The 131,553-nt window shown below is 37.3% G+C and overlaps 1 protein-coding gene across 4 annotated transcripts; it reads right to left on the bottom strand.

Moving 5' to 3' along the window:
• Positions 1 to 47,803: 47,803 nt before the first annotated feature.
• On the bottom strand, positions 47,804 to 128,670 carry GKAP1 (G kinase anchoring protein 1). 4 transcript variants are annotated; one of them, XM_059072311.2, is made up of 13 exons: positions 128,581 to 128,670; positions 128,000 to 128,133; positions 119,726 to 119,979; positions 116,999 to 117,142; positions 108,187 to 108,264; positions 104,817 to 104,940; positions 102,405 to 102,427; positions 67,297 to 67,453; positions 58,581 to 58,678; positions 54,785 to 54,848; positions 51,457 to 51,527; positions 50,878 to 50,955; positions 47,804 to 48,126 (listed from the first exon to the last, which is right to left on the bottom strand). In XM_059072311.2, exons 3-13 carry the CDS (start codon positions 119,933 to 119,935, stop codon positions 48,079 to 48,081), a joined length of 1,095 nt encoding a protein of 364 aa, XP_058928294.1. In that variant the 5' UTR covers positions 119,936 to 119,979; positions 128,000 to 128,133; positions 128,581 to 128,670; the 3' UTR covers positions 47,804 to 48,078. The 4 variants fall into 4 exon arrangements, with proteins under 4 accessions (XP_058928294.1, XP_066897373.1, XP_058928295.1 ...); XM_067041272.1 differs by having other exon boundaries at positions 58,581 to 58,682; positions 67,301 to 67,453; XM_059072312.2 differs by lacking the exon at positions 67,297 to 67,453 and having other exon boundaries at positions 58,581 to 58,682.
• Positions 128,671 to 131,553: the final 2,883 nt, after the last annotated feature.

Genomic DNA, 131,553 nt, shown 5'->3' with positions numbered 1-131,553 from the left:
AGAAGCAGGGCACCGAAGGAGTGCCCACCCAACTGGGACAGTTTAATGTAGCTGAGGTGTTTATTTTATATTCTATCAAGTTACTGCTCCATTTCAGACTTTAGGTGGCGTTAAAGGTAGTTGTTCAAAAATTATTATCGATGTAGTATGGGTATAAATAAACAGGAAGTTAATTTTCCCGTAGAGAATTCTAAATTTTAAATGACCTCGTCATTTGCCTTTAAAGATGACTTGCAAGGAATGTACAACACTGGACCTGAACTTTATTAACCAGTATTGCAAATGTGAACTCTTGACACTACACCGTGACCCAGATATGCAAAGGTACACTGTGTATTTCTGTTCTTAAACCATACAACTGTGTTGTGGCTATAAATACTCTTTCATGAAGACCACTTTTTAGCAGAGCCATTTTGGAATCTGGGTCTAAGAGAAGTTCTTAAAGTATAAATTGCAATATAGACATCATATCAGCTATGTTTCTGGCAGCATTATTCAATAACGAAGAAATTACACAAGGCTTTCTGCCAAAGGATGACTATTTGCTTATGTTTACATGTGAGGTAATCATTACTTCTCAAGGTAGAAAGTTCCACCACTGGAAAACCATTTATATCTAACCCTACGCTTATGAAATTGCTCTATAATTATCTGTGTCTACATTAATTTCTACAAAATTCTGATGTCTATGCACAATTTATGAAGTAATATAATTTATCTATAAGAATATATAGTATAGTAATTCATTATGGCCCTTTTTAGAAACAATCCTACCTTTTAAGAAACTGTTGGACATGTGGGTCTAGATCAGGGATCAGCAAACTTTCAGAGAGGACTAGATAAGTAGATATATTGAGCTTTGTGGCCCATACATTTCCTATCTCAAATACTCAGCTCTGCCCTTGTAGCACAAAGCAACCATAGACAATACCTACATGACTAAGCCTGGCCGTGTCCTAGTAAAACTACTTACAAAAACAGGCATAGGATCTGATTTGGCCCACAAGGTCTAGATTTCTATTTGACTTTCTTTTGAATGATTTTTGTTTATTAAATAGTCTGGAAAAAATTACAAGAGCATATTTCATTCATTCTATGAACATTAATTGAGCACGTTAATGTCCAAATACTGTGTTGAGGATACAGAGACAAATAAGGTTCAGTCTCCGCCCTCAAGAACCTTCGGATGGGGTAGAAGAATGGAGGGAGGCAGAGATAAGCAGTGCTGTGGTGATATATGTTTAATAACCAACTCTCCAGAAAACGAGCTTTGATTGTTTAGCGTTTCCCAATCTCCTTGATGTAAATACTTGCAAAATGGTCAATCTCAAGCTACCAACTTGTGGTCCTTGCTCACAAAATTCCTGAAATTTATCATTCAGTTTTCACAAGCCAATATGAGCCAGCTCTAACTGGATAGATCCCTTTTTATAAGTCTCAATATTCAAAATTCAAGAATATTAATGAGATTATTATTCACATGGTAGAAGAATTCTTCCTTGACAAAATGAGTCAATCGATTCAGTCAATCAGCAAGAATTTATTGAGCAAACTTTAATCCTGTGTCCAGGATTAAACTTACATAATAACACAAGGTGGTACATATGTCATGTCAGATAAGTGGTGTAAATAACATGCCTTCATCATGTTACTCCCCTACTCGAGATCCATCGCAAACTCCCATTGTCTCAAAACTGAAGCCCAAGCTGCTTAACTAGATGCAAGGCCTTCTACAACTAACTCCTTGTCTTTCAAGCTTCACTCCCATTACTTTATAGATACAATCTGCTGCAGTCAAACATATTTACTCTCATCTCTAGAAGCACATGTACATTGTAGTTTTCTCACCTATGATCATTCCTTCAAGTCACTATACCCCTCTGAATTTGTGTCCATTATTGCTGCTTTCTCTCTTAGAAAACACCCAAGCAGAATACTTTTTTCCTGTGACCATCATAATTATTTGTACACTTCACCTGACAGTTCATCACTTGTAACATACCTTCTATTATCTAAAACTATTTCTCCTGCTAACAGTCTAGTTCACACCCTCATTAACTCTGGCCTAGGTTGCAACAATAACCTCCTACAGATTCCTTTGCCTCAGTCTAAAGTCACCATCCTCAAAACTATTTTCTATTGGTGCCATATGTTACTCTTCCAGAACTAAGCTTCCATTATGACACCCAGAAAATTGTCATTAACTCTCACCAAACTTTCAGAATAACATCTAAACTTGCGGCATGGCATCCAGGGCCCTCTGTGACCAAAAAACCTTCCTCATCATTCATATCTTACCCTCAACCAAGTGAGTCCACTAAGCGTTCCAAGCTTGCCTCATGCTTTCCTGCCTGTAGGTTTCAACACAACATACTGCAAGTAGAAATTCTTCCCTCTCATTTTGACTTGTTTTACCCATCCTTCAAGACTTACCTGAAATGTGATGTTCCCTAACAATTTTTCCCTGATTACATTTTTTGATCAGACATATTCTCTAAATATATTGTCATATGACTTTATTACCTTTCTGCTGTCACTTATCACATTCCGCCTTGTGTTACACTTAATTATGTGCATATTTCTTTTATTAGACAAGGTCCTTGAACACAGGGATCAAGTCTTAATCATCATTAGTACCACACAATGCCTAAGCTAATTTCTTGGCATGAGAGCATTTACTGCTAACATGAATTGTCGAACTGTCATTTTTACCACTAGAGAAGAAATTCATTTAGATCAGTAAATCATATTTTATACTCCTTTGTCTCCCCCAAGGTTTATAGTGCAGTGATAGATAGGTAGATGATAGATAGATTACATACCATACATAAACTGAGCCTTATTTGCTTTGCAATAGTTTCAGAGGAAGGAAACATTATTCACTCCCTGCTTGGTGCCAGGGAAGGAGAGAGAGTCAGAGAAGGATTTTAAAGGAAATGATTTGAGCCAGACCTTGAGGAATGGATATGACTTGGTTAAATGTGTTGAAAGGGGCAACTTCATGAGAAAGATGCAGTGGTGAGAAATAGAAACTCTGCTAGGACACTGATCTTAAACTGTGGTCCACAGCCTAGCAACAGTCCACAAATATCTCTAGGGCTACTTCCAAATCAAAGGGAATAGGGTAAAATGTTCAGTAAGTTTCTGAGCCTTCGGACTGGGGAAGAGGTGGTGAGGATGGTTGTTTATTAATTTGTCAACTAAAACTTTAGACCACTGGGTAGAATGTACAAATACATCTACAGCCACCACAAGCTTTGAATACAAGCTGCTAAGTAGGATCTCACAGCTGTGCCAACCACTGCATAACATACGGAAGCAACGAGGGGGCCAGCAGAGGCACAAGGGAAGAGAAACCTCTGAAGAACACACCTGTGGTTCTTATTTTGCTCCAGTCTCACCATTTCTTTTATTTATTTATTTATTTATTTATTTATTTATTTAGGCTGTGCAGGGTCTTAGTTGTAGCACACAGAATCTTCATTGCAGCATGCAGATCTTTTTTTTTTTTTTTAGTTATGGCATACAGGCTCATAGTTGCGGCATGCAGGCTTCTTAGTTGTGGCATGCAGACTCTTAGTTGCAGCATGAGGACTCTTAGTTGTGGCATACAGGATCTAGTTCCCTGACCAGGGATCAAACCTGGGCCCCCTGCTTTGGGAGCATGGAGTCTTACCCACTGGACCACCAGGGAAGTCCCTCACCATTTCTTTCTTTTTAAAAAATTTATTTATTTATTTATTTATGGCTGTGTTGGGTCTTCGTTTCTGTGTGAGGGCTTTCTCTAGTTGTGGTGAGCGGGGGCCACTCTTAATCGCGGTGCACGGGCCTCTCACTATCGCGGCCTCTCGTTGCGGAGCACAGGCTCTAGACGTGCAGGCTCAGTAGTTGTGGCTCACGGGCCCAGTTGCTCTGCGGCATGTGGGATCTTCCCAGACCAGGGCTCGAATCCGTGTCCCCTGCATTGGCAGGCAGATTCTCAACCACTGCACCATCAGGGAAGCCCCCTCACCATTTCTTTTTAATTTTTATTTTGAAATAATTATAGACTCAGATGGAAGTAGCAACAATAGTACAACAAAGAGTCCCTTGTACCCTTCACCCAGCTTCCCCCAATGGTGACATTTTAAATTTTGGCTGCATAATATCAAACTAGGAAATATATATGTTAACTAGACTCAGACCATATTCAGTTTTCACTATATTTTTTAATCTTCATTGATTTGTGCGTGTATGTGCGGTTCTGTGCAATTTTATCCTATGTATAGATGCATGTAACCATAACTAGGTGCCAGGATACAGAACTATTCCATCACTAGTCTCACTGTTTTTTATCATTCCTACACAGCAGGGTTTCTCAACCTTGACACTACTGACATTTGAGACCAGATCATTCTTTGTTTGCAGGGGTTAGGGTGTGGCCCTGTGCATTGTAAGATGTTTAGCAGCATCCCTGACCTTTACTCAGTAGAAGCCAGTAGTATTACCACCCCACCACTATTATGACAATCAAAACTGTTTCTAGACATTGCCAAATGTCCCTTGGGAAGCAAGCTGTACAGAGAGCTGGTGGGATCATCCCTACTATCTACATTTTTCCTCTTCCTCTGTCACAAAGTAGAATAGCAAATGTTATCAAATATCAGAAAATCATATTTCACTACAGTCTCTTTAATTCTGAATTGATTATATTACTCATGATAAACCTTACTTTGGATTTTCTCCAATATTGGTAAGTATTGCCAGGATTCCATTATAAACTTGCTTTTAATGTTATTACATTTCACCTACTCATCTCTTATTAGGAGTGTGAATTTATTCAGGCCTTATGAAAATGCCTCAAAATATTCATAGTCTATTCTCTTTTGACCTCTCTTATAAATAGGATACTACTGATAACCTGAGACACAGTTCCTAGGGCAAGCCTTGAATATCTAAAAGAAGTGGTAAGACTGGTTTTCCTGGAAACATACAAATACAGGGATAAATATTTTTGTAATTAGACTCAAGCTTGGTTTTATTCTGCGTAAAACTCCAAGCCTTATGATTTTAGAGGACAAATTTATTCAAACACATGTGTTTGGAATGTGTTTCCTGACCTTAGGAGGTTACCTTATATGAAGAGTCTGCCACCTTGTTGTATAAACTAACCAAATGAGCCATGGAGAAATTTTAGGAGTTCTCTGAAGGCAGAGAGAAGTAAGTTAAAGGGTACAAAATCTATGAAGCAAATCATCTAGGAATTTCAGAGAATAATAATGCTTCTGGGGAAAAAAAAGAATGCTTCCGGATGCTGGGGAGTTTTGTAGCACTCAAGAAGGCAACTTAAAGGGAATTCCCTGGCAGTCCGGTGGTTAGGACTCCACGCTCTCAATGCTGAGGGCCTGGGTTCAATCCCTGGTTGGGGAACTAAGATCCCACAAGCAAAGTGCAGTCAAAAAAAAAGGCAACTTATTGAGATATTTTACAAAGGAAGATGAAAAGTGTTAAAAAATTTTAGTCATCCAGTCCTTTCATTTCATCCAAATAATTCTTAAAATCTTGGTTCTCAAATGAGTTGAAAGGTGAAGACAACGTCATAGTTTATCTGAGTTGTTCTATAACAAGAATTGTGAAGGGTTTGAGATTTTTTTCCTGCTTATAAGCTAACAGTTTCATGGAATGCTGGCAGAAGGCACATGACTCTTAGTTACAAACAAAGGACTTTGTTAAAGCAGTAGCAGTGGGCAGTGAATCAGCATCTTCTTGCACTGGTTCCCCAATCCCTAACTTCTGCAGAGTGATGCAGAGGGGGCCAGGTGACACCTGTACATGCAATGGGTTGCGTTATAAGAGCATGGGGAGCCCATATCTTTTATTTATTTTTTTAAATAAATGTATTTCATTTATTTATTTTTGGCTGCGTTAGGTCTTATTTGCACACAGGCTTTCTCCAGTTGCGGAGACTGGGGGCTACTCTTCGTTGCGGTGCGCGGGCTTCTCGTAGTGGCTTCTCTTGTTTCAGAGCGTGGGCTTTAGGCGCACCAGCTTCAGTAGTTGTGGTGCATGGGCTTAGTTGCTCTGCAGCATGTGGGATCTTCCCGGACCAGGGCTCGAACCCGTGTCCCCTGCATTGGCAGGTGGATTCTTAACCACTGCGCCACCAGGGGAAGTCCTGAGCCCATGTCTTTTAAATGTGCCGTAAGCCTCCAGCCCTTTGTTCTGGAGGGAGATATTATGTTTTCAAAAACCACTGTACAAATATCCTTGAAAAAATAGTCCAGAACAAAGGCAGTGTGTTAATTTCCTATTGCTGCTATAATAACCATAAATTTAGTCACTTAAATCAGCACAGATTTTCCTTACAACTCTGGAGGTCAGAAATCCAAAATGGATCTTAAAGGGCTAAAAATGAAAGGCTGTGTTCTTTCTGGAGACTCTAGGGGAGAATCCATTCCTTGCTTTTTCCAGCTTCTAAAGACTGTCCTCATTCCTTGGCTTGTGGCCAGATCACTTGAACATCTGCTTCATTGTTGATTTCCTCTGACTTTCCTGCCTCCCTCTTTCCCTTATAAAAACCTCATAGAGATGATGTTGGGCCCTCCCAGATAATCCAGGATAACCTCTCCATTTTAGGATCCTTAATAACATCTGCAGAGTCCCTTTGGCATGTAAGGTGACAGATTCATAGTTTCTGGGGATTAAGATATGGACATGTTTGGCGAGCCATTATTCTGTCCACCAAAGGCAGTCAGTGCCTGTATTTATAAGATGTGCAGAATTATGAGAGACCCGTAAAGAATTTTCTCTCAATAATATCCACTCCTTGTTTCTACACTTTCTTGGCTTCTGGCAAACTTTCCAGTCAGTATGCCACTCTGTTTGTCATTCTGATTAATCTGACCATCAGAGGCTGGGACCAAATCCATTAAATTTGTTTCATATAACATTTAATAAGGGTACCATCAATAGACTCCAAATAGCAGGATGAGGCCAACCTGCAGTATTAATTACTGTGCTCCCCAGGGGTTCAGACCCAATCAGCTGAACAAATCCCATAAACCATCAGAATCTACCTTGGCTGCTTCCTAGGTATTGTTTCTGTATTGACTTTTCCCCTTGGCCCAAAGCATTAATCTAGTTACAGCAGGATGTCTTAGCAATTGCACATCTTTTGCCATGCCCTGCAAGGAAGAAATCTAGGGCAATTATATCAATCATAACAGCTTTGAGCAGTGAACTGAAGCTGGCTTGAATGCCTTCTAGGGCCAATGTGATGTCATCCATCTTCAGCTGCAGTCAGGACAAATTTTGTCCTACCTCTCCTAATTCAGTGGTTCTCATTGTAGGAATAACTGCCCACTTGTTGCATATAGATAGCAAGTAAGTAAGTAATCCCTCTGAGAAACTCCCCCAAGTTATCAAGAGCAGCTTCATTTCAGATAGTCCTCCCAGTAATCTGAGGGCTCTGTGATCTACTGATGGTGTTTCTTAAAGGTCTCATATGACCTCCCCTAAAGAACAAGCCACTGTGTTTTTAAGAGGAGGCAAGTTAATGCCTAACTTCCACATAAGACATACAGTCCTGTGGGTACACATGGTGTACCTGGAAAGAAAACGTTTATAATTATTGGAACCCACTAAATGTGATCAGCAGCTGGTTGGTAGGCCTTAGGGTTCCTAGTTCAGTTTGAATAATTGAGTCTAGTCCTTGTTTATGGAGGGACTGCCTATAGGCAGGCAGTCCAAACTGTCCTGTTTATCCTTACTGCCCACCAGGTGGCATTCATCCACCCCACAGAGTGACTAGTGAAGGCTACAGGAATGGGAGTGGGAAAGATATCCAGAGGTACTGACACATGTTTTGCATGGGAGGTGCAGGGGCCAGGCCATTCCCTGTCATTTTCAATTGGCTTCTTACTAAGGTTAAGGAGAATGGCATTTGTGGTCAGAGCTATCCTGTGAGCTATGGCAGACCCAGCAGTGAGTAAAATTTAGTGTTTGCTAGTTTAGGAGAGTCTTACCTAAGTGTTTTTCTTCATGAGGAAAGACCCAGGGATAGCTCTGAAAGACGGAAGATCATTGATGTCTCTCCTTTTCCTGTGCCTCCCAAGGTCCAAGATGTTCCTTCTCCTAGTGCTGGGAGTGTTTACCTCCCCCACCAAAAATCAGTGTGTCCCATTCCAGTAACTATAACTTCACCTTTTCCCAGTCACCCCCTACTCACACCCAGACCTCTTATCCAGAAGGGTAGGTGCAAAAGGCATAAAAACATTTTTATAAGACATATAGGGACCCATTATGTCTCCCATTTTGGCCCTTATGGAACATGTTAGGGGGACTCAAGGAGCAAGGTATTCAACTATGTAGTCATTATCCTTATAAACTAGGACCATATCCATCCAACAGTAGAATTCAAGTAGCTGAAACAGATTTATGTTTAAATCCCATAGGCTCCATTTGGCTGGGCTGCCACCAAGAGGGTGTACCAATCAGGCCAGCTTGCAGTTGTCAGTAGGGGAAAGAAAGAAGTGTCATGCCCAGGGTAGAGTTCTGGATTTTCAAAGTACGTTTATACACCCCTACCCCACCCCTTTTGTCCTTATCATTACCTAGGAAGTGGGCAAGAGAAGATGATCCCTATGTGGAGACAGCCCCATTCAGTGACCAAAATACCTAGTACTGAAGCATGTGAACTAGGAGGGGATGAGGGATATAGAGTAAGAGATCTTTTTGAGTCGATTTTTGAGGTGACTGTTCCAACATTCAACTATACCAGATGTCTGTGGATAATAGAGAGCATGGAAAATGCTCTAAGTACCTTGGCCAGTAGCCCATTGTTGAGTGGCTTTTGCAGTAAAAAGTATACCATTGTCAGACTGTAAATGGTCCAGAAAGCCAAAAACATGACACATTAGTTTCAAGGGCCACAATGGTGTGGTTATAGTCAGTTGATTGGACTAGACCAATAACACCCAAGCTGAAAAAGGTCAAGAGCAGTGAGGTACCACCAGTAGCCCTGAGACAAGGGTCTAAAGTCCAATGTATTCAAAATGCCAGGAGTGGGTGGGGGCCACACTCATGCAATGTGGCCTTATTCTCTGTGAGACAAATGTGTCACCTTTTGTCAGCAGTCCAGGTCTGACATGTAGTGGTAGCCTTTGCATCAGAAACATAGACTCCTCTACTCTGTTGGGTGTGGATCATGTCCAGTACAATGATGGACACAGGCAGCAGTAGTGGCAATAAAGGCAGTGCAAAGCTCTGTCAGCAGCTTGACTCCAGTTAGTCTCATTAGAACGGCTCCTACCATAGATATCTATATGAGAGACCCAAGTGGTTGGGTCAGCAGCTGTGGTTTGTTTCCACAGTTCACATCTCCACAGAAGACGAGTGTTTTTAGTCTGCCAGTCTGTAGTTTTCTAAGTACAGGCCATTGGCAACAGCCTAAGAGTCAGTACAAATATAACAAGGTTCACCAAGAGGACTGTTGGTAAGAGATAAGAGAGTGGCCTTGAATTCTGCCCACTGAGTATAGTGACCTCGTCCACTTTAGGTTCTATATGTTAACACTGGGATTGAACAGCTGCAACAGATCCAAGAACTCCTATCAGGTCTTGGTGTAGCCAAACCATCAGTGAATCAGACCCAGGCATTTAGGGGAAACTGTGAATTGAGGATCCCATTGAGCTAGTGGCTTTGCTTCAAACAGTGAAGCCAGAGGGAGGAAAAGGTGAAGGATAACTTTTCTCCTGGGGGATAGCTACCAGTTTTTCATATAAAACCAAGATACCACTGGGGCCAGAACAGTGGTATTCTTGAACATATTTCCATTGACAAGCGAAACTGACTGATCCCTTCTCACTTTGATGTCTTTCAGTCCAAGTTGACCCACCCCAAAATGGGAGTATTAGGCTGAGTTGCAAAGCCTTTATCAGTCAGGCGTTCAGTTTCAACAAGAGCTCAGTAGCAAGCTAATAGCTGCTTTTCAAAAGGAGTATATGTGGCAGCCCTGTTTGTTAGGAAAGCTATGAGTGAAAACCCCAGAAGCACCTACAAATGGAGGTTGCCGTTGTCAGAGGCTCCAGTGGGCAAAATCATCAGTCATGTAGACTTGTAGCTGAAATCGTGGAGCCTCAAAAGTACTAACATTTCTCAGGAAGTGCGAGACCTCCAACTTTGCTTTTCTTTTTCAGGATTGTTTTGGCTATTCGGGGTTCTTTGAAATTCCATAATACATCGTGGGATAAATTTTTCTATTTCTACAAAAAGTGTCCCTGGACTTTTGGTGGGGGTTGCGCTGAATCTGTGGATTGCTTTTGGTGGTGTTGACATCTAGACAATATTGAGTCTTCCAATTTGTGAACACAAGATGTCTTTCTGTTTGTGTCTTCTTTAATTTCCCTCAACAACATTGTGTAGTTTTCAGTGTAGGTCTTTCGCCTCCTTGATTAAATTTATTCCTAAGTATTTTATGCTTTTTGATGCTATTGTAAATAAAATTGTTTTCTTACTTAAAAAAAAATACTAACATTTCTCTACGTGCAGCTCTTCCCAATCAGAGGAATCTCCTCTGGCATTTATGGTATGAGGAAACACAAGTATATAACGCATTGATTCCTACTGTACATTTAGATGTGAAAGTAACAGCAACAGTTCGTTGAATTGGCTTGGAGGGCCCCACCCACAAGGTCATGTCAGCTCTCCTTCCCCTGGTGAACCCTGCCTGAACCCCATTAAGCTGAATCCAGGAACCAGTTCCCCTGTGGGTCTGGTAGAATGGTGACTTGAGCACCTGTATCCAGCAGAGCCATACAAGTTCGACTTCTTCCCCTCCCCGAAGTTTCCCAACATACTTGCCAGGTACATAGACCTCCGGTGCCCCATGTTGACATAGAAACCTTGGCCCCTCCCCTAATCATCTTTCCCTTAAAGTAGCTGAGATTGGGGTAGAGGAGAAGGGAGGGAGTAAGAGGCATGGAAGGAGAGAGTGACCTTGTGTGGAAAACAAGGTGCATTGACTGTTTTAAGCAGTGCAGTGGCTGACCTCTGCTTATCCAAACAAAATTCCAATGTTTCAGTCCACCCAAAGTCATTATTTGCCCACATTATTTCAGCCTTAGGCTCTGTGGCAGCGGCAGCCACGTTTTCCAGCTATGGCAAGAGTTTGTGTCCTTCAGCTGACAACCTTCTTGGAGGAGTCCACCTAATCTGAGCCATCTGTTGCCCCATTATCAAAATAAGATATCTTAAATGTAAGTGCTAGGGGGAGTTTTCCACGATATCAGGGCTGATTGCAAGAAGTTGTCTGTATTTCTTTGGTTCTGTTTCTCAATCTTCATTGGGTTACTTCATCAGCATTGTAAACCAATCTGGGGCAGTAAGAGCCTTAATCTAAATGCCTCATTTATGGTTTCCCACAGGAATTAGTCTGCCTGAGGAAAATCTCTCTAAGAGGGCCAAAGCTTCTTTTAGCAGTTTGGATGTGCTGTTTAAAAAAAAAAAAAAAAAAAACCTTTACTGTCATCTCTGGATAGATTTAAGATTAGCATGATAGACTTCAAGGAAGGGATGAGCTAAAGAACAGTTTAACTGTTGCCATTTTTTTTTTTTTTTTTGCAGTACAGGGGCCTCTCACTGCTGTGGCCTCTCCTGTTGCGGAGCACATGCTCTGGACGTGCAGGCCCAGCGGCCATGGCCCACGAGCCCAGCCGCTCCGCGGCATGTGGGATCCTCCCAGACCGAGGCACGAACCCATGTCCCGTGCATCGGCAGGCGGACTCTCAACCACTGCACCACCAGGGAAGCCCCTAACTGTTGCCATTCTTAACAAGCATTGTATGCCCACTCCCTAGCTAGCCAGCCAGAGTTCTAAAAATATGCCTGGTTTCTGCCATAGCAGTTGCAAATTTCCCTCTTATGTTCAATGTAGTGCATGTCTCTGTCACTGTTGTCGGAAAGAGGGCAAAACTTAGTACTAGTTGTTACAGTGGGGTCAACCTGAGGCTGATCTAGTATCAGCCTATACTTGCCCTACTTGCAAGCTAATGGATTAGTCTGCCACAGTTTTGTAGATGTGGACAGAAGACACAAGGCTCCTATGTCATAGACAAAGGACTTTATTACTTGCAGCAACAGCAGTAGGCAGAGGAGCAGCATTGTCATGCACCATTTCCCCAGGGCCCAGTTCCCACAGGGCAAGGCAGAGAGGACCAGTGTCATCTGTACTTGCTCTGGGTTGTGTTACATGAGAGGGTTCTCTGGGCTTAGAGAACCCAAATCTTTTGTAATAGGCAGTAAACTGGGCTGGTCTTTGCCCTGGAGGGGAACACTGTGGTCCAAGGCTGTAAGCACACCTGCCCTTTGCTCCAGAAGGAGCCAGACACATTGTCTTCCAAGGCTGCTGTTCACTGTGTAAGCATCATTGAAAAGATAAAAGGGTTCAGTGCCTCTTCTCACCAGACATGCAGAAATGCAACAGACGAATGGGGAATTGTCTTCCAACATAGTCTCATAACAATTTATATTTGCCTGAAACTCTCTAGCGTTGGAAAGTTCTTGAGACTATATTTATTCTAGCCCTCCCCATCCTTAGAGACATACCTGAGAAAAGACTATCAGACAGATGTCAAAAAACTTTTTCTATAATGGGCCAGGTAGTAAAGATTATAAACTTTGCATGCCATGGAATCTCTGTTGCAACTACACTGCTGTTGTAGCACTAAGCAACCATAGACAATAATCAGTCAATCAAGTGTTACAACTTCATTTACAGACATTGAAATTTTAATTTTATGTAATTTTATGGGTCATGAAATATTATTCCCCTTTTGATTTTTAACCATTAAAAATGTAGAAACAGTTATTAACTCTCAGTTTGTAGAAAAATAGGTAGAAAAATGAGCAGCAGGCCAGATTTGGTCCATGCTGCTTTAAAGAATAAGATTCTCATAAATTGACATGAATTCAATTAGGAGATGGCAACATTTTTCATCGGTTTCTTTCTAAGTACCTATTCCCCAAGTTGGGAGAATTTACAGTTGCAGAAAAATAAAACCACTTAAGTACCGAGGCTTACAAAAATGCTAATTGTAGGATGTGATGGTTAAATTTCTGTGTCAACTTGACTGGGACATATGGTGCCCAGATTAAACATTATTTCTGGGTGTATCTATGAGGATGTTTCTGGAGGAGATTAACATTTGAATCAGTAGACTCAAGTTGTCAGATGGGGACTTCCCTAATGGCGCAGTGGTTAAGAATCCACCTGCCAATGCAGGGGACATGGGTTCGATCCCTGGTCCGGGAAGATCCCACATGCCGCAGAGCAACTGAGTCCGCGTGCCACTGCTACTGAGACTGCTCTAGACCCCGCGAGCCACAACTACTGAGTCCGCATGCTGCAACTACTGAAGCCCGTGCACCTAGAGCCCGTGCTCCGCAACAAGAGAAGCCACCGCAATGAGAGGCCCGTGCACTGCAACGAAGAGTAGCCCCCGCTCGCCACAACTAGAAAGCCCACGTGCAGCAATGAAGACCAACACAGCCAAAAATTTTTATAATAAAATAAATAAATACATTTTTATAAATAAAGCAGATGGCCTTCCCCAATGTGGATGGGCATCATCCAGTCCTTTGAGGGTCTGAATAGAATGGAAGGGCAGAAGAAGGTTGAATTCTCTCTCCCTGCCTGACTTCAAATTGAGACATCCGCTCAAACAGTCAGGTAGACTGTTCTCGACTAGGACTTACACCATTGGCATTCTAGTTCTTAGAACTACACCAATGGCTTTCCTGGGTTCCCAGCTTGCAGATGGCGGATTGTGGAACTTCTCAGCCTCTGTAATTGCATGAGCTGATTTTATACATACATACATATATTTATTTATTTATTTATTTATTTATTTATTTATTTATATTTATATTCATTGCTCTGGAAAACAGACTTGACCATGTATTAATATGACTATCTTAATTAGTTAATACATAAGGCCTTCCTGATATTCTTCAACTAAGTTTAAGGGGAAATGCTTAGTTGTTTACAAGATAAAGTTTTAGCTTTCTTGGAAGATTAAATACTCAATTTCAATTGTGGATAACCAAGGTATAATCCCTAAAGAGTATGACTGTATTAATATACATGTCAGCAGATGGTATCATAGCCTGAGTGGGGTATGGAGGGAGTAGTGTGGAATTGTTAATCTAAATGTGAAAAGCAAAACTTAATAGCTTTTAGCAGCTAGAAAAGGATTTCTTAAATAAAACACAAAAAAAACACAAATCATAAAGAAAACACTGACGTAGTTAATTACATTAAAATTAAAAATTTCTGTGCATCAAAAACTTCAAAACAAAATGAAAAGACAAGCTATATGCTGAAAAATAAATGTGGGAAACTTATAACCAACAAAGAATTAGTATCCAGAATGTATAAAGTATCAATTGAGTAAAATACAAAACCATTGAGCAAAAGCTGCAAGTTGCATATCATGATCTATAGTTTATCATTTATATCAAGTTTTAAAACATGCAAAACAATGTTATATTAAAGTGTAAAAACGTGCATAGGCACGAAACAAAAACATCAGGATAGTAATTACCTCTGGGATTGAGGGAAAGGAATGATAATTGGGGAAGGATATGTGGGGGGGGGGAGTGCTTTGTTTTATCTGTATTGTTTTATTCTTTAAGCACATCGATACACAAATGTTTGTTGCATCTTTAGTACCTCTGAAATATCTCATTAATTTGGAGAGATTCTTTTCAAACCCTTCAAAACGAAGTAGTCTCCTTCCTCTTTCTCTTCCTGAAAGAGTCCTAAAATCATTAGGTGAGTGCGAGAATAGGGGAGAAGAGGCTAGGTGGTAGGTAGGCATTATAGCCTGAGCAAGGTGACAAGGGCATTCCCACGCGGAGGGGATGGCAGCACCCATGGGAGGTTGGTTATAAACAGGGAAATTGATCAAATGAATACAGATCCTCATTATCTGTGAATTCACTTACTTGCAAAAATTCATTTTTAACCTCAAAATCAGTAGTTGTGATGCTTTCACAATCATTTGTAGACATGCACAGAGTGGCAAAAAATTTGAGTTACTTGATGCACACATTCCCAGCTGAGGTCAGACAAGTAACACTCTGCCTTTGTTTCAGCTTCCACATTATAAATAAGTGTCCTTTCCACAGTCTAATTTTTTTGTTTTTTAACATTTGGGGCTTTTTGTTGGTGATTTCATTGTTTAAAATGGCCCCAATCGTAGTGCTGAAGTGCAGTCTAGTGCTTCTAAGGGCAAGAACCCTGTGATGTGCCTTACAGATAAAATACGTGTGTTAAATGAGGTTTGTTCCAGCATGAGTTATATTGCTGTTAACCATAAGTTCAATGTTAATGAATAATAATATATATTAATAAAATGTCCAGAAACACATAAAACAAGGTTATATACTGATCAGTTGATAAAAATGTTAATGAGAGGCTCACAGGGACCTAACTCTGTATTTCCCCTAGGAGCAATGATTCAGTGTTTGCAGTGACATTATAGAACAAACTACCTCAAATCATGAGATTCAACTGTAAATATATTAAGGATAATGGAAGCCAGGTTTCTTCCTGTCAGAGAAGGGAATTACAAATGTGGTAAGGAGAAAACTAGAATGAATTTTATAATGTTGGGATTGGAATCTGTTGAACTGGCAGTTTTCAATATAAATATGACTATAAATGGAAATATGTGTATCCATGAGTGTGTGTGTGCATGTGTGTATTCCTGACTCTGTCCACTGAGAGGCCTACGAGCAATAAGCACACCAAGCACATAGATCTTGGCTCTTTCCCCCCTTACAAAAGAACCCAGAGTTCCCTGGAAAACATCTGACTCACAGGGCTGCAGTAGGAAAAGTACATCTTTTTTGTCCCAGAAAGCAAAAATAGTGCCAAGAGAACAATGGGACGTGTCAGAAGTACACAAAAGTCAGCTTGAGGAGGCTCCCAATGACCAAATTGGGGACAATTTGAGAACAGAATAATGGATTACAACTCATTGAATAGAATAGGAAGCCACAAGTCCATAAGATATAAATGAATGAATGAATAAATTGAAAATTTGATGAAGATTAGTACGTTTACATAATTTAATGCACACACACACACAAATTATTAATTACAGAGGGGAGAAGAGTAGCTTTATACTGGGAAAACCTGGTAGACCATATCAATCAAGCAATCAAAGCAAACAGCCTCAGGAATGGGACAGACCTGTATCATGCATCACTTAATAGGATACCATGAGAGGAACACAGCATCACTTCTGTGATTTTCCAGCCTAAAATGCATAATTTAAATCTAATCATGAGGAAATATACAAACCAAACTGAGATATATTTTATTGAATAAATGGCTTGTAATCCTCAAATGTGTCAAAATTATGAAAATCAAGGAAAACTATGAAACTGTTCCATACTGTAGACAAGGAAGAAGACAGGCCAACCAAATGCAACATGTGGTTCTGAGCTGGGTGCTTTTGCTGTAAAGGACATTGTTCCATAAGTTTGAGAAACTTGAGTGGGGGCTAAGAATTGAGCTGTTGTAATGTAACAGTGTTAATTTCCTTATTTTGATGGTTATATTGCAGTTATGTAAGAGACTGTCCTTGTTTTTACAAAACAGAGAAAGTATTCTGGACTATCAGGTTGGCAACTTATTCTCAAATGATCAGGGGAAAAGAAAGTTTTTGTACATATAGATTTTCTGTAAGGTTGTAATTTTTCCCTCCAAAATTTTTTTAATCATTAACATTAAACAAAATTAAGTAATGTGCACTAGAAGACAGAATGGGTTTGGTGAGAATATTGTGCCAGTGTAACTTTATTGATAGGTTTTGATAGCTCTACTGGGCTGATAATCAGGCATAGTAACCCTGATTTCAGCAAGACATTTGGCCAAAACCTTATACAATGTCTGTAAATAAGAGGGGGAAATGTGTGATGGAAAAATAAGAAAGTTAGGCGGCTTCAAATCTGGTTCAATATTTATACCAAAATAATGCCTTTTTATTAAAAAAAAGTCAGCCTGAAAGAAAGTTTCCAGCGGCATGCCACAGGACTTTGTACTTGGTCCTATTCTGGTCAACACTTTTGTCAACATGGAAGATATGCGTCATCTTTATCAAATGTACAGAAGGTAATACTTAGGAGACTAGCTAATATAGTGGATGGCAGAATCATTTTAAAAATCTCTGCAATGACAGGCTGAAGAAAGTTTAAAAATGTATAACAGATACATGTATAAAAACCCTTCACTTAGGTATATAAAACTAACAAACACAATCCAAGGAAGACCTGGCTTAATAGTAGTTCAAATGAAAAAAGACCTGTAAGTTTCAGATGACCACAAACTTAAGTAGCCTCACTGCCAAAAAATAATTTAAGCTTAGGCTGAATTAAAAGAGGTTTACTGTCTATAACAAGAGAGTTTTTTGTACTATGAACTTATTCAGACCACATTTAAAGGACCACATTAAGTTCTGGGAGCTACTTATTGAAAGGGACAATGACAACCAGAATGTACCCAGAGGAAAGTGATTTCAGTGAAAGATCTATAAATCACATGAAAGACAGATGAGTATAAATAGCTAGTTTGGGAGCTTCCCTGTTGGCGCAGTGGTTGAGAGTCCGCCTGCTGATGCAGAGGACACCGGTTCGTGCCCCTGTCTGGGAAGATCCCACATGCCGCGGAGCGCCTTAGGCCCGTGAGCCATGGCCGCGGAGCCTGTGCTCCGCAACGGGAGAGGCCACAGCAGTGAGAGGCCCGCGTACCGCGAAAAAAAAAAAAAAAAAAAAAGCTAGTTTTTCAGTGCTTATTCTATGAGGGCTTTGTTATGCCTATTTTGCAGGTAAGAAAATTGAGGCTTAAAGAGCTTAGGTATCTTTTGTCAAGTCACATGGCTGGTAAATGGTGGATGTAGGATATGAGCCAGAACTGTTCTGATTTTAAAGCCTGTGTTTTTAACCACTCTACTGCACTACCTTGAAAAAGTAGTAGGAAAGTTGCACTTAGATGAGAAAACAGTTTCATTGTGAACATGGTAGTTTTCAAATAGATGTTAAGTAGTCATGTGGCCCCTGAGAACAGAATTAAGACCAGTGAGGGGAAATGAAAAGGAGACAGATTCAGTACATTCTAAAAGAAGAGTCTTTAGTGATTAGAGGTGCTTACAATTGACCAAAATTGACTTGTGAATGTTCATGTAGAAGCCAAATGAAAATCTGGTACCATAGATGTTACAGAAGGATTCTTGCATTGGCTGGGCCGGGTAACCACCAATATACATCTTTCTTTAATATTCAGTGGAGGTAAAAACAGCTAAGAATTTTCAGCCCAAATATTGTTTTTCAACTTCCAAAGATGCTGAGATGTGCCCTTGTGTTTGTGTAGTATTTATTCCTAGTATCTGGAAGTATTTGTGAATTTTAAAAAAAGAAAGACAGTATTAAAAAAAAGCATATAGGGCTTCCCAGGTGGCGCAGTGGTTAAGAATCTGCCTGCCAATGCAGGGGACGGGGGTTCGAGCCCTGGTCTGGGAAGATCCCACATGCTGCGGAGCAACTAAGCTGGTGCGCCACAACTACTGAGCCTGCGCTCTAGAGCCTACGAGCCACAACTACTGAAGCCCATGTGCCTAGAGCCCATGCTCTGCAACAAGAGAAGGCCCCACTCACCACAACCAGAGAAAAGCCCATGCATCAAGGAAGACCCAATGCAGCCAAAAATAAATGAATAAAATAAAATAAATTTATTTTTTAAAATACATATAAGGGAACAGTGTAATTCGATTTTTATCTAATTACAAGCTGAACTGATAATTAAATGAAAACTATACAGGATAGGTAGATTGAGTCTAGACCTATTTTTGTAGGAGTTTACATTCTATAAAATATGTAACAACTAGCTGATTTTTAGAATGCTGTAACTTTACAGCTGATTTACAATGTTGTGTTAATTTCTACTGTATAGCAAAGTGAGTCAGTTATACATATATGTACATTCTTTTTCATATTCTTTTCCATTATGGTTTATCACAGGATATTGAATATAGTTCCCTGTGCTATACAGTAGAACCTTGTTGTTTATCCATCCTATATGTAATAGTTTGCATCTGCTAATCCCAAACTCCCTATCCTTCTTTTCCACACCCACTTCCCCACTGGCAACCACAAGTCGGTTCTATGTGAGTCTGTTTCTGTTTTGTAGACAAGTTCATTTGTGTCATATTTTAGATTCCACATATAAGTGATATCAAGTGGTATTTGTCTTTCTCTTTCTGACTTACATCACTTAGTATGATAATCTCTAGGTCCATCCATGTTGCTGCAAATGGCATTATTTCATTCTTTTTTATGGCTGAGTAGTATTCCATTCTATATATATGCCACATCTTTTTATCCATTCATCTGTTGATGGACATTTAGGTTGTCTCCATGTCTTGGCTATTGTGAGTAGTGCTACTATGAACATAGGGGTGCATGTATCTTTTTAAATTAAAGTTTTGTCCAGATATATGCCCAGGAGTGGGATTCCTGGATCATATGGCAACTCTATTTTTAGTTTTTTGAGGAGCCTCCATACTGTTTTCCACAGTGGCTGCAGCAATTCACATTCCCACCAACAATGTAGGAGGGTTCCCTTTTCTCCACACCCTTTCCAGCATTTGTTATTTGTAGATTTTGTAATGATGGCCTAGAATGGTATAACTTTAAAATCACCTAAACAGGGGGGGCCTTCAAGATGGTGGAGGAGTAAGACATGGAGATCACCTTCCTCCCCACAAATACATTAGAAATACTACATGTGGAAAACTCCTACAGAACACCTACTGAACGCTGGCAGAAGACCTCAGACTTCCCAAAAAGGTAAGAAACTCCTGACATACCTGGGTAGGGCAAAAAAAAAAGAAAAAAGAGAGACAAAAGAATAGGGATGGGACCTGCACCTCTGGGAGGGAGCTGTGAAGGAAGAAATGTTTCCACACACTAGGAAGCCCCTTCACTGGCAGAGACAGGGTGGGTGGGGGGGAAGCTTTGGAGCCACGGAGGAGAGCGCAGCAACAGGAGTGCAGAGGGCAAAGTGGAGAGATTCCCGCACAGAGGATCGGTGCCGACCAGCACTTATCAGCCCGAGAGGCTTGTCTGCTCACCCGCTGGGATGGGCGGGGGCTGGGAGCTGAGGCTCCGGCTTCGGAGGTCAGATCCCAGGGAGAAGACTGGGGTTGGCTTCACGAACACAGCCTGAAGGGGGCTAGTGCACCACAGCTAGCCAAGTGGGAGTCCGGGATAAAGTCTGGAACTGCCTAAGAGGCAAGAGACCATTGTTTCGGGGTGCGCAAGGACAGCAGATTCCTTCCCTCTCTGCCTACAACAGGCAGAGCACCACCTAAAGAGTTCCAGAGACGGGCATGAGCCACGGCTATCAGCTCGGACCCCAGAGATGGGCATGAAATGCTGACGCTGCTGCTGCAGTGACCAACAATCCTATGTGCATGCACATGGCACTATCCACACATCACCCCCCACCCCCCAGGAGCCTGTGCAGCCCACCACTGCCAGAGTCCTGTGATCCAGAGACAACTTCCCCGGGAGAACACATGGCGCGCCTCAGGCTGTTGCAATGTCATGCTGGCCTCTGCCGCCCACAGGCTTGACCCGCATTCCAATTATAACTAGTGTTCCTTTCCCTCCTCCCAGCATGAGTCAGCCAGAGCCCCCCAATCAGCTGCTGCTTTAACCCCTTCCTGTCTGGGCAGAAACAGAGGCCTGAGGGCAACCTACACACAGAGGTCAGGCCAAAACCAAAGCTGAACCCCAGGAGCTCTGCGAACAAAGAAGAGAAAGGGAAATTTTCTCTGTGCAGCCTCAGGAGCAGTGGATTAAATCCCCACAATCAACTTGATGTACCCTGCATCTGTGGAATATCTGAATAGACAATGAATCATCCCAAAATTGAGGTGGTGGAATTTGGGAGCAACTGTAGACTTGGGGTTTGCTGTCTGCAACTGACTTGTTTCTGATTTTTATGTTCATCTTAGTATAGTTTTTAGCACTTGTTCTCATTGGTGGATTTGTTTATTGGTTTGCTTGCTCTCTTTTTCTATTATTATTATTATTACTTTTTAAATTTTAATTTAAAATTTTTTTTTAATTTATTATTATTTTTTCCTTTTTTTTTTTTTTCTCCATTTTCTTCTGAGCTGTGTAGCTGACAGGGTCTTGGTGCTCCGGCCTGGAGTCAGGCCTGAGCCTCTGAGGTGGGAGAGCTGAGTTCAGGACATTGGGCCACCAGAGACATCCCAGCCCCATGTAATATCAATCGGTGAGAGCTCTCCCAGAAATCTCTGTCTCAGCACTAAGACCCAGCTCCACCCAATGGCCAGCAAGCTCCAGTGCTGGATGCCCCGTGCCAAACAACTAGCAAGACAGGAGCACAACCCCACCCATTAACAGGCTGCCTAAAATCATACTAAGTTCACAGACACCCCAAAACACACCACTGGATGTGGCCCTGCCCATAAGAAAGACAAGATCCAGCCCCACCCACCAGAACACAGGCACCAGTCCGCTCAACCAGGAAGCCTACACAATCCACTGAACCAACCTTACCCACTAGGGGCAGACACCAAAAACAATGGGAACTATGAACATGCAGCCTGTGAAAAGGGGACTGCAAACACAGTAAGTTAAACAAAATGAGAAGACAGAGAAATATGCAGCAGATGAAGGAGCAAGGTAAAAACCCACCAGACCAAACAAATGAAGAGGAAGTAGGCAGTCTACCCAAAAAAGAATTCAGAGTAATGATAGTAAAGATGCTCCAAAATCTTGGAAAGAGAGTGGAGAAAATACAAGAAACGTTTAACAAGGACCTAGAAGAACTAAAGAGCAAACAAATGATGAACAACACAATAAATGAAATTAAATATTCTCTAGAAGGAACTTATTCATATTTGATGGAGAAATTAAAACCTTTACAGACAAGCAAAAGCTAAGAGAATTCAGCACCACCAAACCAGCTTTACAACAAATGCTAAAGGAACTTGTCTAGGCAGGAAACACAAGAGAAAGAAAAGACCTACAATAACAAACTCCCCCAAATTAAGAAAATGGTAATAGGAACATACATATCGATAATTACCTTAAATATAAATGGATTAAATGCTCCAACCAAAAGACAGACTGGCTGAATGGATACAAAAGAAAGACCCATACGTATGCTGTCTACAAGAGACCCACTTCAGACCTAGGGACACATACAGACTGAAAGTGAGGGGATGGAAAAAGATATTCCATGCAAATGGAAATCAAAAGAAAGCTGAAGTAGCAATTCTCATATCAACAAAATAGACTTTAAAATAAAGACTACTAAAAGAGACAAAGAAAGACACTACATAATGATCAAGGGACCAATCCAAGAAGATAAAGCAATTGTAAATATTTATGCACCCAACATAGGAGCACCTCAATACATAAGGCAAATGCTAACAGCCATAAGAGGGGAAATTGACAGTAACACAACAATAGTAGGGGACTTTAACAACCCACTTTCACCAATGGACAGAACAATCAAAATGAAAATAAATAAGGAAATACAAGCTTTAAATGACACATTAAACAAGATAGCCATAATTGATATTTATAGGGCATTCCATCCAAAAACAACAGAATATACTTTCTTCTCAAGTGCTCAGGGAAAATTCTCCAGGATAGATCATATCTTCATTCACAAATCAAGCCTTCATAAATTTAAGAAAATTGAAATCATATGAAGTATCTTTTCTGACCACAATGCTATGAGAGTAGATATCAATTACAGGAAAAAAAAACTGTAAAAATTACAAACACTTGGAGGCTAAACAATAGAGTACTAAATAACCAAGAGATCACTGAAGAAATCAAACAGGAAATCCAAAAATACCTAGAAACAAATGACGATGAAAACATGATGACCCAAAATCTATGGGATGCAGCAAAAGCAGTTCTAAGAGGGAATTTTATAGCAATACAATCCTACCTCAAGAAACAAGAAAAATCGGGCTTCCCTGGTGGCGCAGCGGTTGAGAATCCGCCTGCCGATGCAGGAGACACGGGTTCGTGCCCCGGTCCGGGAAGATCCCACATGCCGCGGAGCGGCTGGGCCCGTGAGCCATGGCCGCTGAGCCTGCGTGTCCGGAGCCTGTGCTCCGCAAGGGGAGAGGCCACAACAGTGAGAGGCCCGCGTATCGCAAAAAAAAAAAAAAAAAAAGAAACAAGAAAAATCTCAAATAACCTAACCAAAAGCAAACTGGGGAAACACCAAAAGCAACTGGGGAAAGAAGAACAACAACAACAACAACAAAAAACCCCAAAGTTAGCAGAAGGAAAGAAATCATAAAGATCAGATCAGAAATAAATGATAAAGAAAATAACTATTTACTTCCCATACATACAGCACCTCCTAGAGTACATTCCAGGCTTAGTGTGTTATTTTCCTGGATACCACACACACAAAAAGAAATTGATTGGTTTTATTAAATTATCTCTTTGATTTGGTTATTAATGACATTTATTTAATAGAGGCATAAAAGAACAAAACATCATATAAATAGGTTAAAAAACCAAACAAATGTCATAAACTATTTTACAACAAGGTTGAAAAGGAAAAGTTTCCCCTCAAAGTCTTTCTTTCTTTAAGTAAAGCCGTCACTGAGTATTTTTTTTTAACATCTTTATTGGAGTATAATTGCTTTACAATGGTGTGTTAGTTTCTGCTTTATAACAAAGTGAATCAGCTATACATATACATATATCCCCATATCTCCTCCCTCTTGCGTCTCCCTCCACCCTCCCTATCCTACCCCTCTAGCTGGTCACAAAGCACCGAGCTTATCTCCCAGTGCTATGCGACTGCTTCCCACTAGCTATCTATTTTACATTTGGTAGTGTATATATGTCCATATATAAACTACACTCTCTCACTTTGTCCCAGCTTACCCTTCCCCCTCCCCAAGTCCTCAAGTCCATTTTCTAGTAGGTCTGCATCTTTATTCCCGCCTTGCCCCTAGGTTCTTCATGACCATTTTTTTTTTTTTTGGAAAAATTCCCTTTTGTCCTTTCCCAGTCAATCCTTACCCTCAACCATGGCTCCAGGAAAATACTGAAGTCTTGACTGTCATTATAAGATTAGTCTTCTCTAGAGTTTCATATAAATTGAATCAGTATGTAATCTTTTGTGTCTGGTTTGTTTTATTCAGGAAAATTATTTTACGAGTCATCCATATTGTGTAAATCAGTGGTTCTTTTAGTATTCCATTGTATGGATATACCTCAGTTTGTGTTTCCATTCACCTCTTGATGGACATTTATGTAGTTTCCAGTTTGGGGCTATTCTGAATAAAGCTGCTATGAACTCGTGTACACATCTTTGTGTGGGCATATATTTTTCTACCTAGGAGTAGATGGAATGAATAGATGTGACTGGATCATACAGTAAGTATATTTTGCTTTTAGGTGGTGAAGCTTTATTAGGATGAGTGTTTTTAACATAGTATATCTTACTCTATACTTTTAATTTATATGTGAGATTTCTTGTAGCTAGCATGTCATTCATTGGCTATTACTTTTTAAAATTCTAGTCTGACAGTCTCTGCCTGTCAGTTGGAGTGTTTGTTTAATCACTTGCATTTAATGCACTTGTCAATATAGTTAGGTTTTAAATCTGACATCTTATTATTGTTTTCTGTTTGTTTCATCTGTTCTTTGTTGCTTTTATCCTCTTTTCCTGCCCTCTTTTAGAGAATTTTTGAGTATCTATTTGATCTCCACCACTGGCTTCATATATGTATAATTTTTTCCCCTTTTTGTGATTTCTCTAAGGCATTGCTTCTCAACCAGGGGTGATTTTGCCCCTCAGGGGACATTTGGGTAATGTCCAAAGATATTTTTGGTTGTTACAACTGGGGTGGGGGTAGGGCTGCTGTTAACATCTAATAGGTAGAGACCAGGGATGCTGCTAAATGACCTATCATGCACAGGATAGTGCCCCCTCCCCCAACAACAAAGAATGATCCAGTCCCAAAAGTCAGTAGTGCTGAGATTAAGAAACCCTGAATTTGAATTCATCACAGTTTAACTTCAAATAATAATATGCCACTTCACATATAACGTAGGAATCTTGGGAGTGTATACTTCATTCCCCTCTCCTGTCCTTTGTGCAAGATAATGTTGTTCTATGTTATATATGTAATAAGCCCTACAATGCTTTCTTAGATTTATACTTAGTTATATTTTTAAGAAATCAGAATATGAGGAAAAATATTTTTTATATTTACCCAACATTTCCATTTTGCTGCTGCTCTTCATTCCTTTGTGTAGCTCTAGGTTTTTATCTGGTAGTATTATCTTTCTGCAGAGAGGATTTCTTTCACATTTCTTTGTAATGCACACCTGCTGGCAATGAATTACCTGAGCTTTTGTTCATGTGTTTCACCTATTTTTGAATAATATTTTCACTGGTTATAGAATTCTGGATTGACAGTTTCCTTTTTCCTTTCACATTTCAAAGATGTCATTCTGTTGTCTTCTGGCTTGTATATTTCTGACAAGTCTGTATAAATTCTTTTTTTATTTTATAGATTTGTTTATTTTTATTTTTTATAAATTTATTCATTTATTTTTGGCTGCATTGGGTCTTCATTGCTGCATGTGGGCTTTCTCTAGTTGCGGTGAGCTGGGGCTACTCTTCGTTGCAGTGCGCATGCTTCTCATTGCAGTGGCTTCTCTTGTTGCAAAGCACAGGCCCTAGAGCACTTGGGCTTCAGTGGTTGTTGCGCCTGGGCTCAGTAGTTGTGGCTCATGGGCTCTAGAGTGCAGGCTCAGTAGTTGTGGCACACAGGCTTAGTTGCTCCGCGACACGTGGGATCTTCCAGACCAGGGCTCAAACCGGTGTCCCCTGAATTGGCAGGCAGATTCTTAATCACTGCACCACCAGGGAAGTCCGTTTATTTATTTATTTATGGCTGCTTTGGGCTTTCGTTGCTGCACGCGGGCTTTCTCTAGTTGTGGTGAGTGGAGACTACTCTTCATTGTGTTGTGCAGGCTTCTCATTGTGGTGGCTTCTCTTGTTGTGGAGCATGGGCTCAGTAGTTGTGGCACAAGGGCTCAGTAGTTGTGGCTCGGGGAGTTCTAGAGTGCAGCCTCAGTAGTTGTGGTGCACGGGCTTAGTTACTCCGCAGCATGTGGGATCTTCCTGGACTAGGGACCGAACCTGTGTCCCCTGCATTGGCAGGTGGATTCTTAACCACTGCGCCATCAGGGAAGTCCTCATACTTTCTTTAGCAGTGTCTAATCTGCATTAATCCCAGTCAATAAAAAATTTTTTTTCAGATATTATACTTTTCATCTCTAGAAATTCTATTTGGTTCTTTTCTTATGTTTTCAATTTCTCTCCTTATGTTCATGTTTTTCTTTGAATAAACATATTTATCATAGCTGTTTTAACATCCTTGTTGCCAGTTCCATTATCTCTGCCATTCTGAATCTGTTTCTATTGACTGATTTTCCTTTGAATTATGTGTAACATTCTGTTGCTTCCTAAACATGACTAGTGATTTTTTTATTGGATGTTGGATATTGTTAATGCTGATTAGTTCAGATAAGTTTTGAATTCCAACTATTACTTAGAAGTGAAAAGAAAAAATTTTCCTAGTCTATAAATTGACAGATTTATAGGACATTTAGAAGAACTGACAGTTTATATCCTGCCTTGTTCTCCTTGCTGTAGGAGGTTAAAATTGCTTGAAAATTAGTATGATTACTCCTGCACTTGGATTTCATTTTGTTCTTTTGATCTGGATCAACCACACTTTTCTGTTTTGAGTTGCCTTGACTGCTGCAAATTTGGTACCTGATGTTCTCTCAGATAAATCTTGGTGATATTAGTAAAGTGCTTCATTTTTAGGTGGTAAATATCACATTTAAGAAGTCAGACTAGGGACTTCCCTGGTGGCGCAGTGGTTAAGACTCTACGCTTCCAATGCAGGGGGCCTGGGTTCGATTCCTGATCAGGGAACTAGATCCCACATGCATGCCACAACTAAGAGTTCACATGCCATAACTAAGGAGCCCACGTGTGGCAACTAAGGAGCTGGCAAGCCACAACTAAGGAGCCCTCGAACTGCAACTAAGGAACCCACCTGCCACAAGTAAGGAACCCATGTGCTGCAACTAAGACCCGGCACAACCAAAAAAAAATTCAGACTAGGGACTACCCTGGTGATCCAGTGGTTAAGACTCCAGGCTTCCACTGTGGGGGTGTGGGTTTGATCCCTGGTTGGGGTACTAAGATCCTGCATGCTGTACAGTGTGGCCAAAAAGAAAAATAAGTGAGTAAAATTTAAAATAAGGGGTCAAATTTTTTTAAAAAGTCACACTAGAGATACTTGACATTTTTTACACAAGGTACAATAGGTCAGTTGCTGAAAGCAAAAAAAAAAGTCAGTTTTTACAAGAAAGTATTTGTGGTAACTTATTTTTTAAATATTTTCTTTCTATAGTTTTATATTTTTCTTCCCTTTTGTATATCAGGAATGTGGTTCTTCAGTTGGAGTTCACCTTATTCACAATGCCCCACTGAAAGCAGTTCTAGCTCAAATGAGACTCCTTTAAAATAGGCTTCTATTGTACATAAAGTTCATTACTTAAAAGATGTTATAACAAAAAATACTATTTGCTTCATCCAAAAGAGTGTCATACATCTGATACATCTGTAGACAGCTGGTAACTTTTGTAAATAACTTATTCTTTAAACTTTGAAGTGCTTTTCCATCACTTGATAATGGTAATTTTCAATCATTTGGTATCAGTATATCTTGATAGACACTGTTTAAATACTAAATGTGCATTCTGTATTTTCAAGAGTTTTGTGAAGAACATTTACTTTTATACTTTAAAAAGATTTTAGAGATTATCTAATAAAACTTCTAATTTACAGATAAAGAAATTAAGATGAATTTTATAGGTGAAATTGAAGTTTTGTGAACTTAATGATACTTAAGTACTTTGAAAGCTCAAATTGAAATGACTACTTTAATATACATATCAGAAAAAGCAATGGTAGTATAGTGATTATCAGATTTTAACATGCATAAGCATTTCTTGGGAAGTTCATTAAAACTTTAGATACCCAGACCCACCTCCAAAATTACATGTTTTTTAACAAGTGCCACCAGTTAAGTCTAATGCATTTGATCTGCAAACCAGTTTGAGAAACAGATATAGTAGAATGGAACTGCATTCAGAATACTAGTACCTGGCTCCATTATTTAGTCACTGAGAGATCTTATGTAAGTCACTGTTTATTCTAATTAAAAACTAGTAATATCCTGGTTCCACAGGTGAAAGCAGATCCTTTTCATTCTTCTAGTGAGCCCTTTCATAGAGAATATAAACTTATCCATAATCGTGTCTTCTGTCTTCTCAGTGGGGAGTCAAGATGAATATCTCTAGCTCAGGGTAAAGGGAAGGAAAGCTCTCACCACTCCAGGCAGATACAGTATACTTGGATGGTGGGAAGAGCTGGAGGAAAGGTATCATACCATCAACCTAGAGGTGAGGGAGGAGCATCTAAGGAAGTCAGGGGGGGACATTTAATCACTGAGTTAGAGAATGTTTAATACATACCAAGGTATGTGGCTTTGTTCATTCAAATTGCCCAGAAGAGGGCCATAGAACCCTCTATTTTAGGCTAACTGGATGTACTAGTAGCTCATAGTGAGAGCCACTATATTTATGGGCTTGACTCTCCCTGTGCAGTTAAGCCACTCAAACTTTTATGTATCTAACAGCATGTTTTTCTGAATTCAAACCACTGTAATGTAAGCAATTTGTATCATCTTGCTTATTAAATTACTAAAGCTTATAGCCTTTTATGGGCTAACATAGTGAGCCAAGGGAGAGACAGTCTTTGTTAAAAGTGTCATTTGTTTGTGCAGAAGGAGGTTCTCCAAAGGGGGAATATTCTATATATTTCTACCAACACACATGCCGTAACTCTGGGTCTCAGTTTCCTCATCTGTAAATTGAGTAGGTTGCATATGTTCTTAAGATTTATTCAACCTTTAGTAGTCTCTGGTTCTAGTGGTTGCTAGATTATGAAGACTTGGCTATGGTGGTTTCTTTTTTATATGACAAAGATTTTAAATTAGCCTCAAATAATTACTCATACCTCATTGTAAATATCTAGAATGTTTCATGACCTGAAGACTTGCTGGATTCATTCATCATCCATTAAGATATTTGTATTAAGAATCCATGACACACCACGCACAAAGTACTGTGGATACAGTATTACCAAAAGACATGACCCTAGCTCTCATAGAACTTATATTCTAGTAAAAACAACAACAACAACAACAAAAATCAGGGCTTCCCTGGTGGCACAGTGGTTGAGAGCCTGCCTGCCGATGCAGGGGACACGGGTTCGTGCCCCAGTCCGGGAAGATCCCACATGCTGCGGAGCGGCTAGGCCCGTGAGCCGTGGCCGCTGAGCCTGCACGTCCGGAGCCTGTGCTCCGCAACGGGAGAGGCCACAACAGTGAGAGGCCCATGTACCGCAAAAAAAAAAAACTATAAAAATAAGATAATTTTAGATATTAAGTGCCAAAATTTTTTTAGTGTTAAGATGTAATAGGGAGTAACTAGTAAGAGTTACTTCAAACAGAATAGTCAGGAAAGACCTCTCTGAGATGACATTTGAACTGAAACCTGTAGTATGAGAAGGTGCTAGATATTGAGAATTGAGAAAAGAGCACCGTAAGGAGAGCATCAAGTGTGTCTTAGTCCGTTCTGGCTGCTATAAGAAAAACACCATAGCCTGCATGGCTTAAACAACAGAAATTTATTTCTTATAGTACTGGAGACTAAGAAGTCCAAGATTAAGGTGCTGGTAGACTCAGGGTCTGGTGAAGAACCACTTTCTGGTTCATAGACGGCTTTCACACTGTGTCCTACACAGCAGCACAGAGGGGAAGCAAACTCTCTTGTGACTCTTATAAGGGCACTAATTCTATTCATGAGTAGGGAGTGGGGGACACAAATATTCAGTCCATGGTAAAGTGCAAAGGCCTGCCTGAAGTAGGGAAGAACTTAGTGTGTTCAAGAATCAAAAAAGGGTCCAGTGTGTCTGGAGCATTATAGTCCAAGAAGATGGGAGAAATAGAGGGCAGCTTACAGGGTCTTGTATGCCACAGAGGTAGGTTTGAATTTTATTTTCCATGCAATGCAAAGCCAGTTAGTGACTTTCTACAAAAAGTGGCATGGCCTGATTTACATTTTTTAAAAAATTGACATGGTTGTATGTGAATGGTGTGGGTGCATGAGCAAAGGTAGGAAGACCAATTAAAAGGCTAGCACTAGTCCAATGTAGAGATAACGATGACTTGGAATAGGGTGTTGGCAATGGAGCTGGAGAAATATGGGCAAATTTGAGATATGTATGGAGGAAAACTTGAGAGGACTTTCTAAGAGATGGGATGATGGAGAGGGAGAGATCAATGATGATAGATTTTTGACTTAAGTATCTGCATGGATATTAGTATCATTTATTGAGAGAGGAAAAGCTGGGAGGGGAGGGAATAAAATAAGTTTGATGTGTCTCTTAAATATCCAAGTGAGGATAAAGAAGTTGGATATGTTATCTATTTATATCCAGCCTGTCTTTAAGGGGGAAATCAGGTATGGAAATATAAATTTGAGAGATATCAACATATTGTTAGTATTTAAAGCATGGTAATGGATGAACTCACCTAGGGTGATAGAGTGAGAAAAGCAGACATCCCAGAACTAAGTCATGGAGCACCACAATATTTAGAGGTCAGAAATGCTGTCATAACAAATCGCTATAAATTGGTGGCTTAAAAGAACATAAATATATTCTCTCACAGTTCTGGAGGCTAGAAGTCTGAAATCAAAGTGTTGGCAGAGTCATGCTTCCACTGAAGCCTCTTGGGAAGAATCCTTCTTTGCCTCTCTTAGCTTCTGGTTTGCTCTTGGCAATCCTTAGTGTTCCTTGGCTTATTTACCTGCCTTCATTCCAATCTCTGCCTCTATTGCCACGTGGCCTTCTTCCCTATGTTTGTATGTACAAGTTTTCCTCTCTTTTCTCTCATAAAAGTATCAGTCATTAGATTAAGGGCCCGCTCTAATCCAGTATGACTCATCTTTTGGATTCCACATATAAGTGAAATTATACAATATTTGTCTTTGTCTGACTTATTTCACTTATCATAATACCCTCTAGGTCCATCCATGTTGTCCAAATGGCAAGATTTCATTCTTTATGGCTAATACTCCATTTTATATATATAAAATATATATACACACACACATTTTTGTAAAGTAGACAAATCCACAATCACTGTCAGATTTGAACATCTCTCTCTCTCTCTCAGTAACTGATAGAAAAGAGGACAAAGAATAATTAAGGATATATAAGATTTGAAGAAACTCAATCTAATCGGACATGTATAGAATACTGAATACTGAATCCAACAACTGCATAACACATATTCTTTTTAAGCCCACACATAACATATACTAGTTAGATCACATGTTGGTGCATGAAGCAAATCTTAACAAATTTCAATGTACTGAAATCACAGAATATGTTTACTTCTCCCATATAACGTGCAGTTGTATGCCAATTATATCTCAATAAAGTTGTTATAAAAAATTAATTTTATATAAAATGGTACAGTCAGTACCCATTATGTATATTGAGGTATCAAGAAGAAAATTCTCTCTTCCTTAACAAATTCAGAATGGGGAGCACACTATATGTTATACAATAAAATAATTCACATTTTAGTTTGTAATATGAATATCAAAAAACTAATTTTTGAATGGATGTCACCAGAACAGTATAATATGGTTAATGATAGTAAACCTTTTAAAGTTATGAAATATTTTTGAATGAGAAATAAAACAAGGGAAACATCAGGCTGATTGACTACAATTTTACAACTTTTCTTGCAGCCACACAGTCATTTTGATTCACAAAGCTACGTTCCCTGGTTCAGTTCTATTATAGTGAAGGGTTCTGGATTAAAAAGCCAAACTTCTATGTCCAGGAGATGTTCTATATTAATTAACACAATTCAGTTGAACATGTCAATAAATAAGTTACTACAGCCTACTTCCGTAACAGGAAATTACTTAACACAAATCCAAGCAGTAGTACTTTTTCTTTTTTTTTCAATTACAAAACATGGTGTATTAGATAAAATTTGGGGGGAAAAACAACCCATAATTCTCCATTATCCCCCATCCCAACAGAAGCAGTATTATTTTGGAATTACTACTTTCCAGTTTGTCCATATGTGTATAGATTTTCACTTTACCTGTAATGAGTGTACAAGTTTTTATATTTAAACTTTGTTCAATATATTCCAAGTTTTTACAGAGTTGTTCTAATTATACTTTTCTTAAAGTCTGCATAAATACGAATTCCCACTGATGTGTTAATTAGTCATTCGAGTTGGGTATTTGGGTTGGACACTGAAGCTAAACGTTTGGGTTACTCCATGGTTCCCTGTTACACTTACTTATACCTGTATAGATCTTTTAAAGTTTATTCTTCTCTCAAACTTTCCTTAGGATAAATTATCCAATATTGGGAATAAGTGGGTATAAACACTTTTCTGGCTCTTGAAATATATTACCATAGTGCTTTTCCAAAAGACAGAAATCAAAGTACAAGATTGCTAATAGTACATATGGGTGTCCACTTCAAAACAACCATACTAGTGGTGGGTGTTAACTTTAAGTAACTAACATTTTAAATTCAATTAAAAATTTACCCCAGGACAATCTGTCAATGATTTACATACTTTGGAGGATCTTTCACTTACCATATTGTCTGTTGCTTCAGGAATTATTCCTTCATAGAAGTTTACTAATGTCTGATCATGAAATCATTTTATATTTCTTTTTTAAATCCTTAAGTTCTGCTTAAACATTCTTAAATCATTATAAGGAAAGTACATAATTCCATTAACAGAGCAGCTTAACTTAGAATTGAACTATGAATCGGAGAGGGTTGACATGGAAAGCAAATTACATAATGGGAAGTAATACCTAATTGGTGGGCTCTGAAGTCAATTCCTCACCCCCATTCCCCCAATCTCATTGTTTTTTCTTTAATTGGGGTATAATTGCTTTACAATGTTGTGTTAAGTTTTTGCTGTACAATGAAGAGAATATGGGTACATATATCCCATCCCTCTTGGACCTCCCATGCTCCGGCATCCCACCCATCTAGGTCATCACACAGCACTGAGCTGAGCTGAGCTTCCTGTGCTTTATAGCAGATTCCCATTAGCTGTCTATTTTACACATGGTAGTGTATATATGTAAATCCTAATCTCCCAATTCGTCCCACTCTCCCCTTCCCTTCCCCTCCATGTCCACATGTCCATTCTCTACATCTGTGTCCCTATTTCTGCCCTGCAAACCAGTTCATCAGTACCATTTTTCTAGGTTCCACATATACATGTTAATATACAATATTTGTTCTTCTCCTTCTGACCTACTTCACTGTGTATGACAGTGTCTAGATCCATCCACGTCTCTACAAATGACCCAATTTCGTTCCTTTTCATGGCTGAGTAATATTTCATTGTACATATGTGCCACATCTTCTTGATCCATTCATCTGTCGACAGGCATTTAGGTTGCTTCCATGACCTGGCTATTGTAAGTAGTGCTGCAATGAACATTGGGGTGCATGTGTCTTTTTGAATTACGGTTTTCTCTGGGTATATGCCCAGTAGTGGGATTGCTGGGTCATATGGTAGTTCTATTTTTAGTTTTTAAGGAACCTCCATACTGTTCTCCATAGTGGTTCCCTTTTATCCACACCCTCTCCAGCATTTGTTGTTTGTAGATTTTCTGATGATGCCCATTCTAACTGGTGTGAGGTGATACCTCACTGTAGTTTTGATATGCATTTCTCTAATAGTTCGTGATGTTGATCAGCTTTTCATATGCTTCTTGGCCATCTATATGTCTTCTTTGGAGAAATGTCTATTTAGGTCTTCTGACCATTTTTAGATTGGGTTGTTTTATTAATATTGACCTGCATGAGCTGTTTATATATTTTGGAGATTAATCCTTTGTCCATTGATTCATTTGCAAATATTTTCTCCCATTCTGAGGGTTGTCTTTTTCTCTGGTTTGTAGTTTCCTTTGCAAAAGCTTTTAAATTTCCTTAGGTCCCATTTGTTTATTTTTATTTCCATTACTCTAGGAGGCAGATCAAAAAATATCTTGCTGTGATTTATGTCAAAGAGTGTTCTTCCTGTTTTCCTCTAAGAGTTTTATAGTGTCCAGTCTTACATTTAGGTCTCTAATCCATTTTGAGTTTATTTTTGTGTATGGTGTTAGGGAGTGTTCTAATTTCATTCTTTTACATGTAGCTATCCAGTTTTCCCAGCACCACTTATTGAAGATACTGTCTTTTCTCCATTGTATATCCTTGCCTCCTTTGTCAGAGATTGGTTGACCATAGGTGCGTGGGTTTATCTCTGGGCTTTCTATCCTGTTCCATTGATCTATATTTCTGTGTTTGTGCCAGTATCATACTGTCTTGATTACTGTAGCTTTGTAGTATAGTTTGAAGTCAGGGACTCTGATTCTTCCAGCTCCGTTTTTTTCCCTAAAGACTGCTTTGGCTATTTGGGGTCTTTTGTGTCTCCATACAAATTTTAAGATTTTTTGTTCTAGTTCTGTAAAAAAATGCCATTGGTAATTTGATAGGGATTGTATTGAATTTGTAGATTGTTTTGGGTAGTACAGTCATTTTCACAATATTGATTCTTCTAATCCAAGAACATGGTATATCTCTCCATCTGTTGGTATCATCTTTAATTTCTTTCATCAGTGTCTTATAGTTTTCTGCATACAGGTCTTTTGTCTCCCTAGATAGGTTTATTCCTAGGTATTTTATTCGTTTTGTTGCAATGGTAAATGGGAGTGTTTCCTTAATTTCTTTTTCAGATTTTTCATCATTATTGTATAGGAATGCTAGAGATTTGTGTGCCTTAATTTGGTATCCTGCAACTTTACCAAATTTATTGATTAGCTCATTAGTGGTTTTCTGGTGGCATCTTTAGGATTCCCTACGTATAGTGTCATGTCATCTGCAAACAGTGACAGTTTTACTTCTTTTCCAAGTTGTATTCCTTTTATTTCTTTTCCTTCTCTGATTGCCATGGCTAGGACTTCCAAAAGTATGTTGAATAATAGTGGCGAGAGTGGACATCCTTGTCTTGTTCCTGATCATAGAGGGAATGCTTTCAGTTTTTCACCATTGAGAATGATGTTTGCTGTGGGTTTGTCATATATGGCCTTTATTACGTTGAGGTAGGTTCTGTCTATGGCCACTTTCTGGAGAGTTCTTATCATAAATGGGTGTTGAATTTTGTCAAAAGCTTTTTCTGCATCTACTGAGATGATCATATGTTTTTTTGTTTTTTGGGTTTTTTTGCAGTACGCGGGCCTCTCACTGTTGTGGCCTCTCCCGTTGCGGAGCACAGGCTCTGGACATGCAGGCTCAGCAGCCATGGCTTACGGGCCCAGCCGCTCCATGGCATGTGGGATCCTCCCGGACCGGCGCACAAACCCGTGTCCCCTGCATCAGCAGGCGGACTCTCAACCATTGCACCACCAGGGAAGCCCGATTATATGGTTTTTATTCTTCAATTTGTTAATATGGTGTATCACATTGATTGATTTGCGTACATTGAAGAATCCTTGCATCCCTGGGATAAATCCCACTTTATCATGGTGTATGATCCTTTTAATGTGTTGTTGGATTCTGTTTGCTAGTATTTTGTTGAGGATTTTTGCATCTATATTCATCAGTGATATTGGTCTGTTATTTTCTTTTTTTGTAGTGTCTTTGTCTGGTTTTCTTATCAGGGTGATGGTGGCCTCATAGAATGAGTTTGGGAGTGTTCCTTCCTCTGCAACTTTTTGTAAGTTTGAGAAGGATGGGTGTTAGCTTTTCTCTAAATGTTTGATAGCATTCACCTGTGAAGCCATCTGGTCCTGGACTTTCCTTTGTTGGAATATTTTTAATCACAGTTTCAATTTAAGTGCTTGTGATTGGTCTGTTCATATTTTCTATTTCTTCCTGGTTCAGTATTGGAAGGTTATACCTTTCTAAGAATTTGTCCATTTCTTCCAGGTTGTCCATTTTATTGGAATAGAGTTGCTTGTAGTAGTCTCTTATGATGCTTTGTATTTTGCAGTGTCTGTTGGAACTTCTGCTTTTCCAATTCTAATTTTATTGATTTGAGTCCTCTCCCTCTTCTTCTTGGTGAGAGTGGCTAAAGGTTTATCAATTTTGTTTATCTTCTCAAAGAACCAGCTTTTAGTTTTATTGATCTTTGCTATTGTTTTCTTTGTTTCTATTTCATTTATTTCTGCTCTGATCTTTATGATTTCTTTCCTCTACTAACTTTGGGTTTGGTTTGTTCTTCTTGCTCTATTTCCTTTAGGGGTAAGGATACATTTTTTATTTGAGATTTTCTTGTTTCTTCAGGTAGGATTGTATTGCTATAAACTTCCCTCTTAGAACTGCTTTTGCTGCATCACATAGGTTTTGGATTGTCATGTTTTCGTTGTCTTTTATCTCTAGGTATTTTTTGATTTCCTCTTTGATTTCTTCAGTGATCTCTCAGTTATCTAGTAGTGTATTGTTTAGCCTCCATGTGTTTGTGTTTTGTGTTTGTTTTCCTGTAATTGATTTCTAATCTCATAGCATTGTGGTTAGAAAAGATCCTTGATATGATTTCAATTTTCTTATATTTACTTAGGCTTGATTTGTGACCCAAGATGTGATCTATCCTGGAAAATGTTCTGTGCACACTTGAGAAGAAAGTGTAATCTGCTGTTTTTGGATCGAATGTCCTATAAACATCAATTAAATCTATCTGGTCTATTGTGTCATTTAAAGCTTGTGTTTCTTAGTAATTTTCTGTTTGGATGATCTGTCCATTGTTGTAAGTGAGGAGTTAAAGTCCCCCACTATTTTTGTGTTACTGTCAATTTCCTCTTTTATAGCTGTTCGCAGTCGCCTTATGTATTGAGGTGCTCCTATGTTGGGTGCATATATAGTTATAACTGTTATATTTTCTTCTTGGATTGATCCCTTGATCACTATGTAGTATCCTTCTTTGTCTCTTGTAACATTCTTTATTTTAAAGCCTATTTTATCTGATATGAGTATTGCTACTCCAGCTTTCTTTTGATTTCCACTTGCATGGAATATCTTTTAACATCCCCTCACTTTCAGTCTGTATGTGTCCCTAGGTCTGAAGTGGGTCTGTTGTAGACAGCATATACATGGGTCTTGTTTTTGTATCTATTCAGCAAGCCTGTGTCTTTTGGTTGGAGCATTTAATCCATTCACGTTTAAGGTAATTATCAATATGTATGTTCCTATGACCATTTTCTTAATTGTTACGGGCTTGTTTTTGTAGGTCCTTTTCTTCTCTTGTGTTTCCCACTTAGAGAAGTTCCTTTAGCATTTGTTGTAGAGCTGGTTTGGTGGTGCTGAATTCTCTTAGCTTTTGCGTGTCTGTACACCTTTTGATTTCTCCATTGAATCTGAATAAGATCCTTGCCGGGTAGAGTAATCTTGGTTGTAGGTTTTTCCTTTTCATCACTTTAAATATATCATGCCACTTCCTTCTGGTTTGTAGAGTTTCTGCTGAGAAATCAGCTGTTAACTTCATGGGAGTTCCTTGTATGTTGTCATTTTTCCCTTGTTGCTTTCAATAATTTTTTTTGCCTTTAATTTTTGTCAATTTGATTACTATGTGTCTTGGCGTGTTTCTTCTTGGGTTTATACTGTATGGGACTCGCTGCACTTCCTGGACTTGGGTAGATATTTCCTTTCCCATATTAGGGAAGTTTTTGACTATAATCTCTTCAAATATTTTCTTGGGTCCTTTCTCTCTCTCTTCTCCTTCTGGGACCCCTATAATGCAAATGTTGCTGCATTTAATGTTGTCTCAGAGGTCTCTTAGGTTGTCTTCATTTCTTTTCATTCTTTTTTCTTTATTCTGTTCCACAGCAATGAATTCCACCATTCTGTCTTCCAGGTCACTTACCCGTTCTTCTGCCTCAGTTATTCTGCTATTGATTCCTTCTAGTGTATTTTTCATTTTAGTTATTGTATTGTTCATCTCTGTTTGTTTGTTCTTTAATTCTTCTAGGTGTTTGTTCTTTAATTCTTCTATGTCTTTGTTAAACATTTCTTGAATCTTCTCAATCTTTGCCTCCAGTCTTTTCCCGAGGTCCTGGATCATCTTCACTATCATTATTCTGAATTCTTTTTCTGGAAGGTTGCCTATCTCGACTTCATTTAGTTGTTTTTCTGGGGTTTTATCTTGTGTCTTCATCTGGTACATAGCCCTCTGCCTTTTCATCTCACCTTTCTGTGAATGTGGTTCTTGTTCCACAGGCTGCAGGATTGTAGTTCTTCTTGCTTCTGCTGTCTGCCCTCTGGTGGATGAGGCTATCTAAGAGGCTTGTGCAAGTTTTTTTTTTTTTTTTTTTTTTTTTTGCGTTACGTGGGCCTCTCACTGTTGTGGCCTCTCCCGTCACAGAGCACAGGCTCCGGATGCGCAGGCTCAGAGGCCATGGCTCACAGGCCCAGCCGCTCTGCGGCATGTGAGATCTTCCCGGACCAGGGCACGAACCCGCATCCCCCGCATCAGCAGGCGGATTCTCAGCCACTGTGCCACCAGGGAAGCCCCTGTGCAAGTTTCTTGATTGGAGGGACTGGTGGTGGGTAGAGCTGGGTGTTGCTCTGGTGGGCAGAGCTCAGTACCAGTAAAACGTTAATCTGCTTGTCTGCTGATGGGTGGGGCTGGGTTCCCTCCCTGTTGGTTGTTTGGCCTGAGGTGACCCAACATTGGAGCCTACCCAGCTGTTTGATGGGGCTAATGGAGGACTCTGGGAGGGCTCACACCAAGGAGTACTTCCCAGAATTTCTGCTGCCAGTGTCCTGTATCCTCACGGTGAGGCACAGCCACCCTCCACCTCTGCAGGAGACCCTCCAACACTAGCAGGTTAAGTCTGGTTCAGTCTTCTATGGGGTCACTGCTCCTTCCCCTGGGTCCCAATGTGCACACTACTCTGTGTGTGCCCTCCAAGAGTGGAGTCTCTGTTTATCCCCGTTCTGTCAAAGTCCTGCAATCAAATCCCACTAGCTTTCAAAGTCTGATTCTCTAGGAATTCCTCCTTCCGCTTCCAGACCTCCGGGTTGGGAAGCCTGATGTGGGGCTCAGAACCTTCACTCCAGTGGGTGGATTTCTGTGGTATGAGTGTTCTCCAGTTTGTGAGTCACCCACCCAGCAGTTATGGGATTTGATTTTATTGTGATTGCACCCCTCTTACCATCTCATTGTGGCTTCTCCTTTGTCTTTGGATGTGGGGTATCTTTTTTGGTGAGTTCCAGTGTCTTCCTGTTGATGATTGTTCAGCAGTTAGTTGTGATTCCGGTGCTGTCGCAAGAGGGAGAGCATGTCCTTCTGCTCTGCCATCTTGAACCAATCTCTCAAATCAGTTTTCTCTTTTGTGGTATCTTTGTCTGGTTTTGGTATCAGGGTGATGGTGGCCTTGTAGAACAAATTGGGGAGTGTTCCCCCCTCTGCAATTTTTTGAAAGAGTTGAGAAGGATAGGTGTTAGCTTTTCTGTATATGTTTGATAGAATTCGCCTGTGAAACCATCTGGTCCTGGACTTTTGTTTGTTGGAAGATTTTTAATTACAGTTTCAATTTCATTACTTGTGATAGGTCTGTTTATATTTTCTAATTCTTCCTGGTTCAGTCTTCGAAAATTGTACCTTTGCCAGAATTTGTCCATTGCTTCGAGGTTGTCCATTTTATTGGCATATAGTTGTTTGTCATAGTCTCTTATAATCCTTTGTATTTGTGCAGTGTCAGTTGTGATTTTTCATTTCTGATTTTATTGATTTGCATCCTCTTCCTTTTTTTCTTGAGGAATCTGGCTAAAGATTTATCAGTTTTATCTTTTCAAAGAACCAACTTTTAGTTTTATTGATCTTTGCTATTGTTTCCTTCATTTCTATTTCATTTATTTCTGCTCTGATCTTTATGATTTCTCTCATTCTACTGCCTTGGTTTTCCTTGTTCTTCTTTCTCTACTTGCTTTAGGTGTAAGGTTAGATTGTTTGAGATTTTTCTTGTTTCTTGTGGTAAGATTGAATTGCTATAAATTTCCCTTTTAGAACTGTTTTTGCTGTGTCCCATAGGTTTGGGGTCGTCGTGTTTTGTCATTTGTTTCTATGTAATTTTTTGTTTTTACAGTTTTTTTCCTGTAATTGATTTCAAAACTCAGCATTGTGGTCGGAAAAGATGCTTGATACGATTTCAATGTTCTGAAATTTTCCAAGGATTGATTTGTGACCCAGGATGTGATCTATCCTGGAGAATGTTCCATGTGCACTTGAGAAGAAAGTGTATTCTGCCACTTCTGGGTAGAATGTCCTATAAATACCAATTAAATCTATCTGGTCTATTGTGTCATTTAGATTGTGTTTCCTTATTTATTTTCTGTTTGGATGATCTGTCCATTGGTGTAAGTGGGGTGTTAAAGTCCCCCACTATTATTGTGTTACTGTCAATTTCCCCTTTTATGGCTATTAGCATTTTCCCTATGTATTGAGGTGCTCTTATGTTGGGTGCATATTTATAATTGTTATATCTTCTTCTTGGGTTGATCCCTTTATCATTATGTAGTGTCCCTCCTTATCTCTTGTAACAGTCTTAAAGTCTATTTTATCTGAGTATTGCTACTCCAGCTTTCTTTTGATGTCTATTTGCGTGGAATATCTTTTTCCATCCCCTCAGTTTCAGTTTGTATGTAAGTCTGAAGTGGGTCTCTTGTAGACAGCATATATATGGGTTTTGTTTTTGTATCCATTCAGCCAGTCTGTGTCTTTTGGTTGGAGCATTTAATCCATTTACATTTAGAGTAATTATTGATATGTATTTTCTTAATTGTTTTGGGTTTGTTTTTGTGGTTCTTTTTCTTCTCTTTCATTTCCCGCCTAGAGATGTTCCTTTAACATTTGTTGTAAAGCTGGTGTGGTGGTGCTGAATTCTCCTAGCTTTTGTTTGTCTGTAAAGCTTTTGAATTCTCCATCAAACCTGAATGAGATCCTTGCTGAGTAATCTTGGTTGTAGGTTTTTCCCTTTCATCACTTTAAATATATCCTGCCACTCCGTTCTGTAGTGCAGATTTTCTGCTGAAAAATCAGCTGATAACCTTATGGGGATTCCTTTGTATGTTATTTTTTGCTTTTCCCTTGCTGCTTTTAGTATTTTTTCTTTGAATTTAATTTTTGTTAGTTTGATTAATATGTGTCTTGGTGTGTTTCTCCTAGGGATTATCCTGTATGGGACTCTCTGTGCTTCCTGGACTTGGGTGGCTATTTCCTTTCCCATATTAGGGAAGCTTTCGACTATAATCTGAATATTTCTTTAGAACCTTTCTTTTTCTCTTCTTCTGGGACCCCTATAATTCGAATGTTGGTGCACTAAGTGTTATCCCAGAAGTCTCTGAGACTGTCCTCAATTCTTTTCATTCTTTTTTCTTCATTCTGCTGCTCAGCAGTTATTTCCACCATTCTAAGTTCCAGCTCACTTATTCGTTCTTCTGCCTCAGTTATTCTGCTACTGATTCCTTCTGGTGTATTTTTCATTTCAGTTTTTGTGTTGTTCATCTCTGTTTGTTCTTTAGTTCTTCTAGGACTTTGTTAAACATTTCTTGTATTTTCTTGATCCATGCCTCTATTCTATTTCCAAGATTTTGGAACAACTTTACTATCATTACTCTGAATTCTTTTTCTGGTAGGTTGCCTATTTCCTCTTCATGTATTTGGTCTTGTAGGTTTTTACCTTGCTTCTTCGTGTTTAACATATTTTTTCGTCATCTCACTTTTTTTGATGGGTGGGACTGTTTCCTGTCTTACTGGTTGTTTGGCCTGAAGCTTCCAGCTCTGGAGTTTACAGGCAGTTGGTTAGATCTGGATCTTGGTACCAAGATGAGGACCTCTAGGAGACCTTACGCTGATTAATATTCCCTGGGGTCTGAGGTTCTTTGTTAGTCCAGTGGTTCGGACTCAGTGCTCCCACCACAGGAGTTCAGGCCAGCCCCCCTGACCCATGAACCAAGATCCTGCAAGCCGCACAGTGTGGCAAAAAGAAAAAAAAAAAAAAAGGCAGAACAACAACAAAAAGTAAAAAACAAAATTAGAAAACAGATACGTCAGAAAAAATAAAAATATAAATGAAACAATCAGAAAGTACAACAGATCCACAATATCCCCCCCACAAAAAAATAAAGGGCCAGAAAAGGCCTTGGCTTTTTCTGGAGGAGCTTAGATGGGGGTGGGGCTTAGGGGGCCAGGGTTTGGGTGGGGAGCAGGGTCTAGGCTCCAGAATCACGTGGCCAGTAAAGGCCCTGGGGGGGGTTGGGAGCAGGGCTTAGGCTCAGCATGGTAGGACAGGTCCCTGGAGTGCCTTTGGCCTCGGAGTGTGGTGGATGAGGCCTGAGACCTCAGCAGGCTCGCCAGAGACTGAGTGGGCAGGGGAAACACTAGCCGCGTTCCCCCACTCTGATCCTCCGATTCCCAAGGTTTCCTCCCCGTTGGCCTCTACTCTTCCTTTACCCTCCCTCCTATGTCCCCAGGACCCACATGGCCAGAGGGGGCCTCAAAAGGCAGAGGACCAGGCCTGGGGACTGCAGCAGGCTCCCTGGGGCCCAAATGGGCAGGGGAAATGCCAGCCACATTCCCCTCCAATCCCCCCAAGGGTCTCTCCCCATCCCTGTTGATCCCCTTGCAGTGAGTGGGCTTCTCCAGGCGTCGGCACCTCTCCCCTGCCCCAGCTGCCCCTCAGGGGCACTGCTCCCATCCCATCTCCACTTATCCTACCCCCTTACTCTCCCCCATGTCCTACCCAGTCACTCAGGGGTTCCTCCTGTCCCCTTGGGTGTCAAGGTCCCCCACCAGTGTCTGGTAGCTGCCCTAGTTGTGAGGAGACACAGACTCTTCATCCTCTTATTCTGCTATCTTGACTATGCCCCCTCTGCTGAAAATGTCTCATTGTTTTCTTAAATGGCTCCTTTTTGTTCATGAACATAGTAAAGGTCTACCGAGTCCTAAATTTAAACAAGCCAGCCCTCACTCAACCATGTAGTCCCTTCAAAGCACCTTGGGGGCCCTTTCTTATAACTGCCAAAAGTGTTACAGAGTTTAACTTTTTCCTCAGTGCCTTGCTCTGTGCCACTGAAAAAGCTATTTTGAAAGTCATCAATGTGTTCTTTCTCTGTTAAAACCAGCAGTTGTTCCTCAGGCTCATAACTTGAGACCTCTGTGTAACATTCATAACCATGCCTCCCACATTTCCCACCAATCTCTCATTTCCTACCATTTCCAAAGTCTGTCCTCAGCAGTATTTCTCTTCAAAAACTTTTTCCTTTGGGTATGTCAACTATTTATACAACTTAACTGTAGATGGATCCCGAATCCATCCCTCCCTCAAAGGACCAGATCTATATTTCCAACTTCCTGGACTATTTTCAGATGTTCTGTAGGCAAATCCAGTTTAAAAAGTCAGAAGTTAATTCTGTCCATCTCCCCCACATCAATTCTTCCATCAGTGTACCTTACTAATGGCACTATCATCCTCACTCTCATCTAGGCTAGAGATCTTGCTTTTCATGTCTAATGCCCTTGTTCTTTTCCTCACTCTACATAAGTTTGTTAAATTCCACCCTGGGAATTTTTTTATTCTGTATTCTGAATCCCACTGCCACCTCCCTAGTTCAGATCCTTTTTACGTCCTGTTTCTACTATTATAAAAGCTTCCTTGATATTTCCAAATGTATTCTTCTATAATTTTCTATTACATCATTACCATTTCAGTCTTCTTAAAGGACAACTTTGCATCACTTCTTTGTCCATAAACTATTTTTTCAAAAACTCAAAAATTAAGTATTATTACATTAGCTTGATATGCTCAACACATGCCTTGTTATCTTTCTATTCCCTGAACACATAACGTTGCTTTTCCTTCACCCCTCTTTTTAAATTTTCCTTTCTTGTCAAACAACCTCTGCCCTTTAAAACTTTTTGGGAAAGCTACTTATCACTTAAAACATTAGCTTTTTAATAAGTAACACTGGACTTCCCTGAACAAATATACTGTCTTCCTTCCATAAAATTGTTACGGAATCCACTGTATTCTGTCTTGAATTTCATTTACTTGTGTGCTATGCTTGTTTATTCATATTAGACTGAAAATAATTTGCAGGTAAAAATGGCATCTTATGTAATTTTTACCCAGTACTTTCACTGACTGTTCTCATTAGATACCAAATTTCATGCTGTTCTATCATTTATTGAATATTTATTATGAGCCAAGGCCATACAACTAATAAGTAATAGAACTTGAACAAACCTCTAGTTCAAGAGTGTTGGCTTTACTAACACACTATAGAAAATGTCAAAAATCCCAAAGAAGATGTCTAAAATGTTTAAAATAGTAAGATGTATTTTCTTCTGTACCCCAATAGCAGTTTGAATACATCAGTATTTTTACTGGAATATTTTATGAATATTTCTTTACATTTCTATGTTCTTCCAATTGATTGTGGATATTTGCATCTCTAGTACTTAGCACAATGCCTAGCACATAATAAGCTGTCAATTTCATTGCACATTCAGGAAGCAGAAAAGAATCTGAGTAATGATATTTATTAAAAGGGAATGCCTGAGAAATCAATCTAACAGAAGAAATCAACTGATCAGTGATTGTCTTTTCTATCTCTTACTAGATAAAGCTTTTTCTCTGTTGAAATTGAGACATTGGCCTAGAAGTGATAGATTAAGCCCACAGAACTGGATACATCAATCAATGAAAAAGAATCAGCTGGAAAAACAAAGTCATAAGTGCAGTACTCCAGAGAATACCCAACACAAAACAGGGTAATCAGTGAAGTTTTCCATGTGCTCAGGTGATTTTAAACCATATATACACTAGTAGAAAATGGCATATCTGTTGAGTGTCTACCTTGTGCCAGGAACTGTGTTAGATGTTAGATAATGTACCAAATGGATAGTGTATAGGTAAATAATCAAAAGCAGATGATAATGTGATAGGTGTTGGTAATTCAGTTCATTAACTACCTGCGTAATTCAATTATAATTGAAACTATTCAAGTTCTGTCTGGCTTGTTCCTATAAGACAACATTAGAAATTTGATTTTGTTCATCACTGGATTGAAAAATATGCTACCATGGATTACCAAATATATTTAAGTAATTAAGTAGGTTCTTATGGTACCTATTCTTAATCAAAGGTAAAATTAGGGGAAAACTATCTTAAAAAGCTTTACCACTTTATCAATTAATTAAACAAATAATTATTTAACATCTACTCTGTGCTACATAGAGAACTAAGTGTTGAGAATAATAAGCAACAATTCTTTGCAATGTTCATGTAACCGCACGGAAGAAGCCAGACGTATAAACAATGATGACATTAAGTATTTTTTCTTATTAAAGACTGTCATGGAGTCTTTCATATAAATGCTGCTTTTGGAGGCCAATACCAGTATTTATGTGTTTACCTTTGTTATAAAACAAAAAACTCTGTATTTTAATGCATCATATTTGTATTTCACTGACTACACTAAAAAATAAATCAGTCCCGGGCTTCCCTGGTGGCGCAGTGGTTGAGAGTCCGCCTGCCGATGCAGGGGACACGGGTTCATGCCCCGGTCCCAGAAGATCCCACATGCCGCGGAGCAGCTGGGCCTGTGAGCCATGGCCACTGAGCCTGCATGTCCGGAGCCTGTGCTCCGCAATGGGAGAGGCCGCAACAGTGAGGGGCCCACGTACCACAAAAAATAAATAAATAAATAAATAAATCAGTCCCATAAACTGCGAATTGATTATATGAATAAAAAAAATCTATCTTCATTCCTTCCCCACATCAACACTCTTCCTATTCTCAGTGTGTCACACTTCTGTCCTCAAGCCAGACTGTCCTTTAAATAAATATTTCAGCCCAGCGTTTGCTCCTTCTGCCTAGGATGCTTCTCAAAAAATTTACAGAAAAGGTATCCACCCTCCAAAAAACTACTGGGTTGGCCAAAAGGTTCATTCAGTTTTTTCCGTAAGATGGCTCTAGTAGCACTTAGTTGTCTTTAACTTCATTCAAAACAATTTTGTTAGATTGTATGTGACAGCTGTCATATCAGTGTGCCTTTTAAAAAAGACATCAAAATTGGTGAATTTTTCTGTAGCCATTTTAATATTGAGGACAGAAGAAAAAAGCAACTTTTTCAGCATATTATGCTGTATTATTTCAAGAAAGGTAAAAACACAACTGAAATGCAAAAAAAGATTTGTGTAGTGTATGGAGAAGGTGCTGTGACTGACTGAACGTGTCAAAAGTGGTTTGCAAAGTTTCGTGCCTGAGATTTCTCGCTGGACAATGCTCCATGGTTGGGTAGACCAGTTGAAGTTGACAGTGCTCAAATCAAGACATTAACTGAGAAGAAGCAACTTTATGCCATGCAGGAGATAGCCGACATACTCAAAAATATCCAAATCAAGCACTGAAAATCATTTGCACCAGCTTGGTTATGTTAATCGCTTAGATGTTTGGGTTCTACGTCAGTTTAGCGAAAAATACCTTCCTGACCTTATTTCTGCATGCCATTCTCTACTTAAACGTAATCAAAACATTCCATTTTTAAAACAAAGTGTGATGAGTGATGCAAAGTGGATACTGTACAATAATGTGGCACAGAAGACATTATGGGGCAAGTGAAATGAACCACCACCAACCACACCAAAGGTCTGTCTTCAATCCAAAGAAGGTGATGTTGTGTATATGGTGGGATTGGAAGGGACTCATAATAGTCCTCTATTATAAGCTCCTTCCGGAAAACCCAACAATTAATTCCAACAAGTACTGCTCCCAATTAGACCAACTGAAAGCAGCACTCGACAAAAAGCATCCAGATTTAGTCAACAGAAAATGCATAATCTTCCAGCAAGGACACATGTTTCTTTGATGACCAGGTAAAAACTGTTACAGCTTAGCTGGGAAGTACTGATTCATCCGCTGTATTCACCAGACATTGCACCTTTGGATTTCCATTTATTTAGGTCTTTAACAAAATTCTTAATGGAAAAAATTTCAATTCCCTGGAAGACTGTAAAAGGCACCTGGAACAGTTCTTTGCTCAAAAAGATAAAAAAGTTTTGGTAAGATGGAATTATGAAGTTGCCTGAAAAATGGCAGAAGGTAGTAGTGGAACAAAAGGGTGAATATGTTGTTCAATAAAGTTCTTGGTGAAAATGAAAAATGTGTCTTTTATTTTTACTTAAAAACCGAAGGCACCTTTTGGCCAACCCAATGTCTCATGCAAGTTTTCTCAATTTCCAAACAATGTGATATCACACTCTAATATTATGGTAATTTTTTGTTACTGTTGTCATTACCCACCCCCACCTTCTATTTCCCCTGAGCATAAGCCATTTGAGGATATCTTGTATGTTCTATAGGGTATAGCATGCACAAAGTGCTGCATAAATATTCACTGAGCTTAAATCCAATTAAATTGATTGTGCTAAAAGCAAAAACGATACTTTCACACTGTTTCTGAAATTTTTAAAAAATCAAACATTAATGGAAGAGTAAATTAATTTTATTGACTGATGAAAAACTAAGGTGATAAGAAGTACGAATAGTAAACAATAATCATTGAGTTGTGCTGGAAGTCTATTTTTCTTCTTTTCACTTTAAGCCAAAAGGACATAAAATTATAAACCATTAGTGAGCTAATCATTTTAAGTTTCTTCAACAAAAACTGCATAGTTCAGCAGTTGCACAGAATTAAATATATACATTTTTGCAAAACCCTGAAAGTTTTAATTTTTGTGTTGACCTCAAAGGCTAATGGAATCACCTACACTGGTTGGATTCAGAGTTTCTTTTCCCTTTTCTGCCACCCTGTAAAGAAAAATAGGGTAAATTATTTAGGAAATAACATTTTGGGGGCATTTTCTTTTCAAGAATAAATGAGATCAAAGGCATTTTTTACTATGAAAAGGAAGGAACTTCTTTTCTGAGTTTGTTGCATATTTGAATGAACATACCACTAAATTATTTTTACATATTTTAAATAGCAATAACTGTTATTATTTTACAAACGGTTAAAGTAGGTTGTAGAAAACAGTTATCTATTTGAACTAGTCTGGACTTAGTCTGATCACCAGTATCTTATTTTTTAGAGCTCATTTGCACTGTCCCAGATTTTTTTTTTTTAATAAAAATTTTGATCAGGACTTCCCTGGTGGCGCATTGGTTAAGAATCCACCTGCCAATGCAGGGTTCGATCCCTGGTCTGGGAAGATCCCACGTGCCACAGAGCAACTAAGCCCGTGAGCCACAACTTCTGAGCCTGTGCGCTGGAGCCTGCGAGCCACACCACTGAGCCCACACGCCACAACTACTGAAGCCTACATGACCTAGAGCCTGCGCGTTGCAACTACTGAGCCCACACGCCGCAACTACTGAAGCCCACGTGCTCAAGGGCCTGTGTGCCACAACTACTGAGCCTTCGTGCTGCAACTACTGAAGCCCACGCAACTAGAACCCATGCTCCACCACGAGAAGCCACTGCAATGAGAAGTCTGCACCACAACGAAGAGTAGCCCCTGTTCGCTGCAACCAGAGAAAGCCCGCGCACAGCAACGAAGACCCAATGCACCCAAAAAAATAAATAAATAAATTGATCAAAATAGACAATTTACTCCATATGATCAGCAAATTTGTTGATTCACTTCATTACCCTTTTGGGTAATTCAATTTCTAATTCAAGTTCTGTATAGTTTTGTTCATGTAAGACAGCATTAGAAATCTGATTTTGTTCATCAGTGTGTTGAAAAGATTATACTCTTCATATTGCTCAGTGACATATATAAATCTGTATTTAATTTCCTCCAAGTGAAATGCCATCAATGGTATTTGACTTGAGCCAAAGAAAGAGAAAGGTGGCTTAAAAGACAGGAAGTATTTTTCATTAATTACTTTTCACAATATTTTCTGCCTTACTCTGATGCAAAAAGCAAATAATCATTTTAAAAATATGGAAAGCACAAAGGTACAAAAAAATTTAATCATCTATAACTATTCTACCCTCTATTTTAACCATAAATAATGGTTTGATGTATTTATAATAATTTTATAATTTTTCTACCATTTTACAAGCTATGGCAATGATACTCAGACTTGGTTAATTACTAGAATCGACTTGGTTAATTACTAGAGTCACCTAAGTAGTAATATTTTTTAAATTCTGAGATCTAGACTTTGTCCCAGCCTATTTACTTATGATAATTAGTAGTGGGCTGAACAATCAAAAAGTTCCCAAGAAATTCTGATGATCAGCCAAGTTTGGGAACTACTTGTCTGTGAAAGCATATTTTTTAGAGTCGTGGTTTATATCAAGGGCACATGGAACCCAGACCTATTTAATAATGTTGGCAGCTTCTCTTTGTTTGTTTCACCTTTTTTCTGCCCATAACCTCCCTCTTGGTGTTCAAAAACATGTCTACAACCAACCTTCTTTAAAAAAAAAAAAAAAATCAAGTATGAGAATGCTATTATTCAGTCCTGACCAAATAAAAGTTTTGCAAAGATTCATTCAGAGAAAAAAAAAGTATGAAGAGGTTATATGAAACTTGAGATGTATAATGACAGGTGTTAAAAATAAGATTTACTTCCTGATAGCAAGGCAATAAAAAATAAATTTACTAAAAAACTTTCTACAAGGTAGATACCCACTATACAGAGGTACCAATGTTATATAGCTTAAAACTCTTACCTTTCTTCTAAACAAGAGTTTTAAAAAAATAATAATAATTCAAAGATCCTTTTCAAAGCTTCCCAGGCAAAGGGAATCTTCCTTCCTGGATTGATGTCAAAGCTGGAGCTAAACAACTTTTATGTTCTCTAAGCCACCAGTGGTGGCTTTCAAACTTTTTTGACTATGACCCCACCTCAATTAACTCATTTTATATCATGACATAGACACACATACATACGCATATACAAATATGTGTGTTTGTGTATATTTACTCATATACACATATATTGAAACAAAGCCCTGATAGTGTTTACTGCTTCACCCAGAATAAAATGCTGAATGCCATCTTGTAAATGCAGAAGAAATGATAGAATTAGAAAAATCACTATTTTGCAACTACCAAAATAATAACTGATAAAAATATCATTAATCTGGATGCTAAAATCATTGGGTAAAAAGAAAAGGATATTCATACAATCTCAAACTATAACTTCACATATTATTTATTAATTACAAAGGGGGAAAGATATCATTACAATGAAGATATCTAGGAGAGATGGCTGTACCCAAGTGATCAAACTTATTATATAATGGGATAAATGTCATTATGTACCTTCCCTCGATATGATTCACTGGCACATATCTCACATCATCTATATAGTACCAAGGGTCTTTTTGAGTTACTTTAGTTATTGCTGTATATACCAATGTCTAGAATAAACTTAACACTTTCTACAATGTAAATTATATAACCAATAATAACAAAATTATCAATATGTTTGGTGAATAAATTTTGGCCTAAGAATAAAACAGTACATTTATTCTCACATGTATATACCTATTCCAAATGTATTATTTGTGATGAAAACACTTTCATAATTATAAAAGCATACCTGATATCTGGCTAATTCTGCTTGTAATACTTTCACTTTAGATCTTTCTTGTTCTAATGCAGCATGAAGTGAAGTTACCTATAACCAAATATTCAATAAAAAAAGACTTTTTTTGGTCTTTTTTGGTAAATACTCTTGTTATTCACAATGATAATTTTTGACCATGAGATTAATGAGCATTAGAAGAGAACCTCTCTCCTCACAAACAATTTCAATTAGGCATTTTATTCAGCTGTATATTAAAGATACATAGGGCAAGCTCACTGTTCTAAGACAAGACCAAAGAATAAGGATGGGAAGGGGAGAAAATCAAGTCCATGAACAGTAAGTTCTGTCTGTCCTTTCTATCTCTATATTCAGCCCACATCAGCTAAAATACAACCTTATCTTCCCCTATTCTTTAGGACATACATACCTCCCTCAGTTCAGTAAACAGAATTTTCAATCATTTGCTATTACATAATAATAATGAAGTATGGTTTGCAGTCTTGATGGGCTGTGTTTTTGTTTAGTCAAGTTTCATAATTCAGGACTAAAGAACAGCTTAATATAACCAGTCCTATATATAGTTTTTCTTACCTGTATCGTTAGCTCATTCTTGATACTTTGTGATTCATCAACTTGCAGAAGTATTTCTGCTTTATCTTTCACTGACAAAAAAGGAAAAACAGCAGTATAATCTTTTCAATCACTCACATACTTTAACAATACTTTTAGTGAACCAAGACAGCAATGCAGTCAGACAAAGATTAATTGTCCTCATACTTAATGTACTTCTTGACCCTATTTATACCTCTTAATTTTCACTGGTAAATTCTGATCATTATTATCACCACAGCAGCTTTTATTGGAAATTCTACATTTATGGTGTTAAAATATTAATTGTATAGATATGACAAGAGATTTTTTTCCATTTATACTAAAAAGGACAAGGACAGAGAAAATAAAATATTTCACATAGGGAAAAAAAACTTTAAAATGCGTCAACTAATCTTAAAGCAAGATTTTAAAAACAATGTAGAGTGTTTTTGTTTTGTTAAATTGTCAAGGTGTGCATATCATAAGGCCCACAAGAATTATTTTTATATGACTTTTCATACCATTAAAGCACTATCAAGTAAGTGTTAGCGCATATGAGCACAGTTAATCATATAACATCTGTGGTCTCAGAACTGTTCATTTGTATCGAGGTTTTTCCCTCTTTGGGGAAGCAAGAGATCTATTCTTTGGCCTCTGTGTTCCCTAAGCTTTAAAAATTTCCACATGGCTGACAATTTACTTAACCTATGGTAAAGGCTAATACATGAAAAACTAATTCTTCAACTTTGAAAAGCTAGGAGAGACTGAAGAGGTAAAACTAATAAAATGAGTAAAGGAAGAAATGTTGAAATATATGAGTACTGATATCACCACAGCTCCACCAATATAACTGTCATTCAAATTTATTTTTCATAGTTTAATATGATATGCACTAAGGTGAGATGTTGTGTCAAGAAACAAATCACAGTCCCTTAAGAATCAACTTGGGAACTTTTACAAGTTATACTTTCTACTCCTCCATCCTCAGAATTAAACGCACTCACTGAGAACTAGTGATTTTTAACAATTATGTAATATTTTAACTACAGTCAATTTTCCTATAATGCTGTTTTGTGTTTCAAAGAGACTGATACATCGGAGAACAACATGAATATAACATGAATTGTGTACTTAATGCTTAAGCACAATTTCATGAACAAGGAAAACTGCACCCACTCACACACCTCAAATATCTACCAGCTCTTTCAGTGCACTGTGTCAAGAACCACACTAACTTTCCATCCTTCCATCACTTAACAGTAACACATACAAGCTGCAACCCTTCTGAAACCTACTTCTACAGCAAACTTTAGGTTGTCTTCAAAGTAAAGTGCCATATTTATTATAGTATTTATGTGTTCAACCATTTTAACATGTATAAAACTGTTACTGTTTTTATTAGGTTCCCTTTTTTTAAAATGTGTCACTGATGAAATTTTTGAGTATTGTATGCTCCTAACTCCATTTTCCCCATAAACTTTGTGGTTTTAACTGTATGATTTTATAGAGATTAGTGATTTTTAGGAACACATGTTATACTGTAACATAACTGACTGTATTTATAGTATAAATGCTAGAGTTTGTAAACTCTAACGTACTGTATTTTTCATGTCATGGTCCTGTATAAAATTGTTCTACTTGGACTATAGTACAGAGTATGGACACTGATATTATTTACTGGTAGCCATTTTTAATCTATTTTTTAAAATTTATTTATTTTATTTATTTATTTTTGGCTGTGTTGGGTCTTCGTTGCTGCATGTGGGCTTTCTCTAGTTACGGCAAGCGGGGGCTAGTCTTCGTTGCGGTGCACGGGCTTCTAACTGCAGTGGCTTCTCTGTTGCACAGCCCAGGCTCTAAGCACACGGGCTTCAGTAGTTGTGGCACCCGGGCTCAGCAGTTGTGGCTTGTGGGCTCTAGACCACAGGCTCAGCAATTGTGGCACACTGGCTTAGTTGCTCTGCGGCATGTGGGATTTTTCTGGACCAGGGATCAAACCTGTGTCCCCTGCATTGGCAGGCAGATTCTTAACCACTGTGCCACCAGGTAAGCCCCTTTAATCTATTTTTGAGAGTTTTTATCAGTTAATTTTCTCACTTTTCACAAATGTTTCCTTAAGGAATATTACTTTATTTTTAGGTATTTAAAAATCATACATCCAATGTTCAATGATACCCTTACTTTCTTCAATTAGAAATATATCTTGTAAGCAATTATTTTCATAATTTTATTCATTTAATGATCCACATGGAGCTCAGTGACATGCATATCTAAATTAATCTCAGGATACTGATATCTAATTGTTCAAATGCCTTTTCCCATTATTATTTAACTTCTATTTTATCATAGTTAAGCTTGTAACAGTTAAGTTATATTATAAAAATCATAAAGTCATAAAAAATGTTTGACTCTACTTCAAGACTATATATTCTGTTCAGCTGGATGTGATTTCTGGTTTTTGATAACTGTTATTTAATAGTTTAAATATTTGGTTGGACAATTCCACTTCCAGTATCTTCATATTTGAAACAATTTGGGGTATCTTGTTTACTTATCGTTTAAGGTGAGCTTCATAATTTCTCAAGTGCTATACAGTACTCACAGGAGCTATATTTGGGATTTCATTAACATTGGTTAACAAGGGAAATTGTTTATTACACTTAATTTTGTCTATTCAGAAGACTTTCTCATCTATTCATGTCTTTCTCTATGTCTCTTTTATGGTTCATTTTCTTTTGCAAATTTAATACACACTTCCCTTTCTGTTATTAATGGAAAATTTTCAGAGAGCTTTCAAGGTTAGTGTCACTAGGTATTCATATTCAGGAATGCAACTGATTTGGGGGGTTTCATATAACGTCAACCTTACTAATGTTATTATCTCTAATCTTTTTTGATTGATTTCCTTGGCTTCCTGCTGGTAATCTACTGCCAAAAGTTTAGAGTGGCAGCAAATGTATGAAGAGTCAGGGCGGGTGCAGGTGGGAGGGGTAGAAGGAAAACCTAAAATCATAACAGGCCTTCTCCTCTAATAATTAATAAACAGAATCTTAAGCAAATGTTTTCTTGTCTTCCCTCTAAATGTACTCCAATAATTTAAAAGAATTGAAATTTGAAGAGTTTCTTAGCTGAATAGTTGTAAACTTGTGTTAATACTAAGGTGCTGCAAAAGAGACTTGTAATAATAAAATTATCAACAATAATCCAGTTTGTATCCTTTTGGGAAACCTTTTTATTTTGTTGAATTAATAAATCATATATCTTGAAACGTTATCTTCAAATATTTTTAAGATTAACTTTTAATTCTAAAAACACAGAAATCACTTACTTTCACCTTCCTGAAGCATTTTCAATAACTGTGCATTTCTTGCCTTTACTTCTTTATACTTTGCCTAATAATCAAGGAAAAAAGATTTAATTTTTAAAAAGTAAATGATATAATTAATGATTTACTACCAATTTATGGAGCTATGAATCTAGGCTTGCTCAAAGACATAAATTACTTATGAAAGAAAAAAGATGGAGGAAAATGTATTCACAACTGTCTACTGCTTAATTAAATTCCTCGTATAATAATACAAATCAATATTATAGGTGATTGTATTTAAGAAGAGTAGAATAAAAGCAGAGAAAACTCAGAATAAAACTAAATTTTCCTGAAGAGTCTTTCTCTTTTCTTCCTCAAAGTAAAATCCTTATACAATTCAAAATAATTATATGAAAACAAAAAGAAAAATGATTCATAGTTCTATACCAGGACTATACTAGAACTCTCTATATCTGTTCTTTATCGGCCACTGTCCAATATGTGGCTACTAACTACTGGAAACGTGGCCAGTGTTACTGAGAAAATGACTTGCAACTGTATTTAGTTTTATTTAATTGCAATTTTTATTTTATTTTATTTTTATATATAAAAATTTAAAATTTTACTTTTATGTATTTAAAACCCATGTAGTGTATTAATTTTACATCATGTGTAGTAGTTACTATACAGCACAGTTTTATATTTGCTCAATTAAGGCTTTACTAATCTTTTGTTATTTAATTAACTAAATATTTTTAAAGTAATTTTTGAATTACTTACATTTTGGCTGAAATGAATTAGTAATTTACTGAAATATCTTTCAATTATTTTTCAACTTTAAAAAAATGGCTTAGCTTCTTTTCAGACTACATGAATGACACAATTATACATTATAAACAATTTTGGAATTGTGTTCCCACATTAACATCCATATTCCAGGGAATTTTCCCCTACACTACTCTTATTCAACGTGTCTTATAGCACACATTGAAGTATTTATAAATATTTAATACATTAATACATTAGAGAAAACAATATATTTAGTAACTATAGAAATACAAGAGGTCAGGGAAAGAAAACAGATCAATATAAGAAACTTGTAATTTCTTCTCTCAACATGTACACAGATATGTACAGAAGATACCAGATTCAAAAATCTTTCTTGTAAAACAAAGTTGATGTATTTTTAATTAAGTCCAATAGATGACTTTTACTAAATACTCTGTCCAGTAAATTGCTGAGGATAAATCAATAATGTTACTGAGTAATACTGCAGACTACATTGAATGGAAGAAGTAAACATAAAAGGGAGTAGGACTTTTGAGAAGCTAAGTAATGAAAGAGGGAGATAAGTCAGATGGAAACAAAAATATGAAGGGGAAAAACAAATACAGTCAACTACAACTATACTCACTATGAATATAGAAATATATCTACTGGGAATATAAAACCGTATCCACTATGAAATTCTCACTCTTAGGGTTTCAATCAATGTTAATATCTCATCAAACTCTATCTTTAGCTCAAGCTTTTTCTCCAAGGTTCAGATCAGTGTATACAGAAGCATGTCTTTAGTTAGTCTTCAAGACCTAAAGCCAGCTCATAAAGCAAAAATCGCAAATGAACAAAATTACCCCGAATATTCTTTATACTGCGATAAAAATAACATATAGTTTTGCATTTACAATCCTGAACAGTAAATGTATCTATGAAAACATAAGAGTATAAAATCCTAGTACTGTGCAATTTATAATAAAGAACATATGAAATACAGTGCCCTCATTAGTATTTTTAACTTCATGAAAAAGAGAACACAAAGTTAAACGCACATATGGTGTGACTTCAATGTGTCCAACAGAGATGGTCAACATCCTGAACATCTATGCCTGCATCCACAGCCATTTCAAACTCAACATGTCCAAAACAAGATCTATTAGTTCCGTTTCCCCAAACCAGTTAAAAATGTGTTCTTCCTCTTACACTCAGTACCTGTTAATTTTGTTACCAGTCTTCACTCCAGGCCTCAGCTATGTGCATTATCTTCCACAAAACAATTCTCATGTCACTTCCCTTCTAAAGCCTTCACTGCCCCCTCCTTGTCTAAAATGCAAATACATTCAAATACTGACCTCAACTAACAACCCCAATCTCACTTTCTACAACTTTGCATTTCTCTAAACGTCAGTAACAATGCATTTCCTACCATTCTCATGCCTTGTATGCACTGTTCTATCTGGAAAAACTTTTTTTTTTGGTGAAACCTTTACCAATTTTCAATAGCAGCAACGGATTCATTCCTGTTTCTGGGCTTCTGGAGCACTCTGTCAGATCTCAATCACAAATTCTACACTGTACTGCAATTATTTACATGATTATCTTCTACATTAGACTATGAGCTTCTTACTCATCTTTGTATTCACTGTGCCTAACACATGGTAAGTGCTCAAAAAAATTAAAAGAAAATATAAATGACAAAAAGCTGAGGCAGAAGTGGGTGTAGTTCAAAAAGGTTTTAACAGGGATAATTCTTAAAGGCATGAGTAGACAAGGAAGGGAAATATAAGAACCAGCAGGGCTGGAACTTGACTTTTTTTCACTATTACATACACAGGGTCCAGAAAAGCACCTGGCCTATTACAGGCATTGAACAAATAATTGTTGAGTGAATAAATATTAGTTCAAAAAGAGAATGATACTTGAGATGAATAAGAGATTTTTTTAAAAGCCTAAGAAAGGAGAGGAATAGGTTTGTGGTTTAAAAAAATGTATAAATGACAAGTGTTGGCAAGGATGTGAAGAAACTGGTACCCTTGTTCATTGCTGGTGGAAATGTAACATGGTGCAGCTGTTAAGGAAAACAGTTTGATGGTTCCTTAAAAAGTTAAACATAGGGCTTCCCTGGTGGCACAGTGGTTGAGAGTCCGCCTGCCGATGCAGGGGACACGGGTTTGTGCCCCAATCCGGGAGGATCCACATGCCGCAGAGCGGCTGGGCCCATGAGCCATGGCCGCTGAGCCTGCGTATCAGGAGCCTGTGCTCCGCAACGGGAGAGGCCACAACAGTGAGAGGCCCACGTACCACAAAAAAAAAAAAAAAAAAAAAAATGTTAAACATAGAATTACCATATGATTTAGAAATTCCACTCGTAGGTATATACCAAAAGAATTGAAAGCAGGGACTCAGATACTTGTACACCAATGTTCATAGCTGTATTATTCACAATAGCCAAAAGGTGGAAATAGTGCAAGTGTCCATCAACAGACGAATAAACAAAAAAACATGGTATATACATACAGTGGAGTATTATTCAGCCATAAAAAGGAATTAAGTTCTGATAACATGCTACAACATGGATATGCAGGCTGAAAACATGCCAAGTGAAATAAGGCAGACACAAAAGGACAAATATATGATTCCACTTATAGGAAGTACTTAGAATAGGCAAATTTACAGAGATTAGAGGTTATCAAGGATTGCAGTAGAAGGGGAAATAGGGAGTTTAATGGGTACAGAGTTTCTGTTTGGGATGATGAAAAAGTTCTGGAAATAGTGGTGATGGTTACACAACACTGAGAAAGTACTTAATGCCACTGAATCGTACACTTAAAAATGGTTAAAATGGAAAATTTAATGTTATATGTATTTTACTATGATAAAAGTATACTATCATTCAGATTATATATAATTAGTTAAAAAAACCTAAATAGCAGAAATATTATTTCTATCAAATATTAAGCATATTTCAATATAATAAAAACAGAAAATGTACCAATTTATAGAATTATTTTATAGTTTACAACAGTAAATATATACAAACCTCCCACTGAGTGATCACATTTTTCAGCTTCTGGATTTCAGCATCTTTTCTTTCAAGTTCCAACTTTAGTCTTTCAATTCTTCCATCTTTTAGAACTACTTCCTAAAGGAGGAAAACACCATTTTAGAACTAAGACAGTTCTGCCAATTCTGATTTACAATATCCTTTTTGAAAGGTTTAAGACGGAAAAAAAGTCCCAATTTTAATTCATTTTCTAAAGCAACCTAAATTGTTGACTACATTTCCACTTGTACTCAATTTTATAAATGTAATTATGTACAGTACAAGCAAATAAGATATTTATGCCTAATCTCAAACTACAAACGTAACCTAGAACAATATCAGGGCTTTGAAATGATATTTCCATCCTGGAATAAACATACTAAAGTGGTCTCTGACAAGTTGTTATTAGTCTATCTTAAAAACTTAAAAGAATTGAAAACTTATGAGAAAAATACAAAATAAATAATACAAAAAACCAAAAATAAATAGTTTTCTCTATATTAGCAATTAACACATAGAAGTTATAACTAGAAAAAACATTTTCTCCAGACAGCAATAAAAAATATCCCTAAGAATAAAATTCAGTAATTTTCAGGATCAATAAATGATAAAATATTGAAAAGGACAGAACAAAGCATGTTTTTAGATAGGAAAACTATGTATTACTAAATATTAATTTGTACATTCAATAAAATTTCAATAGAAATTTCAATAGAGTTTTGTTCTTTGGAACTTAGCAAGATAGTAAAAACTTCACCTGGGAGAATACAGGATAGAAACAAAAAGTTAATGCAGTAGAATTTGCCTACCAGTTAATTATATATTATACAGCAAAAATAATTAAAACAGCATGTCATGGCACCTGTGTTGACACAGCAATGTAACAGAAAAGAAAGTCTAGAAAGAGATTTAAGACACAAGAATTTATTATAATATAACTAACTATGGGATTTTAAAGAAGTGAGAAAAGGCTGAATTACAGAATAATGGTAGTATATGGGACAAATGAAAAATCAAGTTAAATGCCTGCCATCTTGTAAGATACACCAAAATAAATAAATTTAAATGCAAAAAAATCAACCCAAAGTCATACTTTTCATAAGAATATATATTGGTTCTCTATATCTAATGAGTAATGTGGCAACAATTTTATTCCAAAAATACTCACTGAGCACCTATACTGGGTGCTGGGTGTACAATGGTGAACAGAACTGAAAAGATTCTTGCCCTCATGGGACTTGTCTGGTGGAGGAGGCAGATATTATTACATAAAGAAATGCTGCAATTAGAATCCAAGGTTTAAGCAATTATGAAAAGAAACAAAGCATGTTTTTAGATAGGATTGCTATAAAGTGCTATAAAGGGAATAATGTGGATTATTCTCTGGTGGATCAGGGAAGCTCTGAGGCCATGACCCTTAAGATGACCCTTGAATGACTGGGTAGGAATTGGCTAAGTAAAAAGCGGAGGGAGATAAGAGCTTTCCAGGTAGAAAGAACAGTAGGTATAAAGGCCCTGAGGCAGGAAAGAGCCTAGAGAATTTGAAGGATAGTAAAGAGGCAAGCACGGTTGGAGCTTAGTGAAGAAGATGACAGTATAAGATGATTTCGGAAGAAAAAATTTGGATCAAAATTAGAAATATACATACTATTATAATGGCCCAAATATCTCATTTCCGGGAATTTATCTTAAATAGATACGCAAGGCGGGAGTATCTATGAAAGTGTTCACTGCAGCTACAACAAAAAACTGGACATCAATTTAAATGCCCAACAATAAGGATATAGGCTAAATATATGACAAATTTACAAAACTGAAAACTCTGAAATCACTAAAAATGATGATACAGAACCATAAAACACATCTGTATGATCCCAAAATTGTAATACTATATACAAAGAAAAAATCCTGGAAGGACATACACCAACATTTTAATAACTCTCTTAGAATTATTATGGAAGATTTCACTTTATTGTTTAAAAATTTCCTTTCATCAAAATTGTTTTATACTGAGTATATAATCATTGAATAATATAAAATAGTATTTTAATTAAAAAATAAAACCACTTAAGTATTAAAATAAACTCTTTATAATATTACTAGCTAACATCTTTGAATAGGAAAGCTCTTCTGAACACAGTATGAAAGGGAGAAAACAAAAAGGAAAAGATTGATAGATTTAAGTTGATGAAAAATCTCCAGAAACACGGAAACAAAATCAAACGGTAAATGAAAAAAACTAGAAAAAACAATGGCACCTATATGCAGGCATATGACCAATAAAAAATCAAAAAGTGTGTAACCTCAGTAGTAAGCAATGTTATATCAAACTGGTATATTTAAATTTTTTCCTCTGTGGGTAACTGAAAGCAATTTAGCTATAAACATTATTATTTAATGTAAAAACACTACAGTTGACCCTTGGACAATGTTAGGGTTAGGGACGCCATCCCTCTGAGAAATCAAAACTACACAGTCGTATATAGTCAGCCTTCTGTATATGTGGTTCCTCTGCATCCGCAGATTCAACCAACCTCTACTAAAAAAAATCCATGTAGGGCTTCCCTGGTGGCGCAGTGGTTGAGAATCCGCCTGCCGATGCAGGGGACACGGGTTCGTGCCCCGGTCCGGGAAGATCCCACATGCCGCGGAGCGGCTGGGCCCGTGAGCCATGGCCGCTGAGCCTGCGCGTCCGGAGCCTGTGCTCCGCAACGGGAGAGGCCACAGCAGTGAGAGGCCCGCGTACCACAAAAAAAAAAAAAAAAATCCATGTATAAGCAAACCCAAGCAGTTCAAACCTGTGTTGTTCAAGGGTCAATGTATTACTTAATGATCTGAATTGCTCACCATCTCTGTATTTAACTGAAAAGTGGTCCATGTAAGTTTCTACATTATTGGGGAAAAAGTGTAAATCCATAGAACAGTAGGACCACAACAAAGTATCAATGGTAGTTTTCTCCAAGTGAATGAGATTAGGGTCAATTTTTTTCCACTGCATCTGCAAACTGGGGATCATAAAGATGCCTATCAACTTCACAGTTAACTGTGAGAACTGAATGAAATAATCATTTTAAGTACTTAATAGAATATCTGGCAAATATATACTAAGCCCTCAAATATTTTTGCCATTATTAAAATTTCTTCACTTCTTATCAGTTATTTCCAGAATTTCTACAACAAACATCACTTTTTAAAACAGAAAATCATATTGCTTTAATGTATACCCATTTTTATGAAGTCCTATATTTCATTAAATAAATTTTAAACTTATCTTCTAAGTAGAAGACATTATACTAAAATGAAGATAAAAGGGTGTATAAGTCTATGTCCACAAGGGATTTGTAATCTATTAAGAATAATAACAAAAATGTGCGGGCTTCCCTGGTGGCGCAGTGGTTGAGAGTCCGCCTGCCGATGCAGGGGATACGGGTTCGTGCCCTGGTCCGGGAAGATCCCACATGCCACGGAGCAGCAGGGCCCGTGAGCCATGGCCGCTGAGCCTGCGCGTCCGGAGCCTGTGCTCCGCAATGGGAGAGGCCACAACAGTGAGAGGCCCTCGTACTGCAAAAAAAAAAAAAAAAAAAAAAAAAAAATGTGCTGAGTGAAATGTGCCATAAGAAAAACAAAATGCTATGGGGTATAGAAAAAGAAGGAAAGATCATATCCAGGTTTTCTGTGTTTTGGATTGGGATAGGGCAATGAGAGAGCTTCAGGGAGGAGAAGGCATGTGAAATGAACCTTGAGCAAAGCTGGGAAGGATCCAGCGCTGTGATAGGAGTGCTCTGGCTCTAGCTAGGAGAAAAAACTGGAAAGAGTACAGCTGAAGTTACTTAGGCTGAAGCTACACTGTAGAACAATGCTTTCAAACTTACTTGACAGTGACCCATGTTAAGGAATGTTTTATATCATGATCCAGAATACACATACATGTCAGTGTATGTATGTATATATATTTGTATGTCATATATATATACACAGAAAAAATTTTCATAAAATACAAACAGATATCATATACGCTGACAACTTTTTTTTTTGGTTAGTGCTGGTAGCAATCTACTAAATTGATTTCAGGACTGGTTAAATGGGTTGGGACTCTCAGTTTGAAAAGCTTGAGGGCTTTAAATGTCAGGTCAAGGACATTTGCACTTGATTCAACAGACACTGAAGCTTAGGGACATGGTGTGGCAGGATGGAAGTCTTGCTTTTCAAAAAGTCATCTGTTGGGACTTCCCTGGCGGTCCAGTGGTTAAGACTCCGTGCTTCCAGTGCAGGGGGCACAGGTTCGATCCCTGGTCAGGGAACTAAGATCCCACGTGCCATGTGGTGCGGCCAAAAAAATTTTTTTTTAAGTCATCTGTTAGCAATATAGAAGATAAATTACCTATAATTAGAAGGCAGGATGCAGAAAGACTTACTAGGTTACTGAAATAATACCAGTAAAAGATAATGAGAGCCTAAACTAGAGAAATGTTAATAAGAATGGAAGAGAAGATAGATCTGAGAACTATTTCAAAGATTAAAAACTCCCAAACTTTGAAAAAACAGAAAAGTGAAACAGGAGGTTCAGCTGAATATCTGGATAAAATGATAAAACCTACAACAGAAATGATGAAGTCAAGCCAAATGCTTGGTTTGGAGAGAAAATGATGACCTCTAGTTTGGACACAGTGAGTATAAGGTATTCACAGAACAAGAGAGTGAAATATGCCACAAAGACAATTGATAAAACAGAGCCCCGAAGGCCATTAGAGGGAATGCCAGTGAAGCTGTGGAAGTTAGTAAACTCATATTCTGCTGCTAGAAGACAATGTTGGTAACACATCAAGAGCAACACAGATGTTTACATGCTTTGATGCAATTACTATTTTTAAGAATGTATTCCAAAGATAAATTCATAAAAAAATTAAATATATGAATATATTCAGTGAATATCAAGTGACCAATTCTAAACAACCTAAATGTTCAATATTAGGGTAATGACCTTAAACAAATTACAGCATGTTGATTTGACAGACTATAACGATGGTTTACATAAGGGGCTACCAAAAACTATAGTCCTTATCATTAGTTATTTTTTAAATACCTATACATGTGGCATTTTCCTAGAAAAGTACTATTCAAAAATGAAACCAAATGTTAAGACTGGTTGAACAAGGATGGATTTATTTTTCACCTTTAAAAATTTCTGGTATATTAATGTACAGTTTAAAAGAATTTTAACCTTTGCAAAAAGAAGGGCTTTCTTTCTCTGAAAAAGGAGTGCAAGGGGGAGAGGAAGGAGGTAGATAAAAAGATTATTTTTAATGGCCTCACTCTTTCTTTTTCCCCACTACACTCAATGACGTGACAAAAATCCTAGTTTCTTTATTTTTTTATTTATTTATTTTTTTTAATTTTTTTTATTTTTTATTGCGGTACGCTGGCCTCTCACTGCTGCGGCCTCTCCCACTGCAGAGCACAGGCTCCGGACGCGCAGGCCCAGCGGCCATGGCTCACGGGCCCAGCCGCTCCGCTGCATGTGGGATCCTCCCGGACCGGGGCACGAACCCGTGTCCCCTGCATCGGCAGGCGGACTCTCAACCACTGCGCCACCAGGGAAGCCCCAATCCTAGTTTTTTTAATGATAAAAAGTTTTGCACGTGCAAAAATAATATTTAAAGGAATGACACAAGTAAGGTAAAAAGAAAAATAAACCAATATGCAGATTGTGTGAACATTACCAGTATTTTGGTATCCTCCATGTGCCTGTCCCCAATACATCCCTTCCCCCCCAAAAAAAAATATCCACTATTATGAATTTTGTGTTTGTTATTCTCTTCCTTTGCTAGTCTTTTAGAATATCCCTGAGTAATATATTAAATTTGCTATTTTTTGAAATTTATATAAATGGCATCAAACTATTACTATTTGGTGACTTGCTTTTTTCATTGAAGATTGTTTTTTTTTTTTTTTTTTTTTTTTGTGGTACGTGGGCCTCTCACTGTTGTGGCCTCTCCCGTTGCGGGGCACAGGCTCCGGACGCGCAGGCTCAGCGGCCATGGCTCACGGGCCCAGCCGCTCCGCGGCATGTGGGATCTTCCCGGACCGGGGCACGAACCCGTATCCCCTGCATCGGCAGGCGGATTCTCAACCACTGCGCCACCAGGGAAGCCCTAAAGATTGTTTTTGATATTCATCCATGTTGCTATGTATTGCTGTAGCTCATTCATTTCTCCTACTGATTTTGTTGTCACAAACAACTGAGTTTGAATCATTCTTGTTGAAGATGTCTTCAGGGTTTAATCTAATGTAGAATTTCTAAAACACAGTTTCCCCATCATCTTCAACTTTAAAAGTTAATGCCAAATTGTTCTCCAAAATGGTCATACCAAATTACATTACCACTAGTAATTTGTTACTGTTGTTCTACATCCTTACCATACGGCATATTGTCCAATTCCTATCACTAGTTTTCACCTTCCTTCAGTTCTTCCTAGGCACTGCAATGAAATTAGTATTACCATATAGAACTTCGTCCTCTGCTTAAAAACTTTCAAAAATTCTTTATTATCTCCAGACTAAATCATAAATCAGGCTTTTAAGTCCTCCACAATCCATCCAAACCCACTGTGCCATATTTATACTATGCTCCTCTTTGAATTTTGTCTTAATTAAACTGGTTTATTCTTCACTGCCTCCATTATTTTACTCTGACATTCCAGTTTCTTCTCCCTCACTTCTTCATGTTCAAATTCTACTGTCCCTTAAATTCCAATTCAAAAGCTATTTTCCGACTTCCCTGGTGGTCCAGTGGTTAAGACTCCGCACTCCCAATATAGGGGGCCCCGGTTAGACCCCTGGACAGGGAAATAGATGCTGCATGCTGCAACTAAGAGTCTACATGCCACAATTAAAAGAGCCTGCATGCTGCAACTAAAGATCCCACATGCTGCAACTAAGATCCCACATGCCACAACTAAGACCTGGCACAGCCAAATAAATAAATAAATATTTTTTTAAAAACCCACAAAAACCAAAAGCTATTTTCTCCTAATAAAGCCATCTCTCATCTCCATTCCTATGAATTACCTTTTTTGGATCTACCACTTTCCACCTTGTACAAAAACAATTATCAAGTGCATGCTGTGTACAACATGCTCTGCTAAACATTTTACATCATAATTGCTAGTTTTCATAATAACAGTGCATGAAAGGCAGGTAATTTCATTCCAATGTAACACAGCTGATAAGCTGCAGTGCTATATTTTGTTATTAGGTTTGATTTCAAAGACTGTTCTCTTTCTACTATACTGCACTGTCACTTTGGTTTTAAAATATCATTAACATTACTTAATAATTTAAACTTATGTGTACCCAACTTTGCCCTACAGAAGATCTGAAACATCTATTATTTGCTCAAGTATATTAATATCATTCTTACTATCCAACAATGATCTGAGATGACTTAGAAAAATAAGATATGAACCACAATGGGGAAAATCATAATCAATGTAAAAAGAGGAAACAAATATGCTAACTATAAATGTTAACACAGTTGCTTGCACTGTACATAAAATTTGACAGTCAAGACAAGACAGGAAAACAAAATTTAATTCAATGCCAGAAAGGAAGAAGCTCACGAGTACCTCAGGGCAGGCAAGGATTTCCCATACTAAGTTGAAAATAGATTTTCATGTGGTATAGCGTTTTTATAAAGCAATATTATTGCTGCATTTGAGTGACAAGTTCTTAAGAGTATGGCTTCTTTTGTGTCCTATATAACACAACACATCAAGTGTTTTAATTTGTTGAATGACTGACCATTAAGTACTGGAGGTCAATATAAGGTAAAGAACAGATTCACAGTTTAAGAGGAAGTAAAAGAGAAGACTGGTGGTTGTGGTGAGAAAAATAAATGCAGACTTAGAGGTCTCTATAGGATAAGATCTTTTCTTTCTTTCTATATTTCTCCAAACAATATTTTTAAATGTGAATACCATTCTTAGCTTGTGAGCCTTACAAAAACAGACTGTTGGCCAGCCATAGTTTGCAACCCCTGGTCTGCAGGATAAAATTCTAACTTCTTAGTTTCACATAAAAAGACCTTTATAATCTAAATCCAATCTATTTCTCTAGTCATGTTATCCCACACTCACTTAAGTCTATACTTCTTAGATGCAGAATTTTTCAGTTTCCTGAATATTCAGTCTAAGGTTTTTCATAGCTCTGGGCCATTGCTCTTGCAGCTGCCTTAGGTTTTCTCCATTTCTCAGTTTATAGTTATTCACCATTCAAAATCCATCCCAAATGTCACTTCTTTATATACCTTTCCCATTTCACCCAAGGAGTGATCTAGTACCTTTTCTATTCAAAAACCTCTTTTTTATTGCTCATATCTCTCTTAAAGCCTTCATCATGCTGAATGATATTTTTACACTCTCTCTCCTCCTATCCCCACTACTCTGTCTAACGCATGGATGGTCTTATCCATCTTGATATTCCCACTCCCCTACATTGGTGCCTAACAATACCTATCATTATAGCACATGCTCAATAAATATTCATCAACTAAAGAAGTACTTCATACTTTTTAATATAAGTATCTGTGTAATAATGACTAAGATAATATCCTAAAACTGTAACTTTATACAATCATAATTGGGTTCCACTGCTTAGGTTTTTTTAAAGAAGAAAAATAATTTCACTGTGATTTTAAGAGAATTTTCTATTTTACATGCCTGGTTGTGTTCATGAGCTGTGCAATTATCTGTTCCATTATATTCTGTAAGCTGTTCTCTTCTTTTTTCTCTAATAAGAATTTTATGAACATCATCTTCCAGTCTATTGAAGAATCCTCCATCATGTGATAAAGTCTGAGAAGAACTCAATTCCTGTCAAAAATGAATTAAGATCTACTATCAATCAACACAAAAGTGCATGCATTTAATAAACCTGGTCAGCCACTAGAAGGATAGAGAATGAAAAAAAAATAACACAGAGACAATCAACCATCTGATTCTTCTCTATCTCCAGAAGATAACCAGTAGAGATATATTTGCAAATGTCCTTTTCTTTACTTCATATTTTTTGAGTTGGGTATTGCTTGATTTTTAAATTATTTTTTATCCATATACTATACAATTTACCCATTTAATTTGCAAATATAAATGGTTTTTAATATATTCACAGAGTTGTACAACCATAACCCATTTATAAAGTTACATCAGCCCAAAAAGAAACCCAGAACTTATTAGCATCATTTCCCATTCCCTCCTAATCCCTCCCCTGAGCTGTTCCCTAGGCAACACAAATCTACTTTCTGTTTGTATAGATTTGGCTATTCTGGACATCTGATATAAATGGAATCATACTGTATAGGTCTTTTGTGACTGGCTTTTTTCACTTTGCAACATGTTTTCAAAATTCATCCATATTACAGCATCTATCAGCACTCCATTCCTTATTGCCAAATAATATCCCACTGATGGATACACCATATTTTATTTCTCAATTCATCAGCTGATGGACATTTGAGCTGTTTCTACCTTTTGGTTATTATGAATAATGCTCCGGTAAACATTCATGCAACAAGTTTTTGTGTGGACATGTTTTCAGTTCTCTTGGGTATATACCTGGAAGTAGAATTGCTGGGACATATGGTAACTCTATGTGTAACCTTTTGAAAAATTGCCAAATAGTTTCTCAAAGTGACCATACTGTTTTACAACCTGTCAATGTATTGTGTATGAGGCTTCTAATTTCTCCACATTCTCACCAACACTTGTTATTATACATCTTTTCAAATTATAAACACCCTAGTGAGTGTGAAGTGGGTGTGAATGAGATTATGGTTTTGAATTGCATTTACCTGATGGCTAATGGTGCTAAGCATCTTTTCATGTGCTTATTGGATATTTGTATATCTTTGTGAAAAAACATTTATTCAGATAGCTTGCCCAATTTTTTTGTTTTTTAAACTACATGTGAATTTATTATTAAAAAAATTTTTTTTGGCTGCACCACATAGCACATGAAATCTTAGTTCCCCAACCAGGGATCGAACCTGTACCCCCCTGCATTGGAAGCATGGAGTCTTAACCACTGGACTGCCAGGGAAGTCCACTTTGCCCAATTTTTAATTAGGTTACTTTTTATTTTTGAGTTGTAGGAGCTCTTTATAAATTCTAGAAACAAGTCTCTTATCAAACACGATTTGCAAATATTTTCTCCCATTCTGTGGGTTGTCTTTTCACATTCTTGACAGCATCCTTAGTATCACAAAAGTTTTAATCTTGACAAAGTCCAATTTATCCAAGAAATCACTGCCCAACTCAGGGTCATCAAGATTTACTCCTATATTTTCTTCTAAGAGCTTTATAGTTGTAGTTCTTACATTTAAGTTTATAATCCATTTTGAGTTATTTTTTGCATATGGTGTGAGAAGGGCTCCAAATTCATTCTTTTGCATGTGGCTATCCAGCATCATTTGTTAAAAGATTATTCTTTTCCCAATGAATTGTCTTGGCACCCTTGTCCAAAATCAACTGAACACAAATATAAAGGCTTCTTTCTGGACTCTTAATTTTATTCTTTCAACATATATGTCTACCTTTTTTTTTTAATATGTCTACCCTTATGCCATACCACACTGCCTTAACTACTCTAGCCTTGTATTGCTCAAACTTCTAAAGTATATTTAAAAACAATTTTTACATAAATTCTACACACAAATGATAAGACTGTATCACAATCTACTCAATTATGTAAAGTTAGAGATTTTATATGTTCTCCAAGAAAAGTATCATTTCCTTTCCAACTTCCTGTCACAAGACAGAGACTGAAGAAAATGTTCCTCTCACTCTCATAGGTTTTCCCTATGTCCCACATTCTTGAGCTTTAATATTCCTAATTTTACCCACTTCAACTGTATTTGTTAGCAAATGACCCAACAGTTCAATGACTGTTCATCCTTTTCCTTTCACCTTATCTTAGAAAGTGTTTGAAAGAAAAAAAAAAAGTGTGTATCAGTGCTTAATATACAAATAATATTTTAAATGTTTGTAGAGCACTTTATATTTTGCAAAGCACTTACAGAAACATCCCTTTAGTTGAATCTCATTAACACTGTAAGAAATTGATAGAGCAAGAATAATTTCCCCACAAAGTAATCATAGTTACAGGAAAGTTAAAATAACTTGCTCATGAGTGATTCTACTGCCAAGTGGTACAGCTATAACTCAAAAAATACTTCATAAAATACTTCCAGTATATTCTGATAAAACTTCATTTTAAAGCAATGAATACAACAATGCTTAAAACACTGCTGAGCTTCTATGGAAGGTACAGCATGATGATGGCAACTAATCAGCCTCTGGATTTCACTACTTTAAATAGTGCAGTTGCAGTTCCAACTAAGGTCCTCTGTTTTTTGATAGCTGCTACCATTACCAGCATGCCTATCCCAAAGGGTACTCTATCCTTGATATTTTTTTCTTTAGTGAGGCATAAAATTTCTTTTCAGCCTAAGGATAGAAGTTTTCAAAAGATATCTTGACAGGAAACTACAGAGAAATGAAACAAAAATGAACGAACAATGTCCCCCCTCCCCCAACACACACACCTCAACAGAAAAAAGACAAAAATGCAGCAAGTGTTAAGAACACAGATTCTTTAATAAGTCCAGCCAATTCAATTTAAAATTCTGAGCACCTATTATGTGCCAAGAATATAATGAAAAAGACAGTACAGTGTTTGTGTAAGTATAGCCTTATAGATCACTGGAACATAATTAGGAGACTGGACATAAGCCTTCACATTTATGGTCAATTTATTTTTTATGAAGGTGTCAAGTTACTTCATTAAAGAAACAATATTGTTTTCAACAAATGGTGCTAGGAGAACTGGATATAAACATGCCAAAAGTGTATTTGAACTCTTTCTTCACACTACACACAAAAATTAACTCAAAATTAGATCATGGAGAAGATTCTGTGAAGATGGCAGAGTAGCAAGCACCAGGAACCTGTGTCCTCACACAGACAATAACTGCATTGGCAGAATCTGTCTGATTTTAGAACAACTATTTTGGAACTCTGAAGTCTGTTGAAGGCTTGTAACTTCCAGGGAAACTCTTGGATGGTAAACTGCAGTAAATTTTGGTCAATTTCAGCTCTTAGCACAGTAGCAACTACCTATCCACCACCCTCAGTGATGTGGCAGGCAGCTGTGTACATGTTCCTGGAGCAGCCTGTACACAGCTTATGGGAGCCAGGGTGGGCAGCAAGGAGCCTCTCCTCCAAATAATGGGGATTTGTGTTCTGGTCACTAATTGCCGCTTCTGATTACAGAGATGCAGACCAAGAGACAAAAAGGCAGGCAGTTGTTGTTGCTGCACCTCCCCTCATTGTTACAAGCCCCTCCCCCTCTAGCTGAAGTGACTTCGAGTGGATTTAAAGAGCTAGCGCCCTTCCCCTCCCCCCTCATATTTTGCTTTTCCACTCTTGAGAGCCAGACTTTTAAAAATAGGCCATTCATGGGCTTCCCTGGTAGCACAGTGGTTAAGAATCCACCTGCCAATGCAGGAGACACAGGTTTGAGCCCTGGTCCGGGAAGATCCCACATGCCACAGAGCAACTAAGCCTGTAAGCCACAACTACTGAGCCTGCACTCTAGAGCCTGCAAGCGACAACTACCGAGCCTGCAGGCCACAACTACTGAAGCCCGCACATCTAGAGCCCATGCTCCGCAACAAAAGAAGCCACTGAAGTGAGAAGCCTGTACACCTCAACAAAGCATAGCCCCCCGCTTGCCATAACTAGAAAAAGCCTGCACACGGCAACAAAGACCCAACGCAGCCAAAAATAAAATAACAAATTAAAAATATATATTAATGTTTGAAAAAATAAAATAAAGACCAGCTTATTAAAAACAAGTAGGCCATTCAAAAACAACTGCCTGTAAGGGGAAAATTAGAATGTAACTATGAATGCCCAAGGGAACGCTATGAAAAGACCTAAGACATTAAGTTTACAACAATCAAAAAAAAAAAACTAAAACAAAAACCCCAAAACAGTAACAAAAAACACCAATCCCTGAGGGAGGAGGAGAATCTGATTTCCAGAGTTACCATATTACTAAACTCAAATGTCTCATATTCAACAAAAAATCACAAGGCATACAAAGAAACAGGAAAGTATAACCCATTGAAAGTAAAAAGAAATCAATAGAGGGGCTTCCCTGGTGGCGCAGTGGTTGAGAATCCGCGCCTGCCGATGCAGGGGACGTGGGTTCGTGCCCCGGTCCGGGAAGATCCCACATGCCGCAGAGCGGCTGGGCCCGTGAGCCATGGCCGCTGACCCTGCGTGTCCAGAGCCTGTGCTCCGCAACGGGAGAGGCCACAACAGTGAGAGGCCCACGTACCACAAAAAAAAAAAAAAAAAAAATCAATAGAAACTGTTCCTGAAAAAGACTTATTTATGGCAGTTGTATTAGACAAAGACTTTAAAACAACTGTCTTAAAGATGCTCAAAGATTTAAAGGAAGATGTGGAGAAAATCAAGAAAACAATGTGTGGACAAAATGGAAATGTAATTAGGGATTAAAAAAAGAAATCTAAAGAGATGCCAAAAGGAAATTCTGGAGGTAAAAAAGTACAATAACTGAAACAACACATTCACTAGAGTGACTGAAAGGCAGAGTTGAGCAGGCAGAAAAAAGAATCAGTAAACGTAAAGATAGGACAACAGAAATTATCTAGGCTGAGGAACAGAAAGAAAAAGATTGAAGAAAAGCAAACAGAGCCTAAGGGACCTGTGGGACACCATCAAGCAGGCCAACATACAAATTGTGCGAGTCTTAGAAGAAGAAAAGAGATGGAAAGGGGCACAGAGAATATCTGCAGAAAGGGGCAGAGAGAATATCTGAAGAAATAATGGCTAAAAACTTCCCAAATCTGATGAAAGACATGACTATAAACATCCAAGAAGCTTAAAGAACTCCAAGTAAGATGGACTCAAAAAGACCCACAGAAAGTCACATTATAATAAATTTTCAAAAGACAATGACAAGGGACTTCCCCAGTGGTCCAGTGGTAAAGAATCCCCCTTCCACTGCAGGGGATGCAGGTTCAATCCCTGGTTGGGGGAACTAAGATACCACATGCCATGGGGCAACTAAGCCCACATGCCACAACTACTGAGCCCACGCACCTCAACTAGAGAGAGTCCACGTGCCACAAAATACAAAGCCCACGTGCTCTGGAGCCTGCACACCGCAACTACAGAGCCAACGTGCTCTGGAACCCACAACTAGAGAGAAAAAACCCGCATGCCACAACTAGAGAGAAGCCCGCGCACTGCAACGAAGACCTGATGCAGCCAATTAAAAAAAAAAAAAAAAAAAGACAATGACAAAATAAAATCATAAAAGCAACAAAAGGAAGCAAATCATCATATACAAGGGATCCTCAATAAGATCATAAGCAGTTTTCTCATCAGAAACTTTGAAGGCCAGGAGACAATGGGCTGAAATATTAAAAATACTGAAAGAAAAAAATCTTTCAACCAAGAATGTAATATGTGGCAAAACTCTCCTTCAAAAGTGAGTGAGAAATCAAGACATTCCCAGAAAAACAAAATCTGAGGGAGTTTGTGACCACTAGACCTTCCCTGCAAGAAATACTCATGGTAGTGCTGGGAAGGTAAAAAGAACGAACATTAGACAGTAACTCAAAGCCACATGGGGAAATAAACATATCAGTAAAGGGTAATTATAAAAGCAAGTATTATTGTAACAATGGCATGTGACTGTACTTTTTGTTTTCTACATGATTTAAGAGACTAATATGTTTAAAGGAACAAAAACAATTATTAGTGTAAGTGCTAACATTAACATAACTTTCATTTGTAACTCCAAATCTTGTTTTCTACATAACTTGAAAGACTAATGCACTTAAAATAATTATCAGTTTATGTTTTGGGGCATGCAATGCATGAAGATGTAATTTTGTGACATCAGCAACTGAAAGGGAAGAGTGATCAAGACGGGAGAGTACAGAGACCAAGAGCTCACCTCCTCTCACACGCACACCAACTTCACAACTATCTGCAGAACAACCACTGATGAAGAAGACTAGAACCTACCAGGAAAGATCTTCTACAACTAAAGACATGATGAGATGGGTGGGGGGGGGTGGACTCGTGACACAGTCAAATCCCATACCTCCCAGGTGGGCAACCCAAAAACTGGAGAATAACTATACTGCAAAGGTTCTCCCACAGGAATGAGAATTCTGAGCCCCATGTCAGGCCCCCCAGCCCAGGGGTCCAGCACTGTGAAGACAAGCCACCAGAGCATTCAGCTTTGAAGGTCAGTGGGGCTTAACTGCAGGAGCCCCACAGGACTGGGGGTGATAGAGACTTCAGTCTTAAAGGTTGCACACAAAATCTCATGCACACCGGGGCCCAGGGCAAAAGCAGTAATTTGACAGGAGTACATCTACCTACTGGTCTTGGAGAGTCTCCTGGAAAGGTGGGGGGTGGATGCGGTTCACCCTGGGGACACAGACACTGATGACAGACATACTGGGGAACATTCAGCTGTGTGAACACTGCTGCTATGGGGGCTGACATCTGGGCTCATTAGCTCCAAGACCTGGTTCCACCCAACAGCCTACAGGCTACAGTGCTAGGATACCTCAGGCCAAACAACTAACTGGGCAGGGACACAGCCCCAGGCATCAACAAACAGGCTGCCTGAAGACTTCCTGAGCCCACAGCTGCCTCTAAACATGCCCATAGATACGGTCCTGCCCACCAGAGGGCCAAGACCCAGCTCCACTCACCAGTGGCCAGGCATCGGGCCCTCCCACCAGCAAGCCTGCACAAGCTCTAGATTAGCCTCACCCACTGTGGGCAGACACCAGAAGTAAGAAACCTACGATCCTGCAATGCAGGATCCCAGACCCAACCCTGGGACCAGCCAGGCCCTGACCCTGCCCACTAGCTGGCCAAAGCAACCTCTGGGACACCGTGGACCCAAAAACTATATCAGGAATTGCCTCCCAAAAAAAATCTGAAACGAGCTCTGAGATCCCTGGGACCTACAACAGTCAGACTCTAGGACAAGCTCTCCCTGCCAGTATTCCAGTACTAACCACAGGATCTGGCAACGGTGGACTGGCAACAGCCACAGTCTTCAGGACCCTGACTCTGTCCACCAGTAAGCCAATACTAGCCCTGGGGCTCCCTGGGACTGCATCCAATCCAGCCACTTTATGACCAGGCCCTGCTAAACAGCAGCCAACAGCATCTGCACAAGGCAGGGCCTAGCAACTAAGCAGACTAGGGGCCAATCAAGGCTACCAGACTGCTCACACAGTGAACCTGCTGCAAAAAAAGGACCACACAGCTCTCTTAGTGGGAAGCCCTGGAGCACACAGCTTGGGTGCCAAGAGGAGAGTGCACAGTGGGGACACACAGGATGCTTCCTACAGAAGGCCACTTCTCCTAGGTCAAGAATCGGAGCTGACCTATCACATACACAGAGATATGAATAGAAACGTAAACAAAATGAGGCATCAGAGGAATATGTTCCAGACAAAGGAACAAAATAAAACCCCAGAAGAACTAAGTGAACTGGAGATAGGTAATCTACTCGAGAAAGAGTTCAAAGTAGGATCATAAAGAAGATCCAACTCGGGAGGAGAATGGATGCACAGAGCAAGAAGTCAGAAGTTTTTAACAAACAGCTACAAAACCACAAAGAACAACCAGAGATGAAGAATACAATAACTGAAATGAAAAATACACTAGAAGGACTCAATAGTAAACTAAATACTTCAGAAGAATGGATCAGTGAAATCACTGCCACTGAACAGTAAAAAAGAAAAAAGAATGAAAAGAAGACAGTTTAAGAGACCTCCCAGACAACATCAAAAGCACAAATATTCACATTACAGGGGTCCCAGAAGAAGAAGAAGAGAGAAAGGGCCTGATAAAATATCTGAAGAGATAATACCTAAAAAACTCCCTTTGAAAAGTAAACAGTCACCCAAGTCCAAGCAGCACAGTCTCATACAAGATTAACCCAAAGAGGAATACACCAAGATATACTGTAGTTAAAATGACAAAAATTAAAGATAAAGAGAGTATACTAACAGCAGCAAGGGAAAAGCAAAAAATAACAAACAAGTGAACTCCCATAAGGTTATCAGCTGATTTTTCAGCAGAAACTCTGCAGGACAGAAGGGAGTAGCATGATATATTTAAGGTGATGAAAAGGAAAAACCTACAACCAAAATACTCTACCCAGCAAGGCTCTCATTCAGATTTGACAGAGAAATCAAAGGCTTTACAGACAAACAAAAACTGAAGGAATTCCGTACCACCAAACCAGCTTTACAACAAACGTTAAAGGAACTTATCTAGGCAAAAATGAAACGGCCACAGCTAGAAACAAGAAAATTACAGAATGAAAAGGCTCACTGGTAAAGGCAAACATGCGGTAAAGGTAAGAAATCATCCATACACCAAGCTTCTAGGGAGATTTAAAGACAAAAGTAGTAAAATCATCTATATCCACAATAAGCAGTTAAGGAATGCACAAAACAATTATACATAAAATATGATATAAAAAACAGTAATCATGAGGGGAGGAGAATACAAATGCAAGATATTTAAAAGACATTTGAAATTAAGGGTTAAGCTACTTAAAGCAATCACGTATATATGTACACTACTATACAAAAACCTTGCAGTAAACACCAACCAAAAACCTATAACAGATATACACACAAATAAGAAAAAGGAATACAAATACAATACTAAATATAAACACATCAAATCACAAGAGAACAAAAGAAGAAAGGGGGCAAAATACCTACAAAAACAAATCCAAAACAATTAACAAAATGGCAATAGAACATACATACTGATAATTACCTTAAATGTAAACGGATAAAATGTTCCAACCAAAAGACATAGACTTCCTTAATAGATACAAAAACAAGATCCATATAAATGCTGTCTATAAGAGACCAACTTCAGATCTCGAGACACATACAGACTGAAAGTGAGGAAATGGAAAAAGGTACTCCATGGTAATGCAAATCAAAAGAAAGTTTGAATAACAATGTATCAGACAAAATAGACTTTAAAGACTGTTACTAGAGACAAAGAATGACACCACATAATGATAAAGGATCAATCCAAGAGAAGATTTAACAATTGTAAACATTTATTCACCTAACATAGGAGGACCTCAATACATAAGGCAAATGCTAACAGCCATAAAAGGGGAAATTGACAGTAACAAAATCACAGTAGGGGACTTTAACACCCCACTTTCACCAATGGACAGATCATCCAAAATTACAATAAATAAGGAAACACAAGCTTTAAATGATACATTAAACAAGAAAGACTTAATTGGTATTTAAAGGACATTCCATCCAAAAACAATATAATACACTTACTTCTCCAGAGCTCATGGAATACTCTCCAGGACAGATTATATCTTTGGTCACAAATCAAGCCTTTGTAAATTTAAGAAAATTGAAATCATATCAAGAATCTTTTCCGACCACAACGCTATGAGACTAGATATCAATTACAGGAAAAAAAATACCAACACGTGGAAGCTAAACAATAGTCTACTGAATAACCAAGAGATCACTGAAGAAATCAAACATGAAATCCAAAAATACCTAGAAACAAATGACAATGAAAACATAATGACAGGATGCAGCAAAGCAGTTCTAAGAGGGAAGTTTATAGCAATACAATCCTACTGCAAGAAACAAGAAAAATCTCAAATAAACAACCTAACCTTACACCTAAAGCAATTAGGGAAAGAAGAAAAAAAAAAACCCAAAGTTAGCAGAAGGAAAGAAATCATAAAGATCAGATCAGAAATAAATGAAAAAGAAATGAAGGAAACAATAGGAAAGATCAATAAAACTAAAAGCTGGTTCTTTGAGAAGATAAACAATATTGATAAACCATTAGCCAGAATCATCAAGAATAAAAGGGAGGAGACTCAAATCAACAGAATTAGAAATGAAAAAGGAGAAGTAACAACTAACACTGCAGAAATACAAAGGATCATGAGATTACTACAAGCAACTCTATGCCAATAAAATGGACAACCTGGAAGAAATGGACAAATTCTTAGAAAAGCACAACCTTCCAAGACTGAACCAGAAACACTAGAAAATATGAACAGACAATCACAAGAACTGAAATTGAAACTGTAATTAAAACTCTTCCAACAAACAAAAGCCCAGGACCAGATAGCTTCACAGGTGAATTCTACCAAACATTTAGAGAACAGCTAACACCTATCCTTGTCAAACTCTTCCAGAATACAGCAGAGGGAGAAACACTCCCAAACTCATTCTACAAGGCCACCATCACCCTGACACTAAAAGCAGACAAAGACATCACAAAAAAAGAAAACTACAGGCCAATATCACTGATGAACACAGATGCAAAAATTCTCAACAAGATACTAGCAAACAGAATCCAACAGCACATTAAAAGGATCATACACCATGATCAACTGGGGTTTATCCCAGGACTGCAAGGATTCTTCAATATATGCAAATCAAACAATGTGATATACCATATTAACAAACTGAAGTATAAAAACCATATGAAAATCTCAACAGATGCAGTAAAGCTTTCAACAAAATTCAACACCCATTTATGAGAAAGACTCTCCAGAATGTAGACATAGAGGGAATCTACCTTAAAATAATAAAGGCCATATATGACAAACCCACAGCCAACTTCATTCTCAATGGTGAAAAACTGGAACCCTTTCCGCTAAGATCAAGAACAAGACAAGGTTGCCCACTCTCACCGCTATTATTCATACAGTTTTGGAAGTTTTAGCCACAGCAATCAGAGAAGGAAAAGAAATAAATGGAATCTAAATCAGAAAAGAAGAAGTAAAACTGTCACTGTTTGCCGATGACGATACTATACATAGAGAATCCTCAAAATGCTACCAGAAAACTATTAGAGCTAATCAATTAATTTAATGAAGTAGCAAGATATAACATTAATGCACAGAAATCTCTTACATTCCTATACACTAATGATGAAAAATCTGAGAGAGAAATTAAGGAAACATTCCCATTTACTACTGGAACAAAAACAATAAAACACCTAGGAATAAACCTACCAAAGGAGACAAAAGACTTGTATGCAGAAAACTGTAAGACACTGATGAAAGAAATTACAGATGACAGAAAAAGATGGAGAGATAGACCATGTTCTTGGATTGGAAGAATCAATACTGTGAAAATGACTATACTACCCAAAGCAATCTACAGATTCAATGCAATCCCTATCAAACGACCAATGGCATTTTTCACAGAACTAGAACAAAAACTTTCACAATCTGTATGGAAACACAAAAGACCCCGAATAGCCAAAGCAATCTTAAGAAAGAAAAATGGAGCTGGAGGAATCAGGCTCCTGGACTTCAGAATATACTACAAAGCTACAGTAATCAAGACAATATGGTACTGGCACAAAAACAGAAATATAAATCAATGGAACAGGATAGAAAGCCCAGAGATAAAACTCATGCACATATGGTCATTTTATCTTTGATAAAGGCAGCAAGAATATAAAATGGAGAAAAGACAGCCTCTTCAATAAGTGGTGCTGGGAAAACTGGACAGCTACATGTAAAAGAATGAAATTAGAACACTCCCTAACACCATACACAAAAATAAACTCCAAATGCATTAAAGACCTAAATGTAAGTCCAGACACTATAAAACTCTTAGAGGAAAACATAGGAAGAACACTCTATGACATAAATCACAGCAAGATCCTTTTTGACCCACCTCCTAGAGAAATGGAAATAAAAACAAAAATAAACAAATGGGACCTAATGAAACTTAAAAGCTTTTGCACAGTAAAGGAAACCATAAACAGACCAAAAGACAACCCTCAGGATGGCAGGAAATATTTGCAAACAAAGCAACTGACAAAGTTGCTTGTATATCTCCAAAATATACAAGCAGCTCATGCAGCTTAACATCAAAAAAAACAAACAACCCAACACAAAAATGAGTGGAAGACCTAAATAGACATTTCTCTAAAGAAGATATACAGATTTCCAACAAACACATGAAAGGATGCTCAACATCACTAATCATTAGAGAAATGCAAATCAAAACTACAATGTGGTATCACCTCACACCAGTCAGAATGGCCATCCTCAAAGTATCTACAAACAATAAACGCTAGAGATGGTGTGGAGAAAAGGGAACCCTCTTGCACTGTTGGTGGGAATGTAAATTAATACAGCCACTATGGAGAACAGTATGGAGGTTCCCTAAAAAACTAAAAGTAGAACTACCATATGACACAACAATCTCACTACTGGGCATACACCCTGAGAAAAACATAATTCAAAAAGAGTCATGTACCACAATGTTCACTGCAGCACTATTTACAATAGCCAGAACATGGAAGTAACCTAAGTGTCCATCGACAGAAGAATGGTTAAAGAAGATGTGGCATATATATATAGTGGAATATTACTCAGCCATAAAAAGAAACGAAATTGAGGTATTTGTACTGAGGTGGATGGACCTAGAGTCTCTCATACAGAGTGAAGTAAGTCAGAAAGAGAAAAACAATTACCATAAGCTAACACATATATATGGAATCTAAAAAGAAAAATGGTTCTAATGAACCTAGGGGCAGGACAGAAATAAAGATGCTGATGTAGATAATAGACATGAGGACACGGGGAGTGGGAAGGGTTAAGCTAGGATGAAATGAGAGAGTAGCACTGACATATATACACTACCAAATGTAAAACAGATAGCTAGTCTGAAGCAGCTGCATAGCACAGGGAGATCAGCTTGGTGCTTTGTGACCACCTAGAGGGGTGGGATAGGGAAGGTGGGAGGGAGACGCAAAAGGGAAGGGATATGGGGATATGTGTATATGGATAGCTGATTCACTTTGTTATACAGCAGAAACTAACACAACATTGTAAAGCAATTATACTCCAATCAACATGTTAAAAAATAAATAAAATAAAACAAAGACTGTTACAAGAGACAAAGAAGGACACTACATAATGATTGAGGAATCAATCCAAGAAGAAAATATAACAATTGTTAATATATGCATCCAGCATAGGAGCAATTCAATATGCAAGGCAAATGTTAACAGTAATAAAAGAAGAAATTATCAGTAACACAATAATAGTGGGGGACTTTAACACCCCACTTACATCAATAGACAGATCATCCAGAGAGAAAAATCAATGACGATACATAAGCCTTAAATGATACCTTAGACCAAATGGACTTAATTGATATTTATAGAGCATTCCATCCAAAGGCAGCAGAACACACATTCTTTTCAAGTGCACATGGAACATTCTCCAGGATAAATTGCATGCTGGGCCACAAAGCAAGCCTTTAAGAAAATCGAAATAGCATCAAGCGTGTTTTCTGACCACAACGCTATGAGACTAGAAATCAACTATAAGAAAAAACTGCAAAAAACACAAACACTTGGAGGCTAAACAATATGATACTAAACAACCAATGGATCAAAGAAGTCACAGAAGAAATAAAAAAATACCTAGAGACAAATGACAATGAAAACACAATGATCCAGGGACTTCCCTGGTGATGCAGTGGTTAAGAATCCACCTGCCAAGGCAGGGGTTTGAGCCCTGGTTCAGGAAGATCCTACATGCCGCGGAGCAACTAAGTCTGTGCACCACAACTACTGACCCTGTGCTCTAGAGCCCGCGAGCCATAACTACTGAAGCCTGCATGCCTAGATCCCATGCTCCGCAACAAGAGAAGCCCACACACCGCAAAAAAGAGCAACCCCTGCTCTCTGCAACTAGAGAAAGCCTGAGCACAGCAATGAATATCCAATACAGTCTTAATTAATTTACACACACACACACACACACACACACACACACACACACACGATCCAAAACCTATGGGATGCAGCAAAAGCAGTTCTAAGAGGGAAATTTATAGCTATACAAGCTTATCTCAGGAAACAAGAAAAATCTCAAATAAACAACCTAACATTACATCTAAAGCAACTACAGAAAGAAGAACAAAGCCCAAAGTGAGTAGAAGGGAAGGAATCATAAAAATCAGAGCAGAAGTAAACAGAACTGAAAAAAACAGTAGAGAAGATCAACAAAACTAAAACTGATTCTTTGAAAAGATAAATGAAATTGATAAACCTTTAGCTAGACTCATCAAGCAAAAAAGGAAGAGGGCCCAAATCAATAAAACCAGAAATGAAAAAGAAGTTACAACCAATACCACAGAAATAGAAAGGACCATGACAGACTACTATGAGCAACTATATGCCAATAAAAATGGACACCCTAGAATAAATGGACAAATTCTTAGAAAGGTGTTATACACTCTTCAAGACTGAAACAGGAAGAAACAGAAAATATGAACAGACCAATCACAAGTACTGAAATGGAAACAGATTTTAAAACCCTCAACAAAAAAAGTCCAGGACCAGATGGCTTCACAAATGAATTCTATCCAACATTTAGAGAATAGTTAAAACCTATCCTTCTGAAACTATTCCAAAAAACTGCAGAGGAAGGAACACTTTCAAACTCATTCTACGAGGTCACCATCACCCTGATACCAAAATCAGAAAAAAATATCACAAAAAAAGAAAATTACAGACCAGTATCACTGATGAATGTAGACACAAAAATCCTCAACAGGGCTTCCCTGGTGGCGCAGTGGTTGAGGGTCCGCCTGCTCATGCAGGGGACACAGGTTCGTGCCCCGGTCCGGGAAGATCCCACATGCTGCAGAGTGGCTGGGCCCATGAGCCATGGCCGCTGAGCCTGCGTGTCCGGAGCCTGTGCTCTGCAACGGGAGAGGCCACAGAGGTGGAGAGGCCCGTGTACCGCAAGGAAAAAAAAAATCCTCAACAAAATACTAGTAAACTGAATCCAACAACACATTAAAGGGTCGTACACCATGATCAAGTAGGATTTATCACAGGGATGCAATGATTTTTCAATATCCACAAATCAATCAGTTTGATGCCACATTATGATCATCTCAATAGATGCAGAAAAAGCTTCTGATAAAATTCAACATCCATTTATGATTAAAAACTCTCCAGAAAGTAGGCACAATGGGAACACACTTCAACATAATAAAGGTCATATGTGATGAACACACAGCTAACATCACACTCAACAGTGAAAAGCTGAAAGCTTTTCCTCAAAGATCAGAAACAAGACAAAGATGTCCACTTTCACCACTTTTAATCAACATAGTTTTGGAAGTCCTAGCCACAACAATCAGAGGAAAATAAATAAATAAAAGGTATCCAAATGGGAAAAGAAAAAGTTAAACTGTCATTGTTTGCAGATGATATGATACTATACATAGAAAATCCTAAAGATGCCACCAAAATATTACCAGAACTCATCAATGAATTCAGTAAAGTTTCAGGATGCAGAATTAATAACACAGAAATCTGTTGTATTTCTATACACTAACAAGAGGTGAGAAACAGAAATTAAGGAAACAATCTCATTTACCACTATCAAAAAGAATAAAATACCTAGAAATAAACCAACTTATGGAGGCAAAAGACCTGTACTCCAGAAACTATAAAATGCTGATGAAAGAAATCATAGATGACACAAACAAATGGAAAGATATACTGTGTTTTTGGATTGGAAGAATCAATATTGTCAAAATGACTATACTACCCAAGGCAACCTACAGATTCAATTCAATTGCTATCAAATTACCAATGGCATTTTTCACAGAACTGGAACAAATTTTTTTTTACTTTTTATGGAAACATGAAAGACCCAGGATAATAAAAGCAATCTTGAGAAAGAAAAATGGAGATGGGGAGGAATCAGGCTCCCTGACTTCAAACTATATTACAAAGCTACTGTAAGCAAAACAGTGTAACACTAGCACAGAAACAGAAATATAGATCAATGGAACAGGATAGAAAGCCCAGAAATAAACCCACACAGCTATGGTCAATTAATCTATGGCAAAGAAGGCAAGAATATACAATGGAGAAAAGACAGTCTCTTCAAGAAATCATGCTGGAAAAGCTGGACACCTACATATAAAAGAATGAAATTAGAACATTCTGTAACACAATACACAAAAATAAACTCAAAATTATTAAAGACCTAAATGTGAGACCAGATACTATAAAACTCCTAGAGGAAAACATAGGCAGAACACTCTTTGACATAAATCACAGCAATATCTTTTTGGATCCCCATCTCTTACAGTAATGGAAATAAAAACAAAAATAAACAAATGGGACCTAATTAAACTTATGAGCTTTGCACAGCAAAGGAAACCATAAACAAAACAAAAAGACAACCTATGCACTGGGTAAAAATATTTGCAAATGATGTAACCAACAAAGGTATTAATTTCCAAAATATACAAACAGCTCAATTTTTAAAAATTCAAAAAATGGGCAGAAGACCTAAATAAACATTTCTCCAAAGAAGACACAGAGATGGCCAACAGGCACACGAAAAGATGCTGAACACCACTAATTATTAGAGGAAATGCAAGTCAAAACTACAATAAGTTATCACCTTATGCTGTTCAGAATGGCCATCATCAAAAAGTCTACAAATAAATGCTGGAGAGGGTATGGAGAAAAGGGAATCCTCCTACACTGATGGTGGGAATGTAAACTGGTACAGCCATTATGGAGAACAGTATGGAGGTTCCTTAAAAAACTAAAAATAGAATTATCATATGATCCAGCAACCCCATTCCTAGGCATATATCCAGAAGAGACGAAAACTCTAGTTTGAACACATACATGCACCCCAATGTTCAGAGCAGTACTATTTACAATAGCCAAGACATGGAAGCGACCTAAATGTCCATCTTCAGATGAATGGATAAAGAAGATACACACATACACAGTAAAATTACTCAGCCATAAAAGAACAATGAGGGCTTCCCTGGTGGCACAGTGGTTAGGAGTCTGCCCTCTGATGCAGGGGACACGGGTTTGTGCCCTGGTCCGGGAAGATCCCACATGCTGTGGAGCCGCTAGGCCTGTGAGCCATGGCTGCTGAGCCTGTGCGTCTGGAGCCTGTGCTCTGCAATGGGAGAGGCCACAACAGTGGGAGGCCCACATACCGTAAAAAAAAAAAAAAAAAAAAAGAACAATGAGATAATGCCATTTGCAGCAACATGGATGGACCCAGAGATTATCATACTAAGTGAAGCAAGTTAGACAGAGAAAGACAAATGATATCACTTATATGTGGAATCTTAAAAAAATGATATAAAGGAAGTTACAAAACAGACACAGACTCACATAGAAAACAAACGTAAGGCCACCAAAGGGGAAAGGGGGAAAGGGACAAATTAGGGATTTGGGATTAACAGATGCACACTACTATACATAAAACAGAAAAAACAGTAAGGACCTACTGTATAGCACAGGAAACTATATTCAGTATCTTGTAATAACCTATAATGGAAAAGAATCTGAAATATATGTGTGTGTATGTATATACACATATAACTAAATCAGTTTGCTATACACCTGAAACATTGTAAATCAACTATACTTCAATTAAAAGAAACTGAAAGGGGTGGGGACAGCAGTGTAAAGAAATAATTTTTGTATGTTACTGAAGTTAAGCTGCTATAAATTCAAATTAGTTTTATAACTTTAGAATGTTAAATGTAATCCCCAAGGTAATCACAAAGAACATAGCTAGAGAATATACACAAAAGGAAACAGGAAAAGAATTTAAAATATTTCACTACAAAAAATCAACTAAACACAAAAGAAAACAGTAATGCAGGAAATGAGAGACAAAAAACCTATATGGCATATAAAAAATAAATAGCACAATGACAGAAGTCCCTCCTTGTATCATGCTAAGTGAAATGAGTCCGACAGAGAAAAACAAGTACCATATGATTTCACTTATAAGTGGAATCTAAAAAACAAAACAAAAATACTTATAGATACAGAGAACAATGTGGCAGTTGCCAGATTAGGGGAGGGGGATGGATGAAATAGGTTAAATGAATTAAGATGTACAAACTTCTAACTGTAAGATAAATATGTCACAGGGATGTAATGTACACATGGGAAATGTAGTCAATAATGCTGTAAAAACAGGGGACTTCCTGGTGGCACAGCGGTTAAGAATCCACCTCCCAATGCAGGGGACATAGGTTCGAGCCCTGGTCCAGGAAGATCCCGCATGCCACAGAGCAATTAAGCCCATGCCCCACAATTTCTGAGCCTGCACTCTAGAGCCCACGAGCCACAACTACTGAGCCCACGTGCCACAACTATTGAGCCCACGTGCCACAACTACTGAAGCTCACATGCCTAGAGCCTGTGCTCCACAACAAGAGAAGCCACTGCAACAAGAAGCCCACACACCGCGACAAAGAGTAGCCCCCACTCGCTGCAACTAGAGAAAGCCCGCACGCAGCAACGAAGACCCAACACAGCCAAAAATAAATAAATAAATAAAATTTTAAAAAATACTGTAAAAACAACTTTGTGTGATAATGGATGTAACTGGTTTTACTGCACCCATCATTTCACAATGCATAAAAATATCAAATCACTATGTTAAATCTGAGAAACTAACATAATATTTTATGTTAATTATAACTAAAAAAAAGAAGTACCTCCTTATCAGTAATTACATCAAATGAAAATGATTATGCTCTCCAATCAAAAGACAGAGATTGGTAGAATGTATAAAGATACATGATCCAAGTATATGCTCTCTCCAAGGGACTCACTTGAGATCCAAAGACACAAACAGGTTGAAAGTGAGGGATGAAAAAATACATTATGTGAAAATAATAACCAAAAGAGAGCAAGAGTGGCTATACTAGTATCAGACAAAACAGACTTTACATCAAAGAAAGTTTCAAGAGATAAAGAAGAACAGGATATATTAATAAAAGGTTTAATAGAGCAAGAAAATATAATTATAAACATTTACACACCTAATTACAGACCATAAAAATATATTAAGCAAAAACTGACAGGTTTGAAGGGAGAAATAGACAGTTCTCCAATAACAGTTTGGGATTTCAATACACCACTCACAATAATAAACAGAACAACCAGACATAGGTAAGGAAATAGAGGACCTAACACAATAAACCAATTCGATCTGACAGATACATGCAGAACATTCTAACCAACAACAGTATACACATTCTAAGTGCACAAAGATTTTCCAGGATAGCCCACATTAGGCCACAAATTAAGTCTCCACAGATTTTAAAAGACAGATATCATACAAAGTATTTTCTCTGACCACAGTCGGATGAAGTTAGAAATCAACAACACAGAGAAAAGTGGAAAGTTCACAAAATGTGGAAATTAAACAACACAATTTTATCCAACCAAAGGATCAATGAAGAAATCACAAGGACAATCATGTAGAGACAAGTGAAAACCAAAACACAATATACCAAAACTTACGGGACACAGTGAAAATGGTGCTAGAGGAGAAATTTACATCTATAAATGCTTACCTTAAAAAACAAGAAAGATCTCAAATCAAGAACTTAACTTTACAACTTAAGGAACTAGAAAAAGAACAAACTAAATTCAAAGCTAGCAGAAGGAAGGAAATGATAGAGATAAAGCAGAGAACAGAAATATAATAGAGAAAAATCAATGAAACCAAAAGTTGGTTCTTCAAAAAGGTTTTTTAAAATTGACAAATCTTCATCCAGATGAGTTATGAAAAAGAAGACTCGAATTACTAAAATCAGAAATGAAAATGGGGACATTACTACTGATTCTACAGAAGTGAGCATTATGAGAGTATTATAAACAGGTATATACCAAATAAATTAGATAACCTAGATGAAATAGACAAGTTCCTAGAAACACAAAACCTACCAAGACTAAATCACAACAGAAAATCTAAACAGACCTAAAACTAGTACGGAGATTGAATCAGTAATGAAAAATCTCACAGCAAAGAAAAGCCTGATGGTGTCACTGGTAAATCCTACCAAACATTCAAAGAACTAAAATCAATCCTTCTCAAACTCTTCTAAAAAACTGGAGAGGAGAAACACTTCCTAACTCACTTTATGAGGCCAGCATAACCCTGATATCCAAGCTAGACAAAGAAACTACAAGAAAACTACGGACTAATATCCCTTATGAACATCAATGCAAAAATCCTCAACAAAATACTAGGAAACAGGATTTAGCAGCATACTGATAAAATTACACACTGTGACCAAGTCAACCCACAGAATGGGAAAAAAATATCTTTGAATCATATATCTGATAAGGGATTAATATCCAGAATATATAGAGACTTCTAAAACTCACTAACAACCAAACAACCAAATTAAAAAATGGACAAAGGACTTGAAGAGACAGTTCTCCAAAGAAGATATACGAATGACCGATAAGCACATGAAAAGATGATCAACGTCACTGATCATTAGGGAAATGCAAATCGAATTACAATGAGATGCTAGCTCAGACCCTTTAGGATGGGTACTGTAAAAAAAAAAAAAAAAAAAAACAGAACAAGTGTTTGCAAGGATGTGGAAAAACTGGAACCCTTGCACACTATTGGTGGGAATGTAAAATGGTATAGCTGCTGTATAAAATATTATGGGGTACCTCAAAATTTTTAAATAGAATGACCATATGATCCAGCAGTTCTACTTCTGGGTATATTCCCAAAGGAACTGAAGGCAGGGTATCAAAGAGGTATTTGTACACCCACGTTCACAGCATTATTCCCAACAGCTAAAACATGGAAGCAACCCAAGTGACCAACAATGGATGAATGAATAAGCAAAATGTGGTATATACAAAAAATGGACTATTAGCCTTAAAAACAAAGGAAATTATGCAATATGCTGTAACACAGATGAAACTTAAGGACATTATAGTAAGTGAAATAAGTCAGTCACAATAAGACAAATATTTATGTATGATTCCACTTATACTAGGTACTTAAAAGTACTCAAAGGCATAGAAAGTAGAATGGTGGTTTCCAGGGGTTGGGGTGGAGGGGAGAATGAGTTATTGTTTAATAGGTACAGATTTTCACTTTTACAAGATGAAAAGAGTTATTGGGATGAACGGTGGTGATGGCAGCACAATGTGAATGTACTTAATACCGCTGAACTGTACACTTAAAAATCGTTAAAATGGTAAATTTTATGTGCATTTTACCACAATGAAAAAAAGAAAAAAATGGATCATAGACTTTAAAGGAAGAATTAAAACCATAAAACTTCTGGAATAAATTGTTGTGGTCTTGGGTTAGGCAAAGAGTTATTAAATGAACACCAAAATCATGACACATAAAAGAAAAAATTGATAAACTAGACATCATCAACATTAAAAAATTTTCTGTTTCAAAAGACACCATTAAGAAAGTAAGAAGACAAGTCACAGTCTGGGAGAGAATATTTGCAAGTCATATATTTGATAGAGGTCCTGTATACAGAATTTTACAAAATAATAAGACAACACACATAAAAATGGGCAGAAGGTATGAATAGACATTTCCCCAAATAAGATGTAACAACAGCTGATGAGTAAATAAAAAGATGTTCAAAATCTCTAGTCTTTACGGAATTGCAAGTTAAAATGAGACAGCCACTCACATAGCCACTAGTGTGGCTCTAATCGAAACGAGACAGTATCAAGTGTTGACAGGGATGTGGAGAAACTGGAAGAACCCCCATATATATTGTTGGGAATGATAAATAGTACAGCCACTTTGGAAAACAGCTTGAAAAGACACTTAAATAAAAGTTAAACATAAATTACCATACAACCCAGCAATTTCACTCGTAAGTATCCACCTATGAGAAATGAAAACACCTCCACACAAAGACATGTATCAAATGTTGATAAGCAAATGTCCATCAACTGGGGAATAAATAACATGTATACAATGGAATGCTATTCAACAATAAAGTGAGATGAATTACTGATGCATCCTATAACACAGACAAACCTCAAAAACATTATGCTAAGTGAAAGCCAGATATGAAAGAATACATGTTGTATGAGTCCATTCACATTAGATACCAGAATAGGCAAATCTATAGGGATACAAAGTAGATCAGCAGTTGCCAGGGGCTGAAGGTGGAGTAGAAATTGACTACAAATGGATATCAGGGAATTTGGGGTGATGATAGAAATGTTCTAAATTTAGACTATAGTTATGGTTGCACAGTTCTTTAAATTTATTATAAGTTATTGAATTACATAACGATGGGTGAATCTTATAGTATGTAAATTATAACTCAGTAAAGCTTTTTTTTAAAAAAGGACACCCATGATCCCACTATTTTACTTAAAAACTAGACTATTACCCATACCATGTGGCCTCCAAAAGAGTAACAAATTTAGTGTTTATCATTTCCATCTTTCATTGTTGTCTTACAGATGTAACAGGAAAGAATATATTTTCATTTTGCTTGTTTTACTTTTTATTATGAAATTTTTCACCTAGATACTCTACACCTAGTTTTAACAATTGTTAAGATCTTCCTTAACAATTTATCCCACCCCCTTTTTCGCTTAGGTATTTTACAGTAAAGTATTGACATCACAACATTTCATCTTAAAATTCACATGCAGCTAGCTACAAAAAATAAATTTTCTAATTTAACCATAATGTCATCACACCTAACAAAAATACTCAATACCTACTTCATATTTAAATTTATTCAATTGTATAAAAATGTCTTCTAGGGCTTCCCTGGTGGTGCAGTGGTTGAGAATCCGCCTGCTGATGCAGGGGACACGGGTTCGTGCCCCGGTCTGGGAGGATCCCACATGCTGCGGAGCGGCTGGGCCCGTGAGCCATGGACACTGAGCCTGTGCGTCTGGAGCGTGTGCTCCGCAACGGGAGAGGCCCGCATACCACACACACACACAAAAAAAGTCTTCTATTGCTAATCTAATTTGGGTCTAAACATTACATTGGTCATTCTTAAATCTCCTTTAATCCAGAACCTCTCCTCTCCACAGTCCACCTTTCCTTCTCCATAATACTTTCTTGCTGAAGAGACCAGGGCAGTTGTCCTACAAAATGTCCATCTTCTACATTTGCCTAATTGATTCCATTAGGTATCAGTTAACTTGTACGTCTAATCCCTATATTTCCTGTAAAATGGAAGTCAGATCTTCAGGCTTGATTTATATATAGCTTAAACATTTTTGGCAAGTGTTTAGTTTTGCTTGATTTTACATTTTATAAAATTGGTATCACTTTGCCATAGTTCTAAGACATTTTCACTTAACATTCTCTTTTGGATTCATCCATTTTGTTGCCTGGAGCTATACATTAATTTTCACTACTGCATAAACCATTGTGTGATTATATTTAAAATTTATTCATTCTATTGAAGATTAACATTTGGATCTTTCCATGGTTTTTTTTTTTTTTTTTTTGCTGGGCTATAACATGTTCATAAACATTCAAGTACAGTTCCCAGGACACATGGTAAAGTTTCTCTAGGACATGTATACCTACCTATATGTGAACTGGTTAGTCTTATCAGTGGTCAGCAATCTATGGCCCAAAAGGGGCCTGCTGCAGTTTTCTGTAAATAAAATTTTATTGGAACACATCCATGCTCATTTATGTCTTGCCTATGGCTGCTTTTATACTACAGTAGCAGAGTTCAGTAGTTGTGAAAAAGATTTGATATGCCCCAAAGCCTAAAATATTTGCTACCTGTCCCTTTACAGAAGTTTATTGACTCCAGGGTTATAATGTATATCCAAATTTCCAAGAACACCAAACTTATACAAAATATTTGTACTAATTTACACTTCCACCAATCTAAACTGATCCATAACTCCCTTGATTTATAACCTCTGAGTCTCGGTATTTCCAAACTTCATAATTTTTGCCTATCTGTTGAGTGGGGAAAAAAATGGTATCTCAGTGTAGTCTTAATGTGCATTTCTCCAACAGCAGCAAAGTTGGACCTTTTTTTCATGTTTTTTGCTATTAATTTTTCCCTGTTCTGTAAAATGCCTGATGTCTCTTACCTATTTTAAAAAATTTTTATCCTATGAGACAGTAAGAAAACAAGACAACAATCTCTTTTTTAACCATGTGACAGTTATGTATCTGGACACTAATAGAGATAGAGATCAGTTCCGTGTTTTGAAAATAGCTTCTCTCAATTTGTGCCTTGTCTTTTAAATTCTTTTTAGTATTTTTGTGGAAAATAAGTTATTTTGAACAGCATCCAATTTAACAATCTTTCATTTTATAGTGTTTTTGTTAAGTTTTCCCCTACCCCCAGGTCAGAAACATATTCCCCTATATTTTATAGTTCTAAGGGTGGTATAATTTGTATTTCATATACAAGTATTTAATCTGTGTGGAACAGATTTTAATGTATGATGGAAGGTAGAAATTCAATTTGATTTTTCTAATGACTAACAACTGTTCTTTGCTCTTTCATATATAAGACATTATGATGTGATGAGCACATTGCAATATTAGCACAGGAATAAATGGACCCGTGTAATAGAATACAGGTATACCTCGTTTTATTGTGCTTTGCTTTATTGCACTTCATAGATACTGCGTTTTTGACAAACTGAAAGTTTATAGTAATCCTGTATTGTCAGATGATGGTTAGCATTTTCTATCAGTAAAATATTTTTTAATTAATGTATGAACATTCTGAAAGACATAATGCTATTGCACACTTAACAGACTACAGTATAGTGTAAACATAATTTATATGCACTGAGAAACCAAAAATTCGTGTGACTCATTTTATTGCAGCATTTGCTCTATTGTAGTGGTCTGGAACCGAACCAGCATTATCTCCTAGGGTCTCCTGTAGTTTTCAGTGTACAGGTCTTTCACCTCCTTGGTTAAATTTATTCCTAGGTATTTTATTTTTCTGATACAATTGCAAATGGGATTGTTTTCTTAATTTTTCTGATAGCTTGTTATTAGCTCATAGAAATGAAAGACATTTCTGTATCTTGGTTTTGTACCCTGCAAAGTTCATTTATTAGTTCTAACAGTTTTTTGGTGAAGTCTTTATGGTTTTCTATATTACAGTTGACCCTTGAACAATCCGAGTTTGAATCACATGGGTCCACTTATACGTGAATTTTTTTTCAATAGGAGATACTACAGTACTACATGATTTACTGTTGGCTGAATCTGTGAATGTGGAACTCCAAATACAGAGGAACCTCTAATATGGAGGAACTGTGTATACAGAGGGCCAACTATAAATTATACATGGATTGTTGACTAAGCGGAGGATTGTCACCCTGACTCCTGCATTGGTCAAGGGTCAACTGTAATATCATAACAATGACAGTTTTATGAATTCCTTTCCAATTTGGATGCCTTTTATTTCTTCTTCTTGACTAATTGCCCTGACTAGGACATCCAATACTATGTTGGACCAAACTGTTTATAACAGGTTACCTCTTCATAAGCAGTGTACTATTCATTATGCTGTATCCTCAGCAACACTTCAAATCATCAGACTCTGATTTTTGCCAACATGGAGGATAAATAATATTCTCACTGTGGTTTTAATTTGCATTTCCCTGATCACAAAAGAGGGTGAACATCTTTTTGTATGTTTTTAAGGACATGTAAATATCCTCTTTTGTGAGTACTTGTTTTTCTATCCATTCTTCAATTGAGTTCTTCTTTGGAAAAAAATCTTTTCCTACTCTGGAGATCATCCTTTCACTTTTCTAATATACTTTGAAGAAAAGTCGTCCTTGAGTCAATGTATAAATTTAAATCTAGTGGGTTTTGTGTCTTCCTTACCCTAAAATCATAAAACATATTCTCTTATACTTGCACCTAAAAGAATTGGAACACTGCCTTTGACTTTTAGGTCTTTGATCCACTGTGGATGAATTTTGGTGTATGATGTGAAGTAATAATCCAATCCCTTTTTTTCATAAATATATTCAGCTGGCCCCCCAAAACCCACTTATTCTAAAAAGTACATCCTTTTCCCAGTAATACTCCACATCATTCTGTTATAAATCAAGGGTACATACATGGTTGGTCTGTTTATGGGCCATTTTGTTCTAATGGGCTATTTGTCTATCACTGTGCCAAATCCTTACAGTATTAATAGTTTTATTAAAAAAATCTTGGATATGTGATTGCTCAAGTCTTCCTATCTTTTTCTTCCTCAAGAGCATTTTGGCTATTTTTGGTCCTTTGCACTTTCACATTAATTTTTAGAAGTGATTTCATTTTTATTTTAAAAACTAAATTGTGATTTTGATTGGGATTATACTGATTTTATAGATTAACTTGAGGAAAAGTGACTCCTTTATAATAAGTCTGCCAATCCATGAACATGGTATGTGTCTCCATTTAAGTCTTTACTATCTTTCAATAAAGTTTTATAATTTTCCCAATATAGGTCTCACAGATCATTTATTAGATTTATTTCTAAGTATTATTATAATCTATTATTGTAAAAAGCATTTCGCTTTTTTAAAAAGTATTTATTTATTTATTTTGCTGCACTGGGTCTTAGTTGCGGCACATGGGATCTTCGTTGCCCCATGCAGGATATTAGTTGCAGCACTCGGGATCTAGTTCCCTGACCAGGGATTGACCCTGGCCCCCCTGCAGTGGGAATGCAGAGTTTTAACCACTGGACCACCAGGGAAGTCCCACATTTTGCTTTTAAATTACACTTTCTGCTGTTACTGGCATAGAGGAATACAAATAATTATTGAAAATGTTTTTTCATTTAAAGTTTAGTGCAAGGAACTAAGACTAGCATCATAAAAAACCTTTTGTCAGCCTCCCTGCAAGGAATGCAAAAATAACTTTCTTTATTTCACAAACTCCCACCTATACTTCCACAAGTGTAAAATGGCACAGCCATTTTGGAAAACTCTTTAGTAGTTTCTTACATTTACATCTACCCCATGACACAGCAATTGCATTCTTAGGCTTTTACCTAAGAGAAACTGAACACATGTTCATAAAAGAACTTGTACACAAATGTGCATAGCAGCATTATTCACAATAACCAAAAAGTGGAAACAACCCAAATGTCCAACTGATGAATACAGAAATAAAATTAAATACAATGGGGCTTCCCTGGTGGCGCAGTGGTTGAGAATCCGCCTGCCGATGCAGGAGACACGGGTTCGTGCCCGGGTCTGGGAAGATCCCACATGCCGCGGAGCGGCTGGGCCCGTGAGCTATGGCCTCTGAGCCTGTGCGTCGGGAGCCTGTGCTCCACAACGGGAGAGGCCGCAACAGTGAGAGGCCCGCGTACCACAAAAAAAAAAAAAAAAAAAAAAAAAATTAAATACAATGGAATGCTATTAACAATAAAAAGGAACTGTAGCATGTCCTGATACCTGCTACAACATGGATGAACTTAAAAACCATCATGCTAAGTGTAAGAAGTCACAAAAGACTACATATTTTATGATTCCATTCATACAAAATATCCAGAATAGGCAAATATATAGAAACAAAACATAGATTAGTGGTTGCCTAGGCCAGGGGAGAGGGGAGGATAGGGTAAAAGGAGTATAGGTAATGGGCATGAGGTTTCTATTGGGGATGATGGAAATAATCCAAAATTAGATTATGGTAATGGCTGTACAACTCTATAAATATAATAAAATCCACTGAATAGTACACTTAACATGGACAGCTTTTATAGTATCTGTAAATTATATGTTGATAAAGCTGTTTTTTAAAATGTCATAGCAGCCTTATTCATAACTGTCAAAAAATGTTCATCAACAGGATGAATAAACAAACACACTGTAATACAGTTACACCACAGAATATAATTTAACAATGAAAAGGAAAAAGCTACTCCTACACAACAACAAGGATGAATCTTCAAACATTTTGCTGAGGGTAAGACCCAGACCAAAGAATAACATACTGTATGCTTTATTTTAAATAAAGAGGCAAGACTAATCTATGATGGTAGATATCACAAAAGTGGTTGCCTGTGGGGGGCAGGGGAGGGCATGAGAGAATGACTGCGATGGGGCAGAAGGGAATTTTTTGTAATGTAATGAAAATGTTCTTTATCTTGATAGAAATGTATGTCATATAACTTTATGTATGTGTCAAACCTCATCAAACTGCACAGTTAAGACTGGTACATTCTACTGGTACATTCTATTGTGTGCAAATTATACTTCAATTAATAAACAAACCTAGCTTCCCACTGAGTACCTGTCTCCTATCTGAAGAACACATCATTTATAGAGTAAACTGACAAGTATAAATGCACTGATTAACAATTCTTTTCATATTTCTAAGGGCTCCAAGCCAACTCTTAGAAGAATAGCCTCCCAGCTTTACAGTTAAAAAAAACAAAGAAAATCCCCCCAAAATAGTTTTAAGATACCTTAACATACAGTAACATGTAAACCTCAAAATGTTCCATCTGTATGTTATTCCTCTTTTGCCACACTTGAGTGCTTTGAATTTATTCCAAGAGGAAATCAAAATAATGGTGTTCTTTATATAAGCATAGTATTAAAGATGACAGTATATATAGGATAAGTCTACTTTCTTCTCTCCCCTAGAAAAGACCCTGATGAACTCAAGTCTTGAATTTGACTTGAAATAATTATTTGTTAAACCCTTACTATGCAATTAGTACTATGCTACATATCAGCTACTCTCATGGAACTCACAATTTACTGCGAAAGACAAAAACCAACACATGATATAATAATAAACACAATAATTAAGCACTCTTCTATACACGTCAGGAATGGCAAATACCTGTAAAGCATGCAGCCACTTCTTCCTCTTTTATAAATGGCAAACATAATTAACTGATAGTGTGGCACTTTTTCTTGCTGAGCAAGGATGCAGTCTTAAAATTCTTCTTAAATGTAGAACTCCATGAAGGCCCTAACAATGTGCTTGAACTGGCAGAGGAATTAAAACCTATATGCTTCTGTTATAGTGTGATAAAAATACACAGAAGAAGCACACCAAAGAAGGCTAGAGAAAGTTTTAGAAAGAAAGCAGAACATTCACTCATCAACCAACATTCATTTACATTACCTACTATGTGAAAGGAGTTAGGACTACCAAAGAAATTAAAGCAGTAACGTATGGTCGCAGACTTCCAAGAACTCAAATTCTAGTGAAGAAACAAAACAATGATAAAACAGGGTGTTGAGTGATATTAAGAATACACAGGATGTTTGGGCATCTAAATAAGACCATGATTAGTGAACCCTTCCAGGAAAAAGTGACTCTTTGGCCAAGTTCTGAGGCATAGTTAGCCAAATAAAAAAAGATGGAAAGGGTGTGACATCACCAAGATGGTGACATAGGTTGTTCCTGATTTCACTCCCCCTCACAAGAACTAACAACTATCCATGGACAAGACACCACTGAGAAAGATGGAAGGGAAGAATACATGGGAGGCAAGGTAGTATGAAAAAATACAGCACGTTCAGAAGAACTCTTAAATACTCTTGCATGGCTTGACACAGAGTCAATCTTGAAATATGAGAAGGACTTTAAAATGTAGTAAGGGAATGACAATAGCTGGGATACTACTGGTTTCATAAACTCTACCATTCAATTATTACTGTATGCATGTATTCCTGAAGTAATAAATTTAAATTTAATGAAGAACAAGCTCTAAAGAAATAACGGATCAAGCAAATAATCATTAATAGCTACTAAAAGCATCACGCAAAAGTCTGATGGGAAACTTTATATTGGCTCACAAACCTGAGCCCACTAATCAATTTTTAAAATAAATTTTTAATTGCAGAATAGTCTTAGATTTACAGAAAAGTTTCACATAGTACAAAGTTTCCATATATTTCTCACCCAGTTTCCCCTGTTGATAACTTCTTACATTATTATGGTACATTTGTTACAACTAAGGAACCAACATTGGTATATTACTATAATTAGACTCCACACTTTATCTGGATTTCCCTAGAAGCAGTTCTTCCCTAATGTCTTTTTTCTGTTCCAAGATCCCATCCAGGATATATTACATTTAGTTACCCTGTCTTCTTAGCCTTCTCTGATCCATGACATTTTCTCAGACTTCGTTTTAGATGACCTTGATATTTTCAAGTCATACTGGTATACTGGTCAGGTATTTTGTAGAACATCCCTTGATATGGGTTTGTTTGATGTTTTTCTCATGATTAGACATGCGTTTTTAGGGGGAAACCCACAGAGGAATAGGCCATTCTCTTCACATCGTATCAAGGGTACATGCTATCAACATGATTTATCACTAATAATATAACATTGATCACCTGGTCAAGGTTGTGTTTGCCAGGTTTCTCCAGTGTAGTTATTTTCCCTCCCTTTCTGTACTCTATCTTTGGAAGCAAGTTACTAAATACAGGCCACACTCAGGGGGAGTGGAGGGAGTTAAGCTCCCTCTCCTGGAGGGGGAATAAATCATATAAGTTACTGCAAATTTTCTGTATGGGAGAGTTGTCTCTTGTCTCTTATTTATTCAAATAACTTATTTATATTAGTATGAACTCAGGAATTTTATTTTGTTTCTCATATTGTCCCAGCTCTGGCCATTGCAAAGTATGTCAGGTTGGTTCCTATGTCCCTCTGATATGCCCCCAAGCCTATCCTTTTGTTTTTTCAGCACTTTCTTAGTTTCTGGCACTACAAGATGCTCCGGGCTCATCTTAATATATACCCTGTTGCAGCCCTAGAAGCAGAGCCATTTCTCCAAGAAACTGTGGTTCCTTTTATTGGAGAATGATAGAACCACCGATCAATTTTTAACATAAAATAACCAGACATTCTATACCCCCTGATGCTGAGATGACAGGAAGTGTGACGCACCACCCAGGAAATACTTTTGCCCCCCTTCTCCAAAAAAACAAACAAACAACAACAAAAAACACCTGAACTTCACTCTATCAAGCCTCAAGAGCTAATTAATAGTTTATAGGAAATCCTATAAAGATGTAACCCTGAGGTCCCCCAGTAACCATGTGAACTGCCATGAGGTGAGGCCATAAATGGCAACTGAGACTTGGGAGAAAAATGAACTAGCCTAAGGCTATATAAAATCCATGTCTCCAGTAACTATGAGGCCAGTTCTTTCCCTATTCTTCCATGGTTTGGCTATATGAACCAAATAAGTGTCTCCTTTCTTGCTTATGCTCAACTGAGTTCAGCTTCTGTTACTTATAACCAAGAGAGCTAACAAATATAATAAACACGAATAAGGAAAGGCATGGGAAGAAAAATGGATTCAGGACATTGAGAGGGGTAGGATACAGTCTGAATTGCTTAGGTCAAGTCATATTTTAGGTGAGATTTTTTAAAGCTAGGGAGAATTTATTTGTGTTTAGAATTTAATGATCTATTATTACTATTCTCCTGTGTTTTGGTAGTATTAACTACAGGGTTCATTTTTTAGCATATAATATTCATTTCAATCACACACTGACCATTTATCATAATTTTAGAAATCAACAGATCCCACATCTTACTTTTTAGCTAATATAATTAGGATCTAAAATGAATAAATTATTTATACAAGCTCATATATCCAAGGCAGACATGCTGAAAGCACAGTGCAATAAAAAAGAAATAGTCTGTGAAGCCACATAGGACTTGGTGTTTTCCCCGGTTCTTTCTCTCACCTAGTGCTTTTTCTTTTTAATATAAAATTTTAATAGGTAGTACACAGACAAGATAGGAAATTCAACAGCTTATATTGTGAAAAGTAAGCCTTTGTCCCGGTTCTTTCTCTCACCCAGTGCTTTTTCTTTTTAATATAAAATTTTAATAGGTAGTACACAGACAAGATAGGAAATTCAACAGCTTATACTGTGAAAAGTAAGCCTTTGTCCTATCCCTGTCCCAGGAACCCCTTCTTCCCCACCCTTTGGCAACCACTGTTACAACTTCTTGCATTCTCTTCTAGTGGTAGTCTATTTAGGCTTATTGAAGACTTGACCTTTTAGACTGCAAGACATATAATGATCACTAAAATTTTTAAAGTTATTCAGTGGCATTAGAAGGACTGGACTTGGGAAGGCCTGATAAAAGTGGGACTAAAGAGAAAGGAGTAGCTATGTGATACTCTATCCAGAAGCACTGACATTTAAAAAGGCAACAAGTTAAAATTAAAAACAAAAAAACTTTAAGGATCAAGTAATGTTCTTTAAAGGCATGATAGTTGAGGTTTTTAAGAGCACCTATTCTATTATTCACTCTGCTTGTCTAGAATTCTCTCGGGATCTTCTTGACTATTGCAGCAAATAGTGGGGAGGGTACTGATTTAACAGTGTAACATCTCCTGGACATCTAACAAAGGAAATTTAATTGTTCCCACCTTCTACTCCTACAAGTGTCATTTTTACTCCAATTGTTTTAGGGTAAGAGAGATTAAAAAGAACTGGGACTGAAAAGAAAACACTGAGATTAATAACACATAACCAAGATGGATGGAGAAAGAAAAGGGGGAATGACGAAATTAACCTGAGAACACGTTTAGCTAGCAGCTACAGAAATATACAGGCAGTTCAAGTACTCATCCTCAACAAGCAATAAAGTAAACATCTCTTCTTTTTTGAATTTTACCCAGTAAACTCCTGACTTAAAAGGGGATGGCTAAGATACCATGTATACTGCTCTCAACAAAGGTTAGGAATTTTAGAGTACCCATGGGAAAAAATCTCTTCGCATAAGTGACATATTAAATATGGAAAGAATTAAATCAATTATTGAGCATACAAGGTAACAAAAATTAGTACATTTTTAGAAGTAGAAAACATATCTCATTTTCGAGTTGAAATGAGAATTTTTTTCAGACTTATTTTTTTAACTCTGCAGAAAAAAGTTTTTCTAAATTCCTAGAACAATGGCATAACCATTGCACATTTAAATATCCAAGTCCCGAGAAAATGAGTAATAATTCTAACAGAAATACAACATAACTTTGGTATATTTTTAACAAGTGTCATGGGATAATGTGAATTACATATTCCTTTGACCAATTTCTTAAAATAGTAGGAAATAAATTATAACTGGAATGCATTTACAAATGTTTAAAATTTCTTAATCATCAGGATTACTCAAAGTGAATTTTATTACACATCAAATTATTTAATAGAAAACAGCTCTAAAACTATAATGAGAGACAAAACATATGCTATGTCACATACCTATGCTTGTTTAAATACAACTTGGGTTAAATATATTAAATAGATGAGATCCTATCAGTCTGCATTTTTTTCTTTCAAATCAGTGAAGAAGGAAAAGTAAGCATGAATAGTTTATAAAAATTATTTTTCCCTTCACTACCAGTTGCTGGTAGTATCTTAAGAACAGGGTGTACCATTTGTATCTGCTTTCTCATTTGCATAAAACTATCCTCCAAATAAATCAATGGGTAAAATAAATTGACATCAGTCCAAAAGTACATTTTCCACTTTCAAACATATAATTAATACTCAGTCTATATTTGCAGTCATATAAAGTTTAATCTAAAAACAGTGACAGTGGTTTGTAAATAACTTTAAAAGAATTTCTATCATCTGTCTAACAACAAATCAATTTTGTGCTTGTGTGCACAGTTGAGGACTATATTATTAAAATAGTCAAAGAGTTATTTAGATGTGGTTTTCTTAGAGATGAATTTCATTTCCCTGATCTGTCAAGAAAACACCTAAAACAACAACTAAAAATGCTCAAAACCATGTATGCATTCTAAAGTGAAATCAAGGAACATGTGACCATTAAAAAAATCAATTAATGGAATTACTAACAAGAATACTATGTAACAGAAGAAAAATGAAACTTTCAATTATTACCTAAAGAAGTCAAAAGAACTCTAACATTTTATTAGTACCTTCCTCAATACTAGAAGAGATTTTATAGTAGTATCTTCCAATTCTAAAAGGTTTATAGAGGCTGTATTAGAGTCTTAAAAGAAAAAAAGTAACCAATAACACTAGGAAATTATGTGTAGGCTGCACTACCCTCTAATGGTGAATGGTAAGAGAAGTATATGATCAGGTTATCTTATCCACAGATATAAACTATAAAATCACAGCTTACCTCACAATTTCCATAATTCCAAAATATCTTGAGTCATGGTTTCAGGATGTTTTTTAAGTAAAGATTGAAGTGTTACACCACTTTTCCCTAAAATTTTAAGCTTACATGTGGTAACCTTCGGACACACAACAATTAGGATGCTAAAGTCAAACGATATTATACTGCATGCAAATAGTATTTGTATTCTACTGTAATGTACTTTATATCCTTTTAATTGCCAGAGACAGGATTGAATTCATTCATGACAAGCTAATGAGTTAAATAGCTATGTCTCAAAACAGACTTACTGCTAAACACTAAAGTATCATTCTTAAAACCATCAAGTGGGCTTCCCTGGTGGCACAGTGGTTAAGAATCCGCCTGCCAACGCAGGGGACACGGGTTCGAGCCCTGGTCTGGGAAGATCCCACATGCCGCGGAGCAACTAAGCCCGTGCACAACTACTGAGCCTGCGCTCTAGAGCCCGCGAGCCACAACTACTGAAGCCCGTGCGCCTACAGCCCGTGCTGTGCAACAAGATAAGCCACCACAATGAGAAGCCCGCATACTGCAACGAAGAGTAGCCTCTGCTCACTGCAACTAGAGAAAGCCCGCGTGCAGCAGAGAAAACCCAATGCAGCCAAAAATAAATAAATAAATAAATAAATAAATAAAAACCAAAAAAAATCAAGTGTTTTCTAGAATAAAGATGGTTATACTACTTACCTCAGTCTTTTTACTAATGTGATCTGTAAATGAAAAAAAAATGGTGAGACTTCACTGAAGAACATAAACATATAAAATATTTCAGTATGTAAAAAATATTTAAACAAAGTTATTGAAAAGAATTTCAAAATTATAATAAAAGTTACAGAAGACATTTGGGGGTTGTCTGGGACTCACATCAGAATTTACTTTTCTAGGGATATGATGTTAAAATTTACCATATAATTACTAATTTGCTCAGCTTAAAAGACATATCCCAGTAAATGCCACCCATACCAAGGGGTATTATTAAATTTTAAACATTTGTATCCCATATATTTTAGATTTGTGGTTTCACATAATTTTGCAGGGAGAACTTGCACGGGGGTAAGTATGTCTGAAATCAATCACAGGGTACTGTTACTGTAAAAATTGTACAGATCACTGCCTTTGTGGAATAAAATAAAAGGTAGAATAGTAATTTGTGTCCTTCAAAACTATTACCTAGTTTTTTTTAATTTTAAAAATACATATCATAGTGATTTGATAATACTGTGAAAATAATCCTAAAAATTAATGCATGCTTATAAATGAATACAAAAAAGATGGCATAACTGTATCCAAATTAAACAAATCATTAACTTAGTAACAACACAGTATTTCTGGGAAGTGATTACAAGGAAGACATAGGGAATCCACACAGATATAAGGTTGAACTAAACTACAAATAGGTAGCAAGTGTTCTTAAATTGGAGATGATCAGGATATCTAATATTTAACAATGCTTCTCATGCACAGCAGAAATTTTCCATTCTCAAGGACTAAAAATAATTTAATACCATAGCTTCTTATGAGAAATCTATTTGAGAATCTAAAAGCTGGTCCAGTTCCCTAAAGCATCTGTTGATCAGAATAGAGTCCATAAACCCAGTAAATGTCAAAATCACATGTTTCAGGTCAAACTACCAAATCCTGGTGGGTTATCCATTCTTCTAGCACGTTCTACTTAGTATACAATGTGATGCCAGAAACCCAAGGAAGAACTATGACTGTGTTAATCATGTTTTGAAATAGTTGCACAGCTTCCCTTTAACAGTATCGTACTAATGTCTTTCTCAATGCATCTAATAAATTTACATAGTACTTAAACATATGAAAAATTAAAAAGTTTTAAAAAGCATTCTTTTCATGTCTCTGCCTAGTTTTTAATGACATAATTCTTATATTAAAATCTTTCTTACTAAAGTTGGAAACTTAACATATATCTGTTCTTTTTAACCCCGAAACAAAGCAACTTAGAGAAGCAGACTATAGGGAAAAGTTTCCTCATCCTTAAACGAAAACAATATGGTCCTCTAAATTATTCCTAACTTCACAGGTAGGCTTATTTCTGAAAACAGTGAAGTATTTGGGGGGTTGGGGTTTTTTTAGATTATTGCTATGGTCTTATTAATCCTCATGGAACAAATGCCCAATGTATTAAGCTTAAATTCATATGAGTCAAACTGACTTCTTGGTCAGTGAAGAAACAGCTGTTCATTTGGTCAGCAACTATTCTTTTTTCTTTTTGAATACAGTTCCTTGTGCTATACGGTAGGACCTTGTTGTTTATCCAGTTAGCAACTATTCTGATTGGTAAAAGCACAGCACTCTTCATTAAAATTTTCTGTGATGACAGTAATGTTCTATACCTGTGTGTCTAACACTGAAGCTACTAGTTACATATGGCTACTGAGCACCAAATGTGGCTAATGCAACTAAGGAATTTTAAATTTTAGTTCATTTTAATTAACTTATCTTTAAATTGCCACACATGAATAGTAGTTACCATATTATACAGCACAGACTTAGAGTTTTCACCATTTCCCAATTCAAAAATAATGTGCTTTGTGCTCTGTCTTCAAAAGTTCAGTGGATGGTATAATTTCCTAGTCTTCTTTGTTCAATAAAACCAATACAAATGATATTATAAAGAGATTTCTGATAGTAAGTCTCATTCTAAAAATTTACATTTTAATTTTCTAAGATATAGTTCCAGATAACTTGAAGAGGTTGACCAGTAATGGATGAAATCTGAAAATACTATTCCTGGTCTAGTGTAAGCCAAATCAATTTATGTACAAGGACAATATGTTTCAAGATGACTCAAAAACTACAAATATCAATTTTTATTTTCAGTGAGTTTTAGAAAAGCAACAAATTCAGAAATATATAAAATCTTATTGAAATTTTATGAGGTTTTAATGACTGATTTTAAATTACTTTAACCCCCAAATAGTTTATTTTCAAGCAGGTTTACATTTTTTACATTTTAAGTAACATATTAATAAAACAATCTTTACTTATTTTAAAAATTAGAGAGGTACTTAAAATGAAATTATACAAGGACTAAGAATAGATTCTTTAGTGTAATAGATTTCATACGTATATTACCTTCAGATTGAAACTCTTTTAGTGATATTGTGAGAGGTTTGTCTTTTCCCTGATGAGTCTTTCTTTTGTCTTTTTTATTCATAACCCTTGACTGAGTTGATGCATTTTCAGCATTTTCATATTCCTAAAAAAAATTACCAACAATAATTAAGCTTGGTTTAACACTAGTAAAATCAACTAACCAATGGGCAATGTTTCTTAAAGTTTTATTTTTTAAAGAGGCAAATAAGAAAATCAAAACATAGGCTAGCCAAACCGTATAAAAAGACACCTGTTTATTTATACACTCAATCTCTTCCCTCTTAAACACTAAAATAAAAATAAAAAGCTATTCCTTGGTCTGTAACTCGTAGTTGCCACCCTCTTCTTCTTCATTTCAGGACCAAACTTAACACAATAATCTACAGTCAATTTCCTTTCTTGACCACACTGAAATCTGGATTCTGCTAGTCTCTGACACTAAAATTAAAGTCACCCTCCTCTTCAATGCCAAATCCAAAGACATTATTTTTTCAAGCATCTCTTGGTTTTCTCAATACACTTCTGACTATTCTTAAGTCTCCTTCACTGGTTTCTCTTTCCCTAACTATATTCTTAAAAATGCAGCCGCTGTTTATCATTATTCCATTCTTAACCTATTCTTCTTATGCTTTATACCTGTTGTTCCTCAAACTCAAAATTTAAAGTTCTACCTGATGACTTGTGTATGTACAGACAACTCAAACAGAATGTTCAATAAACATCTGCAAACTAAATATGTTCACCCTGCCTTCCCTGCTTGATCTTCTAGTAAGTACTTTGCTTAATGCCACCATCATCTACACAACTGTCTAGGCTAATAACCTCAGTCATCCTTGCTTATTCTTCCTATACTCTTCATATGCAAATTAGTCCCTACGTCTTGCTGAGTTTATCTCCTAAAGATCTCTTAAATCTATTCTCGTTTATTCATACCTTCTGTCACCTCCCCTGTCTTCTCTAGCTTGACACTGCAACACTCTCTAATTTTAGCCCCTCCATTCATCTTCTACACTGTTACGGCATAAGTTTCTAAAATGAAAACCTGAAATCAATCTGAAAGTTAAAAATATTCAATAGCTCTCTGCCAACAAATGTATAAAACTCAATCTCCTTAGCCTGTACATGAGGTTCTTTATATTCTATTCTGGTGGCAGTATCTCCAGCAACTCTAGGTCCGTAAATTATAGTTTTTCAAAATGCTACTCTTTCATGTGTACATGTCTTATATACTTGTCACTCCTTCCCTGAGAATGCCTACTTTCTCTTGCCTACTGCTGAACTACTAATACATTAAGACTCTTTAAGAATGCTTTCCTAAGATATCCTGCCATTTGTGACAACATGGATAGACCTTGAGCACATTTTGCTAAGCGAGATAAGTTAGACAAAGGAAGACAAGTACTGTACGATATCACTTATATGTGGAATCTTTAAAAAAAAAAAAAAGTCAAACCTGTTAAAATAAAATGGGTAAAATGGTGGTTACCAGGGGATGGGGATGGGGGTATGGTGTTTAAGTATACAAACTTATAATGAGTAATAAATAAACCATAGAGATCCAATGCACAATATAATGAATATAGTCAATAATACTATACTACAATGCTGTAATATGATAAATATTGCTTCACTGGCAATCATATTACAATATATAAATGTATCAAAGTAACACACTGTATACCTTAAATTTACAAATTGTAACATTCAAATTTATCAAATTAAAAAAAAGAATCCTTTCCTAAAACCCACCCCCATCAAAAGCACAGAAAATTCTTCTATCTTGCTGAATTCCCACTGCACTGAAAACATAAAATCTCTCAATACTATACACTACAATTATGGGTGTGTCTCCTTCACTGAACTCAATAGCTTGGACCATGTCTTTATCTTTGTACTGTATGCCTAGCAAATTTTAGCTAGTCAAAAAAATAACTGGTGAATGAGTGACAGAATAGAAAATGCCATCCCACACCTTAGCTATAATAAAAATCCTTAGGCTAAAATAATTATAGTTATTTTATTGGAATATTGACTTAAAACTCAATGGCTACATCAATGTAATCACATCAAACTAGCCATCACATACAAAAGGAGTTTCTCCATTCTCTGAGAGTCATTATAGCCTGATAAAACCTATGCTTTTAGGTACCAGGCCTATGCGCCAAAAAAACTGGCTGGGAGCATATTTTACCAACACCATCTACTCTACTCCTTCTCTATAGGTAAAGCTAATCCTTTTAGCTTTAGAATGTAGACATATATCTAACAACAACAAATCATCATTGTATGATAATATTCTTTTTCATAAATTTTATCTTCAAACTGGGCAAGTCAGAAGGATTTTTCCAGTGTAATGTGAAAGTCCATTTAAATGATTAAATCATAGTAAAGCTAGCTGTATCCACTTTTGTAATTGCCAGCTTTGTGTCTAAACGGACAAGTAACAACAAGCATTACAGTTATTCTTGATTATTCTGGATAAAAGGAATGGGGACATGGAAAATGAAACTAACACATATAGTGTACCAAGTCCAGTCTAACCTTCTTCCCTTGAGCTATAAATAAATAGCAAAATCATCTACTGTAAATGTTAATTCTTCTCCTCCCTTCCTCTTGAGTGAAGAAGCTAGTGTACAAGACATAGTATAAAGGCCCTTACGCATGACCAGACGCCATTTATGATCAACCACTGAGTAACCACAAGTTGAATAAACTTTACAGACCAAAAAAAATTCCCAATATATGTAAAGGACTAAAATGTCAAATAATATGGAGATGATATAAATGCTCAATTTAAACATAGAAACTGGAAACAAACACTACTTTCTGTGTAAATGTCCCTACAGTTACAAGCTGTAGAATGCATTTCAACACACAGCCCAATATCAAAGTTTAGTGATAAGTGCTGAATTCACAAGGCCAAATTATCAGAAATGTCGTTCTACTTACTTCAGTTAATTAGTAGTATATGTCTAGCAGAGGGTCTCTTAATGGATGCCCCTGTACTCACAGTTACTTAAATTTTTAAAATTTAACTATTTTCTATGTTCATTTAAAATAAGTTAAAATAAATCATCTGCTATTAGCCTCATTTCCTCTCTCCCTTCATCTTGGTTGGAGAAATTTCTTAACTGAACATTCCAAATCACCAGACAAAGCTCAGTGCTCGTGTTTCTGTTCTCTCTCAGAACTTGAGGAGACATCTCATGAAAACTTTGTTAATTACTTTGTTACAAGGATAAATTTTTAGGACAAACCTTAAGGAACTTTTATACAAAATTCAGGAAAGGTGGTTCTAACTTTTGACCACTTAAACCTAAAACATCTAAATCCATAAATGTGTAAATACCTTTTTGTGTTCTTCATATTCTAATTTACTTAGCAACAATGCCTTCTCAAGATCTGCTTCAAACATTTCAGATGTCAGCTAAAAATAAAAAGAAAGTTTAACGACAAACAGATAATAGCATTATACAACACGACAATATATACAGGATAAGAAAACAAATATTTTAATAAAGTCTGGGTTCTCCAAAGTTATCTATCCATGCCAAAGTAGAGAACTCTGTGTTTTATAGAAGATACCAAAGTAAAAACATACTATTTTGATATTTTTATTTCCTCATTGTCAATTATCTGTTGTATAATAATCTTTTTACTGTAATAAAAAAAAAAAATCTCACAAAGGAATTGACACCATAATAGATGTTAAAGATGCTATCTAGTTTTGGACACAGAAAATATATAACAGTGATTATTACTCAAAAATATAAGAATACTGAAAACTCAATAAGCATTATAAAACATACCATTTACTTAATACAGACTAATTCACAGGTATAGAACCTTTAAATAAGGGACCAATTGTCCTGGTATATGCCTGATGTTACAGAAAAATTGTAGTGCATCTTTTTACTGCTATCTTTTTATTCCTTTTGTATGACTTCCCTACCTTTAAATTCCTCTAACACTATAATAAAATGGTTCTTTGTGATCTGTATCTTTTGGTTCCTCTTTCTCACCACTCAATCTCACCTTAACTTATAATCTAGCTTCTGCCACCCTCCAATCAAATTACTCTCTAAGAATTACTTTTCCCAATTGCCAAACAGAATTGGTACAGTGGCTGGATGGGACTTTGGGTTGTCTACCTTTGGGGATAAGGTATATCTGCAGCTGAATAGGATAGCTGCCACATGTAAACATCCTGGATTTATTTACATGTATGTATAGACCTATGCATACTGTGTAATAAAAGCATAAATTTAGTAGACATCCCTTGTTTTTGTCTGTCCATAATCCCTTCCTTTATTCCTTTGAATAACTACAATTCAATCCAGTGTCCTAGGATTCTAGCAACACAGCCAATCACCTAATTCTATATACCACCCACTACCACACCCACACAAATATGTGTATGGTATCACCAACAACAGGATGGGAGCAAAGGACCTAACTCTTTTTTGTTCTCCTAGGAACTAAAATTTGAGAACACACACAAAGTAAGTGGGGTTCAATCAGCTGATGATAGTCTCTAAAAGTGAGTGTACTAGTTCATGCCTCTGAGCAGCTCAGAATTCCTTTATTTCCATCTTTCCCAAGGTCTCACTGTTTAGTTTTTAATTCAAATCTGTGAATCACTCAGTATCATTTTGTCAAATTGTTTTCTGCCAAAGTTATTCAGAATTGTTTCTGTTGTTTAACGATTTAAAAAAAAAAACTAAACTAAAACAGAAACCAATTCCAAAAAGAAGTCATGTTTCACAGGGACACCTTAAAAAGTAGAAAAATGTTAACACTGGACACCATGAACTAATAAATCTTTTACTTCTAATCAAAGCATTTCATCCAATCCTATACTAAGACAATAGGTTTATCACAGAAAAAAATTAATCTCAGAGAAAAATAGTTAGAATTAAAATGGTAAATAAGGGCATATAGCACTAGAAATTCTGGTTAAGCCCCAAGTAAACTGTACATACTTTTTCTATGGAGTAACTGAAAAGAACTGAAGAATTAATTCTATCCAAATTAGTAACAATCAGGAAAAAGTAACCTTTTTTAAAAGGTTAACCTTTTAAGTACTTTATTATATAAATGTATATTAAAAAACAATATACAGTTAAAAGGTAAAAAGGAAGTGGATTCATGTTACTGTTACACAAAAAAGGAAGTTTACATCAATTTCTCCACCTAAACTCAAAGCAAACTGAGTACAAAATATTTCAATGTAATTAGAGCATAGCAGTCATCCCAACATAAAAAAAGTAACAAAATTACTTAAGTCTATTCTGAGAAAAGTTGGTTAAATTTACCACTAAGCTTTTAATCCATATTAATGACACTTAACATTTACAGAAAACACATTTAAGATTATTTCCAATATGTCACATATTCTGACTGATATTCCAAAAATAAATTAGTGGCCAGAAGAGGAGACAAAGTTGGGAGTCTTGCAAGATGCCATTATTTTTTTTTCAAACTATCTCAAGTAACTTAGATATTAAGACAGCTGATTCTAAGAAAATGATAAAAACTGAATGAAATGGAACTTTTAAAAGTGAAAAATACAGCTCTCCCCAGCATTTGATTCTAAATATAGCAGTTTAAAGCTTACATTTACCTTTTAATTATTAACAAAAACTAGTATACAAGGAAAGACGGTTAGGCAAAAATGATTTAAATTTCAGTTTAACTCTTTGAAAACTAGGAAAAACTTCCCAAATGTCACTGTATGATCATTCAGCCTATAAGGATTCACAGAGAACCCTCTATGTACTTTGCCTCTAGTCCTTTAAAGTAGCAGCAAAAATTTGGTTTTTGCCCTCAAAGAATTTCTACTCTAGTTTGGAATAAAAAACTAACACACATGACATACAGAAAATAGAATAAGATATTAAAAGTGCTACAAAAGTTGACAGAAAAAAGGTAAACAAGAAACAGAATTCAAAGAAGCATACAGAAAAGAAACTAAGTTGGTCCTTAAAGAAGAGATATAATTTGGATAGGTAGCAAAATGAATGGAAGAATTTTAGGAGGAAAGAGTCAGGTGAATAAAAAGTATGATATTAAGAATATATATATTATGGGATACATGATAAAAGATAAATTCTATACAATATAAGAGAGATGTGGAAAAAACCCAGGCTTTGGGAGATCACACAGGTGGATAATTTAAATTTCTATTCCACCCATTCTAGCTGTGATCTGGGGCAAGTTATGTAACTTCTGTGAATCTCAGTTTCTTCATAAATAGAAAGGAAATAGAAATATCAACCTTGCAGTGTAGTTCTGAAAATTTAGAGCTATAACATATGTAAAGTACCTAGCACAGTGTCTACCTGGCACAAGAGTTACACACAATAAATTAGAATTCCCCTTCTCTATGCTGGAGAATAGTAGAAAATAAGATTGCTTAGGTAGGGTAAAATTAGGTTCCAGACACTCCCTAAAAATTATGGATTCAGGATAGATGAAAGAGGAACACTGATAAGAGTAATTTTAAAGAAATAAACTGTCATATTAGAAGAATGAGAACTTAGAATCAATGGGTCTGGCTAAACCACAGCAGTTTCAGCATACAGGAACCTGGACCTGAACATAGCAATGCAGGAAACAAAGGCGGCTATTTCTCAGCAAAGAATGACCAAGTTTCAGAACACTGATTAAATATGAAGAATGAAAGAAGACTGAATCAAAGATAAGATTTTTTACTCCAGATAACAGGGAGAAAGGTAACACAAGACTACTATAACCAGGAAAGAGAAAGAAAACATGATTCCAAATTCTCTAAACATTCCTTAATTAGAGAATTAGTTAATCATAAGACTGCTGTCAATGTAATTAATCAGTACATGTAGAGGTAGAACTGGGAGGGAAAAAAATCTGTGCCTGAAAGACAGGCACTGGACATGAAAATGCAAATAAAACCATGATTTTTAAAAAGTATCTTATATGTTAAGTTTGCAAATTGAGAATTCCTCATCATTTTCTCTGTACTTATGGGAGGAGGAGGAAAGGAAGAAAAAGAGGAAATAGTAGGCACTAAAATGCCTACAGGATTGGAGAAGATACTTACATGTGCCCAAGATGGAGTACTTCAGATCCCCTTCCTCCTGGCTTCCTTCATTGCCTCCTATCCCCATCTAGTAGTAAAACATTTTTTTTCTATTTAAATAAATAAACCTATAGCTCAAGGGTTTATGATCAGTTAAAGAGTATGAAGAACCAATGAAAAATGAGAAGGACAGTAAATATTTTGTAACTAGATTTTTAAAAATTTGTAAATTGAAGTACCATAAAAATTTTACCCACTTTAAATCCAAGCAAAACAAATCCCAAATGAAGAATTAATCTTCATTTCTCAGGGGAACAGGGTTATTGTAAAACAACACACAACAACATTCTGAGGACATCTAACACTTGTAGCCAAGTGTTTAGCCACAGTAGCAGTAGCACCTTCTGGTCCTCTAACTCAGTGATTTTCAAAGTGTGGAACATATACCTTCACTAATTTGGAAAGCAGAATCATTTTCCAGAAATCTTCCAGTAGTCTTATTGAACATTATGATTTTAAAGGTTGTAAATATTCTACAAAAACTGTATCTACGTGTTCATACTAACGATCAGGTTCGGTTCATCTCATTAATGCATCTTCATATCTTTTGAGTGTTTACATTTATTAAGTTGTATGCTTTAATTATATCTCAAAGTAATAAAAATGGTTCAATGATTCACTGAAAGATTAATAGTAATGAAAATAGTAAATAATGCAACTTATAAAAACACATGAATTTTAAAATGAACAGGACTCTAATATAGTGAATACAGAATATAAATCTGTATGTGTCAGCACAAGAGTGATTGTCACATAAGCAAATGAAAAGGAAAATTATAAATAGAAAATTAACATAGTGAATATTTGAAATTTCAATTTATTGTGTCATCAATCTATTTGTTCCTAGCTTCCTGCTATGAAACATGGTCAGACCAGCGGCCTAAAGACATAGTTTTTGTTTCACTTCCAAAGCACAATGACCTGTATGAGTCTTTCGAGAACAGAACAAGTACCAAGTAATGCTTTCCAGAACAAAAGTGATGAATTTTGTTGCTAAAGAAAAAGCCAAAAAAACAAAGAGCACTGCTTACACTAAAACCAGGTGCAAGTCAAACTATCAACAATAGACTTATTATACCAGCCACAAGTTTAACAAGAAATATCACACTCACAAACAAACAAAAAACAGAACTATTGGCAAAATGCCTTTATCAGGTAGATGTACTAGAGGCTACAATGTGAAAAAACAATTAACTATGCACATGCTAGCAGATATTCAACTTCAGAGTTGGACAAAACCAGTGATATGTGGAGTCTGAATCAATACAACATGAGTAAGAAATACACAATAAAATTTGATCTATTTATCACTGAATATCCATGAGAAGAGATTTTTCTATTATTTTTGAGCCATGATGTAAAATTTTAAAAAGGTAATACTGGAATCAGTATTATCAATGCACTACAACAAATATGAGGTTATACCTGAACAACACCTACACTGAGATTTATTCCCAGGCAACAAGTGATGGTGAACAATATGTCTCTTGATCTTGATTCAATATTAAAAAGAAATGGTAAAAATTCTGAATACAATCAAATCAAAGTCATGGCCTATTCTATTTTTAAACAGCTTTACTGAGATATAATTCACATATTTTATGTATCACATATCACATAAAATCTACCCACTTCAAGTGTGAAACGCATACCTCCTTTGATGTATACACCTCTGCAAAGAAATTTTGTATTCTGCTCATCTTCCTTTTAATTTCTCTTACCTGATTTTTCATCTCAGTCTATTATTTCAACTTTTTATATAACATTACCATCACCTTGACTTTTACAAACTGTTCTAGCTCCTTTGTTTTTATTAAAGCAAAAAATAGGTGCTGTCTAAAATCAATTTCTCTGTTCCCTGTAGCAAATCTTTTTCAAAGTACACTTTCACTTTGGACATTAAGTACAATGTTCTTCCCCTTTTATGTGGCAGAAACTTTTCTTCAGCTGACATGAGATCAACTACGATCCAGTGTTTGCTTCTAAGTAAGTGGAGTGGATGTTTCTTTACTGTCTATCTTGTTGCTGTTTAATGCCAGCTCTCAGATTTTATGCTGAGGCTTAGCCAATGTATATTTACATTATCACTTTGATAATTTAAGAGTACTAAATTTTGTCTTAGCATTTCTCTTTTGTGTTTAAAATAAGCAGCCACATAACAGACAGGATTTCTATATCCAGCTTTTTGACTGGCTCAGCCCTCAACACGTGGAGTTTCTCATAGTGCTGTTTCCCTGTGTGAGGGAGAACACCCACCACAACTGTATACCTTCTGCCTAGTACAGTCACTGTCTGGTTCCTACTTTTAAAATCTATTATTCCACACAGTAAAATAGATTCCAGGTGGTATACTGTCCATCAGTCCCAAAGCTTGCCCTTATCTCTTTTTCACTTGTCGCTGTAATTATCCCAAGAACTACTTTACTTCTCATGACCTTGATTATTTTCCTACAAGTGAGACTTCCAAATAAGGTACCAGGTTTTCCTAAGTGACCCATCAATAGTATATCTAGCTGAAATTCCTCAAAGTTCCTCAGCCTTGGATGATATTTTTATATAGGGTTGGGGCCAAGTTGACTATTTCCTTCTCATAATTACCTGGTCATTTTGGCAGCAATCAATGGCGGCAGGAAGAAGGGCAATCAAATATCTGTACTTAAGTTCCCCTATTACGTGGCATTTATTTTGGTGCAAAATTGAGTAGTTTTCCTTTATTAATTTTCCAGTGCCTCTTGGGCCACTGGGAGAAATTCTCTCTGGTGAAAACACTAGCAAATTCTATTACTGTCTAAACAAGTAGATCATTACATTAACAATACTTGTAAACCAGAAAAAAATTGTCATAATGAATGCTGTAGAAGGAAAAAAGAATCAACCCCTCTAGAATAATACAAGATGATTTATCCAGTTTACCAATGCTCAGAAATATCATTTTTGCACAGCCCTAGTGTAATAACTGATGCTCATAAAGATGAGCCTGAGGCACTACAAAATTCTATAGAAAATGTTATAATTAACATAGTTTATGTTAAAAGCATAGTTTAGTATAGTCTAATTCTTTTTTTTTATAGGAACATTTATTTACTTATTTATTGGCTGCGTTGGGTCTCTGTTGCTGTACAAGGACTTTCTCTAGTTGTGGCGAGTAGGGGCTACTCTTCATTGCAGTGTGCAGGCTTCTCATCGCAGTGGCTCCTCTTGTTGTGGGGCACGGGCTCTAGGTGCATGGGCTTCAGTAGTTGTGGCACGCAGCCTCAGTAGTTGCGGCTCGTGGGCTCTAGAGCACAAGCTCAGTAGTTGTGGCACACGAGCTTAGTTGCTCCTCGGCATGTGGGATCTTCCTTGACCAGGGATCGAACGCATGTCCCCTGCATTGGCAGGCAATCTTAACCACTGCACCACCAGGGAAGTCCCTAGTCTAATTCTTTCAAACCTGGTAACCCAAGCATGATAGGTACAGCCACTCCATTAAGCCAAACATCTGCTAAAACAATACCTATTCCCAACAGATCAAATGGCAGTTTAACAGATAAGAAAATAACTATTTACTTCCCATACATACAGCACCTCCTAGAGTACATTCCAGGCTTAGTGTGTTATTTTCCTGGATACCACACACACAAAAAGAAATTGATTGGTTTTATTAAATTATCTCTTTGATTTGGTTATTAATGACATTTATTTAATAGAGGCATAAAAGAACAAAACATCATATAAATAGGTTAAAAAACCAAACAAATGTCATAAACTATTTTACAACAAGGTTGAAAAGGAAAAGTTTCCCCTCAAAGTCTTTCTTTCTTTAAGTAAAGCTGTCACTGAGTATTTTTTTTTAACATCTTTATTGGAGTATAATTGCTTTACAATGGTGTGTTAGTTTCTGCTTTATAACAAAGTGAATCAGCTATACATATACATATATCCCCATATCTCCTCCCTCTTGCGTCTCCCTCCACCCTCCCTATCCTACCCCTCTAGGTGGTCACAAAGCACCGAGCTGATCTCCCTGTGCTATGCGGCTGCTTCCCACTAGCTATCTATTTTACATTTGCTAGTGTATATCTGTCCATGCCACTCTCTCACTGCGTCCCAGCTTACCCTTCCCCCTTCCCGTGTCCTCAAGTCCATTCTCTACATCTGCGTCTTTATTCCTGTCCTGCCCCTAGGTTCTTCAGAACCTTTTTTTTTTTTAAGATTCCATACATATGTGTTAGCATACGATATTTGTTTTTCTCTTTCTGACATACTTCCCTCTGTGTGAGTCTCTAGGTCCATTCACCTCACTACAAATAACTCAAGTTTTTTATGGCTGAGTAATATTTCATTGTATATATGTGCCACATCTTTGTCCATTCATCAGTCGATGGACACTTAAGTTGCTTCCATGTCCTGGCTATTGTAAACAGAGCTGCAATGAACATTGTGGTACATGACTCCTTTTGAATTATGGTTTTCTCAGGGTATATGCCCAGTAGTGGGATTGCTGGGTCGTACGGTAGTTCTATTTTTAGTTTTTAAGGAACCTCCATACTGTTCTCCATAGTGACTGTAACAATTTACATTCCCACCAACAGTGCAAGAGGGTTCCCTTTTCTCCACACCCTCTCCAGCATTTGTTTGTAGATTTTTTTGATGACCACCATTCTGACTGCTGTGAGATGATACCTCATTGTAGTTTTGATTTGCACTTCTCTAATGATTTCACTGACTATTTTTAATAAGAGACCTCTGGTCTTACAAATGTGATTTTTTTACTTGAAATAATTTGATCCTGTTTTTCTCCCTTCCCTATCTCTCCCTCATTTGTAAAAAGGCAGATGAATTTAAAACTCAGAAAATAACTGCTTGAAATTGCCAAAACTAACAAATATAATAAATGTGTCAATCTGCTTTCCTAGTAGATAAAAACCAGAACCTCTTATAAAAAGTAGCAAACACATGTGAGTTAATCCAATATAAAATGCTCCTCAGTTGCACTGCTATCTTAAAAATGCAAAAATTCACTGAAAACCAAAGCAAAACAATTTGATTTACTTAGCTGTACCTGCTCATCTCTTTGTCTCCACTCTTGCCAATTTTCTTCCCGTAAATCCTTCTGTACCGGGTTTGGTAATGATAGCTCATGCTGAGCATTACAAATGGCATGGGAGGATTTCTGGGGAATTTTCTTAAAAGCAAGATTCCTGAGCTATGAAACAAACAAACAAAAAATTAAATTCAGTTTACCAATCCTGGGATACAAATGATTTTTTTGGAAGTTAAGAAATCAATATTTTTAATACTTCTAAATACTCATTATGCTAACTCACAAAGTCACTTTTTGAATTTTTTGTAGTCTTTGTAGAATGCTAATTTCACCAGCATTTGAGATAATTCTGGTGGATTTCTAGATGAAATGATGAATAAGTGAGAATGGATTATACTCTATTATGCCACCATTTTAATCAGTCTGCTTTACTAAAGGGAAGTTTATAGGAGTAGAGAACAGGATAACAAGTATGCTTTTAAAATGCAAAACAATAGGGTTCAATAAGATTAAAGGTTAATAGCTTATAAATTTAAAAGTTTAAATAGTAAGAGAAGATAGCTTAAGGAACTCTAACAACTACTTTGCTAGTCCTGACAAATACAGGGCCTAGTCCACAAAGTAACATAATGAACTAAAAACTGTACTGGCCAAGCCACTCCCAACAATAAGAAAAACCTCAGTCACAGAGGTTGAAACAGGGAGAAAAATACTGAAAGGCTACTATGGATTAAACTGTATTCTCTCAAAAAATATGTTGTAGGCCTAACCCTTGCTGTCTGTGAATGTGATCTTATTTGGAAATAGGATCTTTGCAAATATACTCAAGTTAAGATTAAGGTTATACTGAATTAGGGTGGGCCCTAATCCAAGGAAGGGTAAACACAAAGATACACAAAGAGAACACCATGTAACAGAAGAGGCAGACTGGAAAGATGCAGCCACTAGCCAAGGAATGTCAAGGACTGACAGCTACCATAAGAAACTAGGAAGAGGCAAGGAGGGAGCCTACTCAGTCTCAGAGAGCGCCTGGCCCTGCTGACACCATGGTTAGAACTTCCAGCCTCTAGAACTGTTAAGAGAATAAACTTCTGTTGTTTTAAGCCACCTGGTTTGTGGTACTTTGTTACAGCAGCCCTAAGAATCCAATGAAGAGGCTTTAAATCAAGGATCAACAATTTAACTGATAATCAATAGACTGTTCTGCAAGAGGGAGTAATGAGATACAAACATCGCTTTAACCAGCTGTTTTCTGCTGTGGAAAAGACAGCGGGGATGCTGCTAGAGACAAAGCCATGGCAGGTACACTACTGATTTATTACAGAAAGTAGATTGACAGAACTATAGCTGTGGAAGTGGGAAGGGAGGATCCTCAGGCTCATTCTCAGTAATGTAATGTAAACCCCACTATTACCTTATTTTCTGTTCCCCACACCTAATACCAAAAAGAAAATAATAGGCAATCAAAAGTTCTGTTGAAGACTGGACTTCTGAAAGGTTGTATGGTGAGAAAAATGTCTTTTAAAGTGACTCTCGGGCTTCCCTGGTGGTGCAGTGGTTGAGAATCCGCCTGCCGATGCAGGGGACACGGGTTCGTGCCCCGGTCCGGGAAGATCCCACATGCAGCAGAGCGGCTGGGCCCGTGAGCCATGGCCGCTGAGCCTGAGCGTCTGGAGCCTGCGCTCCGCAATGGGAGAGGCCACAGCAGTGAGAGGCCCGTGTACCACAAAAATAAATAAATAAATAAATAAATAAATAAATAAATAAATAAAGTGACTCTCTGTGTGGCACTTTAAAGAGATACTTAGAAAGCAATGGTGATAGAAATAAACAAATTTAAAAGGCTTTTTCTAAGTCTTGGGATATTATAAAATGAATATAGCAGGAAAAAAAACACTTTTACTACTTCTCTCATTAAGTGATATTGAGAAAAGTCCTTAATACCTGACTGCTTCTTCTGTTAAAAGATAAACAGACACAGGCTAGAGTTGTTTTTCAACATTTCTTTTAAAAATAAATGGGCACATTAAATGTTGGTCATGTAACTCATGCTAGGCATGCGTAGGGGAGAAGGGCCTGTTTACTACCCTTAAGAAACAGATGACCATCAAATGCATAAAAATGTATGTTCAAGGCTAGTCATAGGCTTATTGTCTATAACAGTAAAAAAAGAAAAAGAAAAAAGAAAAAACGGGGAAACAACCTAAATGTTTATCACAACAATCCGATTAAGTAAACTATGACAAAGCCACATAATTTTAAATAATGTGGATAAAATAATGTAGATCTTTATTTACTCATATGGAAAACTGCTCATGCTAATTTTTAAAAAGCCAGTTATGAAACTCTATTATATAGTTTCATTTTCATTTAAGTAAAATATGAATGTATCTATATATTCAAGTAAACTTATATATGTATACAGAAAACACATACCAAAATATTAATTTGTTATATCTCTAGTTATATTTAAAAATGACCTTTGTTTCCTTAAGACTTTCTTGTTTTTCAGAAACTTTTTGGAATGAGCACATAAGCTTCCATAGACAAAAAAGAAGGCAATTTAAAATATGTTCATTACATCTGACTTCACATACACACAAATTTATATCCATTCATTCAAGTCATATTTACCAAGTACCTATGGACGAGGAACTGTGGATACATAGGTCAACAAGATAGTATCTGCCCTCAGGACACATACAACCTACTGGGAAAGCAGACATGAATAATTATAATTGCTACCTCATTTGCTTCACTCTGTTGCTGTTCCTTCTTTTTTCTTCTTTTCTCTCTTTTTTTCTCATTTGTAGCTGATTTATTTGTTTGAGACTTTCCAGTATTCCGACCTTTGTCTTTCCCAGGCTCAGAATCAGAACCACTGCCACTATCCACTTGCAACAAGGCAAAACGAGAAGCAGTAGTGGGAACAGAACTAAGTACTGCTGAAGCCATTGTAAGGATTTTTCTTTTAAAATACTTCTGGTCAAGAATAATTCCTGTGGGAAGGGAGAAAGGAGGCAGATGAATAAACACAGTAAAATTTGTTTCAGATTTTAGAACAAATACACACACACTCACACACACACACACACACATTCTCCTGACACTGAATTTAGTAACAGTTGGATTCATACACACAGTTCTATTGGCAGTAACATACTTTTTAAACTTAAGTAAACAACATAAGATTGTATAATATAAAACAGAAAAATGATATGAGATTTCACAATTATTACAAGAATACCACCAATACAATGTACTCATTTTTCCATATACAGTTTCCAAAAATTAATGATTTTCCTCTTTCTTTTAAATACACTGCTGTATGTTTACATACTTATGAAGAATATCCTAATATATACATATTTATGAAGAACATCCTAAATCTGATTAATATATACGTATTTATGGAGAACATCCTAAATCAATATGGTTTACAATGGATGAGTCAGAATATCATTTTTCACTGCACACAGAGACCATTGGTCCAACTACATGCTTATCCCCAACTTCCAAGACAGGAAAAAAGGAATAGGAAACAAAGAACATTCTTACCGTATACAAATTCTGCCTTAAGTTTGATTCTAGAGAAGTGACAGCAAAATAGAGAACTTAAATTCTCTCAACCAAAGGAAACTTTTCAAAATCACCTTCCACCATTATCTTTTAGTTCACTAGTCTCAGTGCCCCCTACCGCTCTTAGCTTTTTTTCTTTTATTGAAATATAGGTAATTTACAATGTTGTGTTAGTTTCAAGTGTACAGCAAAGTGATTCAGTTATTTATATACATATATATACATATATTCTTTTTCAGATTCTTTTCCATCATAGGTTATTATAAGACAGTGATTATAGTTCCCTCTGCTATACAGCAGGTGCTTGTTGTTTACCTATTTTATATATAGTAGTGTGTATATGTTAATCCCAAACTCCTAATTTATCTCCCCCCACTATCCCCCCTTTGTAAGTGTAAGTTTGTTTTCTATGTCTGTGAATCTATTTCTGTTTTGTAAATAAGTTTATTTGTATCATTTTTTTAGATTCCACATATAAGTGATATCATATGATATTTGAGTTTCTCTGATTTACTTCACTTAATATGATCATATGTAGGTCCATCCATGTTGCTACAAATTTCATTCTGTTTATGGCTGAGTAATATTCCATTGTATGTATATACATCTTCTTTAACCATTCATCTGTCGATGGACATTTAGGTTATTTCCATGTTTTGGCTACTGTAAATAGTGCTGATGTGAACCTTAGGTTGCATGTATCTTTTTGAATTAGAGTTTTCTCCAGATATATGCCTAGGAGTGGGATTGCTGAATCATATGGCAACTCTATTTTTAGTTTTTTCAGGAGCCTCCATACTGTTCTCCATAGCAGCTGCCCCAATTTCCATTCCCACCAACAGTGCAGGAGGGTTCCCTTTTCTCCACAGCCTCCCCAGCATTTATCATTTGTACTTTTTAATGATGGCCATTCTGACTGGTGTGAGGTGATACATCACTGTAGTTTAGATTTGCATTTCACTAATAGTTAGCAATACTGAGCATCTTTCATGCGCCTGTTGGCCATCTGTATGTCTTCTTTGAAGAAATGTCTATTTAGGTCTTCTGCCTATTTTTTGATTGGGTTTTTTTATGTTAAGCTATATGAGCTGTTTGTATATTTTGGAAATTAATCCCTTGTTGGTACCTTTCAGCTTTTTAAGAGCCTTTTAAGCTTAAGACAGGATAGCAAAGGTCCTCTAGTAAAATATATATATATATAAAAAACTGAATCACTTTGCTGTACACCAGAAACTAACACAACATTGTAAATCAACTATATACCAATTTAAAAAATTTTTTTACAAAAAAAGGTCCTCTAGTAATATCTAACCCAAATCCTTTTTTACAGATGAGGCAACTGGTACTTAGACTGGTTAGGTCACTCTGCAAGTTACTGGCAAAGTCAGGACCTGAAACTAGATTTGCTGAACCTTACTCTGCAATTTCTAAGTAAGAAGCCTTGTAACTACTAGAAGACTAAGTACTCTCTCAATTCAAAAGAAACAGATTCTCTTAATAAACTGTGAAACTGAGAAACTTGTTTATTTTTATTCTGAAATGTATTGGGTACATAATTGAATAAACTATTAAGTTTTTTTAAAAGAAGGAACAATCCAAGTACCTAGCACTAAGATTAACAAAATGTTAACCCACCCCATGGCTCTCCCCAATAGCAACCCCCCAACTCCCAATCTGTCCAGAGATAATTATCCTGATTTGTTACTTATTCCTTTGTTTTTCTTTATAGTTTTATTATGTCTTTCTCCAGCCACAGTACTCATACCTGAACTAGCTACTGTTATTTCCACAATATCCTACTGTTTACACAGGTCCACCCTATTCATTGTGGGAAGGGACTGTGTAAAAGTGTGAATACTAAGAGGTGAGGATCACTGAGGTCCATTTTGAAAGCTAACCACACACTACAGTTTGCATGTTTTCAGGAGGGAACAAAAATGAGAAGCATATGTTCAATCTTCTATCTTAACCTAAGAATCTAGAAAATTATTTGGAAATCTTTCAATTTTTTGTTAAACAATTAAAAAAATCAATAGAAGAACTGAGATTTGAAGATGTCATCTAATAGTTATGAAATCAAAGTATTTTTATTACAATACCACGTTAATACCTATCGCTCCTAAGTTCAGAAGCATACGGATTAAGAGAAAATACCACAACATACAGAGATGACATCACACCATTAAAATTATGACGTACTTTTAGGCTTAAATCTTTCCCACAGACATGAGAATTAAGGCTTTATAAGTCACTATAAGGAAGAAAACATTAAAAAATGAAAAGGAAATTCCAGACCCAAAAATATTATGGAAAACATTAATTCTGCTTCAACTTCAACGTGCCATGTTAAAATCCTGTAAGTTTTAGTAGCTTTGACCACTTTAGGTACACTAATCCTACACAGCTGCTCTACAACTACTGTATTTAATTTTAACTGTCGCAACTATAAATTGCATATGATAGCTGTTCACAAATATTCACTGCCCCTCCCTGAAAGAGAACTGCGTATCACTCTCATGTTGAATGCAGGCTGGCCATGTGACTACCAGTGAAATATAAGCTTTAAAAAGCTTTAAAAGCCAGAACATGGTTCACCGTGTTCTCTTTTCTCTGCTTCTGTTATTGTGGAAGTGTATGCTGAGATGAAGCCTCCTACAGTCAAGTCTGATGGACTCTAAAACTACAATGAACAAAATCTCCTTACTAACCTGTAATGGATATGTAGCTTGAGCAAGAAAGCAACTTTGCAACTTTAAGCTGCTGAGGTTTTCAGGTTGTTATTGCAATATAATCTAACCTTATCATCACTGATAGCTTACACAAATACATTTCCTCTCCATTTCAGGACTGATATCAAACTGTGAATTTCATATTTGGATTGTTCTGCATGAGTGAAATGTTCACGGTGTTCTAAATATCTCTCCAAAGCTCACAGAAATTTTTTTTCTTTGAAATGAAGAGAAAAAAGTTTTTAGGCATTGAGAATTTGTGGTTGAGCAGTAAGCCACTGAAGAGTCAGAGACCTAAAGATTATACCTAACATAATGCATAAGGAAAACACCAATCTATCTGAAACCCAAGAATCACAGTAGAGACTATGTCTTATACAGTGGACACACACAACAAGCAATAAATGCTTCCTGAATGAATGAAAAGAATAAAAGAAAGACAAAGTGAAAAGAAAGCATTAGAACAAATACTGTTAACTGAGAAAACAATCAGTGATAAACTCAAAATAATTATTTTTCTGAGGCAGCTACCTATGCTACATCTTAGCAACCCATGTGTTAAAATACTTTCTCTAACTAATGAAAGGGTAAATGGAAAGGGGAAATGCTCACTTCCAATGATCCCTTGTTTGGTAAGGGGTACAGGTAGGAGAACAGGAGAGTTGTAGCCACCTGCACTATACTCCACATAATAGTAAATATTAAAGGCCAAAAATAGCTCTACTCAGCAGCTGAGGGTGTAAGCAGATGGGACAACTGGAAGGGTTCATCATCTGTACTCACGCTGTACTTAAAAAAAAAAAAAAAAAAGATAAACAGCCAACACATCAACTATCTCATTAGCCATGAGAAAAATCTGTATTTTATGTCAAAAATCTATATACCATACACTAACCAGTACTTCAGAGGTGGAAGAGGGGGGAAATGTAAATTTTAAATGAATAAAGGGAATAAAAATATAAAAGTAATCCCCAATTTGTAAATATGTGTATTATTTATTTACATACCAAAAGAAGGAAATGCATGGGACTACTCCTTTTCCTTTCTAAAGTTTTCACTATTTCCCCAAATATCTGTAATGACCATATTCCTTCTATAAGAAAAAACTCTCATCCTGAAAAGGAAAAATGGTCATCTATACCCAAATTCAAAAAAGAAAAACATAATGTAATCAATGCAATATTGATTTTTCTGCCGTGTCAAAACTTAAAAAGGGCAACTACAGGTCAGAATTAACAGTGACATGCCTCAGGTCCTTTTATGTTAGTGATTGAGAAGATAAATGACACAAAGCAATTGTCAAAGACTGATTATGGTGCATGTTTTTAAGAGAACATTGCCTTCATTAACAAATTTTTCAGAATTTGCAAAAAGATAATCATGTTATACAATCCAGGAATTCATTTGAAACTGCTTTAAAACCTTGAAGAGAAAAAGAGATAAATAAACAGACCACAAAAACATTAGACTTTTAAAGATATTATTTCAGGGGAAGGCTAGGGTTAGTATTCTTGTGAGGCTAGGGTTAGAGGTCTTGTGTCCTAAACTTCTGCATCTCCACCTATGGTCATATCCAAGAGATACTTGGATAAATAGATTCAGAGTTCTTCTCCCTCCCCCTGTTATTTTCCCTTTCTTTCTCCATCACGTGGTCTTTAAAATCCAGATACTTGAGTATATATAAATGCTCATTTATAAACATACACTTAAATAACAAGGACATAATTAAGTTACACAAAACAAAAATACAGTGGACATCCACTAAGCTACCTACACTGGTCAGTCTATGAATGCAGTGGCTAGTGCTCTATGTTAAATAGTTACAAATTACTAAAATACTACACAAATTAGGTTTTTAGTCCAGAAACTTAATGATTATTTCCTATGTTTCTCCCTCTTCCTTTTGAGTCTCCTTTTATTTTATTTATTTATTTATTGGCCACTCCCCGCAGCATATGGGATCTTACTTCCCGGACCAGGGATCAAACCTGCAGTCCTAACCACTGGACCACCAGGGAAATCCTGAGTCTCCTTTTAAAAAATAATTTAGGGCTTCCCTGGTGGCGCAGTGGTTGAGAATCCGCCTGCCGATGCAGGGGACACGGGTTCGTGCCCCGGTCCGGGAAGATCCCACATGCCGCAGAGCGGCTGGGCCTGTGAGCCATGGCCGCTGAGCCATGGCCGCTGAGCCTGAGCGTCCGGAGCCTGTGCTCCGCAACGGGAGAGGCCACAACAGTGAGAGGCCCACGTACTGAAAAAAAAAAAAATAATAATAATAATAAATTAAAGGCTAATTTAAGTAGTTGAAGGAAGACAAAAGAAAATTTGAAAACAAATGTTTCAGGTCAAATGCACAAGAAAAAATAAGTTTACAAATATAAATATACAGGCAGCTCATTACATATAAGTGCAACATTCTATAATTTCTTAATGAATCCATTAGTAAAAACTATTAACTCCTCTATACTTAAAATAGCAGCAAAATCAAATTATAGTGAAGTCTCCACTTTATATATACTCAATATTAGAAAAGCCAATTACTTATTAAATATCAGAGCATATGTTAGGGCTGCAACTGTCCTTCCTCAGATTTCGTACTCCAGCAAAACAAACTACTTAAAATTTCCTGACCACACATTTAGTTTTACTTGTTCAAATCTTTTTGCTGTGCCTTTTGCCTAAAATGCCCTCCATCTCTTCCACTTACAACTTGTATTTGTTCCTTAAAATCCTGCTCAGATGCTAGGATCTCTATAAAGCTTTCTCTGACCTGCCTGTTTAATCATTCCCTCCTTTGTAATATTTCTGTAGTTTATATTTACTTTTATTAATAAATATATTTAATTAAAATTATCTGTTTACTGTTGTGCCTAGCCCCTTATAATCCTGATTTCAATATCCTGAAAGGTAAGAGCTTCCTCTTTCCACCCCTAACAAAACTACAGGACCTGGCACACAGAAGATACATTTAGTGAATTTGGTTTTTAAAAAAATATTTACATTCCCCAAGTACACAGCTATCTATGCATTCAAAGACAGGCTCTAAAATAGAATGGAGCAAAAGAAAATGCAAAGCGCGCTAGAGATAATCCTCAATTCCCAGAATGCAAATGTGAGTTAACAGTGATTATTAGCAGTTCAAAGTTGCTTCATTGTAAGGGCCATTCTACTGATTATCACAACTAACTGTTTAGGAAACATGTTTGTTTAGGAAACACAACTGGTTTCAAAGTACTGATTAAAAAGAACTAGGATACATGAGGAGCTTAAGTAAACTACTTTTTAAAAAGAATAGCCTACAAAAAAAAAAAAAAAAAAGAATAGCCTAAATTGCAAGCAGAGGGATTTATAAACAGCTGATCCTCTTGGGCTCCTCTACTAAGGTTCTGAGGACCAGTGCCACTATGATGTAATCCGTTTAGACTATGATCTCTCTAAGGTCAAGAAAGCTGGTAGGAGCAGCCATACCTCAGTCCAGGCAACTACAATGAGGGCACTTCAAAACTGGTATATGTATAAGCTCCTCAATCAAGACCAAATATATCTTTTATAAAATGGAATGACAGTCATCTTCCATTAACACTATCGACCAGTAAGCCTGATGAAAAAAGAAGTGAATACCATGTAGATACCAACTAGTGTGGTCTCACTGAAATGTAGCTTAGATTAAAAAAAAAACAAAAACCATAAAATGAAATGGCACTGAGTATGAGTGACTTATTACCTGGTGAAATTTTTTTATCGTATTATTTCACGTTCTGTTCCTCAAATAACACAACTACACAATATCTTTCACTTTGGCTTCTTATAAAGTAAGGTTCACAACCAGTAAGTGCCAAGAGCATACCAAAACTTTGCTCGCAACAAACTTAATGCAAACAAACCATATAAACTTAATGGGTATGCTCTAAATTCCATTTTTTTCTTCATAGTTAAATACTGCCTCCCCTCTCCAATCTGCATCACCTAATTTCTATGGGTTGAAAAACCTAGGCAAAAGGTACAAGCAGGTACCGGTTGAGGACCTAAGGGATTCGCCCATGAATAAAGCACATGTATTTTCATTTGCCCCAGTGATCTCTTGGTCAACTTCTGGCATCTTCACTCTTAAAGAGTGAAGCCACCTGACTATCTTATAGATAAGTTTGTTGTAACCATTTATGACAATATCTTCCATTAATTAGGATTTGACTGATGAGAACTTAAGTGTTATGAACCTGTTGAGAAAAAAAACTACGTTTCCACAGATTAAAGATTTTAAAAAATTTTAATTGCCACAAAGTTCAATATTCTTATGGCTGCAAGTCAAATTTATTAAATTGATAATTCAGGTTACAATCACAAGCACGTTTACTACGTAAAGAAATAGTACTGAACGGTGCAAAGAAAATTTCACTGGCTTTTCAGTAGAGGAAAGATAATCTTTCATTAGTGCCATAGCACCTACTCAACTGTAGAATCTAGCTAAGGTTAAGAATGAAAAATCTAAAACAAGGCGGAGAGAAAAGACAATTTAATAAGTCATTTCTTATCACTGTTCAATATCTACCAAGCACCCTAAGTGCTAGAGATGACAAAAATTCTGGAAGACTGCTTGTTCCAAACAATAACTACAACAAACAAACAAAATTCAAAACCCTTCTCCCGTTTACTCTTCAATAGTTAGCGGAGAGGAGGAGGAGCACTTTACTCAAAAAGTAATTCACTATACCTCATTCACGAATGAAAGCCAAATTTCACCCACAGGCTGTTAACCGATGCTCCAAAACTTATTCGCGCAAAGTACATAGAGAAGGAAACAGAGCTGGGCGAGACCTAACTCGGGCAGAGAAGCGGCTTCAAAACCTGAAAGGGAGAAAACAGCGAGTCAGGTCGAAGCTCCAGAAATTTCCGAGCGCCTGGTTCCCCGGGCGGGAGCGCGATGCCCGCGGCGGGGAGGGGGCGGCGGCACCTGTCACTCGACGGCCCCGCGACCGCGGTCGACCCCGGCCCCGGCCCCCGCGAGGTCTCGGGAGCCGCAGGCACCTCCCGGGCGCCTGGGCCTGAGGTCGGCGCGGGTCTCTCTCCGCCGCCCCCGAGACCAGCGCCGAGCGTCGGGGCCGCGGCCCTTCCCAAGGAGCGGCCCTCCCGCGCACTCTGCCCAGCGGCTCCGGACAGCGGGGCCCATCGCCTCAGGCCGAGTCCCCAACTGCCGAGACCGGGGCGCACGGAGCGGCGCGGCCGAGCCTCCACCACCGCCTCAGGGGCCCCGGAGCGGACCCCCGCGAGGCGGCCCGCCCTCCGCATACTCACCGGGCCTCCCCGGCCGCCAGCACGGCCCTCCTCTCCCTCCTCCCCCCGCCGCCGCCGCTCCGCGGCTCCTGGGGCGGCCGCACTGGACGTTGGGACTGCGCTGGGTCAAGTGTCGGGGGGAAGGGGCGGGCTCGCGCCGGGCGGGGGTCGTACGGCGGCCCCGCGAGCGGGCGCGGAGCACTAACGGGCCCCGGGGCGCCGGGCCGGGCGGACAGCGGCGGGGAGCGCGGCTGCGGGCTGCGGTGAGGGGCGGGGAAAACGCGGCCGCGAGCCGAGGGCGGGAGGGAAGTCCCGGCTGAGGGGGCGGCGTGAGAGCCGCGGGGCGGAGCGGGGGAGGGGCCTGGCGCGCCAGCCGCCGCGCGCGGAGGTTTGTTTATTTTCTAGGTTAGTTGCGGCGCTGTCGCGTGGGTAGAGGTTCGCGGGTGACGTGAGCGTCCGGAGTTGGGGGAAAGGACCAGACCCACCTGCTGGGAGAAGGGGAGCTACGGGGGCCGGGCAGGGTCCAAACGTCTCACGTAGGCGGCGGCGCCGCGGTCTTCGGGGTTATCGGGAAGAGAAGGTCTTACCCGGAGTAGGTGGAAGGACGGAGGCCTCCAGAGAGAATAGGACTCCAGGCTATTCCCCCGCAGTTCGGCGGCTTCACCTGCATCGCGGAGAGCAGTTAGAGAGCCCTGCAGTGGAAAAGGGCCAGTGGAACGTGGGGGCCCGAATTCCCAGCCCCTCCGGGCTCGACCTCCAGTTAGTGAAGTAGGTTTGGTCCTGCAAACAAGATTTGAATAGAAACACTGCATCAGTTCTCTGTAAGGAAAATAATGAACATTGCTCAGTTCTCTGTAGAGTTACAGCACTTTCACGTTACCTCCCTTGGTGCTCCATCAGGTAGTAGGATTCTCATTTTACAAGCCAAGTTAAGTGACTTACCCAAAGCCTCACATCGAATAAACGGCACAGCAGAAACACAGCTGTCCTGACTTCAAATTCTGTGCTGCTTACCGTTGCGTCACATTATCTTCCTAAATCACTTTCTTTCAACTAATAGTAGACGCCCCCATAGGTAAGACGCTGCAGGGTTACAGAGGGAAGTTAAAGCTGTTACCCTTGCCTTCAAAATAAGAAATAAAACAAGGATAAAACAGTCAAAAGACAAACCATGACAGATGCCATGTGAAAAATACAGAGTACTGCAGAATGTCAGGGAACTGCTCAGACCTGCCTGAGGAATCAGGAAAGAAAGGCAGTAAGGAGAAGGCATTTGGGATTGACCTTGAAGGAGATGGGGATGGTTTTACAGCAAGAAGAGACAGCATGAGAACATATATGAAGGTGAATCAATGGAAGTTGTGTTCAGGAAAAGCAAATGGTAAGGCTCTAGGGCACGTTGAGAAGTGGCAGACACAGAGGAGAATGGGGCCTGGGATGCCAAGTGGAAGAATTTGTATTCAAATCATTCCTTAGTTTTGTGGTTTAAAAGTTTGGGGGTTTAAAAACCTTGCTTTTCTTTGATCTCTCTGTGAATGGATACAGAAATGAGCGGTGGGAAAATGGTTAGATAGACTTGCAATAGGCCAGGTAAAAGGTAATGATAAATCTGAACTAAAGGTAAGGCAGGAGGAATTTAAAAGAGCTTGGCTAAAAGATGATGTGGAAGCAGAATCTATAGAATTTGGCATTTGATTAATTGGTTTTCCAGTAAGAGGGGATTGCTTGAGAACATACATGAAGGAGGAATTGAAAAATAAAAGGTAATGGAGGTTTTGAGTTTGGAGATAATTATAGAAGATTTTAAAAAGACAATTAGAGATAGGAATAGGAACTGCTTCTTGAGAGATCAATTTAGACTTGGACATTTTAAGGGTTTGAAAGATTGTTGAGACAGCCAGATAGAGGTGGACACGGTGAAGTTAGATGTAAAGGTTTTGAAGTAAGGGTAAGAGGGTTGAACTACAAGATAGATTGGGAAGTTATCAGCCTAGCAGTGATATCACTGTGAAAGAAGAAGAAAACAAAGGGCAGAATCTTGGAGAACATCTTTAGAACCTTGCTACTCAAAGCATGGTCAATGGCCCAGCCACACTGGCCCAGCATCACCAGGGGGTTTGTTGGAAAGGTGGAATCTCAGCCCTCCCCACCCCAGACCTGCTGAATCAGGTCTTCAGTTTAACAAGAACCCCAAGTGATTTGTATCACATTAAACTTTAAGAAGCTCAGACCTAGATGAGAAAAGCCAACAAATAAAGAAGGGATCTAATCTAGATAGAGAAGCCAGCAAAGAAAGAGAGGAGGAAGTGGGAGAAGAACCAGAGAAATGCAGAATCACCAAAGCAAGATACATTGGAGTTTCACAAAGACAGGGGCAGGAAGGAGGGTTGGTCACAATATCCAAAACCGCAGAGGTCGAAAAGTTCAAGGAAAGAAGGTATATTTGAACTTGGTGATTAGGTGGTGTGGTCATTATGACCATGTTGTTCTAACTGAAAGCTTGGAAACTGCCCCTTTGTGATTGGGGACAGCCTAGAAATATAATCCCTCCAGTCCCCACATATATGGGACATATCAAAGTAGTTTTGTGGATTTGATAGTGGGACAAAGTAGAAGATCTTTTCTAGTTGCTTCTATTTTCTCAGTGAAATAAGAAACAAGATCATTTTGGGAGACTGCTAATTGTCCATCACAATGTATTCTCTCTTTCTTCCTGACCACAGAGACTATTTTTCTCAGCCATTCTTTCAGTTGGGTATGGTCAAATGTGAAGTTACTGCTACTGGAATGTGAGCAGAGATGATGTCGGCCACTGCCAGGCTAGTGTGCCTCCTTCATGCGTTTTTCCTTCCTGCCAACTGGATTATGCAGATGACTACAAGTCCCTGGGGTTGGCAGAACCACAAGAAAGAACGTGCAGGGATGAAGGAGAGCTGCCCATTTGCCTGGAACACCCACTCTGGATTATTTTGTGAGCAAGGTATAAATTTCTAT

The sequence above is a fragment of the Kogia breviceps genome, chromosome 8 (genome assembly GCF_026419965.1).
Source record: "Kogia breviceps isolate mKogBre1 chromosome 8, mKogBre1 haplotype 1, whole genome shotgun sequence".
NCBI lineage: Eukaryota > Metazoa > Chordata > Mammalia > Artiodactyla > Physeteridae > Kogia > Kogia breviceps.
Note: the sequence above shows the minus strand (reverse complement) of the source record. Positions and strands in the feature narration are given on the sequence as shown.

Coding starts and splice junctions, on each gene's coding strand:
- GKAP1 (XM_059072311.2), bottom strand. CDS start 119,935: ATGGCTTCAGCAGTACTTAGTTCTGTTCCCACTACTGCTTCTCGTTTT. Junction 50,956..51,456: donor AGAATGAGCTAACGATACAG/GTAAGAAAAACT, acceptor ATTTGGTTATAG/GTAACTTCACTTCATGCTGC. Junction 48,127..50,877: donor CAGAATTAGCCAGATATCAG/GTATGCTTTTAT, acceptor TTTTCTTTACAG/GGTGGCAGAAAAGGGAAAAG.